Raw genomic sequence first — 144,179 nt, 5'->3', positions numbered from 1 at the left:
CAACAACTATCAGAGTACAGGAACTGCACTGACTCTACTCATCCCTGGAACGAGGTAACTGTGTGTGTGACTGTCTGCCTATAACTGTGTGTGTATCTCTGTGTGTATGTCTGCCTGTAACTGTGTGTGTGTGTGACTGTCTGCATACAAGCGCATGTGTGTATTACTGTCTACCTGTAACTGTGTGTGAGACTGTCAGCGTGTAACTGCATGTGTGTGTTACTGTCTACCTGTAACTGTGTGTGTGACTGTCTAATTGTGTGAGAGTGTGAAACTGTCTGCCTGTAATTGTGTTTGTGTGTCTATCTGCCTGTCTGTAACTGTGTGTGTGTGTTGCTGTATGTGTGTGACTGCCTTCCACTACCTGTGTATGTGTGTGACTGCCTGTGCCTGTGTGTGACTGCCTGTACCTGTATGTTTGACTATATACCTGCAACTGTGAGTTTGACTATGTGCCTGGGACTGTGTGCATGTTGCTGTATATGACAATGTAAATGTATAAATCTGTGCATCTGACTGTGGGACTGTGTGCATGTGACTCTGCAAAAATATACACATGGGCATACATGCACATTTTTATCTGAATGAAATACTCATTGCACACAGTACACAGCCAATAAACCCATTACAAATATCACACACAAACAACACACACTTTATATCATATTATAGTGATATGTATTATCGTGGAGCTCTGGCATCCAAAACGCACATTGCTCTGTGTTTTATAGTGGGGGAGCTCTGTGATACACTAATAGGCATATTACTGGGAGTTTTATTGTTGGGGAGTTCTGTGATATACAGGTACACACCCCCTAGTACTGTGAGGGTTTTTTTTTGTTGCTGTGGAGTTCAGTGATACATGTTTTTTATTCCAAAGAGGTCAAGGTAAATAAGGAAAATCCAGAGCTCCAAAGCATAACAACTCGCAGTATTATGTGACATATTTAGTCTGCCCCTCTGTAATGCTGAAGAGGCAGTATGGCACCTCTGGCCTGCACTTTTGTTGGCTGAAGATCATTAGTAGCTGTCTTCCTAGCTCAGGCCATTTAGAGCGTTGCTGCGGATTACCACAGGAAAGCTCTGACACTGCAAGTGTGAGCTCGCGAGACAGTTACTCATGGTCTGCACCCAGCGGAGGGGCAGACCAGATTCCCAGTACAGTGGAACACCAGAGATCAGCATGCCTCTCTCCCAACAAGGTAACAACAGGGAAGGAAGAATGAATATTTGTTTTTAAATCATTATTCATTTAATAATTCCCCTATGCACACACTATATATGGATGAAGGGGGATGACTGAGTGAAAGGCCTAAAAGCCTAAGGCTGGTCCTGATTACAATTGACTGTAATATCATTCATGTGTGAGAGAACAGCAACGACATCCTTCATAGACATAGCAATTTAAAAACCAGTCAAGAAATATACAGAGACAAAGTAGGGACTAATTTTCACTATCACCCCATCCCTTGAAATATGATTATTTCATAGAGATAGAATCTTTATGAAATACACTTTTTTTTTTTTTTTTTTAAACTTTATTTTTGTGTGAAAGTCTCATTACAACATTCGCGGACATTATACATGGTATAGCTGATACAAATATTGAAATCGTTCCTGGTGCATTACAGGTATGCCTGTGGGCCGCAGTTATCATGCCCGCATTGTAACAAAGACATTACACGTTTTACATTTTTATACAACTGAAGTAACGAACCAGCAGAATATATCTCTAAAGAAACTATCTGTGCCAACGAGGCTGTTGTTAAGTATTTAAGTTCAGTAGGAGGTTGGGTCACCAATCCCAGTGTAGCTGTCCTGGTCCAGCCAGAAGTCATTTTGTCTGTGGTATTCTAGGATTGGGGGCCAAATGCCCCCCCTGATGTGAAAAAGTGTGTGAAGAAGAAGAGAAGAAAGAAGAGAAAAGAGGTGAGAACTAAGATGAGTAATAAGAGTGGAGATCTGGGTAGAGAGGGGGGGGGAGGGGGGGGGAGTGCGCCATTCCCGAGTTGCGTGGGGGTGTCCAGATTCCCAGTGTCGTCCCCTGCTAATCTATGTCTCGGGAGAGTTCGCTACTAGTCCAAGGTTCCCAGATTTTTTCAAACCTGGACATGGAGCCTCTCACTGTGGCCGTCAATTTGTCCATTAAGTGTACGTCTTTCAGGTTGGAGATTACCTTCCGAATGGGGGGCAAGTCTACCTTTAGCCAAGCCTGTGCCATGGTTCTACGTGCTGCTAATGTTACTTTGTGTATTAATTTTTGTTCCCTGATGGTCCAGTTATCCAGTGCTCTATTCAATAAATATGTCCAGGGGTTAAGCTCGGGTGCCCTGTGTAGTATCTGTTGAAGTAGGTCAAATATTTTCGACCAGTACTCTTGTACCCTTGGGCATTCCCACCACATGTGGAGATACGTGCCTCTGAGGCCGCATCCTCTCCAGCATTCGTCGGTCGGTGTTTGGTGCATATGAAAAAGTTTCACCGGGGTGGTATACCACCGAAACATAGTTTTATAGGATTGTTCCTGGAGGGAAACACATATGGACACTGCAGTGTTTGCTTCCCATATTTCCCTCCACTCTACGCCCTGCAGGACCTCTCCCAGTTCCCTCTCCCATGTCTCCGTGTATGTTAATGTACCCCATTCCTCTGTTTCTGCACAAACGTGTGTGTACAGTGTCGTGATGAGGCCTGATGGTGTGGATTCTTTTAAGCACATTTTCTCATAGAATGTTAGTGTGGCTGTTCCTGCTCTCTGTATGTGGGGGCTACGTACAAAATCTTTGATTTGCATGTATCGAAAAAAGTCCCTGGGGGTGAGATGTGTTTCTTGCTTTAATTGTTCGAACGTAACAATGTTTTTGCCATCAAACATGTGGCATATTCTCTGCAATCCCACCTTTTCCAGGTTCGCGAACTCCCTGGCTGCCATTCCCGGGGGAAAGGCTCTGTTTCGTAGAAGTGGAGTAAGTGGGGAAGGGGATGTCGCCAGTTTATATTTGGACGCAGACGCGTCCCATAATCTCAAGGAGTTATGTATGGCTGGACAAGAGGTTCTCAGTGTTGGCCTGTCTCCTCTGGATACCCACATATGATATTGTGGTAGATCTGGGCCGGTGAGAAGGGACTCCAGGTCTACCCATCTCCTCACCGTCGGTGGTGTGTGCCACATGGCTACCTGCGCTAATTGCGCTGCTACATAATAAAAGTAAAAGTGGGGGAGTCCCAACCCTCCTCTCTGTTTGTGTCTATATAATATGTTTTGGGATATCCTGTGCCGCCTATTCTGCCATATAAAGTCCCCGGCTGCCTTTTGCAACGGTGCTAGATCCGATTTTAGTAGTTTAACTGGGAGCGCCTGAAAGAGGAATAGAATACGGGGTAGCACATTCATCTTTACTGCGTGAATACGCCCTATCCAAGAGATAGGTTTATCTAGCCACTTATCCATATCGTGAATGAGGATTCGTAGCATCGGGGTGTAGTTTAGGTGGTATAGTTTGGCCGGGTCTTTTGGAAGTTGAATCCCCAAGTATTTTATGTGATCTGTAGCTATTGGGATGTTATATGTGTCCCCCAACTCTGCCGTGTCCGCCGCGGACATGCCCATTGTTAGGGCACTTGATTTTTCTAGGTTAGCCCTGTAACCGGAGAATTCACTAAATCGTGTTAATACTTCTTGCAGAGCCTCCATGGAGTCTTTCGGTTCTGTAATCGTTAACAGGACGTCATCTGCATAGGCGGACACTAAGAACTCTTGTCCTCCTATTGTTACGCCGTGTATCCGTTGGTGTTGGCGTAGGGCTTGCAAGAGCGGTTCTAGGGTCAGTACAAACAATAGTGGCGATAGGGGGCATCCCTGTCGGGTCCCGTTGCTCAGTTTAAAAGGTGTGGACCTCGCTCCCGTAATTTTAACTTGTGCATTTACTTGATTATACATTGCTTTAATTGTGGCCACATATTTCTCCGGGAATCCCTGGTGTTCGAGGAGGTAGAATAGATAGGGCCATTTCGACCCTGTCGAAAGCCTTTTTGGCGTCTATTGCTATGATTGCCGTGGGAGTGCCCACGGTTCGCTGGTGCCATATGAGGTCTATGTTCCGTCTGGTATTTTCAAACAGTTGTCGCTCTGGTATAAAGCCCACCTGGTGTATCATTGCTTTCAAGTGCGGGTTAAGGCGGTCTGCCAGGACTTTCGCTAAAATTTTTATGTCATGGTTAATCAGTGAGATGGGCCTGTAGTTCTCTGGTAATAGGGGGTCCCTGCCTGGTTTCGGAAGGAGTATGATGTTGGCCAATGACATCCCACTCTCTGGGTTGCCTCCATCCATAAAATTATTGAAGAGTCTTTCGAGGCGAGGTGTAAGTTCTTCCCTAAACGTTTTGTAATAGGCCCCGTCGAATCCGTCTGGTCCTGGAGCTTTGTTGCCTTTCAGTTGTGTTATTGCTTTATCTATTTCTTCCTCAGTAATTGTTCCGTTCAGTGTCTCTGCTGCTGCCGTCGGTAGCTTTGGGATGTCTAGGCCTTGCAGGAACGTTGTCATGTTCTCCCTCGCCGCTGCTTGCGCCGTGGGGTCTCTCGTGGTATGATTATAGAGTCTCTTGTAATAGTCTGTGAATATATGTGCTATTTCCGTCGGAGTGTTCTCTATGGTTCCATCCCTGTGTTTGATTGTGGTGATATGAGTTCTACTCTGTCGTGGGCGTAGGGTCCTTGCTAGCAGGGTGTCCATCTTGTTTGATTTTTCGTAAAACGTCCTTCTGGACCAGGTGATGGCTTTGGCTGCGTCGTCCAGAAGCAATTCCGTTATTGATCTTCTGGTGTCTTCCAGGCGCTCTAGGATCTGTTGGGTTGGGGTAGTCTTGTGTTGTTGTTCTTGTTTTCTCAACAAGGCGAGCAATTGTGTCAGTCTCTGCGTTTTCTGTTTCTTCTTTCTTGTGGCTAGTTTTATGCATGTGCCCCTGATCACTGCCTTGTGAGCTGCCCAGACAGTGCTTGGGGACACGTCTTCAGTGTCGTTCGTTTCGAAGTATTCTTGTATGTCTTTTCGGATTACCTCCTGTGATTCTGGGTCCCTCAGCAAATGTGGGCTAAGTCTCCAATTCCACGACGTTGTTGTGCATAGAGCACCCAGTGTTATAGCAATATCTGCGTGGTCTGACCACGTTATGGAATGAAATACACTTTTTGACTGTGTTGGAATTATACTATATTCCAACCCAGTCAAGAGATATACAGAGACAACGTAGGGACAGCTTTGTCTCAGTATATCTCCTGAGATTATTGTGAAACTCCAACACAGTCAAAATGAGTATTTTATATTGATTCTATCTTTGTGAAATAATCATTATTCAGGGGTGGTTGACAGTTCAGCTGTAGAATTAGCTAAACTAGAATTTAATAGAAAGAATAGAAAAAGTACCTTTTCAACAGCATTCAAAACCTGAGAAGTTCCAGGATCCAATGTGGATTCCGAGTGCATTGTACCTAAAATTGGAAATATATTTTTTTAAAAATAAGTATAAAGTATTACACAGAAATTACAACCCAGTTAAGAGAAGTACAGTAGGGACCCCAGCCAGTAAGAGACAAAGTAGGGACCCCATCCATCATCCCACCAGCAGCGATTCAACATCAGTGGTCTTTGCAAATTTGATGAAGTACACAGACGGTAACAGTGCTGATTTAATACATGTCATTAGTAGTAGTATTATGGAAGGTGTTAGAGTACCTGTTCCTTTATCTCTTCAATCCACGTGATCAATGTTGGAAGCCATAAGAAATCCAATTGAAAGAACAGATAACGTGAAAAAAAATACACAAATTAAACACAGTGCATTATGTGGCTTCCACAAGATGCCCTCAGACATATATACACACAGAAATCTCATGAGAGATGCAGAGATCCATACACTGACACACACACACACACTGACAGACATGCAGAGATCCATACACTGACACACACACGAACTGACAGACATGCAGAGATCCATACACTGACACACACACACGCACACACACTGACAGAAATGCAGAGATCCATACACTGTCACACACATACTGACAGACATGCAGAGATGCATACACTGACACCAAGGCACACGTCAAAATACACTGGTAAAATCACTTACTGTAAGTTGAAGTAGAAACGTGATTGTCCTCTGAATGTGTGCCACCGCAGTACCTCTTGCAGAAATCAGTCTGTGGCGGAGCTCCTGTACTCTGACTGAGTACCTCCACCCAACTCGCTTCCTGGAGCGGTTCAACCCTAGTCACTGAGGCTTGACTGGGGTCTCTCTGGAGCTTTTCCACCTGACTAGGTTGCAGGTCTCCTACCAGGCAGGTATCTTCCCTTTTGCCTAATCCACTGCAGCCCTTCTTCCAGGCTGATGTCGTCCCCTCTGCATATTCCTCTGTAGCCCTTCTTCCAGGCAGGTACCATCCCCTCTGCCTATTCCTCTGCAGCTTTCCTTTCAGGCAGCAATGTGATATTGGCTATTACTCCAACTATGTTAGTACTTCTGCTCTTAGCTAATACTCCAGTTCGGGTAATACTTAGGCTCTTTGCTAGTACTCCAGTTCAGCTCTTACTTTGGCTCTTGGCTACTACTCCTGCTCAGCTAGTACTCATGCTCTGTAGTAGTATTCCGGCTCGGCTAGTACTTCAGCTCTCGGGTAGTACCTGTCAGGGGTCCGCGGGCGGCTATGAGGGGAGGCTGCACGCAACTTGCAGCACTCACCCTCAGTCCATCGCCGCCCGTGGTCTCTCCTCCTCCTACCTGTTGGCAAGCGGCGTCTCCTCTCGGCCGCTCGCCGCTCGCATCCTCCACTCCTCCCAGCGGCAGCATGTATAACACTGCACACTGGAAGGTCGTTAATTTATGCAAACGCCGGGGTCACGTGAGTGACCCGGCGTTAAAGCAACAGTATCACAATCACAGTGGGAGGCGTAGATATCTCCCACGTGTGATTGTTAATTCTGATTGGTAGTTATCCAATCAGAATTAAACCTAGGGTATTTATACTTACCTTTCCTGTCTCTCAGTGCCCTGTTGTGGTCTTGTGATACCTGTAGTGCAGTCTTCTCGTGTTGTTCTCTGGTTACCGATTGTTTTGCTCGTTATTCCGATTATCCTGTCTTCTCCTCTCTTTTGACCTTGGCTTGTTTCTCGTTCTCCTGTTTTCTGGCTCCCTTTACTTGGCTTGTCTCCTGACCATTCTTGTGTGCTTAGCCCGGCCACTTTAAGGACCGGTATAGCACCCTTCCTCTCTGTGACCTGTTAGCGTGTTTGGTTCCCGGAATCGTGACATTACAACAGGGCCATAATGGAACCTGCTGACATTCCACAGCTCCTAGTTAATCAGGAGGCTAGAATGGATGGTTTAGACCATCGTATGGATCAGTTTGCCCAGGCTTTACAAACCATACTGGCTCGTACTGCCCACTTGCAACCTGCCGTTCAAGAAGTTGTTGCTGCTGGGCCAGAACCCAGTCCTGATCCAGTACCCGCTCCTGCTCACGTGGTTCACATGACGCCACCTCAGCGCTATAGCGGTGATCCAGCATCGTGCCGTGGTTTCCTCAACCAAATTGATGAATTGATGAATCCGCGTTCCTACCCCACTGACAGAACCAGAATTGCTTTTCTGATCAACCATTTGTCCGGGAGAGCTCTAGCATGGGCCAACCGCATGTGGGAGAATACGTCCCCAATGTCCTTTGCAGACTTTCTAACAGCATTTAAATGTACATTTGATCAGCCCGGCCGGGTTGCTTCTGCTGGCAAAGATCTGCTTAGGATCCGACAGGGCAATAGATCAGTAGCGGATTATACCATTGAATTCCGCACTCTGGCAGCTGAAGTGCTTTGGAATAACGATGCCCTCGTAACAGCTTTTCAGGAGGGTTTGGCCGCTTACATATTAGACAAAATAGCATCCAGAATTGCCTGTTCTTCTGGATGATAATATAGATTATATCATTTTAATTGACAACCGTAGAAGAGAGAGGCGTAGTCAAAGAAGGATGAATACACAGGGGTTACCTGCTTTACCCAGTACTGCACTATTAGCATTACCTCCCCCTAATCAACCACCTCCCGAACCCATGCAATTAGGTGCTGTAGGCTTATCTAAAGCTGAAAGAACGTACCGCAGAAGGGAGGGCTTGTGCCTTTATTGTGGAAAGAGGGGGCATCTCCGAAGAAACTGTCCTAGTTTGCAGGGAAACTTCAGCACCTAAGGCCTAGAGAGGGGTCGGCCTCGGGTGTTATGGTTTTTTCCCCTCATGTGTCCATCTCCAGACCATTCATTACGGTTACTCTTTTGGTCAATCAAACCACTGTAACAACTAAAGCCTTGATCGATTCAGGTGCTGCAGACAACTTTATCGATGAGAACTTTGCTAAAACCGCAGCCTTGAATTTGATCCAAAAGGTCACACCCTTGGCCGTTGAGGCCATAGATGGTAGACCACTTGAGAAACCTTTGGTGACCCATGAGACCCAAGAAATGGTTATGGCCATGGGTGCCTTACACAAAGAAAGGATAACCTTCCAAATAATTGACTCCCCTACAGCTTCCATCATACTGGGCTTCCCCTGGTTAGTTAAGCATAACCCGGTACTTGATTGGGGTTGTTTAGATATACTCTCCTGGGGGGAATCCTGTCAACAAGACTGTATGGCCCATTTACGTCCCGTTTGTTTACTTAATGTGCCTACAGCTAAACCACTTTCTGTTTGTGTCCCTCCTGTGTATGCAGACCTCGCATTGGTCTTTGAAAAAAGGGAAGCTGATAAACTACCCCCACACCGGGATTATGATTGTACCATAAACCTGTTACCTGGAACGATGCCTCCTAGGGGCAAGGTCTACCCGCTTTCTGAGAAAGAAAACCAGGTCATGGAGGAGTACATACAGGAATCCTTACGTAAAGGTTTTATCAGAAGGTCCTCCTCTCCGGCTGGTGCTGGTTTCTTTTTTGTTGCCAAGAAAGAGGGCGATTTAAGGCCATGTATAGACTATAGGGGCCTGAATAATATAACAGTTAAAAATGCGTATCCTATCCCTCTCATTACTGAGTTGTTTGACCGTGTCAAAGGTTCTAGATATTTTACCAAACTAGACCTCAGGGGGTCTTATAACTTGGTTCGTATAAAAGAAAATGATGAATGGAAGACAGCGTTCAATACACGCAGTGGGCATTACGAGTATCTAGTTATGCCTTTTGGACTGTGTAATGCTCCTGCTGTCTTTCAGGACCTCATAAATGATGTCCTTAGAGATTTACTACACGTCTGTGCCGTGGTCTATCTCGATGATATAGTTGTATTTTCTCCTGATTTGGAGTCTCATCATGCCCATGTGAGGAAGGTACTTAAGAGATTGCTACAAAACGGTCTTTATTGTAAATTGGAGAAATGTTTATTTGATCAAAAATCAGTACAATTCCTAGGGTACATCATTTCTGAACAGGGGTTCAGCATGGATCCTTCAAAATTAGAAGCCATGTTGTCTTGGCCTCTTCCTCAAGGCCTTAAGGCAATATAGGCTTTGCCAATTATTACCGCAGGTTTATTAAAAACTTTTCATCAGTCATTTCTCCTATCACTTAACTGACTAAAAAGGGTTTGCACCCCAGGGTTTGGACTCCTGAAGCCATTAAAGCCTTTGAGACTCTCAAAAAGGCATTTTCCACTGCCCCTGTCCTACACCATCCCGATCCTTCCCTTCCCTTTGTAATGGAAGTAGACGCTTCAGAATCAGGTGTAGGAGCTGTATTATCACAACCTATTCTATAACGAACCCCTCCATCCTTGTTGTTACTTTTCTAAAAAACTATCTGATTCGGAAAAGAATTCCGACGTCGGCAACAGGGAACTATTAGCTATTGTGATGGCTTTTAAAGAGAGGAGGTACTTATTAGAGGGAGCCAGACACAAAATCCTGGTTATAACTGATCATAAGAATCTCTCCTATATAGCTGATGCTAAAAGGTTGTCCTCTCGTCAAGCCAGATGGTCCTTATTTCTTTCACGCTTTCAGTTCATTATCACGTATAGGCCTGGGTACCGTAATGTCAAGGCTGATGCTATCTCCCGACAATACGAACCTTTGGAGTCTGTTGCCCCCGCTCCTGAACCCATTGTACCCACGTCTAAGATAATAGCCGCTACCCGTTTGGTTATTTCGTCCCTTTTCCTTGATGGTATCAAGGCATACCAAACCCAAGCACCCTCTGAGACACCTTTTGATAGGTTATACGTGAAAGAAAAAGATAGAAAAAAATTGTTAGCTCTATTTCACACCGCCAAAACGGCTGGTCACCCAGGGGTTACCAAAACATACAAGGGTCTCCTTCAACAGTTTTGGTGGCCTTCACTTAAGCAAGACGTAGTGGATTATGTGCAGGCTTGTCGTGTGTGTGCACAGTGTAAGTCCCCTACTGTTAAACCCCCGGGACTCCTAATGCCTCTATCCGTACCCAGGAAACCATGGACCCACTTATCCATGGACTTTATTGTGGATCTTCCTTCATCCGATGGAATGACAGCGATTTTGACTGTGACTGATAGGTTCTCTAAGATGGCACACTTTATTCCACTTAAAAAACTACCTTCTGCGGTTCAGTTGGCTCAGGTATTTGCCAAAGAGGTTTTCCGCTTGCATGGTATACCACAGGATATCGTATCCGACAGGGGTCCTCAATTTGTCTCTCGGTTTTGGAGGGGCTTTTGTGCTGAGATGGGGATTTCCTTGTCATTTACTTCCTCCTATCATCCACAATCTAATGGAGCTGCCGAACGGGCGAATCAATCTGTGGAGTTATATCTACGCTGCTTCACGAACGCACACCAGGACAACTGGTCTCACCTCCTTCCCTGGGCTGAATTCGCCAGGAACACTGTGACTCATTCGTCCACTGGCTTAAGTCCTTTTTTGGTCGCTTATGGGTTCCAACCCTCTGTCCTTACCGGCGTATTCTCCGACAAGGGAATACCCGCTTTGGACGAGCACCTCGCCTCCTTACGGAAGATGTGGGATCAGGTCCATGCTACTCTTTCTCGTGTGGCTGTTACTCAGAAGAGATTTGCTGATCGTCGTAGAAGTGCTGCTCCTTCTTATGTCCCGGGTGATAGGGTTTTCTTGTCCTCTAAGAATCTCCGCCTCAGGGTCCCCTCGATGAAATTCGCGCCCAGGTTCCTTGGCCCCTACAAGGTGTTGCGTAGGGTCAATCCTGTGTCCTACTCCCTGGCCTTGCCTCCTTCCATGCGTATACCTAACACTTTTCACACCTCCCTTTTGAAGCCCCTGCTCTGTAATCGATTCTCTGCTCCTCTCAGTCGTCCGGATTCCCTCCGCGCTGTCTCTAGTGACGTGTACGAAGTGGCTGCTCTGCTTGATTCTCGTTTTTCTCGGGGTCGCTTGCAGTATCTGGTTGATTGGAAGGGTTACGGCCCTGAGCAGCGGTCCTGGGTTTCATGCGCGTTTTCCTTTGAAGCCTTCGGCTTCCCGCCCGTTGGGCGGTCCTCGGGGGGGTTATGTCAGGGGTCCACGGGCGGCTATGAGGGGAGGCTATAAGGGGAGGCTGCACGTCTCCTCTCCGCGGCTCGCCGCTCGCATCCTCCACGCCTCCCAGCGGCAGCATGTATAACGCTGCACGCTGGAAGGTCGTTAATTTATGCAAACGCCGGGGTCACGTGAGTGACCCGGCGTTAAAGCAACAGTACCACAATCACATTGGGAGGCGTAGATATCTCCCACGTGTGATTGTTAATTCTGATTGGCAGTTATCCAATCAGAATTAAACCTAGCGTATTTATACTTACCTTTCCTGTCTCTCAGTGCCCTATTGTGGTCTTGTGATACCTGTAGTGCAGTCTTCTCGTGTTGTTCTCTGGTTACCGATTGTTTTGCTCGTTATTCCGATTATCCTATCTTCTCCTCTCCTTTGACCTTGGCTTGTTTCTCGTTCTCCTGTTTTCTGGCTCCCTTTACTTGGCTTGTCTCCTGACCATTCTTGTGTGCTTAGCCCGGCCACTCTAAGGACCGGTATAGCACCCTTCCTCTCTGTGACCTGTTAGCGTGTTTGGTTCCCGGAATCGTGAAAGTACCCGGCTCTTGGCTAGTTCTTTGGTAGTTCTCCAGCTCGGCTGGTACTTCAGCTTTAGGCTGGTACTTCAGCTCTTGGCTAATACTCCAGCTCGGCTAGTACTCCATCTCCTGGATAGTACTCCAGCTCGGCTGGTACTTCAGCTCTTGGCTAGTACTTTTTCTATTGGATAGTACTCCTGCTAGGCTAGTATTCCAGCTCTTGGATGGTACTCCACCTCTTGGGAGCTACTCCTCCTCTTAGCAAGTACTCAAGCTCGGTTGGTACTCTTGCTCGGCTAGTATTTTAGCTCTTGACTATTACTCCAGCTCTTAGGCAGTCATTCAGCTCTTAGCTAGTACTCCTGCTCACCTAGTACTCATGCTCTTGGCTAGTACTTCAGCTCGGCTAGTATTTCGCTTCTTGGCTAGTACTCCAGCTCGGCTAGTACTTCAGCTCTTGGCTACTGCTCATGCTTAGCTAGTACTCCGGCGCTTGGCTAGTACTCCAGCTTGGCTAGTACTTCGACTCTTGGCTTGTACTTTTGCTCTTGGCTAGAACGTTGGCTCTTGGTTAGTACTCCAGCTCGGCTAGTACTTTTGCTCTTGGTTAATAGTTTAGTTCTTGACTAGTACTTTAGCTTGGCTAGTACCTCGGCTCACGGCTAGTACTTTGGCTCATGGGTAGTACTTTTCTTCTTGGCTAGTACTCTGGCCCTTGGCTAGTACTTTGGCTCATGGCTTGTACTTTAATTCTTGGCTAGTACTTTGGCTCTTGGCTAGTACTCCAGCTCGGCTAGTACTTCGGCACTTGGCTTGTACTTTTATTCTTGGCTAGTACTTTGGCTCTTGGCTAGTACTCCAGCTCGGCTAGTACTTCGGCTCTTGGCTTGTACTTTTGCTCTTGGTTAGTACTTTGGTTCTTGACGAATATTTTAGCTTGGCTTTTTCTCCAATTTGAGTAGTATTTTCTTCGGGTAGTAATTTTGCTCTTGGCTAGTACTTTGGCTCTTAGCTAGTACTCCAACTCGGCTAGTACCTTGGTTCTTGGCTTGTACTTTTGCTCTTGGCTAGTACGTTGGCTCTTGGTTAGTACTCCAGCTCGGCTAGTACTTTTGCTCTTGGCTTGTACTTTTGCTCTTGGCTAGTAGTTTAGCTCTTGGCTAGTACCTCGGCTCACGGCTAGTACTTCGGCTCTTTGGTAGTACTTTTGTTCTTGGCCAGTACTCTGGCCCTTGGCTAGTACTTTGGCTCTTGGCTTGTACTTTAGGCTAATGGGTAGTACTTTTGCTTGGCTAGTAATTTTGCTCTTGGCTAGCACTTTGGCTGTTGGCTAGTACTCTGGTTCTTGGCTAGTACTCCAATCTGAGTAGTACTTTTGCTCTTGGCTAGCACTTTGACTCTTGGCTAGTACTCCAGTTCATCTAGTATTTGGTTCTTGGCTAGTACTTTTGCTCCTGGCTAGCACTTTGACTGTTGGCTAGTACTCTGGTTCTTGGCTAGTACTCCAATTTGAGTAGTACGTTTGCTCTTGGCTAGTACTTTGGCTCTTGGCTAGTACTCCAGCTCATCTAGTACTTCGGTTCTTGGCTTGTACTTTTGCACTTGGCTAGTACTTTGGTTCTTGACTAGTACCTTAGCTTGGCTAGTACACAATTTGAGTAGTACTTTTGCACTTGCCTAGTACTATTGGTCTTGGCTAGTACTCCAGCTCGGCTAGTACTTTTGCTCTTGGCTTGAACTTTTGCTCTTGGCTTTTACGTTGGCTCTTGGCTAGTACTCCAGCTCTGCTAGTACTTCAGGCTCATGGGTAGTACTTTTGCTTGGCTAGTACTTTTGCTCTTGGCTAGCACTTTGGCTGTTGGCTAGTACTCTGGTTCTTAGCTAGTACTCCAATTTGAGTAGTCCTTTGGCTCTTGGCTAGTACTCCAGCTCATCTAGTACTTCGGCTCTTGGCTTCTATTTTTGCACTTGACTAATTCTTTGTCTTGGCTCGTACTCCAGGTGGGCTAGTACTTCGGCTCTTGGCTTGTACTTTTGCTCTTGGCTAGTACTTTGGTTCTTGACTAGTACCTTAGCTTGGCTAGTACCTCGGCTCATGGGTAGTACTCTTGCTCTTGGCTAGTACTTTGGCTCATGGCTTGTCCTTTGGCTCATGGCTTGTACTTTGGCTGTTGGCTAGGACTCTGGCCCATGGCTAGTACTCAGGCTCATGGGTAGTACTTTTGCTTGGCTAGGACTTTGGCTGTTGGCGAGTACTCTGGTTCTTGGCTTGTACTCCAATTTGAGTAGTACTTTTGCTCTTGGCTAGTAGTTTGGCTCTTGGCTAGTACTCCAGCTCATCTAGTACTTTGGTTCTTGGCTTGTACTTTTGCACTTGGCTATTACTTTTGCTCTTGGCTAGTACTCCAGCTTGGCAAGTACTTTGGCTCTTGGCTTGTACTTTTGCTCTTGGCTTGTACTTTTGCTCTTGGCTAGTACTTTGGTTCTTGACTAGTACCTTAGCTTGGCTAGTACTCCAATTTGAGTAGTACTTTCTTTGGTTAGTACTTTTGATCTCGGCTAGCACTTTGGCTCTTGGCTAGTACTCCAACTCGGCTTGTACTTCAGTTCTTGGCATGTACTTTTGCTCTTGGCTCATACTTTGGTGCTTGACTAGTACCTTAGCTTGGCTAGTACCTCGGCTCACGGCTAGTACTTCAGCTCATGGGTAGTACTCTTGCTCTTGGCTAGTACTTTGGCTCATGGCTTGTACTTTGGCTCATGGCTTGTACTTTGGCTGTTGGCTAGGACTCTGGCCCATGGCTAGTACTCAGGGGCTTGGCTTGTACTTCAGGCTCATGGGTAGCACTTTTGCTTGGCTAGTACTTTTGCTCTTGGCTAGCACTTTGGCTGTTGGATAGTGCTCTGGTTCTTGGCTAGTACTCCAATTTGAGTAGTACATTTGCTCTTGGCTAGTACTTTGGTGCTTGGCTAGTACTCCAGCTCATCTAGTACTTTGGCTCTTGGCTTGTACTTTTGCACTTGGCTAGTACTTTTGCTCTTGGCTAGTACTCCAGCTCGGCTAATACTTTGGCTCCTGGCTTGAACTTTTGCTCTTGGCTTGCACTTTTGCTGTTGGCTAGTACTTTGGTTCTTGACTAGCACCTTAGCTTGGCTAGCACTTCAATTTGAGTAGTACTTTCTTTGGTTAGTACTTTTGATCTCGGCTAGCACTTTGGCTCTTGGCTAGTACTCCAGCTCGGCTAGTACTTTGTTTCTTGGCTTGTACTTTTGCTCTTGGCTAGTACTTTTGCTCTTTGCTAGTAGTTTAGTTATTGACTAGTACTTCGGCTCATTGGTAGTACTTTTGTTCTTGGCTAGTACTCTGGCCCTTGGCTAGTACTTTGGCTCATGGCTTGTACTTTTAGTTTTGGCTAGTACTTTGGTTCTAGGCTAGTACTATGGCCCTTGGCTAGCACTCAGGCTCTCGGCATGTACTTCAGGCTCATGGGTAGTACTTTTGCTCTTGGCCAGTACTTTGACGCTTCGCAAGTACTCCAGCTCGGCTAGTACTTCGGCTCTTGGCATGTACGTTTGCTCTTGGCTCGTACTTTGGTTCTTGACTAGTACCTTAGCTTGGCTAGTACCTCGGCTTACGGCTAGTACTTCAGCTCATGGGTAGTACTCTTGCTCTTGGCTAGTACTTTGGCTCATGGCTTGTACTTTGGCTCATGGCTTGTACTTTGGCTGTTGGCTAGGACTCTGGCCCATGGCTAGTACTCAGGGGCTTGGCTTGTACTTCAGGCTCATGAGTAGCACTTTTGCTTGGCTAGTACTTTTGCTGTTGGATAGTGCTCTGGTTCTTGGCTAGTACTCCAATTTGAGTAGTACTTTTGCTCTTGGCTAGTACTTTGGTGCTTGGCTAGTACTCCAGCTCAACTAGTACTTTGGCTCTTGGCTTGAACTTTTGCTCTTGGCTAGTACTTTGGTTCTTGACTAGCACCTTAGCTTGGCTAGCACTCCAATTTGAGTAGTACTTTCTTTGGTTAGTACTTTTGATCTCGGCTAGCTCTTTGGCTCTTGGCTAGTACTCCAGCTCGGCCTACTTTGTTTCTTGGCTTGTACTTTTGCTCTTGGCTAGTACGTTGGCTCTTGATTAGTACTCCAGCTCGGCTAGTACTTTTGCTCTTTGCTAGTAGTTTAGTTATTGACTAGTACTTCGGCTCATTGGTAGTACTTTTGTTCTTGGCTAGTACTCTGGCCCTTGGCTAGTACTTTGGCTCATGGCTTGTACTTTTGCTTTTGGCTAGTACTTTGGTTCTTGGCTAGTACTATGGCCCTTGGCTAGCACTCAGGCTCTTGGCATGTACTTCAGGCTCATGGGTAGTACTTTTGCTCTTGGCCAGTACTTTGACGCTTCGCAAGTACTCCAGCTCGGCTAGTACTTCGGCTCTTGGCATGTACGTTTGCTCTTGGCTCGTACTTTGGTTCTTGACTAGTACCTTAGCTTGGTTAGTACCTTGGCTCACGGCTAGTACTTTGGCTCATGGGTAGTACTCTTGCTCTTGGCTAGTACTCCAGCTCGGCTAGTAATTCAGCTCTTGGCTTGTACTTTTGCTCTTGGCTTTTACGTTGGCTCTTGGCTAGCACTCCAGCTCGGCTAGTACTTTGGCTCTTGGCTTGAACTCCAGCCCTTTGCTAGTACTCTGGCTCTTGGCTTGTACTTCAGGCTCATGGGTAGTACTTTTGCTCTTGGCTTGTACTTTTGCTCTTGGCTCGTACTTTGGTCCTTGACTAGTACCTTAGTTTGGCTAGTACCTCGTCTCACGGCTAGTACTTCGGCTCATGGGTAGTACTTTTGCTCTTGGCTAGTACTCTGGCCCTTGGCTAGTACTTTGGCTCATGGCTTGTACTTTTGCTTTTGGCTAGTAGTCTGGCTCTTTGCTATTACTCTGGCTCTTGGCTTGTTCTTCAGCTCATGTAGTACTTTGGCTCTTGGCTTGTACTTTTGCACTTGGCTAGTACTTTTGCTCTTGGCTAGTACTCCAGCTCGGCTAGTACTTTGGCTCTTGGCTTGTACTTTTGCACTTGGCTATTACTTTTGCTCTTGGCTAGTACTTTGGTTCTTGACTAGTACCTTAGCTTGGCTAGTACTCCAATTTGAGTAGTACTTTCTTTGGTTAGTACTTTTGATCTCGGCTAGCACTTTGGCTCTTGGCTAGTACTCCAACTCGGCTAGTACTTCAGTTCTTGGCATGTACTTTTGCTCTTGGCTCATACTTTGGTGCTTGACTAGTACCTTAGCTTGGCTAGTACCTCGGCTCACGGCTAGTACTTCGGCTCATGGGTAGTACTCTTGCTCTTGGCTAGTACTTTGGCTCATGGCTTGTACTTTGGCTCATGGCTTGTACTTTCGCTGTTGGCTAGGACTCTGGCCCATGGCTAGTACTCAGGGGCTTGGCTTGTACTTCAGGCTCATGGGTATCACTTTTGCTTGGCTAGTACTTTTGCTCTTGGCTAGCACTTTGGCTGTTGGATAGTGCTCTGGTTCTTGGCTAGTACTCCAATTTGAGTAGTACTTTTGCTCTTGGCTAGTACTTTGGTGCTTGGCTAGTACTCCAGCTCATCTAGTACTTTGGCTCTTGGCTTGTACTTTTGCACTTGGCTAGTACTTTTGCTCTTGGCTAGTACTCCAGCTCGGCTAATACTTTGGCTCCTGGCTTGAACTTTTGCTCTTGGCTTGCACTTTTGCTGTTGGCTAGTACTTTGGTTCTTGACTAGCACCTTAGCTTGGCTAGCACTCCAATTTGAGTAGTACTTTCTTTGGTTAGTACTTTTGATCTCGGCTAGCACTTTGGCTCTTGGCTAGTACTCCAGCTCGGCTAGTACTTTGTTTCTTGGCTTGTACTTTTGCTCTTGGTTAGTACGTTGGCTCTTGATTAGTACTCCAGCTTGGCTAGTACTTTTGCTCTTTGCTAGTAGTTTAGTTATTGACTAGTACTTCGGCTCATTGGTAGTACTTTTGTTCTTGGCTAGTACTCTGGCCCTTGGCTAGTACTTTGGCTCATGGCTTGTACTTTTACTTTTGGCTAGTACTTTGGTTCTTGGCTAGTACTATGGCCCTTGGCTAGCACTCAGGCTCTTGGCATGTACTTCAGGCTCATGGGTAGTACTTTTGCTCTTGGCCAGTACTTTGACGCTTCGCAAGTACTCCAGCTCGGCTAGTACTTCGGCTCTTGGCATGTACGTTTGCTCTTGGCTCGTACTTTGGTCCTTGACTAGTACCTTAGTTTGGCTAGTACCTCGTCTCACGGCTAGTACTTCGGCTCATGGGTAGTACTTTTGCTCTTGGCTAGTACTCTGGCCCTTGGCTAGTACTTTGGCTCATGGCTTGTACTTTTGCTTTTGGCTAGTAGTCTGGCTCTTTGCTATTACTCTGGCTCTTGGCTTGTTCTTCAGCTCATGTAGTACTTTGGCTCTTGGCTTGTACTTTTGCACTTGGCTAGTACTTTTGCTCTTGGCTAGTACTCCAGCTCGGCTAGTACTTTGGCTCTTGGCTTGTACTTTTGCACTTGGCTATTACTTTTGCTCTTGGCTAGTACTTTGGTTCTTGACTAGTACCTTAGCTTGGCTAGTACTCCAATTTGAGTAGTACTTTCTTTGGTTAGTACTTTTGATCTCGGCTAGCACTTTGGCTCTTGGCTAGTACTCCAACTCGGCTAGTACTTCAGTTCTTGGCATGTACTTTTGCTCTTGGCTCATACTTTGGTGCTTGACTAGTACCTTAGCTTGGCTAGTACCTCGGCTCACGGCTAGTACTTCGGCTCATGGGTAGTACTCTTGCTCTTGGCTAGTACTTTGGCTCATGGCTTGTACTTTGGCTCATGGCTTGTACTTTCGCTGTTGGCTAGGACTCTGGCCCATGGCTAGTACTCAGGGGCTTGGCTTGTACTTCAGGCTCATGGGTATCACTTTTGCTTGGCTAGTACTTTTGCTCTTGGCTAGCACTTTGGCTGTTGGATAGTGCTCTGGTTCTTGGCTAGTACTCCAATTTGAGTAGTACTTTTGCTCTTGGCTAGTACTTTGGTGCTTGGCTAGTACTCCAGCTCATCTAGTACTTTGGCTCTTGGCTTGTACTTTTGCACTTGGCTAGTACTTTTGCTCTTGGCTAGTACTCCAGCTCGGCTAATACTTTGGCTCCTGGCTTGAACTTTTGCTCTTGGCTTGCACTTTTGCTGTTGGCTAGTACTTTGGTTCTTGACTAGCACCTTAGCTTGGCTAGCACTCCAATTTGAGTAGTACTTTCTTTGGTTAGTACTTTTGATCTCGGCTAGCACTTTGGCTCTTGGCTAGTACTCCAGCTCGGCTAGTACTTTGTTTCTTGGCTTGTACTTTTGCTCTTGGTTAGTACGTTGGCTCTTGATTAGTACTCCAGCTTGGCTAGTACTTTTGCTCTTTGCTAGTAGTTTAGTTATTGACTAGTACTTCGGCTCATTGGTAGTACTTTTGTTCTTGGCTAGTACTCTGGCCCTTGGCTAGTACTTTGGCTCATGGCTTGTACTTTTACTTTTGGCTAGTACTTTGGTTCTTGGCTAGTACTATGGCCCTTGGCTAGCACTCAGGCTCTTGGCATGTACTTCAGGCTCATGGGTAGTACTTTTGCTCTTGGCCAGTACTTTGACGCTTCGCAAGTACTCCAGCTCGGCTAGTACTTCGGCTCTTGGCATGTACGTTTGCTCTTGGCTCGTACTTTGGTGCTTGACTAGTACCTTAGCTTGGCTAGTACCTCGGCTCACGGCTAGTACTTCGGCTCATGGGTAGTACTCTTGCTCTTGGCTTGTACTTTGGCTCATGGCTTGTACTTTGGCTCATGGCTTGTACTTTGGCTGTTGGCTAGGACTCTGGCCCATGGCTAGTACTCAGGGGCTTGGCTTGTACTTCAGGCTCATGGGTAGCACTTTTGCTTGGCTAGTACTTTTGCTCTTGGCTAGCACTTTGGCTGTTGGATAGTGCTCTGGTTCTTGGCTAGTACTCCAATTTGAGTAGTACTTTTGCTCTTGGCTAGTACTTTGGTGCTTGGCTAGTACTCCAGCTCATCTAGTACTTTGGCTCTTGGCTTGTACTTTTGCACTTGGCTAGTACTTTTGCTCTTGGCTAGTACTCCAGCTCGGCTAATACTTTGGCTCCTGGCTTGAACTTTTGCTCTTGGCTTGCACTTTTGCTGTTGGCTAGTACTTTGGTTCTTGACTAGCACCTTAGCTTGGCTAGCACTCCAATTTGAGTAGTACTTTCTTTGGTTAGTACTTTTGATCTCGGCTAGCACTTTGGCTCTTGGCTAGTACTTTGTTTCTTGGCTTGTACTTTTGCTCTTGGCTAGTCCGTTGGCTCTTGATTAGTACTCCAGCTTGGCTAGTACTTTTGCTCTTTGCTAGTAGTTTAGTTATTGACTAGTACTTCGGCTCATTGGTAGTACTTTTGTTCTTGGCTAGTACTCTGGCCCTTGGCTAGTACTTTGGCTCATGGCTTGTACTTTTACTTTTGGCTAGTACTTTGGTTCTTGGCTAGTACTATGGCCCTTGGCTAGCACTCAGGCTCTTGGCATGTACTTCAGGCTCATGGGTAGTACTTTTGCTCTTGGCCAGTACTTTGACGCTTCGCAAGTACTCCAGCTCAGCTAGTACTTCGGCTCTTGGCATGTACGTTTGCTCTTGGCTCGTACTTTGTTTCTTGACTAGTACCTTAGCTTGGCTAGTACCTCGGCTCACGGCTAGTACTTCAGCTCATGGGTAGTACTCTTGCTCTTGGCTAGTACTTTGGCTCATGGCTTGTACTTTGGCTCATGGCTTGTACTTTGGCTGTTGGCTAGGACTCTGGCCCATGGCTAGTACTCAGGGGCTTGGCTTGTACTTCAGGCTCATGGGTAGCACTTTTGCTTGGCTAGTACTTTTGCTCTTGGCTAGCACTTTGGCTGTTGGATAGTTCTCTGGTTCTTGGCTAGTACTCCAATTTGAGTAGTACTTTTGCTCTTGGCTAGTACTTTGGTGCTTGGCTAGTACTCCAGCTCATCTAGTACTTTGGCTCTTGGCTTGTACTTTTGCACTTGGCTAGTACTTTTGCTCTTGGCTAGTACTCCAGCTTGGCTAATACTTTGGCTCCTGGCTTGAACTTTTGCTCTTGGCTTGCACTTTTGCTGTTGGCTAGTACTTTGGTTCTTGACTAGCACCTTAGCTTGGCTAGCACTCCAATTTGAGTAGTACTTTCTTTGGTTAGTACTTTTGATCTTGGTTCTTGGCTAGTACTCCAGCTCGGCTAGTACTTTGTTTCTTGGCTTGTACTTTTGCTCTTGGCTAGTACGTTGGCTCTTGATTAGTACTCCAGCTTGGCTAGTACTTTTGCTCTTTGCTAGTAGTTTAGTTATTGACTAGTACTTCGGCTCATTGGTAGTACTTTTGTTCTTGGCTAGTACTCTGGCCCTTGGCTAGTACTTTGGCTCATGGCTTGTACTTTTACTTTTGGCTAGTACTTTGGTTCTTGGCTAGTACTATGGCCCTTGGCTAGCACTCAGGCTCTTGGCATGTACTTCAGGCTCATGGGTAGTACTTTTGCTCTTGGCCAGTACTTTGACGCTTCGCAAGTACTCCAGCTCGGCTAGTACTTCGGCTCTTGGCATGTACGTTTGCTCTTGGCTCGTACTTTGGTTCTTGACTAGTACCTTAGCTTGGCTAGTACCTCGGCTCACGGCTAGTACTTCAGCTCATGGGTAGTACTCTTGCTCTTGGCTAGTACTTTGGCTCATGGCTTGTACTTTGGCTCATGGCTTGTACTTTGGCTCATGGCTTGTACTTTGGCTATTGGCTAGGACTCTGGCCCATGGCTAGTACTCAGGGGCTTGGCTTGTACTTCAGGCTCATGGGTAGCACTTTTGCTTGGCTAGTACTTTTGCTCTTGGCTAGCACTTTGGCTGTTGGATAGTGCTCTGGTTCTTGGCTAGTACTCCAATTTGAGTAGTACTTTTGCTCTTGGCTAGTACTTTGGTGCTTGGCTAGTACTCCAGCTCAACTAGTACTTTGGCTCTTGGCTTGTACTTTTGCACTTGGCTAGTACTTTTGCTCTTGGCTAGTACTCCAGCTCGGCTAATACTTTGGCTCTTGGCTTGAACTTTTGCTCTTGGCTAGTACTTTGGTTCTTGACTAGCACCTTAGCTTGGCTAGCACTTCAATTTGAGTAGTACTTTCTTTGGTTAGTACTTTTGATCTCGGCTAGCACTTTGGCTCTTGGCTAGTACTCCAGCTCGGCCTACTTTGTTTCTTGGCTTGTACTTTTGCTCTTGGCTAGTACGTTGGCTCTTGATTAGTACTCCAGCTCGGCTAGTACTTTTGCTCTTTGCTAGTAGTTTAGTTATTGACTAGTACTTCGGCTCATTGGTAGTACTTTTGTTCTTGGCTAGTACTCTGCCCCTTGGCTAGTACTTTGGCTCATGGCTTGTACTTTTGCTTTTGGCTAGTACTTTGGTTCTTGGCTAGTACTATGGCCCTTGGCTAGCACTCAGGCTCTTGGCATGTACTTCAGGCTCATGGGTAGTACTTTTGCTTGGCTAGGACTTTGGCTGTTGGCTAGTACTCTGGTTCTTGGCTAGTACTCCAATTTGAGTAGTACTTTTGCTCTTGGCTAGTAGTTTGGCTCTTGGCTAGTACTCCAGCTCATCTAGTACTTTGGCTCTTGGCTTGTACTTTTGCACTTGACTATAACTTTTGCTCTTGGCTAGTACTCCAGCTTGGCAAGTACTTTGGCTCTTGGCTTGTACTTTTGCTCTTGGCTTGTACTTTTGCTCTTGGCTAGTACTTTGGTTCTTGACTAGTTCCTTAGCTTGGCTAGTACTCCAATTTGAGTAGTACTTTCTTTGGTTAGTACTTTTGATCTCGGCTAGCACTTTGGCTCTTGGCTAGTACTCCAACTCGGCTAGTACTTCAGTTCTTGGCATGTACTTTTGCTCTTGGCTCATACTTTGGTGCTTGACTAGTACCTTAGCTTGGCTAGTACCTCGGCTCACGGCTAGTACTTTGGCTCATGGGTAGTACTCTTGCTCTTGGCTAGTACTTTGGCTCATGGCTTGTACTTTGGCTCATGGCTTGTACTTTGGCTGTTGGCTAGGACTCTGGCCCATGGCTAGTACTCAGGGGCTTGGCTTGTACTTCAGGCTCATGGGTAGCACTTTTGCTTGGCTAGTACTTTTGCTCTTGGCTAGCACTTTGGCTGTTGGATAGTGCTCTGGTTCTTGGCTAGTACTCCAATTTGAGTAGTACTTTTGCTCTTGGCTAGTACTTTGGTGTGTGGCTAGTACTCCAGCTCATCTAGTACTTTGGCTCTTGGCTTGTACTTTTGCACTTGGCTAGTACTTTTGCTCTTGGCTAGTACTCCAGCTCGGCTAATACTTTGGCTCTTGGCTTGAACTTTTGCTCTTGGCTTGCACTTTTGCTGTTGGCTAGTACTTTGGTTCTTGACTAGCACCTTAGCTTGGCTAGCACTCCAATTTGAGTAGTACTTTCTTTGGTTAGTACTTTTGATCTCGGCTAGCACTTTGGCTCTTGGCTAGTACTCCAGCTCAGCTAGTACTTTGTTTCTTGGCTTGTACTTTTGCTCTTGGCTAGTACGTTGGCTCTTGATTAGTACTCCAGCTCGGCTAGTACTTTTGCTCTTTGCTAGTAGTTTAGTTATTGACTAGTACCTTAGCTTGGCTAGTACCTCGGCTCACGGCTAGTACTTCGGCTCATTGGTAGTCCCACATACTGACTAGTACTTGGCTAGTACTTTGGCTCATGGCTTGTACTTTTGCTTTTGGCTAGTACTTTGGTTCTTGGCTAGTACTATGGCCCTTGGCTAGCACTCAGGCTCTTGGCATGTACTTCAGGCTCATGGGTAGTACTTTTGCTCTTGGCCAGTACTCTGACGCTTCGCAAGTACTCCAGCTCGGCTAGTACTTCGGCTCTTGGCATGTACGTTTTCTCTTGGCTCGTACTTTGGTTCTTGACTAGTACCTTAGCTTGGCTAGTACCTCGGCTCACGGCTAGTACTTTGGCTCATGGGTAGTACTCTTGCTCTTGGCTAGTACTTTGGCTCATGGCTTGTACTTTGGCTCATGGCTTGTACTTTGGCTCATGGCTTGTACTTTGGCTGTTGGCTAGGACTCTGGCCCATGGCTAGTACTCAGGGGCTTGGCTTGTACTTCAGGCTCATGGGTAGCACTTTTGCTTGGCTAGTACTTTTGCTCTTGGCTAGCACTTTGGCTGTTGGATAGTGCTCTGGTTCTTGGCTAGTACTCCAATTTGAGTAGTACTTTTACTCTTGGCTAGTACTTTGGTGAGTGGCTAGTACTCCAGCTCATCTAGTACTTTGGCTCTTGGCTTGTACTTTTGCACTTGGCTAGTACTTTTTCTCATGGCTAGTACTCCAGCTCGGCTAATACTTTGGCTCTTGGCTTGAACTTTTGCTCTTGGCTTGCACTTTTGCTGTTGGCTAGTACTTTGTTTCTTGACTAGCACCTTAGCTTGGCTAGCACTCCAATTTGAGTAGTACTTTCTTTGGTTAGTACTTTTGATCTCGGCTAGCACTTTGGCTCTTGGCTAGTACTCCAGCTCGGCTAGTACTTTGTTTCTTGGCTTGTACTTTTGCTCTTGGCTAGTATGTTGGCTCTTGATTAGTACTCCAGCTCGGCTAGTACTTTTGCTCTTTGCTAGTAGTTTAGTTATTGACTAGTACCTTTGCTTGGCTAGTACCTCGGCTCACGGCTAGTACTTCGGCTCATTGGTAGTCCCACATACTGACTAGTACTTGGCTAGTACTTTGGCTCATGGCTTGTACTATGGCCCTTGGCTAGCTCTCAGGCTCTTGGCATGTACTTCAGGCTCATGGGTAGTACTTTTGCTCTTGGCCAGTACTTTGACGCTTCGCAAGTACTCCAGCTCGGCTAGTACTTCGGCTCTTGGCATGTACGTTTGCTCTTGGCTTGTACTTTGGTTCTTGACTAGTACCTTAGCTTGGCTAGTACCTCGGCTCACGGCTAGTACTTCGGCTCACGGCTAGTACTTCGGCTCATGGGTAGTACTCTTGCTCTTGGCTAGTACTCCAGCTCGGCTAGTAATTCAGCTCTTGGCTTGTACTTTTGCTCTTGGCTTTTACGTTGGCTCTTGGCTAGTACTCCAGCTCGGCTAGTACTTTGGCTCTTGGCTTGAACGCTAGCCCTTTGCTAGTACTCTGGCTCTTGGCTTGTACTTCAGGCTCATGGGTAGTACTTTTGCTCTTGGCTTGTACTTTTGCTCTTGGCTCGTACTTTGGTCCTTGACTAGTAACTTAGTTTGGCTAGTATCTCGTCTCACGGCTAGTACTTCGGCTCATGGGTAGTACTTTTGCTCTTGGCTAGTACTCTGGCCCTTGGCTAGTACTTTGGCTCATGGCTTGTACTTTTGCTTTTGGCTAGTAGTCTGGCTCTTTGCTATTACTCTGGCTCTTGGCTTGTTCTTCAGCTCATGTAGTACTTTGGCTCTTGGCTTGTACTTTTGCACTTGGCTAGTACTTTTGCTCTTGGCTAGTACTCCAGCTCGGCTAGTACTTTGGCTCTTGGCTTGAACTTTTGCTCTTGGCTAGTACTTTGGTTCTTGACTAGTACCTTAGCTTGACTAGTACTCCAATTTGAGTAGTAATTTCTTTGGTTAGTACTTTTGATCTCGGCTAGCACTTTGGCTCTTGGCTAGTACTCCAGCTCGGCTAGTACTTCGGTTCTTGGCTTGTACTTTTGCTCTTAACCAGTACGTTGGCTCTTGGTTAGTACTCCAGCTCGGCTAGTACGTTTGCTCTTGGCTAGTAGTTTAGTTATTGACTAGTACCTTAGCTTGGCTAGTACCTCGGCTCACGGCTAGTACTTCGACTCATTGGTAGTACTTTTGTTCTTGGCTAGTACTCTGGCCCTTGGCTAGTACTTTGGCTCATGGCTTGTACTTTTGCTTTTGGCTAGTACTTTGGTTCTTGGCTAGTACTATGGCCCTTGGCTAGCACTCAGGCTCTTGGCATGTACTTCAGGCTCATGGGTAGTACTTTTGCTCTTGGCTAGTACTGTGGCGCTTCGCAAGTACTCCAGCTCGGCTAGTACTTCGGCTCTTGGCATGTACTTTTGCTCTTGGCTCGTACTTTGGTTCTTGACTAGTACCTTAAGTTTGCTAGTACCTCGGCTCACAGCTATTACTTCGGCTCATGAGTAGTACTCTTGCTCTTGGCTAGTACTTTGGCTCATGGCTTGTACTTTGACTCATGGCTTGTACTTTGGCTGTTGGCTAGGACTCTGGTCCATGGCTAGTACTCAGGCGATTGGCTTGTACTTTAGGCTCATGGGTAGTACTTTTGCTTGGCTAGTACTTTTGCTCTTGGCTAGCACTTTGGCTGTTGGATAGTACTCTGGTTCTTTGCTAGTACTCCAATTTGAGTAGTACTTTTGCTCTTGGCTAGTACTCCAGCTCAGCTAGTACTTTGGCTCTTGGCTTGAACTTTTGCACTTGGCTAGTACTTTTGCTCTCGGCTAGTACTCCAGCTCAGCTAGTACTTTGGCTCTTGGCTTGAACTTTTGCACTTGGCTTGTACTTTGGCTCTTGGCTAGTACTTTTGCTCTTGGCTAGTACTCTGGTTCTTGACTAGTACCTTAGCTTGGCTAGTACTCCAATTTGAGTAGTACTTTCTTTGGTTAGTACTTTTGATCTCGGCTAGTACTCCAGCTCGGCTAGTACTTCGGCTCTTGGCTTGTACTTTTGCTCTTAGCTTTTACGTTGGCTCTCTGCTAGTACTCCAGCTCGATTAGTACTTCGGCTCTTGGCTAGTACTTTTGTTCTTGGCTAGTACTTTGGCTCTTGGCTAGTCCTGCAGCTCGGCTAGTACTTTGGCTCTTGGCTTGAACTCTAGCCCTTTGCTAGTGCTCTGGCTCTTGGCTTGTACTTCAGGCTCATGGGTAGTACTTTTGCTCTTGGCTTGTACTTTTGCTCTTGGCTAGTACTCTGGCCCTTGGCTAGTACTTCAGGCTCATGGGTAGTACTTTTGCTCTTGGATAGTACTTTTGCTCTTGGCTAGTACTCCAGCTCATCTAGTACTTTGGCTCTTGGCTTGAACTTTTGCACTTGGCTAGTACTTTTGCTCTCGGCTAGTACTCCAGCTCAGCTAGTACTTTGGCTCTTGGCTTGAACTTTTGCTCTTGGCTTGTACTTTGGCTCTTGGCTAGTACTTTTGCTCTTGGCTAGTACTCTGGTTCTTGACTAGTACCTTAGCTTGGCTAGTACTCCAATTTGAGTAGTACTTTCTTTGGTTAGTACTTTTGATCTCGGCTAGTACTCCAGCTCGGCTAGTACTTCGGCTCTTGGCTTGTACTTTTGCTCTTAGCTTTTACGTTGGCTCTCTGCTAGTACTCCAGCTCGATTAGTACTTCTGCTCTTGGCTAGTTATTTTGTTCTTGGCTAGTACTTTGGCTCTTGGCTAGTCCTGCAGCTTGGCTAGTACTTTGGCTCTTGGCTTGAACTCTAGCCCTTTGCTAGTGCTCTGGCTCTTGGCTTGTACTTCAGGCTCATGGGTAGTACTTTTGCTCTTGGCTTGTACTTTTGCTCTTGGCTAGTACTCTGGCCCTTGGCTAGTACTTCAGGCTCATGGGTAGTAATTTTGCTCTTGGCTAGTACTTTTGCTCTTGGCTAGTACTCTGGTTCTTGACTAGTACCTTAGCTTGGCTAGTACTCCAATTTGAGTAGTACTATCTTTGGTTAGTACTTTTGCTCTTAGCTAGCACTTTGGCTCTTGGTAGTACTCCAGATCGGCTAGTACTTTGGCTGATGGCTTGTACTTTTGCTTTTGGCTAGTACTTTGGCTCTTGGCTAGTACGCTGGCCCTTGGCTAGCACTCAGGCTCTTGGCATGTACTTCAGGCTCATGGGTAGTACTTTTGCTCTTGACTAGTTATTCAGCTCGAGTAGTACTTGTTGACTCTGGCTTTAGGCTACTACTCCAGCTCGAGTAGTCCTTCAGCTTTTAGCTAGAACTCTTGCTTGGCTAGTACTTTTACTCTTGGTTAGTACTTTGGTTCTTGGCTAGTACCTTAGCTTGGCTAGTACCTCAGCTCATGGCTAGTACTCCTGCTCATGGCTAGTACTCCTGCTCATGGCTAATACTTTTGCTCTTGGCGTGTACTTTGGCTCTTGGCTAGTATTCTGGCTTTTGGCTAGTACTTTGGCTCATGGCTAGTACTTTTGCTTGGATAGTACTTTGCTTGCCTAGTACTTTTGCTTTTGGCAAGTACTTTAGCTCTTGGCTAGTACTCTGGTTCTTGGCTAGTACTCTGGCTCATGGCTAGTACTTTTGCTTGAATAGTACTTTGATTGGCTAGAACTTTTGCTCATGTCTAGTAGTTTGGCTCTTGGCTAGTACTCTGGCCCTTGGCTAGTACTTTGGCTCATGGCTTGTACTTTTGCTTTTGGCTAGCACTCTGGCTCTTGGCTTGTACTTCAGGCTCATTGGTAGTACTTTTGCTCGGCTATTACTTTTGCTCTTGACTAGCACTTTGGCTGTTGGCTAGTACTCTGGTTCTTGGCTAGTACTCCAACCTGAGTAGTACTTTTGCTCTTGGCTAGTACTTTGGCTCTTGGCTAGTACTCCAGTTCGGCTAGTTCTTCGGCTCTTGGCTTGTACCAGTACTCCAGCTCAGCTAGTACTTGGCTCTTGGCTTGTACTTTTGCTCTTGGCTAGTACTTTGGTTCTTGACTAGTACCTTAGCTTGGCTAGTAGTCCAATTTGAGTAGTACTTTCTTTGGCTAGTACTTTTGCTCTTGGCTAGCACTTTGGCTCTTGGCTAGTACTTCGGCTCTTGGCTTGTACTTTTGCTCTTGGCTTTTACGTTGGCTCTCTGCTAGTACTCCAGCTTGGCTAGTACTTCGGCTCTTGGCTTCTACTTTTGCTCTTGGCTAGTACGTTTGCTCTTGGTTAGTACTCCAGCTCGGCTAGTACGTTTGCTCTTGGCTAGTAGTTTAGTTATTGACTAGTACCTTAGCTTGGCTAGTACCTCGGCTCACGGCTAGTACTTCAACTCATTGGTAGTACTTTTGTTCTTGGCTAGTACTTTGGCTCATGGCTTTTACTTTTGCTATTGGCTAGTACTTTGGTTCTTGGCTAGTACTATGGCCCTTGGCTAGCACTCAGGCTCTTGGCATGTACTTCAGGCTCATGGGTAGTACTTTTGCTCTTGGCTAGTACTGTGGCGCTTCGCAAGTACTCCAGCTCGGCTAGTACTTCGGCTCTTGGCATGTACCTTTGCTCTTGGCTTGTACTTTTGTTCTTGACTAGTACCTTAAGTTTGCTAGTACCTCGGCTCACAGCTAGTACTTCGGCTCATGAGTAGTACTCTTGCTCTTGGCTAGTACTTTGGCTCATGGCTTGTACTTTGACTCATGACTTGTACGTTGGCTGTTGGCTAGGACTCTGGTCCATGGCTAGTACTCAGGCTCATGGGTAGTACTTTGGCTGTTGGATAGTACTCTGGTTCTTTGCTAGTACTCCAATTTTAGTTGTACTTTTGCTCTTGGCTAGTACGTTTGCTCTTGGCTAGTACTCCAGCTCATCTAGTACTTTTGCTCTTGGCTTGTACTTTTGCTCTTGGCTAGTACTCTGGCCCTTGGCTAGTACTTCAGGCTCATGGGTAGTAATTTTGCTCTTGGCTAGTACTTTTGCTCTTGGCTAGTACTCTGGTTCTTGACTAGTACCTTAGCTTGGCTAGTACTCCAATTTGAGTAGTACTATCTTTGGTTAGTACTTTTGCTCTTGGCTAGTACTCCAGCTGGGCTAGTACTTTTGCTCTTGGCTTGTACTTTTGCTCTTGGCTTGTACTTTTGCTCTTGGCTAGTACTTTTGCTCTTGGCTAGTACTCTGGCCATTGGCTAGTACTGTGGCTCATGGCTTGTACTTTTGCTTTTTGCTAGTAGTCTGGCCCTTTGCTAGTACTCTGGCTCTTTGCTTGTACTTCAGGCTCATGGGTAGTACTTTTGCTCTTAGCTAGTACTTTGGTTCTTGACTAGTACCTTAGCTTGGCTAGTACTACAATTTGAGTAGTACTTTATTTGGTTAGTACTTTGGCTCTTGGCTAGTACTCCAGCTGGGCTAGTACTTTGGCTCATGGCTTGTACTTTTGTTCTTGGCTAGTACTTTGGCTCTTGGTAGTACTCCAGATCGGCTAGTACTTTTGTTCTTGGCTAGTACTTTGGCTCTTGGTAGTACTCCAGATCGACTAGTACTTTGGCTCATGGCTTGTACTTTTGCCTTTGGCTAGCACTTTGGCTCTTGGCTAGTACGCTGGCCCTTGGCTAGCACTCAGGCTCTTGGCATGTACTTCAGGCTCATGGGTAATACTTTTGCTCTTGACTAGTTCTTCAGCTCGAGTAGTACTTGTTGACTCTGGCTTTAGGCTACTAATCCAGCTCAAGTAGTCCTTCAGCTTTTAGCTAGAACTCTTGCTTGGCTAGTACTTTTACTCTTGGCTAGTACTTTGGTTCTTGGCTAGTACCTTAGCTTGGCTAGTACCTCGGTTCATGGCTAGTACTCTGGCTCATGGCTAATACTTTTGCTCTTGGCGCGTACTTTGGCTCTTGGCTAGTATTCTGGCTTTTGGCTAGTACTTTGGCTCATGGCTAGTACTTTTGCTTGAATAGTACTTTGCTTGCCTAGTACTTTTGCTTTTGGCAAGTACTTTAGCTCTTGGCTAGTACTCTGGTTCCTGGCTAGTACTTTTGCTTGAATAGTACTTTGATTGGCTAGAACTTTTGCTCATGGCTAGTAGTTTGGCTCTTGGCTAGTACTCTGGCCCTTGGCTAGTACTTTGGCGCATGTCTTGTACTTTTGCTTTTGGCTAGTACTCTGGCTCTTGGCTTGTACTTCAGGCTCATTGGTAGTACTTTTGCTCGGCTAGTACTTTTGCTCTTGACTAGCACTTTGGCTGTTGACTAGTATTCTGTTTCTTGGCTAGTACTCCAACCTGAGTAGTACTTTTGCTCTTGGCTAGAACTTTGGCTCTTGGCTAGTACTCCAGTTCGGCTAGTACTTCGGCTCTTGGCTTGTACCAGTACTCCAGCTCGGCAAGTACTTCGGCTCTTGGCTTGTACTTTTGCTCTTGGCTACTACTTTGGTTCTTGACTAGTACCTTAGCTTGGCTAGTACTCCAATTTGAGTAGTACTTTCTTTGGCTAGTACTTTTGCTCTTGGCTAGCACTTTGGCTCTTGGCTAGTACTTCGGCTCTTGGCTTGTACTTTTGCTCTTGGCTTTTAGGTTGGCTCTCTGCTATTACTCCAGCTCGGCAAGTACTTCGGCTCTTGGCTTGTACTTTTGCTCTTGGCTACTACTTTGGTTCTTGACTAGTACCTTAGCTTGGCTAGTACTCCAATTTGAGTAGTACTTTCTTTGGCTAGTACTTTTGCTCTTGGCTAGCACTTTGGCTCTTGGCTAGTACTTCGGCTCTTGGCTTGTACTTTTTCTCTTGGCTAGTACTTTGGTTCTTGACTACTACCTTAGCTTGGCTAGTACTCCAATTTGAGTAGTACTTTCTTTGGTTAGTAATTTTGCTCTTGGCTAGTACTTTGGCTCTTAGCTAGTTCTCCAGCTCGGCTAGTACTTCGGTTTTTGGCTTGTACTTTTGCTTTTGGCTTGTACGTTGGCTCTTGGCTAGTACTTTTGCTCTTGGCTTGTACTTTTGCTCTTGGCTAGTAATTTAGTTATTGTCTAGTACCATAGCTTGGCTAGTACCTCGGCTCACGGCTAGTACTTTGGCTCATGGGTAGTACCTTTGCTCTAAGCTAGTACTCTGGCCCTTGGCTAGTACTTTGGCTCATGGCTTGTACTTTTGCTTTTGGCTAGTACTTTGGCTCTTGGCTAGTACTCTGGCCCTTGGCTAGCACTCAGGCTCTTGGCATGTACTTCAGGCTCATGGGTAGTACTTTTGCTCTTGGCTAGTAGTTTTGCTCTTGGCTAGTACCTTAGCTTGGCTAGTACCTCGGCTCACGGCTAGTACTTTGGCTCATGGGTAGTATTTTGCTCTTGGCTAGTACTCTGGCCCTTGGCTAGTACTTTGGCTCATGGCACGTACTTTGGCTATTGGCTAGTACTCTTACTTGCCCAGTACTTTTAATTTTGGCTAGATCTCTGGCTTTTGGCTAGTACTTTAGCTCAGCTAGTACTTTTGCTCATGGCTAGTACATTTGCTCTTGGCTAGTACTCTGGCCCTTGGCTATTACTTTAACTCATGGCTAATACTTTTGCTCAGCTAGTACTTTTGCTTAGATGGTACTTTTGCTCATGGCTTGTACTTTGGCTATTTGCTACTACTCTGGCTCATGGCTTGTACTTTGGCTCTTGGCTAGGACTCTGGCCCATGGCTAGTACTCTGGCTCTTGGCTTGTACTTCAGGCTCATGGGTAGTACTTTTGCTTGGCTAGCACTTTTGCTCTTGGCTAGCACTTTTGCTCTTGGCTAGTACTCTGGTTCTTAGCTAGTACTCTGGTTCTTAGCTAGTACTCCAATTTGAGTAGTACTTTTGCTCTTGGCTAGTACTCCAGCTCATCTAGTACTTCGGCTCTTGGCTAGTGCTTTGGCGCTTGGCTAGTACTCCAACTCGACTAGTACTAAGGCTCTTAGCTTGTAGTTTTGCTCTTGGCTAGTACTTTGGTTCTTGACTAGTACCTTAGCTTGGTTAGTACTCCAATTTGAGTAGTACTTTCTTTGGTAAGTACTTTTGCTCTTGGCTAGTACTTTTGGTCTTGGCTAGTACTCCAGCTCGGCTAGTACTTCGGCACTTGGCTTGTACTTTTGCTCTTGGCTAGTACTTTAGTTCTTGACTAGTACCTTAGCTTGGCTAGTACCTCGGCTGACGGCTAGTACTTTGGCTCATGGGTAGTACTTTTGCTTTTGGCTAGTACTTTGGCTCTTGACACGTACTTTGGCTCTTGGCTCGTACTTTGGCTCTTGGCTCGTACTTTGTCTCTTGGCTCTTGGCCCCAGCCAGCCACAGGCCCCAGCCACAGGCCAGCCAGCCACAGGCCCCGGCCACAGGCCACAGCCAGCCACAGGCCCTAGCCACAGGTCAGCCAGCCACAGGCCCCCGAGCCAGCCACAGGCCCCCAGCCAGCCCCAGGCCCCAGCCACAGGCCAGCCAGCCAGCCACAGGCCAGCCAGCCACAAGCCAGCCAGCCACAAGCCAGTCAGCCAGCCACAGGCCAGTCAGCCAGCCACAGGCCAGTCAGCCACAGGCCAGTCAGCCAGCACTAGGCCATCTAGGCCACCAGCAAGCCCACAGGCCAGCCAGAGGCCCCAGCCACAGGCCAGCCAGCCCACAGGTGCCAGGCCACCAGCAAGCCCACAGGCCAGCCAGCCCAAGGACCCCAGCCAGGCAGCCCACAGGCCCCCGGCCAGGCCAGCCCCAGGCGCCAGACCCCCAGCCGGCCCACAGGGCAGCCAGCCAGTCAGGCCCACAGGCCAGCCAGTCAGGCCCACAGGCCAGCCAGTCAGGCCCACAGGCCAGCCAGTCAGGCCCACAGGCCAGCCAGTCAGGCCCACAGGCCAGCAGCCAGCCAGCCACAGGCCAGCAGCCAACCAGCCACAGGCCAGTCAGCCACAGGCCAGCAGCCGGGCAGTCAGCCACAGACCAGCAGCCGGCCAGTCAGCCACAGGCCAGCAGCCGGTCAGCCAACCACAGGCCAGCAGCCGGTCAGCCAACCACAGGCCAGCAGCCGCCCACAGGTCAGCCACAGGCCAGCAGCCAGCCACAGCTGCCCACAGGCCAGCAGCCAGGCACAGGCCAGCAGCCGCCCACAGTTGCCTACAGCCACCCACAGGCCAGCCAGCCCCAGGTGCCAGGCCACCAGCAAGCCCACAGGCCTGCCAGCCCCAAACGGCCCACAGGACAGCCAGCCTGCAGGCCAGCCAGTCAGGCCCCCAGCCAGCCCACAGGCCAGCAGCCGGTCACAGGCCAGCAGTCGGCCACAGGTCAGCCACAGGCCAGCAGCCGGCCACAGCCGCCCACAGGCCTGCAGCTGCCCAGCCCACAGGCCAGCCAGCCCACAGGCAAGCTGGCCAGCCAGCCCACAGGCGCCAGGCCACCAGCAAGCCCACAGGCCAGCCAGCCCCAGACCCCCAGCCGGCCCACAGGACAGCCAGCCCCAGGCCCCCAGCCAGTCAGGCCACCAGCCCACAGGCCGACCAGCCAGCCCACAGGCCAGGCCGCCAAGTTATAGGCCAGCCAGCCCACAGGCCAGCAGCCGGCCACAGCCAGCCCACAGGCCAGCAGCCGGCCTCAGGCCAGCAGCCGGCTACAGCCGCCCACAGGCTAGCAGCTGCCCACAGGCCAGCAGCCAGCCACAGCCCAGCAGCCGGCCACCACTGGCCAGCAGCCCAGCCAGCCACCCACAGGCCAGCCAGCCCGCCCACAGGCCAGGCCAGCAGCCGGCCACAGGTCAGCCACAGGCCAGCAGCAAGCCACAGGCTTGCAGCTGCCCACAGACCAGCAGCAAGCCACAACAGGCCAGCAGGCCAGCCAGCCAGCCCACAGGCCCCCTGCCAGCCCACAGGCCAGGCCGCCAGCCCATAGGCCAGCCAGCCCACAGGCCAGCAGCAAGCCACAGGCCAGCAGCTGGCCACAGCCACCCTTAGGCTAGCAGCTGCCCACAGGCCAGCAGCTGATCAGCCACAGGCCAGCAGCAAGCCACAGGCCAGCAGCTGGCCACAGCCACCCTTAGGCTAGCAGCTGCCCACAGGCCAGCAGCCGATCAGCCACAGGCCAGCAGCAAGCCACAGGCCAGCAGCTGGCCACAGCCACCCTTAGGCTAGCAGCTGCCCACAGGCCAGCAGCCGATCAGCCACAGGCCAGCAGCCGGCCGGCCCACAGCTACCCACAGTCGCCCACAGCCACCCACAGGCCTACAGCAAGCCACATGCCTACAGCCAGCAAGCCCACATCCTGCCAGTCAAAGCCAGCAAGCCCACAGCCTGCCAGTCAAAGCCAGCAAGCCCACAGCCTGCCAGCCGCAGCCAGCAAGCCCACAGCCTGCCAGCCGCAGCCACCAAACCCACAGACTGCCAACCAGCAACCGTAATTGAGGTAAGAGGAGCCAACTTGGCCTAGGTATCAGCGAGCTATGTTGTGTTGCTATATTGTGAATAGGAAGGAGAGTATTGGAGAGACCCCCCTCCAAGCTCCATTAGACTCCATTGTAGTCTCTAATGGGGCCTGGAGGGGATTCTTTCTAACACACTCTCTAAAGGACACTGAGATAGCCTCTGTTAGAAAGACCCCCTTCCAAGCCTATTAGACTCCATTGTAGTCTCTAATGGGGCCTGGAGGGGATTCTTTCTAACACATTCTTTAAAGGACACTGAGATAGCCTCTGCTAGAAAGACCCCCCTCCATGGCCCATTAGCCCTCAATTGTAGTCTCTACTGGGGCCTCGAGGGGATTATTGTTATTTATTTTGCACCATTTTTTGCATTTGCTAATTATATTGCATTTGTTTAAATCGTATTGCGCTTTTGTTCCTTGTGTCTAAAGATTGTGTAGGGTGTGGCTGGAGGCGGGGCATGGAGGCAAGGGTGGGGCTTGCTGCGGAGCATGGGTGGGGTCTGTAAGGGGGCCCTTGATTTATTTTGTCCGGGGGCCCTGAGGGTTCTCAGTCCGCCCCTGGTCTTGGCTAGGACTTTGGCTGATGGGTAGTACTTTAGCTCTGTGCTAGTACTCTGGCCCTTGGCTTGTACTTTGGCTCATGGCAAGTACTTTTGCTCGCCTAGCACTTTTGCTTGGCTAGTACTTTTGCTCTTTGGTTGTACTCCTGGCTCATGGCTAGTACTTTTGCTAGGAAAGTACTTTGCTTGGCTAGCACTTATGCTCTTGAGTAGTATTCTTCCTTGCCTAGTACTTTTAATTTTGGCTAGTACTTTGGTTGTTGGCTAGTACTCTGATTCTTGGTTAGTACTTCGGCTCATGGTTTGCACTTTTGCTTGGCTACTACTTTTACTCTTGGCTAGTACCTTAGCTTGGCTACTACCTCGGCTCTTGGCTAGTACTCTGGCTCTCGGCTAGTACTTTTGCTAGGCTAGTACTTTTGCTTGGCTAGTACTTTTGCTCTTGGCTACTACTCCAGCTCAAGTAGTACTTCAACTTTTGGTTAGTACTCCTGCTTGGCTAGTACTCCAGATCAAGTAGTACTTTGGGACTTGGCGAGTACTTTGGCTGTTGGCTCGCACTCCATCTCGAGTAGTACTCTGGTTCTTGGCTAGTACTTCGGTTTTGGCTAGTATTTCGACTCGGTTAATAATTCGGCTCTTGGCTAGTACTCATACCCCTGCTCAGCTAGCATTCCAGCTCTCGGGTAGTATTCCAGCTTGGTTAGTACTGTGGCTCTCGGCTAGTATTCCAGCTCTAGGCTAGTACTCCAGCTTTGCTAGTAATCTTGACCAGCTAGTATTCCAGCTCTTATTATTATTATATTACAGATTAAGTACAGCGCACACATAAAAATAATGTTTTGCAAAATCATCTTAGCGAACAAATATGAAGATTCAGTTCCACCGTATTGCCATATTGTGTTAAACCCTCCAATACTTCACAGTACCCCAATATCGGTGGGTCCTACACTAATTCCAACGTGGAGACAGATTAAATAGTGCTAGTGCTAAATAAGCTAAAGTGTATTTTAATAATCTGCTGTAAGAGCATTGTGAATATATAATGCAATATCAATGTGATAAACACAATTCAATTCAGTGTCTAGACTAAATAATTAAAGTGATAGTGCTCTGGTGTATATACTCACTATGCATATAATAGATCTGCTCTATGAAAATTATAATAAAAGTGACATTACTATCCAAAAACCTCCTCAAATAAATACCTTCTTGTAGTCACCTCCAAAGGGGCCTCTGAAGTATTCCTGCTCGGCTAGTACTCTGATTGACGTATGTTGACATCAGCATTTCACATCCTCCCTGGTTGCTATGGTGACGGGATGCCTAGCACGGTTGCCATGGTTTCCCAGACGCTGCTGATTGAAATTCCACTGCAATACCGGCGCCGGCCAGTAGGAGAGAGGCAGAGATAGGAAGTGACATCACCTCCCCCTCTCTCTACTCTCTGATTCCGCAGGGGAGCAGCTCTGAACTCTATCAGGCAGCAAGTTCAGCTCCAGCCTTTAATCAGCCAACAGATCAGGTAAGTGAGGGATGGAGGGGACACAAGTAGGAGAGCAAGGAGAGACATAGATAGGGGTTAATATACTGAGACAGAGACAGATAGGGGTTAATATACTGAGACAGAGACAGATAGGGGTTAATATACTGAGACAGATAGGGGTTAATATACTGAGACAGAGAGACAGATAGGGGTTAATATACTGAGACAGAGAGACAGATAGGGGTTAATATACTGAGACAGAGAGACAGATAGGGGTTAATATACTGAGACAGAGAGACAGATAGGGGTTAATATACTGAGACAGAGAGACAGATAGGGGTTAATATACTGAGACAGAGAGACAGATAGGGGTTAATATACTGAGACAGAGAGACAGATAGGGGTTAATATACTGAGACAGAGAGACAGATAGGGGTTAATATACTGAGACAGAGAGACAGATAGGGGTTAATATACTGAGACAGAGAGACAGATAGGGGTTAATATACTGAGACAGAGAGACAGATAGGGGTTAATATACTGAGACAGAGAGACAGATAGGGGTTAATATACTGAGACAGAGAGACAGATAGGGGTTAATATACTGAGACAGATAGGGGTTAATATACTGAGACAGATAGGGGTTAATATACTGAGACAGAGAGACAGATAGGGGTTAATATACTGAGACAGAGAGACAGATAGGGGTTAATATACTGAGACAGAGAGACAGATAGGGGTTAATATACTGAGACAGATGTGGGTAGGGTGCCCCTGTGTCCCGGATCGTCCGGGACAGTCCCGCATTTTATGGGTCTGTCCCGTGTCCCGGGCACTTTCATTCTGGGACAATTTAATGTCCCAGAATGAGCTGGGACCCGTGTTAGTAAAGAGGGGGCCTGTTGGCTTCCCCACTATGCCAACGCCGTAGGCCCCCATTTGCTGCCTCTCGGTGGAGATGTCCCTCCCTCCCTCTCTCGCTCCCCTCCCAGCGCTTCGAGGAAGTGAGGTCACACGCGATGATGTCACTTCCTCCCCGCGCTCTTTGAAGACAGCAGCGCAGGAGAAAAGAGAGAAAAGCTCCCAGGACCAGGTAAGTGCATACAGACAATCATTCTTCTGGCCTTATCTCCAGTGCTACTGTATTGTTTACCAAAATTCCAAATAAGTCGTTCCTCTTCTGTTACCATAAGTTAATGACCTGTATACCTACAACCCACTCATTTGTCTGATCCTCCAGTTTTCTAATTCATTTCTCATCTGATTAACTCAACTTTTGGTCGCCTGACACTGGGCATGCTCACTCTATGCATGGAGACATCCAGTGTCACCCAAAACCCCATAGGGTTTGAACCTCTTCAGCCCAGCGGGAGGGGGGCCGTGAGGGTGCCTAATGACCATATTGTGCCAGGTAAACAAGTTTGTTTTTTTGGCACTATAGTACTCCTTTAATTTCTAGGAAATTCTTAAGTTATCTTTTTGATAGTTATCCAGGATTCTAATATTTCACTTAATACTACTTTGTTGTTTTAGATAAGAAATTAACATTTTTTTCTTTTTGCATTCCATATAATTGAAGATAAATGATTATGATCCAACATAATTCATTCTTTTATTTATGTTTTTGGATTTGTAGTTGGTATATATGGGTCATTATACTGGCTTGATATATCTTTTTCATATTTGGAAATTCTATAGCTCTTTTGTTCTTATTCATTGATAGAATCTTTGTGCTAATCCTATGTTGCTTTGCTTTCCATATGAAATTTGTTAGGCTAGATTGTAACATAAGCCAATAATTTGGAAGATATATAACCATCTAGGGAGAATGATACTGATAACAAGGTTGATGCGACCCGACCATGATAGTTCCACCTTCCTCCATTCTTTAAGTGAAGGGTTTGTTGATTTTAGCATCTCTAGAAAGTTTATTTCAATTACCGTACCGTAGTCTATTTAGATTTTTGGGGGTGATTTTAACACCTAAATATGAAAAGCTATGTTTAATCCAATCAAAATTATAGAGACTTTTGAGCAGATTGTGTTGATCTTTTTTTTTATATTTGTAGGAAGAATCATATATTTTTCTATATTAATTTTGTAGTTAGAGACTTTACTGTATTCACGAAATTTTTCAATAAGATTTGGTAATGATTCCTCTGGATTCCTCTAAGCTAAAGATGTTTTGGTGACTATAGTGCCCCTTTAAGATCAAAATACCCACACTGGAAAATTCAGCTGGAAAGAAATGTATGCTTCCAGTTCAGCTTCTCTGGCCTTATATTTGAAATTTACTTTAATGCCCTCTTTAGTAAATAACTCTGTTAGTGTCTCTGAATTGAGAGATAGTAGCCTAATTAGTGTCAACAGCAATTTGCCAAATTCTGCTAACTCCCACACATTTTACACATACATAATGTTTTATGTGTTGTTGTACCTGTTTGTCACTGTTTATCTGTCTCTGTTATAACAACTATGTTCACATCTGTTTGCAGCAAACATCACACTGGATAGGACACAACTGACTGAAGGTAAGGACTATTATTAACCATTATTCATATTAATAAAGGTGAAATCCCTCTAAAATAGTTTTGTTTGCTCCATTTTATAACCAGCCTCTAATTGTGCTGCCATTATAAGATTTTAAAAAATGTGACAATTTTCAAGGAAAGTCAACGTATTTAAAGCGGCACTGTCATGCCGAACTTACCTTTCCTCAATCTCTTCCTCTTCTCCCCCTCTCTCGGGATCTGTTATTCTTTTCTTCCTGTCAAAGTTCCTTGCAGTGATATTTACTTTCAGGGGACACATGACATTTGGCTGTGATATCCGGGGAATGCATGGCAAGGTTTACAACACCTGGTACGGTAAAGAGAAACTCATAAACTCTAACATTGTCAAACCTTATTTAACTTATTTGTGTCACAGGGTGGAAGATTGAAAGTAGAATGATTGGTGTTCTTGCTAAGTGTCTGCCTGCACTCACCAATCTGTAAGCTGTCACGTGAAGAATACCCCCAATCAGGGCCGGACTGGCCTACCGGGATACCGGGAAATTTCCCGGTGGGCCTCGGCACCTGGGGCTGGGCTGACAGCCCCATTCAAAACTGAACAGGCTCCTGTAATCCCGGCCGGCTACGTGTGAGCTGTGCGGACAGGACCCCATGAAAGCAGGGGGAGCCAGGCGGCCGGCACAGCTCACACATGGCCGGACGGAATAATAATAATAATTGGGGCGGGGCTTAGCGTGCGGCGGGGGGGGGGGGGGGGCTGGTTAATGCAGCATGGGAAGCAGGAAGGAGTCCCTGCTTCTCCAACAACCAGTCTCCAGGAGCTCCAAGGGATGTGGAGGTAAGAAGCAGGTCAGTGTGTCTGTAAGTGACTGTCTGTGTGTGTATGTATGACTGTCTGCCTGTGTGTGTGACTGTCTGCCTCTATGTGTATGTATGACTGTGTGTGACTGTCCACCTCTGTGTGTATGTATGAATGTCTGCCTGTGTGTGTGTATGACTATCTGCCTGTGTGAGTGTGTGGCTATCTGCCTGTGTGTGTGAGGCTTTTGGGGTGTGTGTGGCTGTCTGCTTGTCCCTGTGTGTGTGTGGGTGCCTGCCTCTGTGTGTGTGGATGTCTTTGTGTGTGTGCGCATCTGCTAGTGAGTGAGCTTCTGTGTATGTGTGTGCGCATCTGCTAGTGAGTGAGTGAGCTTCTGTGTATGTGTGTGCGCATCTGCTAGGGAGTGAGCTTCTGTGTGTATGCACCTGCTAGTGAGTTTTTGTGTGTGCCGGCTAGTGAGTGAGCTTGTATGTGTGTCAGTGAGCTTGTCTGTTGGGATTGTGTGTGTGTTAGTGAGCTTGTCTGTAGGGAGCATGGGTATGTCTGCTCCTATCTGTGGTGAGCATGTGTATGCAGTGAGCTTGTCTGTAGTAAGCTTGTGTGTGTACCAGTAACCTTGTCTGTGTGTGTCATTTAGATTGTCTGTCAATGAGCTTATTTGTGTGCATCAGTAAGATTGGCTGTGTCTGCATGTGAGTATGCCTTACTGTATAATTTACAGTTGCAAGAAAAAGTATGTGAACCCTTTGGAATGATATGGATTTCTGCACAAATTGGTCATAAAATGTGATCTGATCATCATCTAAGTCACAACAAGAGACAATCACAGTCTGCTTAAACTAATAACACACAAGGAATTAAATGTTGCCATGTTTTTATTGAACACACCATGTAAACATTCACAGTGCATGTAGAAAAAGTATGTGAACCCTTGGCTTTAATAACTGGTTGACTTTGGCAGCAATAACTTAAACCAAACGTTTTCTGTAGTTGCAGATCAGACGTGCACAACGGTCAGGAGTAAGTCTTGACCATTGTTCTTTACAGAACTGTTTCAGTTCAGCAATATTCTTGCGATGTCTGGTGTGAATCGCTTTCTTGAGGTCATGTCACAGCATCTCAATCGGGTTGAGGTCAGGACTCTGACTGGACCACTTCAGAAGGCGTATTTTCTTCTGTTTAAGCCATTCGGTTGTTGATTTACTTCTATGATTTGGGTCATTGTACTGTTGCAACACCCATCTTCTGTTGAGCTTCAGCTGGTAGACAGATGGCCTTAAGTTCTCCTGCAAAATGTCTTGATAAACTTGGGAATTAATTTTTCCTTCGATGATAGCAATCCGTCCAGGCCCTGACGCAGCAAAGGAGCCCCAAACCATGATACCCCCACCACCATACTTCACAGTTAGGATGAGGTTTTGATGTTGGTGTCTTTTTCGCCACACATAGTGTTGTGTGTTTCTTCCAAACAACTGAATTTTGGTTTCATCTGTCCACAGAATATTTTGCCAGTACTGCTGTGGAACATCCAGGTGCTCTTGTGCAAACTGTAAATGTGCAGCAATGTTTTGTTTGGACATCAGTGACTTCCTCTGTGGTATCCTCCCATGAAATCCATTCTTGTTTAGTGTTTTACGTATTGTAGATTCGCTAACAGGGATGTTGGCATTTGCCAGTGACTTTTGTAAGTCTTTAGCTGACACTCTAGGATTCTACTTCACCTCATTGAGCAGTCTGCGCTGTGCTCTTGCAGTCATCTTTACAGGACGGCCACTCCTAGGGTGAGTAGCAGCAGTGCTGAACTTTCTCCATTTATAGACAATTTGTCTTACCGTGGACTGATGAACAGCAAGGCATTTGGAGATACTTTTATAACCCTTTCCAGCTTTTTCAAGTCAACAATTCTTAATCGTAGGTCTTCTGAGAGCTCTTTTGCGCAGGGCATCATTCACATCAGGCAATGCTTCTAGTGAAAAGCAAACCCAGAACTGGTGTGTGTTTTTTATAGGGCAGGGCAGCTGTGACCAATCCCATCTCATTGATTGGACTCCAGTTGGCTGAAATCTCACTCCAATTAGCTCTTGGAGATGTAATTTGTCTAGGGGATCACATACTTTTTCCACCTGCACTGTGAATGTTTACATGGTGTGTTCAATAAAAACATGGCAACATTTCATTCTTTGTGTGTTATTAGTTTAAGCAGACTGTGATTGTCTATTGTTGTGACTTAGATGATGATCAGATCACATTTTATGACCAATTTGTGCAGAAATCCATATCATTCCAAAGGGTTCACATACTTTTTCTTGCAACTGTAATTACCCTAAAAGGACTAATATTTTGAATTGAAAAATAAATATTCCAATAATATATATATATATACCGGTGTGTGTGTGTGTATATAGATATGTGTGTGCACAATGACTTATGGGGCTGCCATAGATTTTTTTTTTTCCAGGGCTGCTTCGTGTCCCCAGTCCGGCCCTGCCCCCAATCCCTTCTTTCTCCAGTCACTTCTAAACAGCGAACGTAGGAAACGTATCCCCTGTGTGCAGATTACTTTATACTGTTATGTGTTGTCCTCCTTTTTTTTTTTTTATTGAAATAAAGGTGAAGATGATATGGCTTGATATCATTTTCAATAATAAAACAATTCTCCTAGGTCTGTATTTCTCTTTGCTAGTTTTTGTTTTTGTTTTTTGTAATGTTTCTGATTTGCACACAGTTTGAAATATTCCACGTTAAAGGCATGGCTGAACGTGACTGATGGTTAAAATCAAGTTATGCAGGTATTGGTTATATTTAAAAAGGTTAATGGGAAATGGAAAATGAATTCATATCCTGCTTGTGTCTTTAGACAGATTTCAGGATAGTAAGCTCATTCATTTAACCCCTTAAGGACGGCTGGCGTACTATGCCGTCCTTGGGGACCCGGCTCTAATCGCCGACGGGCGGCGTAGTACGTCCCCACCATACAAGGGACTTGCCTGTTCGGTGGGTATCCCCCGCCGGCGATCCACTGATGACAAGCCCATGCTTTGAATATACTCTATTGACTACAACCCTCTGTTGCCTGTCACTCAGCCACTGCCTTACCCATTCAACAATATTGGAATCCAAAGATTGCAGTTTATTGATAAGCCTTCTATGTGCAAGTGTCAAAAGCCGTACTGAAATCTAGGTAAGCAATGTCTACTGCAAGACCCTGATCTATTATTTTAGTTACCCAATCAAATAAATCAATAAGATTAGTTTGGCATGGTCTCCTTGAAGTAAACCCATGTTGTCTCTGATCTTGAAATCCATGTGTTTTTAGATGTTCAACAATCTGATCCTTTAACATGGTTTCCATAACTTTCCCCACTACTGAAGTAAGGCTTACTGGCCTATAGTTGCCCGACTCCTCCCTACTACCTTTCTTGTGAATGGGCACAACATTCGCAAACTTCCAATCTTCTAGGACTACTTCTGTTAACAATGATTGGTTAAATAAATCTGTTAATGGTTTTGCTAGTACACCACTAAGCTTTTTTAATAACTTTGGGTGTATTCCATCAGGTCCCATTGACTTATTTGTCTTTACTTTTGGCAGTTGAAATAGAACCTCTTCCTCTGTAAACTCACATGTAACATATGACTCATTTGTCCTTTCCCTAAATGAGGCCCATTTCCTTCATTTTCATCTGTAAATACTGAACAAAAATATTCATTGAGGCAGTCAGCTAGACCTTTATCCTCTTCTACATACCTTCCTTCTTTTGTTTTGAATCTAACTAAACCTTGTTTTACTTTCCTTTTATCATGTATGTATCTAAAAAAAGTTTTGTCCCTTTTTTTTTTTAAAATTAAATTTTTTTACTGGCTCTGCTATTTTCTCTTCTGTGTGTGATTTGGAAGCTCTTATAACTATGTTTAATTATGTTTTAAAGGGACACTATAGTCACCTGAACAACTTTAGCTTAATGAAGCAGTTTTGGTGTATAGAACATGCCCCTGCAGCCTCACTGCTCAATCCTCTGCCATTTAGGAGTTAAATCCCTTTGTTTATGAACCCTAGTCACACCTCCCTGCATGTGACTTGCACAGCCTTCCATAAACACTTCCTGTAAAGAGAGCCCTATTTAGGCTTTCTTTATTGCAAGTTCTGTTTAATTAAGATTTTCTTAGCCCCTGCTATGTTAATAGCTTGCTAGACCCTGCAAGATCCTCCTGTATGTGATTTAAAGTTCACTTTAGAGATTGAGATACAATTATTTAAGGTAAATTACATCTGTTTGAAAGTGAAACCAGTTTTCTTTTCATGCAGGCTCTGTCAATCATAGCCAGGGGAGGTGTGGCTAGGGCTGCATAAACAGAAACAAAGTGATTTAACTCCTAAATGACAGTGAATTGAGCAGTGAAATTGCAGGGGAATGATCTATACACTAAAACTGCTTTATTTAGCTAAAGTAATTTAGGTGACTATAGTGTTCCTTTAAAGAAAACTAGATCAGTTTGGGAAAAAAGAACAGATCCTGAGCGAGGAAGAGAAGAGGAGCGATTGGGGAATGGCATGACAGTGCAGCTTTAAGAGTTATTATAGTCCCAACCAATGTGTTGTTACGTCTCGGTTGTTTTTATAATTCAGTATGGACTTGCAGACTCCAGCAGTGTAAATCCTTGTGCCAAGATTTCCTCCTTTGTGTGTAAGCTACTGATTATAATAAATAGAATGTGAAGACTTCAGTATGAAAGTGATACACGGGTGCAACCGTTTTTGTGGTGATTAATGAAACTATTTATTTAGTAAAACCTTTTTAAATCATTAAAAACCTTCATTGACATGTCTTGCTCTTTACACTAGGAAAGTTATCTTGGAAGGAACTCCACTGCCTCAACAATCCTTTCATAAGCTGATCAAGGACGATTTGCCGTAAGTAACTCAGTAATCTGAACTCCCAGCGGAAATGGAAAGGACATTGTATTAGTAAGGTTGCCTTATATATTGTAAATATTCATGGGTTAATTCGCTATACAGGAATATTAGAGAAATGATAAGAAAATTGCAAATGTTAACTAGAATATCAAAAAGAGCTGAATAGTTGGAGAATTTTTCCAGTTTTCCCTTGTGCCCCTCTCCCCACTACTCTTCTATGGGAACCACTGGATTGGACAACAGTCATCTTTTCTAGGGCGGAGTGTCTGGTCCCAAGAGACTGACCAGGCATTGGATTAAAGGTAAGTTTTAGAGCCTACATGCAGGGCCGGTGCAATGATTTCTGACATCCTAGACAAAGATCCATTTTGCCGCCCTCTCATGTCACTTACTCGTTGACACACACACACACACTCGCTGGCTGACAGACAGACACACACACACTCGCTGGCTGACAGACACACACACACACTCGCTGGCTGACAGACACACACACACACTCGCTGGCTGACAGACACACACACACTCGCTGGCTGACAGACACACACACACACTCGCTGGCTGACAGACACACACACACTCGCTGGCTGACAGACACACACACACTCGCTGGCTGACAGACACACACACACACTCGCTGGCTGACAGACACACACACACACTCGCTGGCTGACAGACACACACACACTCGCTGGCTGACACACACACACACACTCGCTGGCTGACAGACACACACACACACACACTCGCTGGCTGACTGACTGAGACACACACTCGCTCACTGACTGACTGAGACACACACTCTCTGACATACATACTCTCACTCACTGCCTCTCTGTGAGAGGCGGCCGGAGAGTCTGGTGAGTAACCGTCTGTTCCACCCTCTGCCAGCCCAGCCACCCCATCACCCTCTGCCATCCACCCTCTGCCAGGCCTATCACCCTCTGCCAGTCCTATCACCCTCTGCTATCCACCCTCTGCCACCCCATCACCCTCTGCCATCCACTTTCTGCCATCCCTATCACCATCTGTATTAACAAAAGAAAGATAGGCACACCCGATTAATAGCCATTAACGGTGGACTAAGAAAACTAATACACAAAAAGGGTGCTCACTCCAAAAGCTCAATTTCCAAAGAGCTACTAATATAATCATTTAATAATGAAAGGAGGAGCACAACCAATAAAAATTCAAAAAGCTTAATGAGAAGAGGGCGAAGCATGCTCCCTTGATAAAGGCTGATAGTGCCGAAACATTGCGGGCTATTTCACCCTCTTCTCATGTTCCTTGATAGGGTCTGTGTTTGTTATGTATTTTTTGGTTCACTATCTTATACAGGTATCATAACCTTGCTCTGTTGCATCAGTGGTTACACCACGTATTGTTGATTTATTTAGATCAGAATTTTCTTCTTTTTGATCTTTTTTTCTTTGGTCCTAGTCATTGCTTACATATTGGGTAGATATGTTTAAGTATATTGACACTCTATGATGTCCTTGTTGATACTTGTTATATGTGTGCCTGTACAATAACTTTTTTTGCATTTTTATTGGTTGTGCTCCTCTTTTCATTATTATATCCCTATCACCCTCTGCCAGTCCAGCCACCTCCATCACTCTCTGCCAGTCCAGCCACCTCCATCACTCTCTTCCAGTCCTATCACCCTCTGTCAGCCAAGCCAAGCCAAGCAGCAATTGCCTAGAACACCTGCCTGCAAAGACTTCTCATCGAGCTGCATTGGGAAGTCTGTGATTGGACAGACACAGAAAGTCTGGCGGGGTTAGAAGGGGGGGGGGGGAGGGGGATGGAGCTTGCAAAGGATGCTGACAAGAGGTCTGCAGGTTTAGCAAACTGTTTTCATTTTTTTTTTCAACTTGTATTTTATTGATATTTTTTTTTTTTGGCGTGAGAACAACATAGAGAACGACAAAGGATCTACAGCTGATTTTTGATATACCGCAAGCAAAAATGCTTAATTAAACATATGCATTTTTGCATATGGGCTATATCTACAAAACAGCGATTTTTATTTATTTTGTATTTGGGCAGGGGAGTGTCCCTTTAATTTATTTATATATCTTGTGAATCTGTTGTACAATGCAGCTGAAATTGTTGGCGCCTTTAAAATAATATTGTGGGGGGGCAAAAAGAAAATGTGATAAATGAATGTGGTTTTCATTTAACATTACATTTATTTCATTCTAATGCAGCGTTTTCCAATTGGTGTTCCGCGGAACCCTAGGGTTCTGCGAGAACAAAACTGGGGTACTGCCATGATTCGCCACATCAAAGATGGCCACCGCTCCCTGCTGTCCCAGGACAGTCAGAAACAATTGTTTTTTGTAAAAGTGTATGGGGTACAGAAAAGAAATGGGAAAATTGAATTTATAAAGCAGGTATTACTTTGTCGACATAATTGACCGGTTTTCGGTACATTCATAACATCGTCATTCGTTTTGTAGTACGTCAATAAGTTAAACACATAATATAGAGCGCAGTACAATAAACAAAATGGTAACCCATAGTATAATGTGCCTTTAGGGCAACATAAAATATGAAACAGGCTCTGGTACATATTAGAACTCGCCTTTTACAATTGTTATTGATACACAGGTTACAACAACTTTGATGACGTCAAAGCGTGTATTAAGTGGCATCGTAGTTGTTCAACAGCACTTTACAACTTTAGACAGTAACAAAAAATCGATATTGCATTCTATTGTTCAATTTGGGTAATTGTTCACATATTCATATATTATGTAGGCATACATTACATACACATATGTTAAATAGATTTATTCCCACGTCTCAGGAGTTGGCTTCTCCCACCCCATGTACTCTTTATTATGCTATTACATCTTATGTAACATATGGGGTATGTTGTGCTGTGGATCTGTAGAATTGTGCTGTGTGTGTGTGTGAAGGTTGGTGGTGACTGTGTGGCTAAACAGTACCTGCTTGTCTGTATTGAAACCTATAACATATGATGTTGGGGAAAGAAACTATTTACAATGTGGGTAGCTCTCATGTGCGACACCGCCTCCCATCCAGGAATATCGAATTTGTAGATGTATTACTAAACCTTCAAGCCATTTACCAAACACTACCAAACACGTATATAGTACAGGAGGGACCCCGTCTGGGATTGATTGGAAATCAATGGCCATTTTTATAAAAAGAGGATATATACTAAACTGATATAGTGCTCTGACTATTTTATTTTTTTGTTTTTAACCCCTTAAGGACCAAACTTCTGGAATAAAAGGGAATCATGACATGTCACACACGTCATGTGTCCTTAAGGGGTTAAAGGGCACTTTGTCAGGGTATTTATATCGGCAGACATTTTGTGCTATGATAGAAATTAAAAGTGTATATTCTGAAGTCACTCTGAACAGACCAGACTCCATCTTGTTATTTTCAAGTTAACAAAGAGACACGAAATTTCTATCCCTTCTGTAACTAACCACTTGCCAGAGCTAAAGGAATGTATAGTATAAACAAACCAAGTGATAAGAGACTGTCTAAAATGCTAATGGAATAGAATAATTCTAAAACCCAGACATTTGTGACAGAGAAGATTAAATAATTAAATTTTACTTTCTATATCTAACAAGATCCCATTGTATTGAAGGGGTCAGAAATAGTTTACGAACGGTCATATTAGAAATTACAGTAGGAATTGCAGACACATAGTCTGAAGAAAATTCAAGAAAACGGTTTGATCTGACAGAAAACTTAAATTATGAATAACCATAAAGATAAGGAAAATGACGTCAAAATAGCCACCAGGAAAAGTTAACTCTTTCCTGGATAGGTATGTTTAGTGGGACGAGACTGCCCTCTATAGACCAAATACTAAAATTGTTATTTAGAAGATAATCACACCTCCAATGTTTCTATTGGTCTACCACCTAGTGACGAACAGAGAATCTGTTCCTTTAAAAGTTAAGACAAAAGGAAGAGAGAGGTAATCAAGAAAGTCGGAAGCAAGCAGTAAGTAGCAAGCAGAGTCAGAGCGAGAAAGAAACATTCCTTGACACTTAACTACCTGAGAACATCTGGTGAGAATTTCTACTTAACTGGTAATTATACTGGCTTCATTTAATTAATTTAAATTAATTGAAATTTTCTAATAGCATGATATATGACTAGATAAATCATGATCAGATTTCGATATTCAGACATCTTAGTTACTAAAGAATATATATGGTTATAGCATCCCAATCTGCAGATGGGATTAATAATAATTATATATATTAATGTGATTATTATCACATGATAGCATGTCGTGATATTTATCCAGGCGTATTGATTTATTTTAAAAGAAGATAGAGTATCTGTTTAGGCAAATTAAAATTCAGCTTGTAGAATTTGATAGATTTCTTTTATTGGATGGTTCCAGGAAGTGACTAATGAACTGTGTTAAATGTTATTTTATCTAAAATTACATAAGAATAGATCTTAATTACCTAGGAGGTCTAGCCAGCATTGAAAGGGTTATTCTAACTATCAGCTAAAGTTGTTACGACCTTACGCTGCACTCTGAGGAATTCTGTTTTCTGTGTGAAACTTTTTCTCTGTGAAGCCCATCATAAATCTTCTTGACAACTAATGTTGTAGATTCTAAGCTGTGTTAACCGTTGGAAAATATATTACCATTTGTATTGCATATTCATGTTATACTGAAAATTTAATTGATTATTGTCACGCATGTTATTCATTATTATTATTTAAAATGTCACAATAAATTGTATCTATTTTAATAACAAATTGTGATTTTATTTATATGAAATACATTTCACTTACACGATAACGATCTTTGGAATCTGAGAATTGAAATAGTGGGCACTGTTTACTATTATTATCCCATAAATATCCCCACAACTTGTTTTTAATGTTATGTGAGTGCAGAGCCTTTCTATAATGAGTTACCGTATATACTCGAGTATAAGCCGACCCGAATATAAGCCGAGACCCCTAATTTTACCCCAAAAAACTGGGAAAACTTATTGACTCGAGTATAAGACTAGGGTGGGAAATGCAGCAGCTACTGGTAAATCTCTAAATAAAATTAGATCCTAAAAAAATTATATTCATTAAATATTTATTTGCAGTGTGTGTATGAATGCAGTGTGTGTATGAATGCAGTGTGTGTATGAATGCAGTGTGTGTGTATGAATGCAGTGTGTGTGTGTGTGTGTATGAGTGCAGTGTGTGTGTGTATGAGTGCAGTGTGTGTGTGTATGAGTGCAGTGTGTGTGTGTATGAGTGCAGTGTGTGTGTGTTTGAGTGCAGTGTATGAGTGCAGTGTGTGTGTGTGTGTATGAGTGCAGTGTGTGTGTATGAGTGCAGTGTGTGTGTATGAGTGCAGTGTGTGTGTATGAGTGCAGTGTGTGTATATATGAGTGCAGTGTGTATGAGTGCAGTGTGTGTGTATGAATGCAGTGTGTGTGTGTATGAATGCAGTGTGTGTGTGTATGAATGCTGTGTATGAGTGCAGTGTGTGTGTATGAGTGCAGTGTATGAGTGCAGTGTGTATGAGTGCAGTGTGTATGAGTGCAGTGTATGAGTGCAGTGTATGAGTGCAGTGCTGTGTGTGTGTGTGTGTGTGTGTGTGTGTGATGCAGTGTGTATGAATGCAGTGTGTATGAATGCAGTGTGCATGAGTGCAGTGTGCTTGTGTGTGTGATGCAGTGTGTGTATGAATGCAGTGTGTGTGTATGAGTGCAGTTTGCTTGTGTGTGTGATGCTGTGTGCAGAGCCTTGGTGGGGGTGGCCATTTTTATTATTTTTTTTATTATTTTAATACTAATTGGTTTTTTTTGTTATATAAATTTTTTTTAATTATTATTTTTTTTATTATTGTTTTAATATTTTTTCATTATTATTATTAATAATATTTGTATTATTATTTTCGTCCCCCCTCCCTGCTTGCTAGCTGGCCAGGGAGGGGGGCTCCTTCCCTGGTGGTCTAGTGGCATTGGCAGTTCAGTGGGGGGAGAGGGGGGCTGGCAGAGCTGTAACTTACCTTTCTTGCAGCTCCTGTCAGCTCTCTCCTCCTCCGCGCCGTCCGTGCAGCTCCCTCTGTCAGCTCACACTGTAAGTCTCGCGAGAGCCGGCTCTCGCGAGACTTACACTGGGAGCTGACAGAGGTGCTGAACGGACGGCGCGGAGGAGGAGGAAGCTGACAGGAGCTGCAAGAAAGGTAAGTTACAGCTCTGCCAGCCCCCCTCTCCCCCCAGTCTGTATTATGGCAATGCAAATTGCCATAATACAGACTATGACTCGAGTATAAGCCGAGTTCCGGTTTTTCAGCACAAAAAATGTGCTGAAAAACTCTGCTTATACTCGAGTATATACGGTATATAGTATTTTAACTATATTTTATTTTGACTGTAGCAACAGATATCTATATAATTTTATATAGCCAAAGCTGTAAAGCATATTTAGCTAGCTATATAGAAAGATGGATAAGTGGATTTTTAGGAACTTGTATCTTCAAGTACTCGAGAACTAAGACACTAAAGCATCCTATCATAGTGGATGATCCATTATATTTAGGATTTATCAGATACCGTCACAATCCAGTTCAGGTGCAGACAGGACACACATTGCATTGGTGGAGAAAACATATATCATAGTGTTCTGTTATAAAGAGTGGTCGAAAGAACTAGAATTGGGGCAATCATCATGAAACCACTGGAACCAGCAGGCATATTCTAATGGTTATTCCTCCCTTTTTACATTTTTGTACCACTGTTTAGAACAGACACTTTGATAACTCTCTCACATGTAGGGTTGCCACTTGACTGGTATTTTACTAGCACAGCCGGTATTTAGGTTGTATGTGTAACGGATCAACTGGCACCCCGACTGGGTTCCTCCGTTGAAGGATGCTCCTAGCGCTTACAGAGGGCTCCAAGCGCTCCGCAGACACCGCAACCACCGCAGACCCCACGAACCGCCACAGCTTAGTTGGGGTCTTGCCGTCTCCTACCCACCCTGGACCTACGACAAGGCTCCAGGTTCCAGTGGGTGAACCTCTCCTCCCAAGAGAGTGAAGCAGGAACAGGCTCTTTAAAAGAGCCTAGAAGTGATTATCCAAGGGAGCATGCAGAGCATAGCAATCCCTTGTAGTGATATAGCAATTCCCTTAATAAGAGACAGGACTCTAGATTGAGGGTGAAGAAGAACTCTGATGTTTAATGGCAGGTACTCTGCTTTTATGCAGTGCTCCCCTGCAAGGGAGACACCCACAGCAATTAGGCATTAACCAATCAAATATCGGTTGCATCCCACATATTCCCTCCCCTCTGCTTGGGAGATAATTGAGTTTCTTACTGTATAAACAGAAAAAAGTGGCCAGATAATAATATTTACAAGAGGACAGACAAGGGGGTAACCCTAATTGAATTAGCAGAGAAGAGGAAGGAGACGTCTGTCACTCAACAAGGTAGGTATATCTATACAAATCAAGGTAGGAGAGAAGTCGAAAAATAATAATACTTTAATAATAACACAAAAACATAGTGTAAAAACTAGAGCACAAACAGAAGGATAATCACTCCACCCTATCCATAACTACTAGTCTAGTCCAATATGACAGACCGAAGTGGTTGGAAGGGAGGAGAAGGGTATCAGGGGAAGGGGAGGGGGAGTGGGTAAGAGGAGACTAGGCTAAATAAAGTGTAGGGTGCCTAGAAAAAAGTAAAGCTAATTCCAATTCCTACAGAGTAATAATAGCAATATCGTAGATGACCAGTCAGGATCACTAATAATTGAAAATAAGATCTGTTGACTGGATCATTAGGCGTAATGTGACACTATAGTTGTTGTCCACTAGGGGTCACTAGAGAAATAAATCCTAGACCTATTGGTTTACTTCATTCACAAAATAATATCAAGTGTCAATGTGTAAACAGATAGAAACATTACAGTATCGGAAGATTGAACAAAGTGTAACATATCTGTCAGTATTGCAATTAGATAGTACTGACAGGGCACTACAACTGGTTAAAACCGTTGCGTGCTTGGTTACTCCTGTGCTGGAAGGGTGTTAAGTGCATATACGATCGTGCGGTATTAACACCTGGCAAGGACAGTTATTTATTAGGTCTACTGCGTGGTCTATTACTCACCGTGCTTGATAAGATTATATGTATCAGATTGTACAATATAATCACAGTATCTAGTTTGCAACGGTAGTATACTCGATACGTGATGTTATCTGTTACTCCTGTGTGACATACAATTTAAGCGTACGATCTATCAGTGCGCTAACAGTGCTTAAATTAGCAAGTATAGCTCATATGACACAATAAATAGATTTAGAAAGACATAGAATAGGAATAGTGCCTTCATGGGCACTGGTTATAGTAAAGAGAGTATGCCAATAGAGCCGCACAATAGTAAATAGGTAAAAGATATTGCATATACTGTGGAATAGTTTAGATGAATCAGTACCCAGATCGGTATTATAGTTACTGACCAAGTCTCAACTGGAAGCAATTTAAGCTATATGGAACGCAAGGCCTTAATAAACTTACAACAACTAACAGAGGTTATTATCAAACCAGCCGACAAGGGGGGCAATATAGTTCTTATGAACAGGTCTGAATATGTCACCATGTGCATGGCACATCTGAGTGACTCTACTCACTATAAAACCCTTCCCTCTGACCCCACGAGTCTGTTTATAGGTGAACTAGAGACACTCCTAAATTACGCTTTGGTCAAACAGGTTATTAATCAAGACAAATTCCGGTACTTGTTAACGCACAAAAATCCTACCATCGCAACATTTTATTGTCTGCCAACGTTACACAATGGCATTCGTCCCCCTCCTGGCAGACCCATTGTATCTGGGAATAACTGCCTTACCGAAGCCCTCAGTAAATTTATTGAGAAAATTCTTCATCCTATGGTGCTTAAACTACCATCCTACTTACAAGACACCAAATCCACACTTCGAAAACTACAGGACATGACAGTTCCACCTTATACCCAGCTGGCAAGTCTGGACGTGGTCGCATTGTACACAAACATTCCACATGAGGCAGGCCTACGAGCATGCAGATTCTTTTTGGATAACGCTGCATATAGCGAGCCCCAAATCACATTCATTCTAGCCACCCTGGAGTTTATTCTCAAACATAATTATTTTGTTTTCAATAGCCAGTATTATCTACAGATCTCCGGGACCGCCATACTTACGCCAACTTATTTTTGGGGTGGTGGGAACAGTGCATTGTTTTGACATCCCGTTTTAACCACTTTCATCAATACATTATAAGCTGGCACAGATATATAGATGATCTGTTACTCATGTGGTCAGGTTCTGTTCCTGCTTTTGAAGAATTTGTGAAGGCTCTCAATGACAACAACATCAATCTGAAACTAACTCATGTTATTGATGAGCATGAATTAGTTTTTTTAGATCTTAAGATTTTGCTACAACAAGACGGGACTATCCAAACAGAACTATTTAGGAAAGCCACCTCGACTAATAGTCTGTTACATTGGGATAGTCACCATCCATATAAATTAAAAGCTTCCATTCCTTATGGACAGTATCTACGAGCATGGCGCAACTGCTCGGTTGACCAAACCTTTTACGATGAATGCAAAATATTAAGATCGCGCTTTAAGGAACTTGGTTACCCGAACCGAGTTTTAACCTCCCTGGCGGTATGATTATGTCAGGAATATTGTACCAAAAGCGGTACCATTTTTTTGCATTTGAATTACCCGCCCAGTTCCGCCCCCATGTCAGGCATGTCAATCAAATTTTAATTAATCAAATCACATAATTACGTTAAAAGATTTAAATATACATGTAGAATTTTAATATATATGCCTTTATAGGTATTTAAATTCTACGTGTATACTAATGTAATCTTTTATGTAATTATATGTATTTATCTATATAAATATTTGCGCTTATTTGTATTTTATATATATATAGATATATATAGAATGTCATTCTAAGTGTATTTTGTTACCGATATATATATATATTAATAACAAAATACAGTTAGAATGAAATTACATATGCATATATAATTTATATTAAATTTTGTTTCAATATTTTATTTATTTATTTTATTATTTTATTTATTTATTATTTTAATTATACGTATTTATACATAATATATATATATATGTACATCTATTATATACATATTATATATATATATAATATATATATATACATAATATATATATACATATATATATATAAAAATATATTTAATTTATTTTTACACTTGTCTTTTTTTATTTTTTTTATACTTCCCACCAGCAGGGGGACTGTCTGATATTTCAAACAGTCCCCCTGCTGGCAGATCCACAGCCAGCTATAGGGGGCCATGTGATCGCTCTTTGAGAGCGATCACATGGCCCCCGGGGGCCTGATTTGCCGTGGGAGGGCTGCCTGGGCTGTGAGGCAGTCCTCCCGAAGCGGATCGCGGCGGAGGTAAGTAAATCTTATCTACCCCGAGCGTGACTCGGGGTTACCGCTTCTGGCAGCGAAAATTAACCCCGAGTCACGCTCGGGAATACCGCTAGGGAGGTTAAAAAGGGCATTCCAGCGGGTATGTGATGTGGATAGGAACTTAAGTCTTCATTCCACCAAGCCCAAAGTGGAACAAAAGGCCCCACGCTGTATCGCGACTTTCGATCAGGGCTGGGCACCTATGTCCAAGATTCTTAGAAAGAACTGGCCCATATTATTACATAACCCTGAATTATCCAACGTGCTACCTGACTACCCTTCTGTAACAGCACGCAGACCTCGCAATTTACAAGATTAATTGGTTCGCAGCCATTTATCATCTCCCTCACCAGCCACGAATTGGCTAACAGACACGAAGGGAACCTACAAATGCGGCCATTGCAAGGCCTGCCAATTCATATTACCTTCAAAATCAACTACGTATACACAAACCCATATCACCATGAACTACAGCACCACTAGGGTTATTTATCTAATCACATGCAACTGTGGAATCCAATACATTGGAAAAACGTTTCAGCAGTTCAGACGCAGAATTTTACAACACGTGGCGTCCATCCCCAGTGGCAAGACACATCCAGAACTTCCATGCTGGCAAATCCGAATTTCTGAAATTTCAAGCAATTGAAAAACTCTTTCCCAATCCTAGGAAGGGCAACTTTAATAAAGTTCTACTGCAAAAAGAATCGCAATGGATTTTTTTATTTAAGACCTTGGCTCTTCTCGGTCTAAATGAGGAAATCAGTTTTACACCATTCATAAATTAAGTAGCTTTCAACATCGGGCTTAAGTCCACTATCATTAATGATGACGATCATTTTTTAGTTATTGCCTTAATGTCCATGTTTTCAGTTATCAGAATATGTATTACATCATCCTCAAGATTGGCACCAGTATACTATTTTTTCTAGTATGCAGTCTTTACTATAGCATGAGCCTAGCATGCCTATCTATACATTTTATATCTATGGGCTCATTATCTTGCTAGACCTTATACGTCTAGTCTGCAGACTGGCTAGTGTACTACTAGCATTCACTACATAGTGTTACATATGCCCTATTTGGGTACTGCTAGAAACCCTTAATTATGGAACTTTTCCTCCACTAAGGGATCTATAGAAGTTTGATATATCCGTTTTGAGCACTCCTGGCCACCGTACCAGCTCATCAAGCCCCCTCCCCCCTGTGCTCCGAGACAACCAATGAGAACTAAGGGCGGGCTTTTTAAACTTTACTTGCCTGGGGAGCAAGTTCCCCCTGACGAGCCTCTAATCCAGGCGAAACGCGCGTCGGGTTTACACCGACATCATCTTGACATCGTCGTCTACTTTCCGTCATTCCCCACTTAGACTCTATTCCTCCAAGTATCTGACGATCTGGTCTCAGCACTTGCCTTACTAAAGTTTATCTTGGCTGTTTAACAGCCCTATAGGCAGATAATAGACCGAGTGTGTTAGCTGAGGATACTACCTACCGATCATACTTAATAATCCTTTCAGAACTTAACGTTTGGGAATCTAACATATCGACCAAGTTAAATTGGAAAGTAACTATCATACCGGTACTGATTCATCTAAACTATTCCACAGTATATGAATTGGAAAGTAATTATCATACCGATCTGGGTACTGATTCATCTAAACTATTCCACAGTATATGCAATATCTTTTACCTATTTACTATTGTGCCGCTCTATTGGCATACTCTCTTTACTATAACCAGTGCCCATGAAGGCACTATTCCTATTCTATGTCTTTCTAAATCTATTTATTGTGTCATATGAGCTATACTTGCTAATTTAAGCACTGTTAGCGCACTGACAGATCGTACGCTTAAATTGTATGTCACACAGGAGTAACAGATAACATCACGTATCGAGTATACTACCGTTGCAAACTAGATACTGTGATTATATTGTACAATCTGATACATATAATCTTATCAAGCACGGTGAGTAAGAGACCACGCAGTAGACCTAATAAATAACTGTCCTTGCCAGGTGTTAATACCGCACAATCGTATATGCACTTAACACCCTTCCAGCACAGGAGTAACCAAGCACGCAACGGTTTTAACCAGTTGTAGTGCCCTGTCAGTACTAGCTAATTGCAATACTGACAGATATGTTACACTTTGTTTAACCTTCCGATACTGTAATGTTTCTATCTGATTACACATTGACACTTGATACAATTTTGCGAATGAAGTAAACCAAACTCCAGCACAGGAGTAACCAAGCACGCAACGGTTTTATTCAGTTGTAGTGCTCTGTCAGTACCAGCAAATTGCAATACTGACAGATATGTTACACTTTGTTCAATCTTCCGATACTGTAATGTTTCTATCTGTTTACACATTGACACTTGATATTATTTTGTGAATGAAGTAAACCAATAGGTCTAGGATTTATTTCTCTAGTGACCCCTAGTGGCCAACAACTATAGTGTCACATTACGCCTAATGATCCAGTCAACAGATCTTATTTTCAATTATTAGTGATCCTGACTGGTCATCTACGATATTGCACTGTAGGAATTGGAATTAGCTTTACTTTTTTCTAGGCACCCTACACTTTATTTAGCCTAGTCTCCTCTTACCCACTCCCCCTCCCCTTCCCCTGATACCCTTCTCCTCCCTTCCAACCACTACGGTCTGTCATATTGGACTAGACTAGTAGTTATGGATAGGGTGGAGTGATTATTCTTCTGTTTGTGCTCTAGTTTTTACACTATGTTTTTGTGTTATTAATAAAGTATTATTATTTTTCGACTACTCTCCTACCTTGGTTTGTATAGATATACCTACCTTGTTGAGTGACAGACGTCTCCTTCCTCTTCTGAGTTTCTTACTGTATCTACTCAATTATCTCCAAGCTAAAACTTATAAATTTTTATACATTTTATAACTTTAAAACTATACATTCATCTTCACATATTAATAATCAGCATACTTGAAATATGAACATACTCAAAAATCATGCAAATCCTTCCATTAGTTCAAAGGTTAGTCGCAAGTCCTTTGTGACCGACCGCAGGCACATTTTCATGCCCAAAACAGTTCCATGGATTTGGGCTGTGTGGTCGGTCTATTTTACAACGAGAAAATGACTAAGTCCCATTCGAACGAGCGTTCGCATCTTCGAACGGGACTTAGTCTCCAGCCGCGGTGTCGAAGTAGGTATGGGTCACCTGACCGCAATCGAATAAGTTAAAATGGCCGCCGCCACGTGTTCGTTTGTCGAATGGCGGCCTTGTCGACGACTTCGGCACTTCGACTGCATTCGAAGTGCCAGTTTAAAAGTTGTAACACTACTCCAAAGTATTTAAAGGGCCAGGAACAGCATACAAAAATCCATTATGCCCAAATATAGTTTGTAAAGCGCAATACATCCCAGGGCCATAGTCGCAGGGCAGGAGGCTGGCAAACCGGCCCCTCCAAAAACCAGTGGCAAGGTTACTTTCGCCACAGTATGGCCGGAGCCGATTTGCAAAAATGCCAGCAATGCAAAGGCCGCTATTTTTTTTCTGTGCTGTGCTCTGTTCTCAGGTGATGTGGATCCAGTGGGGTAGCAGCAAGAGAAGTGCACCCTGTCCATCCAGGTATCCATACTAGGTACCAGTGTTTATTTTACTGTAAATGCATGTAATACTTTATTGCCGATTTGCAGTACATCCTGAGGGGAAAACGTATTCACATAGGATCCTCCTGCTGTCCTGCCTGACAACTTTTTCTCCATCTCCCTGTTGTGCTACCTGGCTCCTCCTTCCCCATCCTTCTGCTTTCCTGCCTGGCTCCTCCTTACCCATTCTCTTGCTTTCCTGCCTGGCTCCTCCTTTCCCATCTTCCTGCTGTCCTGCCTGGCTCCTCCTTTTCCATCCTCCTGCTGTCCTGCCTGGCTCCTTTTTCCTCATCCTCCTGCTGTCTCCTTTTTCGCCATCCTCCTGCTGTCTTGCCTGAATCCTTTTTCCCCATCCTCCTGCTGTCTTGCCTGGCTCCTCCTTTCCCATTCTCCTACTGTCTTGCCTGGCTCCTCCTTTCCCATTCTCCTGCTGTCTTGCCTGGCTCCTCCTTTCCCATTGTCCTGCCTGGCTCCTTCTTTTGGATCCTCCTGCTGTCATGCCTGGCTCCTCCTTCTAGATCCTCCTGCTGTCTTGTCTGGCTCCTGCTTCCCCATCCTCCTGCTGTCCTGTCTGGCTCCTCCTTTCTCATTCTCCTGCTGTCCTGCCTGGCTCCTCCTTTCCCCATTATCCTGCTGTCCTGCCTGGCTCCTCCTTCCCCATTATCCTGCTGTCCTGCATGTCTCATCCTTCCCCATACTCCTGCTATCATGTCTAGCTCCCAGTGGAGTCTCTAGGATTCATTTTTATGGGGGGCACATGGTGGTCCAGGGACAAAAGTAGGGGGGCACATTTAACCCCGCCCTCGCCGCAGTGTAACCCCGCCCCTGCCGCATGTTAAGCCCCACCCCCGACACAATGTGTTGTTGTTTTTTTAATAATCCCTGGTGGAGGATTTATTATTTTCCACCAGGGATTATTAAAAAAACAAACACATTTCCCTTGATACAGTGCCATAGTTGGCACTGTATCCATATACACACACAGACTGTGGAGTCCATACACACACAAAAGCTTCCTCACTAGCAGGCAGACACACACACAGACTGCTGAGTCCATACACAGACACACAGACTGCTGAGTCCATACACAGACACACAGACTGCTGAGTCCATACACAGACACACAGACTGCTGGGTCCATACACAGACACACAGACTGCTGGGTCCATAAACTGACACACAGACTGCTGAGTCCATACACAGACACACATACTGCTGAGTCCATACACAGACAGACTGCTGAGTCCATACACAGACAGACTGCTGAGTCCATACACACACACACACACACACACACACAGACTGCTGAGTCCATACACACACACACACACACACACACAAACACAGACTGCTGAGTCCACACATACACACACACATACACACACACAAACACAGACTGCTGAGTCCATACACACACACACACACACACTGCTGAGTCCATACACACACACACACACACACACTGCTGAGTCCATACACACACACACACACACACACAGACTGCTGAGTCCACACACACACACACACACAAACAGACTGCTGAGTCCATACACACACACACAGACAGACTGCTGAGTCCATACATACACACACACACACACACACACATTCTGCTGAGTCCATACATATACACACACACACACACACACACAAACACATACTGCTGAGTACATACACACAGACTGCGGAGTCCATCCACAGACACACACACACACACACACACACACACAGACAGACTGCGGTGTCCATCCACAGACACACACAGACACAGATTGCTGAGTCCACACACACAAACACACAACCTTTCTCACTAGCAGACAGACAGACACACACACACACACACACAGCAGCAAGGGGTGTTGCTGAACTGCGGGGGTGGGGCTTATGTGCAGTAGGCGGGGCTTGGTTTGAGGGCGGAGCTTGTCAGTGCCCCAGCATCTTTCCACAGACAATACCCAGCACTGCATTCCCTCGGACTGTAATAGACTGTTACAGTCCGAGGGAATAGAATTTAAACACATGGCCAGCAAGTTGCCCTTTTGGGGGGGCACAGCATGATGTAGGGATGCCCCACCCTAGCGACGCCACTGCTAGCTCCTCCTTTCAGTCCTCCTTGAATCCTCTAGAGGAGGAATTAGAAAAGGGACAAAAGGTGAAGTTCATATGGAGAAATTTATGGTGTGGGGCAAAATATGGAGCAAGTTAAAGGTGTGTGTGTGTGTGGAGGGGATATGAGAAAAGGGGCAGAGGTTGGTGGGATATGAAGAAAGTGGAAGGCGTGTGTCTAATGAAAAGTCAGCTAATACGATTAAAATACTGTTGAATGTCTGATTATATAAGAGAAGTTGGGGGACGGGGGACTGAGAAAGGAGACACAAAGTTTGGAGAATATAGAAAAAGGTGAAGGTTTGAGGGCAGATTATGAGAAAAGGGACAAAAGGTGTGGGGTGAATATGGAGGAGGTTTTGGGCAGAATGGGGAAAAAATGGAGGATAACACAATAAACGGGTGGTACGATACACAAAACGAGTTAAGACTAAAGATGGGATAAGAAACACAAAAGTGGTGTTAAGAGACACACAGGTGAAGATAGATAGATTTTTTTTTTTCTAAAAGAGACTATCTAATGCACAGCTTACCAAACTTTGTGGTGCAACACATTAGTGTGTCGGCCACACAATTTGAGTGTCGCATAGAGGTGTCCGACAGGAAGGGGAGCACATTGCACAACGTTACCCTCCTGCTATCACTTCGTGTAGCATTGTCGAGCTTCTGTTTCCCCTACCTGGTCTGACAGGAATCGCTCACTGAGAGCACAGAACTGCGTGTCGGAAAAGGATGCGTGTCTGAAAAGTGTGCCACCAACGTAAAAAGTTTGGAAAGCTCTGCTCTAATACTGAGATGGCCTCTGTTAATGTGCCCTGGAGAGGGGTCTCTCTATTATTATTATTATTGCTGGCATTTATAAAGTGCTGTGGGAGGTTTTGTGAGTGCAACCTGGTGCTGTGATGTGGAAAGTGCTGTGGGTGCAATATGATGATGTGGGAGCAATCTGGTGCTCTAGATGATGTTGTGCATGTTGCCTATTGCTGTGGCCAAATGCAGATTCTACACTGTTATGTATAATTCAGTTATAGTGAATTAAAAGTATCACAAAAAAATAGCTCAACTGGAAAAACTGGAAAATTACCGCCATTTGATTGGTAGTATGGGCGGGGAGAGGGAATTTTCACACGCCCCGTCTTGCCTCCTGATCCACCCACCAGTCCGTATTGGACGCTGACAAGGGGAGGGGTCTCCCTCCGTCCCTTTATAAGGAGTCTTCCTCTCAATTACCGGCTTGCTCTTGACAAAGGTGTATGTAAACGCCGAAACGCGCCTCGAGCTGTACCATGCCGATGCATATTATTTGCTAGAACTATTTATTTTTTCTTTATTTTTATCTTTAACTGGGTTACCATGATGCCTGTACTTATGTGTACCTAACGAAGTTAGTGGACTGTGCTCCTCTGTTCTACTTATGAGGGATAGCTTGAGGATGCCTCGAAGCAGCAGGTAGCTTTGCCATTTTTAAGTTCAGTTAGTGAGCTGGCTAGGGCATACTAGGGTGCAGTGTCTCTAGGCTATTTCATTCAGGGCGTTTTACCGTATATGGGTTTCACTGGTGCAATTTGGTATGTACTAGGGGGGAAGTCCATCCTCTTTTTCCAATTTCGTTCACTTCTATGGATCAACTGAGTTCTGCACCCAGCTACTAGCAGCCACTTCAGTATACCGGCTGTTTACCACTTATACTTAGTAAGGTCCACTAGCTACCGCCTCTGCGACTGATTTAAATTAGTAGACCAGTACCCATAGGAACCTATCCAGTGACTTCTACCTCCTTTACAGTTACTGGGATTTTTGTGTTTGGCTATTGGGTTGGGTCCTCACTATCTTTAGAGGTGTTTCCAACAGTACCATCAGGTGTCTGGGGTTAACGTGACGTTACTTGGGGATCTATTAAGGCCCATATAGTATGAGCTACGTTTAGCCCCTAATTACCTGTGTTTTGTCTTCATGCCATTAGTTACCGGGTATTTTAACTAGGTGAAGTTTTCACTTTTCTCATGATTGCTACACGTTGTTTTTTGGAGTTCATTTGGGTATCTAGCAATTTTGCCTTTACTTTAATTGAATTTATATATATTTTTTTGATTGTCAATAAAGGTCCCCACCATTTTTTTAGCTATACTTACATTTGGAGGTATCTGTGGATTGGAGTAGATCCCACCTCCTCTTTTGGAGTTGGCGGTCTACCCCATCTTTTTGTATGTTTTGCTAAATATTTGACCTCTTCGAATTAGTACTTGGTGGCAAAACCCTTGTTGGCAGTCACAGAGGCCAGACATTTCTTGTAGTTGGTCACCAGGTTTGTACACATCTCAGGAGGGATTTTGTCGCACTCCTCTTTGCAGATTCTCTCTAATTCATTAAGGTTTCGAGGCTGACATTTCGCAACTCGAACCTTCGGCTCCCTCCACAGATTTTCTATGGGATTAACGTCTGGAGACTGAACCACTCCTTTGTTGCCTTGGCTTTGTGTTTTTGCGGTCTTGCATGGAGCACCAGACAGAGGAAGACTGACAGTAATTTTGTGTTTCCTCCATTTGCAAATAATCGCACCACCAAGCTGCTTAGCGATGGTCTTGTAGCCCATTCCAGCCATGTGTAGGTGCACAATCTTGTCCCTGACATCCTTGGACTGCTCTTTGGTCTTGGCCATGGTGGAGAGTTTGGAATCTGATTGATTGATTCTGTGGACAGGTGTCTTTTATACGGGTAACGAGCTGAGATTAGGAGCACTCCCTTTAAGAGAGTGCTCCTAATCTCAGCTCTTTACCTGTATAAAAGACACCTGGGAGCCAGAAATCTTGCTGATTGATAGGGGATCAAATACTTAATTCACTCATTGACATGCAAATCAATTTATAACTTTTGTTGACATGCGTTTTTCTGCAATTTTGTTTTGTTCTGTTCTGTCTCTCACTGTTAAAATACACATACCATTAGAATTAAAGACTGGTCATTTCTTTGTCAGTGGACAAACGTTCAAAATCGACAGAGGATTAAATACTTTTTTCCCTCACTGTGTGTGTGTATGTGTATATGTGTGCGTGTGTGTATATATATATACCGTTAATTTCCACTGGGGAATGCATTTTATTTATATTTTTAGGTATTTAGGGCATTTCCTCCTATACGGAGTATTGAAAGGCAGAGATAGCTACAGCTGGTCTGATTGTTCGCTGTGACATCACTGTGACATCATCCTTGCTGAGCACAGTTCAGTCAGTACACACTGCTTAAACAGTAGTCACTGCTTAGCTGCTGTGGTGATCACGTGGCTAAAGATGGCAAATAGTAGAACAATTTTTTCCTGTTTTCCATGTGTATGCTGTGATGTAAGTAAAAGACTTGATTTTCTGTATAAGATTCCAGTTCTACATATAATTAACTGAGTTTTATTATGTTAACCAATTCCCCAGTGTAGTCCAGGATGGGGGATAAAGAGAATACAGATTGAACATGTTATCTGATTAGTAATGGTGAACACTGGGGAGGTTACACTCAGGTCTATCATTTTATTCTTTCTTCAATATTTAACCCTTTCATGGCTCCAGTTTTAATGTCCAAAGCACAGTGACAGCATATGGTTACTGTATCGGTTTTTGTGGTATGAATTCCTTGACCCTTATTCATTTCAGTTAGTGGTATGTCAAGTGAAAGTACTATAGAGTATTGTTATTAGGATGCTTATACACACATATATCCTGTATATGTATATAATAAATATATCCGGACTGAAAGACAGCACTGAGACACTAATACTAGCAGCACAGGAACAGGCAATCGGCACCAGATCAATAGAAGCAGAGTCTACCACACCAGACAGGACCAGAGATTCCTCGCAGACAATCCAGCACATAGTAACCACGCTGAGAGCCACAAATAACTTGTGATCCTGTTCGTCTGGCAAAGAGACTTTTTCTGATTCTTTTAATTTCTGCCTTTTCAGGTCAGCGGAACACAAGTAATCGATGTTATCGAGCAAGGAGCAGGGGCACACCCAGGTACATTAAAACACTTTGTGTGTGTGTGTGTGTGTGTGTTGTAAATATATAAATATATATTGGATACATATCACATATCCCATTAAAGTAACCAAACTACCCATCATTAACCTGCTTACACCATTTTTATATCCACTTTGTGACTTACTGTAGACTAGATGCTGCTATCATGACTGGCTTCAGCTATCGTGGTTTTACTTTTCGATGTCTGTCTTTCATTAACCTCGATTGAGTGATACTGTCTGCTGCCATTTGTAATTCTTATTTTGTCTTATTATTAATTTGCAGATGGTCCCCAGATTCCAGTTGCTTCTGATAGTGATTCATTCTCCTCACCAGATGAGGACAAGTTAGCCACTTTTGAGAAACAACTCGAAGATGAGTACAAAGTTAAGAGCGAAGCAGAAAAGCTGATAAAGGCGTATTCTACCGACCGCTCCAAAGTATGTTTGGCATATTTTATTTTATCTTAAAGATAAACTATATCTTTATTTATTTGCATTTTAGAAAACTCCTTCCACTTTCTGCAATGTGTGACTTTTTCCCACTCGTGATGGGATCCTAGCTAATTTTAGTTGATAGCAGGCTGGGGATCCAGGAGCTAATGGACTCTTTCTGCTCCTGGATCGGACTGAAATTAAAATACATCATTTTGTGGAGTTCGCCTACGGCTCTCTCTCAGCTGAATAGTACAAGGCTCTTCCTTCCACTTTTTTAAGTACAAAGATATACACAACTCTCGTTTTTTTTAGTTATTTTGATTTGATGTATTTACAAGACATATTGGGGGGTGGATAGATGGTGAAAGAGAAATAAGAAACAAAACCGTGGGTGAGAAAAAAAAACGTGGAAAGACATGATAGCAAAGGATATAAAGGATGTACAAGGAATAGGCAGCCATAAGTAAATACCATAAGAGTGAATGAAAGTAAAATACAGGATAAATTGAAACGTCCCAGAGAGCACATTCTGTCTAATTAGAAGGGGCTGGCATTTCAGATAAGGTAGGGATCAAGGTAAAGATTGGTAAACGAGTATTCCCTAACATCCTCTCCATCTACCATGATGTTGTCTTCAAATAGTTTGTTAATAGCGGAGGGGTACAATATGTTGATGTATAGTTTCCACATTTGCTAAATCCTTTTTGTTAGCTTTCCTTTTGCCGTTGTTGTAAATAGTGTGTCCGTTCTGAAAATGTGAAGTAATTTGGTGGTAAAGAGGGAAATATATTAAATCTCTAGGTGAAGACCAACAATAGAGGAGAAATGCAAGGAACATTACAGTGTTAGAAATACAAACCTGTATCCCTAATGCTGAGGTGCCCCTGTCCCTAGTCAAATACAAGAAACCAAGAGGGAGGCACTCATCTAAACATGCATACTTATAAGGGTGCTGCTGGGGCCAATTCATACAACATACAAGATCCAGCGCACTCACTAAACAATAATTTAAGTATTAACATGTAGCCGTTTTATTTAAAATCACCTTACCTAGTCAAAAATAATGGGGGATTAGTTACATTATATGATCATACGTTGCATAAGCCTGCCACAACTCCAATGTTTTTGCCTAGTTGAGGTGGATTAATCTCATAAGAGCATACATTAGGTTGCTAGATTAGGACCAGCCAAGAATGGGGTACATTGACGTTGTGGCAGGCTTATGCAATGTATGATCATATACTGTAACTAAATTCCCATTATTTTTGCCCAGGTTAGGTGTTTTTAAATAAAGCGACTACATTATATGAGCCTTGAGATTGCTATTTGGTGAATGGATGAGTGCGCTGGATCTTAGTCAAATACATGTCATCGTCCCCCTCCCCTCATGTGCAATACAAAATAATAGTAAAGTTTTGCTTACCTTTTCCACCTCTCTACATCCCGCAACATCAGTGAGGAAACGTGGCATCATTCTTGATGGTCCAATCCAATGTTCCTCCTGGGTTGCATTGGAGATCTGATGCTTTTCTATGAGCTTCCGCGACACATGACCGATTTTTACTTGTTGCTGTGGAAGCACCTCTAATCATTGTCAGTATGACAGCCTTTAAAGGTGAACTTAACCTAGCAATAACTTCTAAAAAAACCTGCACTGTTTTACATTGCAGGATTAAAAGGGAAAGGAACTCTGCACCCAGGCCATTTCACTGAGATTAAGCGCCTTGGTGACTTCATTGTCTCTTCAAAAGGGTTTTAAGGGACAGTGAAAATTAAACTTAGCTCATGTATACATGGTGGTGTGGGGTAATAAACCTAAACGTCCAGTCTTTGTTTATCTTAATTATCCATTTGATTTTTCTGCTTACAGGATCAGAAACATCTCAGTGATGCTCAGAAAATACTCCATGACAGCAAAAGAAAAATAGAAATTTTGCGCATGTTGATTCTCCAACATAAAGGTAAAGGTTCAGTGATGTCATATGTTCTGTGTATTGTGAATGTGGTTTGTGTTCTGCTCTCTTATAGAAAGCTAGGTTTATGGGGAAACATACAGCTCTTGGAAGTGTCAGACAAAGGGAATTCAGCTATGATTCAAATGTTATTTCTTGTATTATTTGCAAATAATGGAATCTCCCAAGAATATTGCACTAACGCGTTTCGACCGTTATGGTCTTTATCAAAGTGCTGTAGTGTGAAACAAATTTAGCGTTTAAATACATTAAAAAAGGCGCGCATTGTGATTTCTTCGCCTGTTTATATATATTCCGTGATATGACATATTCTTATATATATGTAATCCTTTTCAATAATTTTTACTGTGTTAAAATTAGTAAAATATTTTATTCCAATAAGCTTCCCCACCAAAGTTCCGAATAGCAGTACAAAGCATGGATAAATATGTATAAAATGGATGTTCTTTACACTGTTTATTTACATTATGGACATGGTACAAAAGATATTTGAGAAAAACTCATTGATGCTGACCGGAACCGGAGTTTCGCTGGAACGCAAAGGGAACATGACCGCTGACCCGGAAATGCCCTGTGACACGCAACGTGACCGGAAGCCGGAAATTAAATGACGAGGAGTAACAGCCGGAAACCGGAAGTAAACCGGCGAAGAAATCACAATGCGCGCATTTTTTAATGTATTTAAACGCTAAATTTGTTTCACACTACAGCACTTTGATAAAGACTATAACGGTCGAAACGCGTGCAATATTCTTGGGAGATTCCATTATATGCTATGCTATGCAAATAAAGTTTGTTCCTGTACTTCCTGACTTGGTTTTCATCAATTGACACAAGGGGATTCTGACAGAGATAAACTTAACCTGCCTTTCCAGCATTGCGGTCTCCAGGAAATTATAAAAAGGCGCTTATAGTCTGAGCCGCTATTTAAGGCTCAGCACCACGTGAGTGGTCAATTTTATATTTATTTCATTTCATTCATTTTATACAGGCTATACTATGTCCTTTATTTTATATTTTTAGGACCTCCAAGACATATGGTAATATTGCCTGTTTAATATATTTTATCTATTTTATATTTGGTGTATAATTACTTGCTCTCACTATACTATTTACGATATTGCTTTATACACTTTCTGTGTGATTTGGAGTGACTCACACTTGGTGATTTGAGCACCTTTTACCAATATTCCTCCTTTTTTACTGTGTTTTATTATAACAGGCTATTTACCCAAGATTATTTTGACACTTTTAACGTAGCGATTTCATCGCCAATCTCTGCTAAATATTGGAGTAAAAGTGTTTTTTTTCTCTATTTTGGCATATACACCAATAACAACGGTTTTGTAATGTGTATTTCGTAAAGCTAGTGTGTGCTATTGTGTTCAGCTACATCTGCTGAGTATAACGATACCCCCATTGTATGCCTTTGGCACTATTCTGTGAATCTACAATGCCATATAAGAGACAAGGCTATTTCAGTTTCTATAATTAGAATTTTCATATAATGATTTGACGGGCCTATGTCTCATTTTGGAGTATTATAGCAGTTTGACTGTTTAAATAACCCCACAAAGGGCTTTCATTTGATAAAGCAGATACCCCAGGGTATTTTATATGGCGTATATTGTGCCCTAACTTGTCACCATTTTTTTACGAATTTATGCCAATGTTTGTGGTGAAAGGAAAAAAAATATTTCTTACACTTGATATGTGTCACTGTCATAATATCCCCAAAAGTATGCTCAGTTACATCTTCTGAGTAAACCAATATGCCCAATGTATGACCTAGACACTATTTTGTGATGTTACAGTGCTGTAAACGAGACGTGACAAGTTCAGGTTTTTAAGTGTGAATTTTCATGGTGTTTTGATGTGTCCGTGTCCCACTTTGGAGCTCTTTAGCAGGCAAGCTAGCCTAACACCGAATTCACCAATTCCCCACTATTTTCCGCCCACCCCAGCTAGCTAAATATATAATTTTAAAATATTTTAATGAATTAATAGAATAAATATAACCCCTGAGGATTCAAAAAGATAAAAATTAACCCTCAGGGTTTAAAAAAATAAAAAGCTGATGACTGTAAAATGTAGTCCCTGCCAATTGGCAACTGTAGTCAGTGATCAATTGGCATGAAAGGGGTTAATTATATTAAAGCAGGTGAAAGGGGGTGGGATTTAACTTAAAAACTTTTATTTACAGGGAGAAGCAGATCATCACTGATCCGTCTCCATGCACTTCACACTGGCCGCGGAAGAGTCAGAGGCTGTCAGAGCGATCACAGCTGCAGGGACAGTGCGATCGGGGGCTCCCAGTCTGCGTTGAATACCGAGACAGACCAGAGGAGCGTTAACCCCGCGATTGCGGTGATCCAGGGTTAACTTTAATAAATGACAGAACTTTTCCATCAAGGTTCCTTTAGGCAATGACAAGCTTGATGGGAAATTTCTGTCTGTGGTCGGAAAGCGGTTAAAATGTTTTGTGTTTGAAACAGTGCACTGAGACATATAGAAATATGTAGAGAAACCTTATAGAAATTACCCGTTTAATACTGTGACACCTGAAACTACCATGTCGATTTCCTTTTTACCATTAATATAATAAAATTTAATAATTTGTGTCCTAGAAACACCTACAATAAGTCCATTGGAGAAACGCATTGAGGAGTTGAGCCACCGATTTGCGATCGAGCGTGCCGTGGCTGAAGGAGCCAAACATGCCATCCAGAAATTGGATGGAAAGCCGCTTGTTGAGGTCAGTTACAAAGTGTATTCTCTTAACCATTTCATCCCCAGAATGAATAATGGGCCTCCAATGTCTGTCAAGGGGTTGGAAGTTGCAGTTTATTGGCATTAGCCAAGTAGCCATGGTATAGTATTATGACTTATAAAGCGCCAACAGAATCTGCTTTATGAATAATTTATATTCTCTCTTCTGAGACCTTAATTGTTTGAAGTCTTTATTGGTCCATTTGTTCTGTATTTTATTCTGTCTCTATGGTGCTTTATTTACAATTCTCCCAATTGTTTAATTCCCATTTAGTTTTATTAAAAGCCAATAGCATAATATCAATCTATGGAAATCTATGCTAACTAGTTTTTTCTTTTCCATTCAGCATTTAAGTTAAATACGGGTTTTTTTCAATAAACTGATTTGTAGGAAATAAAAATCTGAATTACCAAACTGAAACAAACCTAGATAAGCTCTGACTAAAGCCGAGATGGAATTTCTCCAGATCACTATTTTTAGTTTAAATATTTGCAGTTCAGATTTCAGACTTTAGTGATTAATCCTGAGTTTTATACATTGAACATGATGTGGAATTATAACACCCTTTATAAATACAGTGAAAGTATGAGCCACACTTGTAGGACTTGTGTGTCTAACCTTGAACATCAGCTCATGTTAGACAGCAGCTTCCAGATATTTTTGCCAGCAGATAATGTCTGTCGTTCTGTTGATCCTTTATCTTTTTTTTTCACTTTTTAACAGGCACAATCAATACTACAGGCGTCAAATGAAAAGCTGGACCTCCTTAAATATTCCTTGCAGGAACGAGTGAAAGAACTTCCTGATGGCCACCATAGGAAGAGTATAACCACCGAGGAACTGTCCCTTGGTTCAGTCAAATCCAAGTCCATAGCACTAACCGGTAAGTTGTTTTGTCTCTGAAAGATCTGGGAATAAACGAAACAAGAATATTTAACATTGAAATATCCGAGCATGTTTCCATCTGTGTGAAGTCTGACTGGAGGAAACTCACAGTTAGTCTACTGATATTCCAGCAGGATTTATTCTATGTGACGTGTATGCAAGTTTAAATGTGACCGGTGACATTTTAAATGATAACAATATGTAACTCTTAGCATCATTCTTCCAAATGTACTGAGCTAGCTTTCTGCATAACTTTTTATTTAGTGAATTAATAGCATAAACTAAGTAAACAAGTTAAGCATTACACTTTGAGGAATATTTTACTAATGGGAAATTAGATAAATGACTTTACTTACTGTCTAAGACACAGTTTATAATCATCTGAATATGTGAAAATGACATGTTACTGAGAATTTGCACTTTTTTGGTATTCTCATGAATTCAGTTTTACTTTTTTTTTTTTTATTATCTTAGAGTCCCACTAAGTGTAAAGGTTAATCCAGACGTGGACTCCTTGTTCACTTTGCATAGAGGGGTTCCAACTTGTATAGCGTGGACTTGTTGCATTTTGGTTCTGAATTACTCCTGTGAGTGTTTAGAAATATCTAATAATGCAAATAGTATACGTTTCCTCTCTAATGGCACCAGTGAGATAAACCTTGTCTGACTACCAAGCAGGGACTAACTGAAGTTACTGAGTTTTTATCTGTTTGTAAGTTCAGTTTTGGTTGATTTATATTCTGATAAAGATGTAAAAGCTGCCTAATCATTTCATATTCTGTGTGTGCTACTTTGACCAAACACAAAGTTTTCTTTAACATCAATGTGAAAGTGTAATAGCCATTGTTACAATATTTATTCTGATTGTTTGACAGGTACTCTGAAAGTGCGAGTAAAGGGCTGTCACGGTATTCTGGAGAATGTACCTGGCAGACTAAAGGACCCGTCAGATGTTCTCCCTGGCAGGAGTCCACGTCGAGGAAGATTCTTATTAATGAACCGGATCAGAAGAAACAACCGTGGCAGCAATCAGAACATCCAAGAGACTTTTGACTTTTCTAGTACAGTGATTTTTATCTTATTAATCCCGTTATGTGTACAGTGACGCTCAATAACAGTGCTCAATATCTGGGGTATCGAACCTTTCCCTGCTACAATTGTTAAACTACATATCCCACCATTTACTGACAGAATTTATAATCATAGTCCAGTAACATTTGACAAGGTCCAGTAACATGGTTAGACAAGGTCTGTATAGGAATCTTGGATCCTTTAACTCTGTAATGTTCCTGTTTGGGGAGAATGGAGGCGAAATACAAATATTATTATCTAATAGGATTCTCCGTCCTTCACAAAGACCCTGCCAATCAATCACAATACTGAAAGTGTTGTCAAGGAGATCAGTTTTACAAAACATATTTCCAGATATCCCTCCGCAATTGCCTTTTTCCAACAAATTATTTTACAAATTCTGAATGAAGTGACTCTAAACTTTAAAAGTGAAGGAAACATTTACCAAAGATTCTTCAAGCTGGGAATCCTATCTGTCAACTTTATATCCTCCTCTAAACAAGTTACAAGTTGCCTTTTGAAACGTCCTCCTGGTCCATGGGGAGAATACTGGCTCACAACACCCCTTACATTATCGTCTTATCTAATCAGTAGACGAGATCTCGACTACTTTACTCATTGATGATTTCATTGTTTCTTTGGGATTGCGGCTTTACCATTCTGAGACTTGAACACAGCTCACAGCCTGACTTTCAATTTTATGCTCTGGACTTTCCTGATTATTTGTTAATGCACTGTTTTGGGTTAATTTTTTATCATCCATTTAATTGCCATTAAATATTATTATTACATATATCTAACAATGACATTGTGATATATAACAGTACATTATTATGTAATCCTGTACATTCATAATAAATGCTAATAGTATTAAACAAATACAATAATACACAAACGTTACTGTATAGTAGAAAACATGGAATAGTGTGACAAAAAATATATAAATAAGATAGGCCCACCTCTCAGATCACCAGTAAAATCCTTGACATAATGTCATACCCAGGGGTGTATAACACAGGAGGGTCTATGTAGCAAACCTCATAGGAAACTGTAGCACTTCAATATATGTGGAGTATAAACTGCAAGAAAGCCTCCTTAATTCAGTGTGCCAAAACAAGGCTGCAGGGTGTTACCTCCTTAATCCAGTGTGCCAAAACAAGGCTGCAGCATGGTACCTCCTTAATCTAGTGTGCCAAAACAAGGCTGCAGGATGATACTTCCTTAATCTAGTGTGCCAAAACAAGGCTGCAGGATGGGACCTCCTTAATCTAGTGTGCCAAAACAAGGCTGCAAGATGGTACCTCCTTAATCCAGTGTGCCAAAACAAGGCTGCAGCATGGTACCTCCTTAATCCAGTGTGCCAAAACAAGGCTGCAAGATGGTACCTCCTTAATCCAGTGTGCCAAAACAAGGCTGCAGCATGGTACCTCCTTAATCCAGTGTGCCAAAACAAGGCTGCATGATGGTACCTCCTTAATCCAGTGTGCCAAAACAAGGCTGCAGGATGGGACCTCCTTAATCCAGTGTGCCAAAACAAGGCTGCAGGATGGTACCTCCTTAATCTAGTGTTCCAAAACAAGGCTGCAGGATGGTACCTCCTTAATCCAGTGTGCCTAAACAAGGCTGCAGGATGGGACCTCCTTAATCCAGTGTGCCAAAACAAGGCTGCAGGATGGGACCTCCTTAATCCAGTGTGCCAAAACAAGGCTGCAGGATGATACCTCCTTAATCCAGTGTGCCAAAACAAGGCTGCAGGATGGTACCTCCTTAATCCAGTGTGCCAAAACAAGGCTGCAGGATGTTACCGCCTTAATCCAGTGTGCCAAAACAAGGCTGCAGGATGGGACCTCCTTAATCTAGTGTTCCAAAACAAGGCTGCAGGATGGTACCTCCTTAATCTAGTGTGCCAAAACAAGGCTGCAGGATGGTACCTCCTTAATCTAGTGTGCCAAAACAAGGCTGCAGGATGGTACCTCCTTAATCTAGTGTGCCAAAACAAGACTGCAGCATGGTACCTCCTTAATCCAGTGTGCCAAAACAAGGCTGCAGGATGTGACCTCCTTAATCCAGTGTGCCAAAACAAGGCTGCAGGATGGGACCTCCTTAATCCAGTGTGCCAAAACAAGGCTGCAGGATGGGACCTCCTTAATCCAGTGTGCCAAAACAAGGCTGCAGGATGATACCTCCTTAATCCAGTGTGCCAAAACAAGGCTGCAGGATGTTACCGCCTTAATCCAGTGTGCCAAAACAAGGCTGCAGGATGGGACCTCCTTAATCTAGTGTTCCAAAACAAGGCTGCAGGATGGTACCTCCTTAATCTAGTGTGCCAAAACAAGGCTGCAGGATGGTACCTCCTTAATCTAGTGTGCCAAAACAAGACTGCAGCATGGTACCTCCTTAATCCAGTGTGCCAAAACAAGGCTGCAGGATGTGACCTCCTTAATCCAGTGTGCCAAAACAAGACTGCAGCATGGTACCTCCTTAATCCAGTGTGCCAAAACAAGGCTGCAGGATGTTACCGCCTTAATCCAGTGTGCCAAAACAAGGCTGCAGGATGGGACCTCCTTAATCTAGTGTTCCAAAACAAGGCTGCAGGATGGTACCTCCTTAATCTAGTGTGCCAAAACAAGGCTGCAGGATGGTACCTCCTTAATCTAGTGTGCCAAAACAAGGCTGCAGGATGGTACCTCCTTAATCTAGTGTGCCAAAACAAGACTGCAGCATGGTACCTCCTTAATCCAGTGTGCCAAAACAAGGCTGCAGGATGTGACCTCCTTAATCCAGTGTGCCAAAACAAGGCTGCAGGATGGGACCTCCTTAATCCAGTGTGCCAAAACAAGGCTGCAGGATGATACCTCCTTAATCTAGTGTGCCATAACAAGGCTGCAGGGTGTTACCTCCTTAATCCAGTGTGCCAAAACAAGGCTGCAGGATGGTACCTCCTTAATCTAGTGTGCCAAAACAAGGCTGCAGGATGATACCTCCTTAATCTAGTGTGCCAAAACAAGGCTGCAGGATGATACCTCCTTAATCTAGTGTGCCATAACAAGGCTGCAGGGTGTTACCTCCTTAATCCAGTGTGCCAAAACAAGGCTGCAGGATGATACCTCCTTAATCTAGTGTGCCAAAACAAGGCTGCAGGGTGTTACCTCCTTAATCCAGTGTGCCAAAACAAGGCTGCAGGATGATACTTCCTTAATCTAGTGTGCCAAAAAAAGGCTGCAGGGTGTTACCTCCTTAATCCAGTGTGCCAAAACAAGGCTGCAGGATGATACCTCCTTAATCTAGTGTGCCAAAACAAGGCTGCAGGGTGTTACCTCCTTAATCCAGTGTGCCAAAACAAGGCTGCAGGATGATACTTCCTTAATCTAGTGTGCCAAAACAAGGCTGCAGGGTGTTACCTCCTTAATCCAGTGTGCCAAAACAAGGCTGCAGGATGATACCTCCTTAATCCAGTGTGCCAAAACAAGGCTGCAGGATGGTACCTCCTTAATCCAGTGTGCCAAAACAAGGCTGCAGGATGGTACCTCCTTAATCCAGTGTGCCAAAACAAGGCTGCAGCATGGTACCTCCTTAATCCAGTGTGCCAAACCGAGGCTGCAGGATGGTACCTCCTTAATCCAGTGTGCCAAAACAAGGCTGCAGGATGGTACCTCCTTAATCCAGTGTGCCAAAACAAGGCTGCAGGATGGTACCTCCTTAATCTAGTGTGCCAAAACAAGGCTGCAGGATGGTACCTCCTTAATTCAGTGTGCCAAAACAAGGCTGCAGCATGGTACCTCCTTAATCCAGTGTGCCAAAACAAGGCTGCAGCATGGTACCTCCTTAATCCAGTGTGCCAAAACAAGGCTGCAGCATGGTACCTCCTTAATCCAGTGTGCCAAACCAAGACTGCAGCATGGGACCTCTTCCATTGTGCCAAACCGAGGCTGCAGTGGGAAACCTCCTAGTCCCACATTGTTGTCATGCTGTAGGTTTCCACGTGTTAGCGTAGTGAGACTATTCAGAATCAGGGAAATCCATTAGATATCTCAGTCTTGAGATTTACAAAAAAAATGGCGCTGCTCCAAAGTAAAAACCAAGTAGACCGTTTTAGTCAGCCAACAATCTGTACAGGTGTTGCAATGTATAGCAAAGTAGTTTTAAAAAGAAAAAGAAGCTTTTTACTGCTACTTTGCCGTACTATTCTACATTGCAACACCTGTTCAGATCGTTTGATGGCCATTGTTCCATAATAAGACATTTTTAACATTACTCTATACAGCAGCTCACAAACTACATTTTAAGTTGGTAGACGGGCCTTATGCCCTACAATGGCCTTATTTATCGTAAACTCACTTACCTGATTCTATTGGATTGGTTACACAAATTATTTATTGAAGACACCTCTGTAAAACAATTCTTCCAAATCTGTGGCCAATATGTATTTACAATAAACATCGCTATCCAAATGAAAATCAAAACCACAATATCGATCTATATCCTGTTCAAAATTTGTAGCAGGTCAACACCAAACTACTCTACCCACATATAAACTTGGACTCACTCATCGTACAAACTCCATTCTTTACATTATTTGTTAGACAAAAAAGACCGACAGCAGGAACATCATTTTCAACATGTTTTTAGTGAATTGGTTCTAGTGTTATTTCACATATATCTCTTTGCTTATATTCAGACTGTATTACCTGGCTGACTATAAAGTTGTCTAGTTTTTTTATTTTCTTTTGCTTTTTTTACAGAATACAGGAGATTAGACTCCTTTGATGAAAGCAAACCTCTAGAGCTTTGTGTAAAGCTAATAGATGAACCTTTATATTGTCTGTGTATTGACCAAAGCTACGTAGAAATGTTCTTTAAATTAAAATACTCTTAGCCTTTTAAGTTTAGTTCCTGAAATTTCCTTACAGGTGAAGTCCGTACTCAGCTGAAGATCGATCATATTCCAGTGGGTTCAACAAGTTGGAAAACTGTTTCTAACCCATCCTGGAATAAGACATTTAAACTGGATTTAGATAAGGTACATATGGCATGCGTGTATTATTTTTTTTAGCTTGAATTCATTTTTGGCCCCAGGTAGAATTAATACGTTATAAATCTTCAAATCCTGTAAAGAGTTGTCTAATTGAACTCTTATTTCTAAACCTTTTAGGACCTTAATGTGTCAGACAGTTAAAATGTAGAGTTGTTTAACATTGGGTTAGTTTATCTTTCTCTCGATATTGTTAAAGGATTTTTTAAACAATCTGTGATATATTGCATATTTTAGAAAACATTTGCCACCTTGACTTTTTATAACTTTTTAGTTAAAGGCATTCTGTCAAGCATTAACTAACCACGTTGTTTAATTGCTTATTTTCCCCAATACACAAGCTTGCCATGTGGATAGAAAATGTATAGGTGCAAACTGATTTTATGTTTACATACCCACCACGTCTGGGTCTGCTTAATGCTCTGTACACCTGACCTGGAATGAACTGCGATTAATCTCTCAAAGTTAGCAAGTCCTGCTGTGTCAAGCACACACATGGAAGACTAGTAGTGTGGCTAGTAATAGGGCAAAGAATATAACACTTTAAACAAATTTATATCTATTCATTTACTAACCTCAATATATTGATGAAAAATAATTTTGTTTTTTTTTAATGTGAAAATGGTAAAATGTGGTTTAAATGTGTGGAAATGGTTCCTTACGAAAACATGATTGGCCAAAAACTTTTTTTGTTTAAATATCTATTGTTCATTTAATTTTTACATAGTCTCGGGAGCTAGAAATATCCTTATATTGGCATGATCAGAGATCACTGTGTGCCACAAAGACTCTGAAGTTGGAAGAATTCCTGTTGAACCCCAAACAGGAACTGTGTCTACAACTGGAACCACAGGGCACCCTTTTCATCAAGGTGAGAATCAATCTCTGGCCACGATAAATTTATAGTTATATTTTAATGTAATAATACAGAAAACAAAAGAATGATTACGTTACACAACTTTACAATTAAAAGATAGTGGATTTTCACACTTAGTGAATAAGTGTATAAATATAAATCAAACTGTACTGAAGTGTAAACTGAAATGCACAACTTAGGTAACAATAGGTGATTTGAAAGCATTCCTTAAGTCAGCAATAGTAGTAACTTGGATTTTTAGCTTAAAGGGACTCTGTTTTCAATTCATGCAATTTGCCATTTATTGAATAAACCTTTGTATATACGTCATATTACCTACATTACCACTTATAGCATCTTTAGCAATCTTTGACTTTTTTAGATAAAGGACACTATATTAAGTTATAGACTGTCTAAACAAAGGGCTTCACTTATTGTGATTAGCTGTAGAAGAACAGATTTGAAGCTGTTTACTTTTCCATTTGTGTGTCTGTTTTTATGTTGGTTTGGCAAAATAAGATATTATCATTTACTTCCTGCAGTTAACTCTTTCACCTTGTTTTGGAATAGGTGACGTTTTCCAGTCCTTTCACCCAGAAAAGGCCAAAGCTTCAAACAATTAAGAAATTAATCTCCTCAAAACAAGGTAAGTGTATGTTTAACATGCCTCGTATTAAATAGCAAACTGCCCATGGGCCTTTAAAGGCATCTATCAGGCAGAAATGATTATTGATTGGTTACTGACAAGCGGCGAACCCTTGTACCCCAGTACTAGCCCCCAGTGTGATAGAACACATCAAGCTTGTCAAGCAGTGTGAATGCACTCAGTAACCAGTGTGGGATTTCACATTTCATTATCTTACAGGTAGAGAAACTGATACGTATACATCCATTCTAACAACCATACTGCAGGATGTACATCTTATAACATATACAGTATACACAGATTAAATTACTTATACCTACCTGAAGATCATCATTTTCACTGGATGCCATTCCCATTAACGACATTGGTATTATTGGTTATTGTAATATTATAAACCATAACTCACAATTAATACATTCAAATAAAGTTCTAGGCTTGGAGATTGTGTTCCTTCTTTTTTTTCTTATGCTTTTTACTTTAGAGTTTTTGGATTATGATGTAAGCAATTAATCCATTATTGATCTCTGTGTATCATATACAATACTCAAGTTATGTTCTGTGCTACTTTTATAGAGGAGACCACCGAACCAGCTCCACTGGAGGATGCAGCTATTGATGCTCATTCGCTGCCAGAATCGGATACTGAGAGCGTGGATTCATCGGCGCCGGCTGTGGATACTGAAACGGAAAAGACCATCCAGCCAGCTCCAGAAGAAGATGTTGTTACTGACAATCCTATATTGCCAGTAGCCACTGAGAGCATGCGCCCATTAACACCTGATGCTGATACCATTACAGAAGAGACCTTCCAACCACCTCCAGTGGAAGCTACAACTATTGACAATGTACCAGTAGTGGACACTGAGAATGTGGATTCAACACTACCAGCTATCAACACCATTAGTGAAGAAACTATCCAACCACCTCCAGTGGAAGCTAGAATTTTTGACAATGCTCCACTGCCAGTAGCAGTAGAGGACTCTGTGAGCATGGAACCATTACCACCAGCTATTGTAAGCTTGCTAGAAATGACAATCCAACCAGCTCTAGAAGTTGATTTAGTTACTGACCCTACTCCATTGCCAGTAAAGGACACGGACAGCGTGGAGCCATCGGTGCCAGCTGTTGATGAAATTACAGAAAAGACAATTCAACCAGCTCCAGAGGAGGATGCAGCTATTAATCCTCAATCACTACCAGTAGAGGACTCTGAGAGCATGAAGCCATTGCTGCCAGCTGACGATGAAGATACAGAAAAGACAATCCAACCACCTCCAGAGGAGGATGCAGCTATTAATCCTCAATCACTACCAGTAGAGGACTCTGAGAGCATGAAGCCATTGCTGCCAGCTGACGATGAAGATACAGAAAAGATAATCCAACCAGCTCCAGAGCAGGCTGTAGTAATTGACACGCCTCAAGTGTCAGCAGTGGACAATAAGAAAGTGGAATCATCACCACCTGGTGCTGCTACTGATATGGAAAAAAACATCCAAACATCAACAGAGAAAGATGCAGTTATTGATATTGATAACATTGCAGAAGAAACCACTGGACCACCAAAGGGTTTAGTTCGTGACGCTGTTCCATTGGCAGAAGCAGATGTGGAAAATCCATCATCATCAGCTGGGTATTGAGATATTCATCTTTCTCATCAATGCTGTTAACGTATACTGTGTGTTATAGGAGAATTTTGTTTTGGGTCTTTGTTTTTTCATGGGGGAGGGGACTGTATGTAATTTTAAATATATTTAAAACGTGTTCTTTTCTTTGCAGTATTCAGCAAGGAGCTCGGCTGAGCATTCAGGATTTTGATTGTCTCTGTGTGCTGGGAAGAGGAGCATTTGGAAAGGTGGGTTATGGTGTGAATTCCACTTTCAATATAAAAGGTGTCAAGATAAATGCTAGGTAACAATATATATATATATATATATGTGTATTTTGCATTTCAGGTTCTGCTTGTTGAGTACAAGCGTACAAAGAGCAAATTTGCTTTAAAAGCCCAAAAAAAACAAGACATAACTGGAACTAAAAGAGTCCCAAGGTCAGTAAATGGAGGGTACTTATCATCCTAATTTTTTGATTATTTTTTTGGATGGTGATACTATTTGTCAGTTTTTATTTGTGTGCAAGAGTTGCCTTTAAAAAAGTGATTAATTGGGGGCAAGGCCTATGCCTCATGGTAGCTGGTTGCCATTTAAAATAAGAAAAACTACCACAACAAGAGGACTTAGTCTTAAAGTAGAGCGACAAAAGTTTAAAAATAAAATCAGAAAGTATTATTTTGTTGAGAGAGTAGTGGATGCATGGAATAGCCTTCCAACTGAGGTGGTAAAGGTTAACACAGTGAAGGAGTTTAAGCATACATGGGATAGGCATAATCCTATCCTAGCCATACGATAAGGCCAGGGACTAATACAAGTATTTAGAAAATTGGGCTGACTAGATGGGCCGAATGGTTCTTATTGGTCACATTCCATGTTTCTATTTGCATCTTGACAGTGCTCCTCACAATACTCCTATTTTAAGCCTATTCTTGAGGCAATCTGCATTCACAATCAACACATTCGGTGCCCTACCAGCTGCTAACACTGAATGGTACGGTCCGGTTTTTAGAGGTGCCGATGCCTTTATCTCCGGCGGAGCCGATGAGGCTTAGTGAAGGCACCAGGCAGGAGAGGCGGCCAGTCTTCTGACCTGTGAAGCACAACTCTCTTGCAAAGACCTACTGTGTCCCCCCTGGGCTGGTGGGGGTTATCCCGGTCCCCACTGCGCTACCTGTCACCTGTCTGGAATCGTACAGCAGTGTATTGGAACGCAACTCTGAATGCAGGATGGTGGAGGTACTCTCCCATCAGGGGCATGCTGTAAATATGACAGAGTAGCCCTGGAGTGACCCCGTTGAGCACTCTATGATAATATTGGAAGCTATCTTTAACGACTTCTGGCCTAAGCTAACAGCCCGAGAAAAACTGTCCCGGCTGAATTCCCGATCTCGAGATCAGAGGCGGCAGACGCGAGATGGTGACAGGACCCTGTGGGCATTACTCAACCGCAAGCAACTGCTCCTCGTTTCCACGATACTCCTGGGCTGAAGGTCAATAAGGGCTTACTCACCTTGCATCAACCACACCAGCAATCAGCGATAAACCATACCACTCTTCTGCTGTCCCTTAGATGGGAAGGACTTCAACTTTTTCATTTCTCAAGCCCGTGGATCAGGGATCCAGGCCTACACAAAGGCCTGGGGCTATGGAGTTGCCTTGCCTCACCGTTCTATTACAGCTATTCTTCGTATCCAGAGACTGGGAATTGGCTAAACATGGGACTCACTACAGCATATAGCCATTACACCTCCTGTATGAGCTTTGCTGGGATTCCTGAAGGACTCCAACTCCCATTCTGCCTTCAGCTGTTCAGTCAAAAAATGTTATCATTGACTTTACTTTAGTCTTACATTTTTTTTGTATTTTTTTTTTCGTATAATTTATGTTGCGTGGATGAGACACTCTGGTAGAGCTTTTAGATGCAGTAGTACTCCTCTGGGTAATGGCTTAGCATGTGATTTGGCATTCTTACCCTATGTTACTTCATCAGTTGTCACCGTGTCTGGAAAAGCTACTCGTTAGCAAGCCTCTATCTTAATATATACCCAGACATGACTCTAGCTTGTTATTACTATATTCTAAAAATGTGCGTTTACTCTACATGCCATGCTGAAGCTTTATACAATTTCTTATTGCTAGGCTTGTAAATGTTGTCGTGGCACTACAAGTATGAATGTTGTTATTTGCACAGCAAAAAAAAAAAAGTGATTAGTTGAATTATTCCATTTTTATTTCCAAGGCTTATATGTGAAAAGGAAATCCTACAGACTGTGAGCGAAGTACAGCATCCTTTCCTTGTTAACATGTTGGCAAGTTTCCAGACTCAGGGTCATTTTTGTTTTTTAATGGAGTATGCCGCTGGTGGGGACTTAATGACCGATATTAGGAACAACAACTTTCAGCCATTTTCCACAACCAGAGCTGTGTAAGTAACAATAGTTTTGGGATTATGGAAACGGATTGTCGCAGTTTGGTTGGTAAAGGGTGCTGACTGCAGCAGCAATCACTGTAAGTAGGAAATTAATACCCATATAAATACAAAGCAATGAGGAAAGATAACAAGTATGTTAGCTACACGAAAACAAGTGGGTAACACAAATGCAAAACAAGAGAAAAGGGAAATTTAATATGAGGAAACTGGAGGCCTCTGGGTCTCTGACCTTCTGGACACAGGATCTCCAGGAGCAGGACACAGGGAGCAACTCCAGAACAAATCCAATGAATTGACACAGAAAGGGCTGGGCTACACTAAATAGGGAGAACATCATCCTAAGGAAAGGCCTGCTGGGGACAGTCAGATCTCTTCAGTCTGAGGACAGCAGCCTGCAACAGCACCACAGAAAGGTGTTGGCAGTATGAGGTACTGCACCAAACTGCAGAGATCAGAAAACCAGCCAATATTCATGGACTCGTGACACCAAGCTAGACATCCTAACCAAATGTAATAAAGGGACACTATAGTCACCAGAACAACTGCAGATTATTGTATCTGTTCTGGTGAGTAGAATCATTCCCTTCAGGCTTTTTGCAGTAAACACGGTCTTTTCATGGAAAATGCAGTGTTTACATTACAGCCTAGTGATAACTTCACTGGCCACTCCTAAGATGGCAGCTGGAAGTGCTTCATGGGAAAGTGCTGTACAGTGTACAGTGCCTCTGCATGGAGACAATGAACTTTCCTCATAGAGATGCATTGATTCAATGCATCTCTATGAAGAGATGCTGATTGACCAGGGCTGTGATTGGCTTGTGCTGGCCCTGATCTGCCTCTTTGACAGTCTCAGCCAAGCAGGCAGATCAGGGTCAGAGGCAGCTGCAGACTTGAATACAAGTATGATGTTACTCTATTTAGAGAGACCATGGGGCTAGATGGTGGATTTAACACTATAGGGTCAGGAATACAGGGTTGTGTTCCTGACCCTATAGTGTTCCTTTAAGGTGGACTAGAAATTTGAAAACAAAATCAAAAACAGATTAAGCTGACTGTTAATACAGAAGATACAAGACATTGCAGGAAATATATCTGAGCACAGATTGACACAGGATTGGTGGAATCAAAATTTTCAATGGTACAAAAACTTCATTTCCTTCCCTAAAATGAAACTAACTTATTCTCTTTTCTACAGGTTTTATGCGGCGTGTTGTGTGCTCGGCCTGGATTTCTTGCATCAAAACGATATTGTTCACAGGTAAGTGTACAGGAAAAAATAAAGTTAAACATACATAGTGAACAAAGAGCTGTGTGTTGCAGGCGCTTAGGTAGTTATTATGGTAAATTGCAAAACGCTACAACACTCTGTCCCTTTCACCCACCACAAATTTGTATAGTAAAATAGAAAGGGAAAAACGCTAACAGCAGTTCACCTTAGGAATGGATCATTCAATAAATTTGTTATACACCTACCCTTAGAAGGGTGACTTGATGCTGTCTTAACAAAATTGCGTGTAGTACGTCCAATTCAGGTAAAAGATTTTATATCTTCTGTATTTTTTATGTGTATATGTACCTGAATTGGACACAATTTTGTAAAGACAGCATCAAGTCACCCTTCTAAGGGTAGGTGTATAACAAATGTATACATACATAGTGTCCCCATAAATATTATCTGTGTTATTTTAATGTATTGTGATCAAAATGATGTCTGTGGTTTGATTCAGTGTTCCCCAACCCCCGGGCCGCGGACCGGTACCGGTCCGTGGATCAAATGGTACCGGGCCGCCCAGGGGTGTGTGAGTCTGCCGGCTAATGCAGGGCTGGCAGTGTCAAAGTGCCAGCCCTGCAATGTGCCTGCGGACCGGGGAGGGAGATCAGAGATCTCCCTCCCCGGTCCGCAGGCACTGTGCTGACAGCCGGCAGCGGAGTGAATGAGAGAGGACTCGGGAGCTCTTACCTGCAGCTCCTCCGGGTCCTCCTCTCGCGAGATTTGGAGCGTTGCCGCGGTAACCACGGCAACGCTCCAAATCTCGCGAGAGTGAACTCTAGCCCTGTAACTGGGCTAGAGTTCATCTCACCACCACTGGGACCACCAGGGATTCCCCACCGGACCACCAGGGACTAAGAAATGTCCCCCCTCCTCCCAGTAAAGGTAAGAAGGGAGGAGGGACATGAATATATTAATTTTCATTAAATAAAAAAAATATTAAAAAGCCTCCTTACCCTCCTTACCCCCCATACACACACTGCCCCATGCACACACTACACACATTGCCCCACAAACACTGCCCCCATGCACACACTACACACATTGCCCCACAAACACTGCCCCCATGCACACACTACACACACTGCCCCACAAACACTGCCCCCTCATACACACCTGCCCCACAAACACTGCCCCCATACACACACTACACACACTGCCCCACAAACACTGCCCCCATACACACACTACACACACTGCCCCCATACACACACTACACACACTGCCCCACAAACACTGCCCCCTCATACACACCTGCCCCACAAACACTGCCCCCATACACACACTACACACACTGCCCCACAAACACTGCCCCCATACACACACTACACACACTGCCCCCATACACACACTACACACACTGCCCCCATACACACACTGCCCCACACACACTGCCCCTATACACACACTACACACACTGCCCCACAAACACTGCCCCCATGCATACACTACTGGCGCCATAACAGAGGGCAGAGGAGACTTGTGATCGGGCAACAGAGAGAAGGGGCACTGCATGGAAGCAGAGGCAGCTTGGGACAAGGTAGGTAGGAGACTGAAATACAGCCTTGAGTTCCCAGCCACAGAAACTCCCCCAGTCTGTGACTGGGAATGAAGCTGCTGAGTATAGGTGGTGTTACATCAGCATTAGTCTGCTGGTGTAACACTACCTACCTATCCTGTCTGTCACATACCCTCATATGTACCCCATTTTTATTAACTCTCACATGAGCATGCTATATACATTCAGTCTGAAATGTGTGGGACCGTGAACCAACAATTTTGAGTCTATGTCTTTATGTGACTGTGTTTGTGATTTTCTCACTATGTATGTGTCTGTGTTTTTTTAATATATGTGACTGGTTTTTTTTTGTCTTATTAAATCAAAACAAGCGGGCCACGGAAAAATTATCAAACGTTTACCGGTCCGCGGCAATAAAAAGGTTGGGGAGCACTGGTTTGATTGATTAGTTATGTTATTATGTTAACTGTTTGTCTTATAATAGTTAAGTCTTTAAATCTAATCTTTAAAAAGGCTAAAAAAAAAAACATGTAATTCAAGTGCCTCTAGTGATATTGAAAAAAATAAAAACTATTTTTCTGTATTTTAAATCCAGAGATCTCAAATTGGAAAACATTGTAATTGACATAGATGGATTTGCCATAATTACAGACTTTGGTCTTAGTAAACAAGGTAAAAATTAGTTTATATTAAACAAAAGTCATTTCTCACAAAGTTGCAGAATTTTACTTTACCTACAGCAGTGGTGTATTTTGGATTTGTGCTGCCCTAGGCACGACTAAATTCGGCCACCCCTAATATCTAAATTTGCCCCCCCAATTCGATTGATACATGCACTAATATACACTCACTGACAGATACGCAGTCATTGGCACACACATACAGTCATTGGCACACACTGTTTAACCAACACACACTTTCACTGACAGACACACACTGACACACACCCACTCGCTAACAGGCACACACTCTCAGATACACATAAAATTACATACACACACTGACACACACACTCACAGGCACACCCATTATCACTCACAGACACACACTGACAGCTACACTCACTCACTCACTCACAATAAGGTGGACAGCTCCAGAATACGAGTCAAACAAGGCATTTTTCTGGGAGCTTGGGTGGCATTTTTTAGCGCCCCCCCCCTGAAAGTGCCGCCCTAGGCAAATGCCTTGTTTGCCTTGTGGTAAATACAACCCCTGACCTTCAGATAACATCCAACTGCAAACCGAATTAAAAGTATGTATGAAACACAAACCGTTACTCACTAAAGTCCGATTGGCTTCGTACTTAATGGGGCAAACCCATCTGACTGAATTTTGTCAGAAATGCAGCCAAATTTTCCAAAATTCTTTCCCCTAGGCATTTATAGAAACCAGAATGAAAATAGTTAAAGCCTTGGCAACTGCAAGGGTTAATTATGTTGCAGTTGGTCAAAATATATAAATAAAAACCCTGTGGGGACCATTAAGATCCCCATATGACTATAAGGAAGTTTAAAACCTCCCCCTTCCCTTAACTGCCATAGGGACTGTTTAAAACTAGCGACTGGGCAGCCAATGTCCATAGTAAATAATTGGGAGCACATAGTCCCTTGTATCCCCACCTGTAGGCATTTGGTGGGGGGCTAAAAATCAATAATGCAGGTCGACAGTTGGTGGAAGGCTACTCATTTTATACTGGGAGAACCTAATGTCCCCACCACATTCATTAGTGCTGGGTAGGGGCTCTAAATATTTAAAGGAGCGCTAAAGGATCAGGAACACAAACATGTATTCCTGACCCTATAGTGTTAAAACCACCATCTAGCCCCCCTGGGCCCCTCATGCCTCCCTAAATATAGCACAATCTTACTTGTATTCAAGCCTGAAGCTGTAGCTGTGCATATGATGTTTGTCTCAGACTAGCAAGCTGCCTGCTGGCATCATCAGAAGTTGTTGCCAGAGCCAATCACAATGCTTCACAATAGGATTGGTTGAGACTGTCAAGGAGGCAGATCTGGGGCAGAGCCAGCACAATTCAAACACAGCCCTGGCCAATCAGCATCTCCTCATTGAGATGAATTGAACCCATGCATTTCTATGAGGAAAGCTCAGTGTCTGCATGTAGAGGGAGAAGACACTGAATGTTTGGATGCATTTTAGGCAGCCATGACCTAGAAATGATCTCTAACAGCTATCGGAGGAGAGGTCAGTGAAGTTATCATTAGTCTGTAATGCAAACACTGCATTTTCTCTGAAAAGACAGTATTTACAGCAAAAAGCCTTAAGGTATTGATTCTATTCACCAGAACAAATTCAATAAGCTGTAGTTGTTCTGGTGACTATAGTGTCCCTTTAAACAATGGGGGTTGAACATGCCATTGTCCAACCCTCCCCCAAAATTGATTGTCACTATTGGGTCCCCAATCCCCTCTTTTACAATGAATTACACCTACCAACCCCTTTCATTATAATAAAATTGGGAGGGAGGCATTAAAACTAATATCTTTGAAAGAAAATAAATTATACTTCTCTTCTGAAGTCTTTTTTTCTTGTAAATCTTATCTTCAGCCCCAAAAAGGCTACTTTAGTATCCATCATCCTGCAATGTAACACTTACAAATCCCAATTGCAAAAACCTGCCCACAAAATTATAAACCTGACACAACTTAAATAAATCTTTCTTTGTCCTGCGAGGGCTAGTGCAATATGAAGCTTTAAAGTGGGAATTGCCTTTATAAAGGCTTTCCCACACATTGCATTCTCATTAGAGCACTCTGATTGGTTGGCTTGTCAGCCACAGATTCGTAAACACCATGTAAAACTTTATACAAAATTACAGAGAGAATCTGCAGCTGCAATGCACCAACTCCTTGCAGCAATATTCTAATATCACTTATAACATATACTGTATATCAGCAACATCTATCTGTATCATACAATAGAAACAGAGTGTTGGGAAAAGTGAAAATCTGGTGCTGCTATCACCTATGTGCACCACTCAACACATATACAAGTGAAACAAAGTGAAATATAAAATGGTGAGAGCACTCTAAAATATTTAAAATTACCAATACTTCATAGGGCTTATTCCTGTCTACTGGGAATCTGATGTTGTACCATCTGATGTTGTCTTAGTCTTTTGTTATAAGTTAAAGTCTCAGATCTGTCTTGTAGCGTTGGCCGGCAGCACAGGGCTCACCGCGGTACTGGAACTTGAATTTCAGGTTCCGGTTTCCGGCGGGACTGAAAGGAAGTGTCAACATCTATCAGTATATTTACCGATGCACATTTATCTTTTCTCTTTTTCTGAGGGATGGGATATGGAGAACAAGACAGAACATATTGTGGCACCCTGCATTACATGGCACCGGAAATGGTTTGCGGTAAACCATACACAACATCTATTGACTGGTGGAGTCTCGGTGCAGTTATTTATATAATGCTGTGTGGAATGGTAAGAATAGCTAATTTTTACCAATTTGTAGGATTCCTCGTTTATAAACCAAAAATACCTTGTGTGATGTCAAACAGTCCATTGATAATAGTGATAGCATTTCAAACTGTAGACTGGTAGGGGTTAAAGGGAAACCTGAGCACCATAACTACTACAGCTCATTATACTGTGTATCTAAATATCAGAACCCAATAACTCCCTCTTCACTTTATCCAAACTTATTTTAACCCTATAGAAAAAAAAAAAAAAAAACAGATGTATGGTACAAACAGGCGCTGTGTAGATGTAACGATAAGTGCTGCTAATCTCCACAGTGAAAACAATCAGTAAATTTTACAAATATATTCAGACATAAAAACTAAACTAAGTGGACAACGCACTTGTGTGATATCAATCTATGAAATAAACATTTAGCACAATAGTGAGCACTAGTGGTGTGTAAGGGTAAAAAAATAAGGAATATACCATTTATATGATATCCCAAATGTCTCTGTAAGGGGAAATACTCCAAATAGTGTAATACAGTTTGAACATAAAATAAATATAAAAAATAATGTTATTGTTGCATTACACTTAATGAGCCTATGTGCAACTGGCTCAGGTAATTCAACATATGTGGGATGGAAATATCCCTGGAGTCAACTGTCTTGCAGGTTCACCTGGTGTCTGGACGATCGTTGGGTGACTTTCTCAGCAAACACTCTTGCTTGTGCTCTTGCCCTGCTTCCCCGCTCTCCCTGACAGGGCTTGTACGAACACTGGCTCCAGTGCTTTGTTGACCTTCCTCCCCTCTCTGTGTCCCCCGACATGCCCATGTCCTTATTTATTTATCCGCACACACCACTAGAATGTTAACTATTGTGGTGAATGTTTTTTTTCTAGATTCATATCACACAAGTGTGCTGTCCACTTTGTTTAATTTTAACCCTATAATACTCTCTCAGTTTATTTATATTATATTTATTGGTTCTGCTTTGGCAAACCATTTACATTAGACATTACCCACCGTAGATCCCATGCCAACCCTGCACTTTTTCTAACTGTAGTTTTTCTATTAGTATCCCTTCTCAGGTAACAGAAGAGAGGTGAGGTATAATATTGTCTATTCAACGCCGCACTATCCGAGGTTCCTGTCTGCAGAAGCACGATCAATATTAAGAAGTGTAAGTTGCCAACACATAGTGCTTTCTAATTTAGATAGATTGAGTTAGCTCGTTCTTGGACCCTCCAGGATTAAAGTTCCTGCTTCTAAGCAGTACTACTCTTATGGCTTATCATGCTATAATGATTCCATTGTGTGTGAATGTGGGCTCGGGCAGTTTGATTTGTAAGGCTCTGGAAACACAGCTGGTCGTGTGTGAATATTCGGTGTGTTAGATTGTAACAGAGAACAACAAGCAGTCACAAACACATGGATCTAGTTACAGAATAAAACCGGTTAGAATTCCATGTGGTGAATGAAATAATAAGCATGACTAATACCATCGATCAGGGCAGAGCTATGTCCGGGCACCAGAACACGATGCCATGGCGATATGGTGCCTTCTGTTCATTGAGCTCTGTACTAACGTATACAGCCTGAGCTCATAAAAGAAGATTTTACAGAACCTGCAAGAAAATGCCTTTAATTCTCAGTTTTTTTCAGTTAAAATAAAATTTTCCATTTTTCTAAATTTTCTTTTACAGCTTTTGCATAAAGATCCCAAAGTCCGTCTAGGAGCCAGCGAGAATGATGCCTGGGATCTGAAGAGCCACCCTTTTTTTAAAGTATGTCAAATACAAAGACACATTCTAGCAGCTAAATAAATATTAGGTTTTAGTTGAGATTTTTAACCAAATATACAATATTTCTGGAGTTCATGTACCGTATTTATCGGCGTATAACACGCACTTTTTCTCCCTGAAAATAGGGGGAAAATTGTGGGTGCGTGTTATACGCCGATATCCCATAATTACTTACCTGTCTTGAAGCGTGGGCCGGTGTTCAGCGCGCACCGCGGTACTGGAACTTCAAGTTCAGGTTCCGGATTCCGGCGGGACTGAAAGGAAGTGTGCACATTGTGTGCACACTTCCTTTCAGTCCCGCCGGAAACCGGTACCTGAAATTGAAGTTCCAGTACCGCGGTGCACGCTGTGAAGCCGGCCCACGCTTCAAGACAGGTAAGTAAATATGGGACAAGAGGGAAAGTGCACTAGGGGATACTATGGGAGGGGGGAGGGGAGAATAATATGGAAAGGGGGGGGGACACTATGGGATGAGGGGGGGAAGAATACTATGGAAAGGGGAGGGAACACTATGGGATGAGGGGGGGGACACTATGGGAGGGGGTGGAGAATACTATGGGAGGGGGGAGAATACTATGGAAAGGGGGGGAACACTATGGGATGAGGGGGGAACACTATGGGATGAGGGGGGAACACTATGGGAGGGGGGGGGGAACACTATGGGATGAAGGGGGGGAAATTTCCTGGAATTTCCTTCTGAAAATAAGGTGCGTGTTATACGCCGATAAATACGGTATTTTATATTTAATCATTCAGGGATCATAGGAAAATTATACCCAGCATCTCCTTGTCCCTATGGAAAAGCCACCCCTATTTTCATATCTATTATTCTATATTCTTAGTTTACTGATTGTATAAGAGTACACACTACTTATCTTCCTCATCCTTTTCCCTTAAACTTTTTGAATTTTTAACAGCAAATAGACTGGTTCGCATTATTGTTTAAGAGTGTCAGGCCGCCATGCGTACCATCCATCGAGGGACCAGACGACGTCCGCTACTTTAATAGAATGTACACATCATGCGCCCCCATTCTGACACCGCCAGGCGAGTCTGAGTCACTATCTGATGTAGAGCTGGAGCTATTCAAAGATTTTGACTGGGTTTCCGATAGGATTTAAAGCTGGAGATAGACATGGATGGACTTCGCTGGAATCATCATATTAGCATTGTTATTTATTCCAATAAAAGTATTATTATTTCCAATTGATTCAGTATCTAATTGTGGATAATGTGCATAATAGATGGCATGAAGATCAATTGATTAATAGAAATAAAGATAGAGGAAAAGTAAGAAAGAAAATAGAAAAAAGTCAGCAAATGTTAAAAGGGAACATGCCTTCCTGGAAAGGGTGTTTGTATGAGTCTCATACATTGCGAACAGTAATCAAAAATTGGATCAATTTCACTATACACTAATCAGCCACAACAATTAAACCACTGACTGGTGAAGTGAATAACATTGATTATATCATTAAAATGGCACCTTGTCAAGGGGTGGAAATTATTGGGCAGCAAGTGAACCGTCCGTTCTTGAATTGACTTGTTCCCCTCTCCATTCGGTTATCCATCTCCCCCCACCCCCTGTTTCCTGAATAATGACGAGAGTCTCTCTTTTTTACCCCCCGACCATCCCCTGGCTTGTTAACTTCAAAGAACTAATTAGCTCAAGTGCTTTCCCTTGGTGGCTGCGATTTGTTTAACTGAACACACGTGCTCTAGTGAATGGCCATTTTGTCTCCCTAACGCAGGCAGTGGTACATGGTTGTCGAGCGTCTGAAACCCCTTTTCGGAGACGCGTCCCCACACACTTTGTGTGTCTTTTTCCCCTTTCCCAGCCCTCTGTGCACCTCTAACCCCCTCCAAACCCTCTGTGCGCCCTTTGGTTTGTGGTTTTCTCCTCCAGATTTTGGGTTACTACCTGTAGGATTTTGTACCTTATAACTACACATCGGCTATATATTTTTCAGCATGTCATAGTTCCATTAGAGTGTAGTCGGGAGTCATATCCTTCAGGGTGTCTGGGTAACTTGGGGGTAAACGTGCATGCTGTGTGCACAATCCAGATTGAATTACACTTTTCATACTTCCATTCACTGTATAATATTGAGCTCTCCTCTATAACACTACTATCGATATAGTGTTGCCACTGAGGCACAAGAGGTTAACACTAGTTGCAACATTTTGTGGTTCTCTGTGGATACAGGTAGACTTATATTAACTACCTCCTGTGTAGAGACAAATTTGCTCCTACTTTAAGACTTTTAGTGGACATGCCACTCTACTAATACCCTAGCAACTAATAAATGATTTTCCCTATATGATTTAGCACTGGAAATATGAGAGGGCATTGTCTTTAAGTTCTTGTTTCAATATGTTGTTCCTACATTTTTAATTGTTATTTGTTTTTTTTTGTAAACTTATATTAAACGTAAGCTCTTTAATTAAACAAGGCTATCCAACATCCTTTGGGAACAACTTTCTGTAATTATAATTAGGCTTAGGCCCTTTTAGTTGGATGGTCCATTATCAAGGGACCCATACCTTTTTCTTCTCTCTATTATGTACCTCTAACAATAATAATAATCATCATGGCAAAAACTTTACGTTGTCCAGGAACACTGTTGCTTGGCCATTTGACAACGCAGTAGGTCAGATTTGGCTACCTGTGGCACACAAGGTTACCTACCCAAGTGGGCCAGATGGGAAGATCATAGGCTTTCAACGTCTGAGCAAAAGAGTTGTGCTACTGAATTCTCTCTCATACTACCCGAAATAGAAAATGTTATTTGTCATATTGTGTTTTTAACAAGGCTGGGTAGTAGGAGAACGACGAGGCACGCAGTGAGGCAACGAACCTCATACCTCATACGCATTCGGTATTCCAGATGTTTTGGAATACACCTCCCATAATGCTGGCAAAGATGTAATTTATAGCATCTGGACTGCCTAAGGTTACCTACCTCTGATCACAGTACACAATGTTGATATCGCCATGCAAACAGGAGAAACTTATCACTTATCAAAGTTGTGACATACACACAAATATAATGGTTAGAGTAAAATGGCATAACAGACACAGTGCATGCAGACTTGCGTGCCACATATTTACAGCAGACAGACACAAAGATTGTGAGAGACACACCGTATTAAATATAAGAATTGGGAGTACTATACATACATAATGCACAAAGACACGGAGATTACAGAATTCAGTGACAGACGGATTTTGTTGCAGATGTGGGACAGTCCCTCTGGCTGGGGTGCAGTTTCTCATCCACCCCTGCTGAGTGACTAGATGGCTGGGCTTTTGTAGCAAAAAGCAGGCCATGGCGTCTGAGATCTCTGAAATAAATGTTTTGTAGTCAAATTAGGGCTGTACACATCTAACACACAGGCCCCACATACTGCACAGCCCCTTATTTAGTACACTGCCCTCCCCCCCCCACATCTAACACACAACCACCCATCCCCACAACTAACGCACAGCACCCTAATAGACTGCCTCCTACATCTAACGCACAGCCCCCTAATACAAAGCCCACCATGTACTGCACAGACCCCCCCCAATGTACTGCACCGACCCCCCAAATATACAGCACAGACACCCCCAATATACAGCACAGACACCCCCAATATACAGCACAGACACCCCCAATATACAGCACAGACACCCCCAATATACAGCACAGACCCCCCAATATACAGCACAGACCACCCCCATACTGCACACCCCCCCCCCATAATTTTAGAATTAGAAGACCACCTCACACTGCACAGACCACCCCACACTGCACAAACTCTGCCATACCGCACAACCCCTCCATACTACACAGACCCCCCAATACTGCACAACCCCCCATACTGCACAGACCACCCCATACTGCACAGACCCCCCCCATACAGCACAAACCCTCCCCATACTACACAGACCACCCCAATACTGCATAGACCCCCCCATACTGCACAGACCCCCCCATAGTACACAGACCACCTCACACTGCACAACCCCCCCCCCCCCCCATACTGCACAGACCCCCCTCCCCCGGATGGCTGAGTGTTGGGAGCGAGACTGACCTGATAGATGTCAGGATGCACTTGAGGATCGGACACAGCGCATGCGCACTAAGGGGTAGGAGATTTCTCAGAAGCACAAATGGCCATCAGATATCTATACCCCTAAGTGCGCACGCGCGGTGTCCGCAGGCAAGCCACAGCTGATTTTGTGCGCGCGTGCGCAGTATGGGGTATAGAGATTTGACAGTGAAAGGGACCATCAGACCTCCCTACCCCCATACTGCGCACGTGCGGTGTCTGTGCGCGAGGCTGTCCTTGCTGGGTAGGCGCGTCTGCAGTGTGGGGCAGGGAGATTGGATAAATGCTCGTCTCTCCCTGGACGCTGGTGCGCACGTGCGGTGTATCCCGCTCTGTGTGCATGACGGGAGTACTTAGCCGGCGTGCACACTGGCCCGTTACATCCCCTACCGCACACCCCCTCTTGTTGGTCCAGGCACAGTGTGTCCCGGTGGACGACTGCTTGGTTTTTCACATGCGCAATGGGCGGCCTCTTCTCCCCGTACTGTGGCTGAAAATTTCACCTACCTGACCTTCTACGCCTCCTCCTCCAGCTGGGAAACGTCACTTCCGGTATAGAATTCTGACAAGTTATAGTGAAATGATAGAACACCGGTCTATTTTCCATGTTAAAGTCAGTTCAAACAGACGAACGCCAACCATTCGAATTGTCGAATGAACTGTTGAATGGTGTTAGAATTGTCGAACGGCATTCAAATTGTCGAATGCATTGAAGTCTGGAGAAGGTAAAACTTCAGCTGAATTAAAATGGTCGCCGCCACATGTTCGTTTGTCGAATGGCGGCCTAAAAACTGAAACGGGGGTGTTAGTTAATGAAGACCAGGAAAAGGCAGCAATTTCAATTAACCGTTTAATAATCAGAGATTAGAGTTGAAACCTATTATTCACTTATACAAAGTGTAATACCACAGGGTATTTTTACAGGACTGTGTATATTTATACTTCTTAAGCATCTGGAGTCCGATTTAGGTATTGTTGCTTTGTCTCTTTCAGTTCTAATTGCTTGTGGTACCCTGCAGTGAGCAACTTGTTTTTTTTGGTGTTTGTGGCTTTCCCAAGTGTTTTCGTAAATATATTTTTATTGTATATTTTTCATCATTACTTCGAAAAGCAGTGTGGACTCGCAGGTCCCATATGAGTGTTGCGATTTCGTTCAATTAGGAGGATTATTGAGTATCTTAATACAGTGTGGTGACACATGAGAGCATATATCTGAAATATAGTGGACTCGCAGGTCCTAATAGAGGTTTATCTTCTCATGAGGAGATTAGGTCTTCTCAGGTGGGGTACACTGTTGTGTTTTTTGTTTAGGATTATCTCGTTGTAATATGCTTTCGCAGTATGGATCGTGTGGGTTACGTAGGTCCTATGTTGGGTTTGCATATAAAGGTATTAGTGATGTGTATGAAATATCCATATGGGCACATATGTCGGTGGTTCCTAAGGGCTCCGAGGTTCCGATCCCTTAATTTGTGCTCCTTTGTAAACTGCATTCTGCGCAGTGTATTTTTGGGTAAACAGTAATTGATATGTAGGTGTAGCTCTCGTGACAAGGTTGTCTTGTAGTCGTGGGTGGTTGGAGCGAGTGGCGTTTGTTTTCAGTGTGTGATGGGCTCCCAGGTCCATCCCAGTTATGTTGTTCTCCCTCCTCTCCTTCATGTGTCTTATGTCCTAGCTTTGTGTAATTCAGTCAGCTGAGTTGTTTGTATGTGCGATGTGGGGTTCTGTACCAGAATGTCAATAGCTTATAGTTCATTTCTTGGTATTTTGAACTAATCGTAGATTTGTGATGAAGGATGAGATTTTTTTCCATTGTGCGTCGGTGAAGACTTGGTCGGTGATGTTTTCCCATTTTTCTTTATTTTCTTCGTGTTGCCTGCTGACCATCCGTGATTAGGTATTGGTAGAGCGTCGCCGTTGGTTTCTGGATTGGTGTTTTTTTGTCGCAGATGTCCTCAAACCACGTGAGGGTTCTGTGCACCTCTTGTTTGTTCAGTAGTGTGTGATAGAAATGTGTCAGCTGGGAGTATCTGAATCTGCGCATGGGCGTTGGTGGGCCTTCCATCAGTTGTTCCAGGGGGGTCAGTCCAGTGGTGGTTAGCGAGTGGGATGAAGTCCGCCCCTTGTAGAAAGTCCCAGGCCTTGATCGGTAGTCCTCCTCCTAGTGTTTGGTTGTGCGTTAGCGTGGTCATCGGGCTGGGTGTTGGGGAGATGGTCGCCGTATTCCTCATTGTTGACCATCATGTTCGGAGGGTTTGGCTCGCCGGGGAGGGTGCGCTGGGATAGTTGTTTCGTGGCGTTTTCTGATTCCATAGGGATGCGAAAATGGATCGGCCGCATGATTCCTTGTCCAAGGTAACCCACTGTTTGTATCTTGGGTTAGTGTGCCACTCCAGTATCCGTTGTAGGGCTGTCGCTTGGTGGTACTTGCGTAAGTCTGGGAGTGCCAGCCCGCCTTGTCTCCTGGTCTTGCATAGTATTTCATATCTTAGTCGTGGTCTGCATCCTCTCCAGACGTAGGTCAGGAATGCGGTTTTTAGTGTTGCGAAGAAGGTCATCGGCAATGCCACTGGGATGGTATGGAACAAATATAGGTCTGGTATATTCATTTTGATGACCGCTATGCGGCCGAACCACGATATGTGTGGGTAATTCCATGTTCGGAGATCATGTTGGATGCGCGTGAGGAGTGGAAGGAAGTTTTTCTGGTAGGTGGTGTTGGGGTGCGCCATCACCCATATCCCCAGGTATCTCATTTGGGTTTGGCACCACCGGAACGGGAAGGTCAAGGCTATATCTCTGTGTTCCCCCGTCGGGTCCGTGATGTTGAGCAGTTCGCATTTGCTTAGGTTAAGTTTGAGGCCCGAGAGGTGCCCGTATTTTTCAAGTTCGTCCATTAGGCAAGGTAAGGTGAGTCTTGGGCGTGTAATGTCGTCAGCGTACGCTGCAACCTTGTGGGTGACGGTTTTCCCAGTGTAGCCTGAGATATTAATATTTCGTCGGATTGCCTCCAACAGGGGTTCCAATGTTAGTGCGAACAATAGCGGGGATAGGGGGCAGCCCTGCCTCGTACCGTTTCGAATTGGGAAGGACTCCGTCAGGGCTCCGTTGACGCGTACCGCCGCCGTCGGGGTGCTGTAGATCGCTCCGATCCATTTCTGTATGTTGACGTTAAACCCCAAGAGACGTATCACCGTTTTCAAGAATGTCCAGTCTACTCGGTCGAATGCCTTTTCGGCATCCGTAGATAGAAGGAGTGGGGATCTGTTTTGTCTCGCTAAATGTTGTATAGCGAGGACTCTCAGGGTGCTGTCTCGAGCCTCTCGCTCCGGTATGAACCCTGTTTGATCGGGGTGCACTAGTGTAGGCATCAGGTTGTTAAGTCGGGTGGCTAATATTTTGGTGAAGAGTTTTGTGAAGGCAGCAATTTTAAATAACTATTTCTCCTCCGTATATATTAAGGGAGAACCCATGGCAATAGATGTGCAAATGATTGCTACTAAAAACTTGCAGAATAATTGTAATTGGTTAACTCAAGACAAGGTGGGAGGTAGAGGGGCACTAGAGGGTCCTCCAGTGCCAGGAAAACAGATATGTTTTCCTGGCACTGGAGAATCCCTTTAACTATAAACCTTAAAAGTTAACTTTTATAATCACTATATGTTACAGTGAAAAGGCTTCACCTCGATATTACTTACTAATTGCATCTCCTGGGAGACACCTGCTGGTAGTTTTTGTCTTGGTTTTTTTCACTTTTTCTTTAGCATTGTTTCTTTTTACTACCTACCAATTAAAGGGCCACTATAGTGCCAGGAAAACATACTCGTTTTCCTGGCACTATAGTGCTCTGAGGATGCCCCTGCCGCGTTGGATGGAGAGCAAGGGGTTAAATCTTACCTTTTTTCCCAGCGCCAGGGTCCCTCGGCGCGGGGAACTCTACTCCTCCTTTCCCCGTCATCGGCTGAATGCGCATTCTTAATGCTTTCCTATGGACGCTGGCGTCTTCTTATATAGTTACATAGCTGAAAAGAGACTTGTGTCCATCAAGTTCAGCTTTCCTCACATTTGTTTTTTGCTGTTGATCCAAAAGAAGTAAAAAAAAAACAGTTTGAAGCACAATTTTGCAACAAGTTAGGAAAAAAATTCCTTCTTGACCCCAGAATGGCAATCAGATTTATCCTTGGATCAAGCAGTTATTACCCTACATTTAAAGATGATATCATTGAATATTCTGTTTTTGCAAGTATGCATCTAGTAGTTGTTTGAATATCTGTATGGACTCTGATAAAACCACTTCTTCAGGCAGATAATTCCACATCCTTATTGTTCTTACAGTGAAAAAATCTTTCCTTTGCCTTAGACGAAATAGTCTTTTTTCCAGTCTAAACGCATGACCTCGTGTCCTATGTAAAGTCCGGTTTGTGAATAGATTTCCACACAATGGTTTGTATTGGCCCCAAATATATTTGTATATTGTTATCATATCCCCTCTCAGGCGACGTTTTTCTAAACGAAATAGGTTTAAATTTGTTAACCTTTCTTCATAGCTGATATGTTCCATTCCTTTTATTAATTTTGTAGCCCGCCTCTGCACTTTTTCTAGTGCCATAATATCCTTCTTTAGAACAGGTGCCCAAAATTGCACAGCATATTCAATATGTGGTCTTACCAGTGATTTATAAAGAGGCAAAATTATATTCTTGCCCCGAGAATGAATGCCCTTTTTCATGCATGACAATACCTTACTGGCCTTGGACACTGCTGATTAACATTGCACATTGTTGCATAGTTTGTCGTCTATAACAATTCACAAGTCCTTTTCGTGTTCTCCCTAATTCGCTTCCATTAAGGGTATACGTTGCTTGTGTATTCTTTACGCCGAAGTGCATAACTTTGCATTTTTCAACATTAAATTTCATCTGCCATTTGAGTGCCCAGTCCCCCAGTCTATCTAAATCCCTCTGCAGCAAAGTAATATCTTGCTCACATTGTATTATTTTACAGAGTTTTGTGTCATCTGCAAACACCGAAACATGACTTTCAACGCTGTCTTGAAGATCATTTATAAACATGTTAAATAGAAGGGGTCCCAGAACAGACCCCTGAAGGACACCACTTGCCACCTCTGTCCAGCTTGAAAATTTACCATTAATGACAACTCTTTGTACTGTGTTTTTAAGCCAATGTTCTACCCAAGAACAAGCATTTTCATCTAGACCGATTTCCTTGAGTTTGAACACTAATCTATTATGTGGAACTGTATCAAATGCCTTGGCAAAATCCAAATAGATCATATCCACTGCAACACCCTGATCTATACTTCTACTTACTTCTGAGTAGAACGCAATCAAGTTAGTTTGACATGACCTGTGCTTCATAAAACCGTGCTGATTTTTGATGATAAACATGTTCTTCTCAAGGAATTCTTGAATATTATCCCTTAATAACCTTTCAAATATTTTCCCAGCCACAGAAGTTAAGCTCACATGTCTATAATTTCCAGGCAAGGATTTTGAACACTTTTTGAATATAGGAACCACATCTACCTTCCTCCAATCCTCCGGAACACTTCCTGAAAGAAAAGAATCTTGAAAGATTAAAAACAGAGGTTCACTTATTTCTACACTTAGTTCCTTAAGTACCCGTGGATGGATACCGTCAGGCCCTGGAGCTTTGTTTATATTAACTTTCTTTAGTTGCTGCAGCACCTTGTCCTGAGTTAACCAATTACAATTATTCTGCAAGTTTTTAGTAGCAATCATTTACACATCTATAGCCATGGGTTCTTCCTTAATATATACGGAGGAGAAAAGGTTATTTAAAATTCCTGCCTTTTCCTTGTCTTAATTAACTAACATCCCCGTTTCAGTTTTTAGTGTACCTACACTTTCATTCTTGTTTTTTTTTTTTTAGAATTTATGTACTTAACCCCTTAAGGACCAAACTTCTGGAATAAAAGGGAATCATGACATGTCACACATGTCATGTGTCCTTAAGGGGTTAAAAAAAAATGCTCTGGGGTTGGTTTTGCTCTCTTTAGCGATCATTTTTTCATTTTGAAGTTTAGTAAATCTAATTGCCCTTTTGCACGCATTATTTGCTTCCTTATATCTTTTATAAGATGCATCTGATTTGTCCGATTTAAATGCTTTAAATGCCCTTTTCTTATTTTTAATCTCTTGTTTTACTTCTCTACTAAGCCACATTTGTTTTTAATAGTACGGCATGGGGAGCGAACCTGGTCACATACTATAGGTATATAGATGACCTTTTTTTTATATGGAAGGGAACTTTAAGTGATCTGAAATTTTTTTTAATTAGTATTAATAATAACAACTGGGGTATTGAACTAAATAGCCAATTTAGTACTAAGAGTATTAATTTCTTAGATTTGGAGATATATACAGAAGGGGATACCCTTAAAACAAAAAAAAATCTTTAAAAAAGTGGACGCTAATAGCTATGTTTTATATAACAGCGGACACTATACGCCTTGGTTAGACAATATACCAAAAGGACAACTACAAAGGATCCGTAGAAATTGCACTGATGATAATATTTTTAAAGAACAAGCTAAGATAGTTTTAGACAAATTTGCACAAAAGAAATACCCTGACACATTACTTAAAAAAGCATTTGAAGAGACCAATACATTAAATCAGCATGAATTAATTTCCAAATGTAATACAAATAAAAGATCTGATAATTCAACTTTAATGCCTTTGGTCCTAGATTTTAATAATGATAATAAAAAAGTGAAATCTATTATAAACAGACACTGGCACCTTCTTAAAAAAGATAAAGAGCTATTGAAAGTGATCCCTGACAAACCTTTTATTACTTTTAGAGGAGCACCAAGTTTTAAATGCATGCTAACTTTTAACCACCCTAAAGTTGAAGTAACTACTACTTTTTTAAAAAATAATAAAAATGGCTTCTATTCATGTGGGAAATGTGCGGGATGCAAATGCAGTAAAAATAGAACTATTAAAGGCATTAGCAAATTTAAAACAAAGCAAAAAGAAGAGGATTTCCAAATAAATGATTTCATAACTTGTTTTAGTAAAAATCTTATATATCTTTTAATTTGTCCGTGCGGATTGCAATATGTGGGCCGGACTATTCGCCCTTTACACAAAAGAGTGTATGAACATATATACAATATAAAAAGGGGTTTTGAACAACACAGCGTTTCAGCTCATTTTAAAAGATACCATAAACAAGATCCTAGTGGCTTAACATTTCTAGGGATTCAGATAGTTAAAAAATCTTGGAGAGGTGGCGATTATATTGCAGACATTGGGAAGGAAGAAATGAAATGGGTGCATAAATTAGGTACCTTAGAGCCCAATGGACTTAACATAGAATTTGATTTATATAATTTCTTATGATGAGTCCTTTCTGTCTGGTACTATTCTAATGTTTCTTCTGTTTTTTAAATAGATTTTAAATATAAATTTTTTCATTTTTGGTCTATATTATTATGTGTTTGTTTTGTAATTCTCTATTAAGTAACATCTATCTCTCTCTTTTTTTATCCCTCTTGAAGTAGGATATTTTTATCTGTATATGCATATTTGAACCCATTATTTTCTTTTGATCCAATGATATTATCAGTTTACATTTCATATAGTGGACGTTTTTGCATTAAGAGACATTTCCATAAAGAGACATTTAGGTGATATGCCCTTGAGTTCACGGACTTGTTTTTATTATTGGGACTAATTATGTGCATTTAAAAAGAAACCACGCCCACAGTGATGGGTATATTATGTGAGTGACGGCAACCACCTGAACGTGATCTGAGGAAGCCGCCAAGGCGAAACGCGTCATCACGTTTTTTGGACGCACGACGTCAGTACGTGCTACTAGCACCTCCCATTCCCGGAAGCATTCTAACACTGTAAAGACCGCAAGTGCATGCCGCGAGTCCAAAGTGTGTGGAGATCTATCGAAGCTTTCCAGGGAGAGGGGTGATTAATTTTATATTGTTTTGAACCAATAAAGGGCTTTTTTTGATTCTGGTGCCGTCCTGCTTGTTTTAAAGCACACCATCCGACTTCTACAGAATCCTACAGAAAGGATTTCAAAGCATCATAAGCTAGAGCAGACTTTCTTCTGCTCTGCCATTGTGAGTTGCCAATCTATTTGTTATTTTGATTTATATTCATCATATGGATTTACACTATATTGTCTTTTTATTCCCTTTATTTATATGTGGAGCGTTTTAAAAATTACTCCTTCATCTGCAGCTGTTTCAATATTGTGAGGAGTAAGTTGTTCCTTTGGTTATATTTCACTAAAGCACAAATTCACTCAATATATAACGTTGGAATTAATATATTTGCACTTTAAGTATATAACCTATTGTATTTGCACTTTATTTATTATCCTTTTATTAAATTTATGTACAGACTGATTTAAAATTGTTAAATTAGCACTTAAAGGCACAGCGCACTTTTTTCTGCACATACTATTTGAGTGGTTTTAGAGTTATTTTCACTTCTATTAGTGCTTGCTAGCCTTTGTTGTGATATTTTAATTACTTTCATTAATTGTATAGCGCCATTTTTTTTACTTGATTTTTTTGTACTGTTCCACATTTGTTTTAATTTGTTTCTTTTATATTTATTTCCCAATGGTACATACTGAGAAATGTACATTTCTAATATTTGTTGGAAGATGATCCATTGATCCTCAGTGTTGTTTTTTCACTAGTTTATGCCAGTCAATATATTGTAATGCTGCTCTTAATTTATTGAAATTGGCCTTTTTAAAATGATATGTTTTAGTATACCACATGTGCTTTTGTTTTTTTGAGTTTAAATGAAAATCACTGTGAGAAGCGCGGAAGCGCCTCTAGCGGCTGTCAATGAGACAGCCACTAGAGGCTGGATTAACCCATTTGTAAACATAGCAGTTTCTCTGAAACTGCTATGTTTACAGCAGAAAGGGTTAATCCTAGATGGACCTGGCACCCAGACCACTTCATTAAGCTGAAGTGGTCTGGGTGCCTATAGTGGTCCTTTAAATTAATTAGGGGTTACACCCTGTTTTCTCCCCATTACCACCACTGTGTCTCTTTTGATCACATAGGTTCTATTCTGGATTTAGTAGTGAGTGCAGAGCCTTTATATAGTATTTTAACTATATTTTATTTCGACTCTGGCAACAGATATACATAATTTTATATGGCCCAAGCTGTAAAGCATATTTAGCTAGCTATATAGAAAGATGGATAAGTGGATTTTTAGGAACTTGTATCTTCAAGTAATCGAGAACTAAGACACTAAAGCATCCTATCATAGGGGACCAAGGAAGCATCACTAGCCAATCCATTATATTTAGGATTTATCAAATATCGTCACAATCCAGTTCAGGTGCAGACAGGACACACACTGCATTGGTGGAGAAAACATATATCATAGTGTTCTGTTATAAAGAGTGGTCAAAAGAACTAGAATTGGGGCAATCATCATGAAACCACTGGAACCAGCAGGCATATTCTAATGGTGACTCCTCCCTTTTTCCATTTTTGTACCACTCTTTAGAACAGACACTTTGATAAATCTCTCACATGTAGGGTTGCCACCTAACTGGTACTTTACTAGCACAGCCGGTATTTAAGGTTGTATGGCCGGTGCCGATATTGCAGAAATGCCAGCAATGCAAAGGCCGCTATTTTTTTTTCTGTGCTGTGCTCTGTTCTCAGGTGATGTGGATCCAGTGGGGGAGCAGCAAGAGAAGTGCAACCTGACCATCCAGGTATGCATACTGGGTACTGGTGTTATTTTTCTGTAAATGCATGTAATACTTTATCGCTGATTTGTAGTACATCCTGAGGGGAAAACGTATTCACATAGGATCCTCCTGCTCTTCTGTTTGGCTCCTACTTTCATTCCTCCTGCTGTCCTCACTGGCTCCTCCTTCACATCCACCTGCTGTCCTCACTGGCTCCTCCTTCACATCCACCTGATGTCTTGCCTGACTTCTCCTTCTCACCGTCCTGCTGTCCTGACTGGCTTCTCCTTCCCACCCTCCTGCTTTCCTCACTGGCTTCTACTTCACATCCTCCTTATAACCTGCCTGGCTCCTCCTTCCCTGTCCTATTGATATATCCTGTCTGGCTCCTCCTTCCCTGTCCTCCTGATATATCTTGTCTGGCTCCTCCTTCCCTGTCCTCCTGCTGCCCTGCCTGGCCCCTCCTTCCCCATCCACCTGCTGCACTGCCTTGCTCCTCCTTCCCCATCCTCCTGCTTACCTGCCTGGCTTCTCCTTCCCCATCCTCCTACTGTCCTGCCTTGCTCCTCCTTCCCATCCTCCTGATATCCTGCCTGACTCATTTTCCCCATCCTCCTGCTTTCCTGCCTGACTCATTTTTCTCCGTCCTCCTGCTGTCCTGACAGGCATCTCCTTTACCATCCTCCTGCTGTCCTGCCTGGCTCCTCCTTCCCTATCCTCCTGCTGTCCTGCCTTGCTCCTCCTTCCCATCCTCCTGCTGTCCTGCCTGACTCCTCCATTCCATCCTCCTGATATCCTGCCTGGCTCCTTTTCCCCCATCCTCCTGCTTTCCTGCCTGACTCCTTTTTCTCCATCCTCCTACTGTCATGACAGGTATCTCCTTTACCATCCTTCTGCTGTCCTGCCTGGCTTCTCCTTCCCCATCCTCTTGCTTTTCTGCCTGGCTCCTCCTTCCCCATCCTCCTGATTTCCTGCCTGGCTCCTCATTTCCCATCCTCCTGCTGTCCTGCCTGGCTCCTCTTTCCCCATCCTCCTTCTGTCCTGCCAGGCTCCTCTTTCCCAATCCTCCTGCTGTCCTGCCTGGCTCCTTTTCCCCCCATGCTCCTGCGGTCTTGCCTGAATCCTTTTTCCCCATCATTCTGCTGTTCTGCCTGGCTCCTCCTTTCCCATCCTCCTGCTGTCCTGCCTGGCTTCTTTTTCCCCATGCTCCTGCTGTCTTGCCTGAATCCACTTTCCCCATCCTCCTGCTGTCCTGCCTGGTTCCTTTTTCCCCATCCTCATGCGGTCTTGCCTGGCTCCTCCTTTCCCATTGTCCTGCTGTCCTGCCTGTCTCCTTCTACCCCATCCTTCTGCTGTCCTGCCTGGCTCCTCCTTCCGGATCCTCCTGCTGTCATGCTTGGCTCCTCCTTCCCCATACTCCTGCTGTCCTTCGTGGATCCTCCATAGGAAGTATTAGAAAAGGGACAAAAGGTGAGGGGGCATATGGAGCAATTTACGGTGTGGTGCAAAATATTGAGCAAGTTAAAGGTGTGTGTTAAGGGGATATGGGAAAAGGGGCAGAAGTTGGTGGGATATGAAGAAAGTGGTAGGTGTGTGTCTAATGAAACGACCGCAAATACGATTAAAATGCTGGCTGTATACTGTTGTATGTCTGATTATAATAGAGAAGTTAGGGGACACAAAGTGGGAAGAATATAGAAAAAGGTGAATGTTTGTGGGCAGAATGGGGAAAGAAATGGAGGATAACATACACTAAATGGGTGGTAAGATACAAGTTAAGACATTAGAAAAATAGGATAAGAAACACAAAAGTGGAGTTAAGAGACACACAGGTGAAGATGGATTTTTTTTATAAAAGACTCTAATGCACAGCTTTCTGAATTTTGTGGTGCAACACATGTGTCGGCCACACTGTTTGAATGTGTCGCACAGAGGTGTCCGACAGAAAGGGGAGCACATTGCACAGCGTTACCCTCCTGCTATCGCTTCATGTAGTGTGGCCGAGCTTCTGTTTCCCCCTACCCGGTCTAGCAGGAAGTGCTCACTGAGAGCACAGAACTGCTTCCTATCAGACTGGGTAGGAGAAACAGAAGCTCATCTACGAGTGGTCCACCTGCTCGGCCACTCTACATGGAGTGAGGTGAGTTTGAGCACGCATAGGGAAGGGGAAAGACAAGGGCACAAGGGGCAAGGGAGGACTAAAAAAGGGCATAGGAGGGGTGGGGGACAGAACAAGGGCTCAGGAGAGGGGATCTGAAGAAGGGCAAATAGAAGAGAAGAAATAAAACGCTGTCTCGACCATCACCGTGTCGGAAATGGATACATGTCTGAAAAAGTGTGTCACCAATGTGAAAAGTTTGGAAAGCTCTGCTCTAATACTGAGATGGCCTCTGTTAGTGAGACCCCTCTCTGGGGCACATTATTATTATTTCTGGCATTTATAAAGTGCTGTGGGAGGTTGTGAGTGCAACCTGGTGCTGTGATGTGAAAAGTCCTGTGGGTGCAATATGATGATGTGGGTGCAATCTGGTGCTCTAGCTGATGTTGTGCATGTTGCCTATTGCTGTGGCCAAATGCAGATTCTACACTTTTATTTATAATTCAGTTATAGTGAATTAAAAGTATAACAAAAAATAACTCAAGGGGGCGGGGCCGGGCCGCCGAGCCGAGCGGTCGCAGGGGAGAGCAGCTCCTGCTTAACATGCCCCATCCACGCTATAAACTGTGGCTTTCTCGGACCCAGACGACCAAGCACTGCGACCTGCAATGAAGAGGGGCTACCGGAGCCGGGGAGAGGCTTGCTCCCGGAGCTCAAGTCCCCCGGAGGAGGATTACCTGCAGCAACCAGCGGGATCCGGCCTGGCGGTGAGTGGAGCGGACGGCCGCCGCTTCACTATCCTGCCCCACGGAGCCCGTCATGCACAAGGCACAACGGCGGACCCGGTCCTGTTCCCCCCCCCCCCTCCGGACCGGGGGGGTTATCCCGGTCCTAGTTCCAAGCCTACACTCGGAGGCATTACTGGACCACCATGCAAACCCAGAGCCAAGATGGCGGAGGCCACGGGTGCTGGGTCCGACCTGCAGAGTCTAAGGCTGTTTACAGATTCCACCTGGCATGGAACACAAAGCAGCACACATATGACGGCCCACACTGTAACGAAGGACTCAAGCCCGGAGACACTCCAGGCACAAAGCACCGAAGACCCTGCACGCTGAACTACTCACGAGGACGACACCGCCCACGAGACCGCTCGCCCTTCTTCTGGGCTGGGTGCTCACACAGAGGAACCCCTCTGAAGCCTGCCATACACCCTGGGGGAAGAATGGGATCGGAACCCAGGGCCCTCGATCCTGCTGAAGGGATCAAGGGCACGAGCACCTACAAAGGACACAGCGCCACCACAACACTGGGGAAACTTGAAGACTAGCAATATCCACCTCGAGACGCAACAGCAGGCCCGGTTGAGTGTACAGACGGGCAGGGGATAAGTAACGGACACGCTAGCTACTACCACGCGGACTTACAAGTGCTTAACCTGGACTTGGGCCAAAATCTTTGAAACAGCCGGTCGAAACATCTATGTAAGCTACTTTGATCAGCATGGTTGACTAACCACACACACCACGGGGTGCAGCTAGCAGGACCTATGCTCACCGGGACGTAGCGGGCATGTTACACTGGGCAACATGCAGCACCAAGCGGGGCATAATTAACCTAAGCAATTACTGTGTATATTGGGACTCCTGCATAAATTTTCTAATTGTGATTAGTTCAGTGTGAATATACTTCAGCCCACACTAAACGGCGAAACCTTAATTTTGCTGATTCTGTTGTCCCTCTCATGACCCCTTGTGATAGGCAGGATTCAGCAAGGGTTAGCCTGTACAATATAAAATGTTCCTGTCTTAACGCTTCAGCCCTACTACTGTCCTCTAGGTGCAGCTATAAGGGCCTAAGGGGTGATGTTAACCACCTCACATCTAAGCATGTGCCCAGCAAATCATACACAGTATATAATGTCTGCATGCTCCCCCTGTTTTTCCTTCTCTGCCTCCTAGCCACTTAATCTTTAGCCTCCGCATAGCTCAAAGTCTGGTAATGATGCTGTTAGTAATAATACTAATGTTATACAAACGAGATCGCATTCAACTTAATTAAACGGACCCTTATTGTTTAGCTTGATTAGCTTGCTTTAGTCTGTAATAATGATACTAATGGTGACGACACCACTAGCAATAATATTACTGTCCTACTAGCGAGGTCACATTCCACTCAGTTAACCGAACCGTCATTGTCTAGCTTGCTTAGCCTGTAATAATGATACTTCTGGTAGTGTTGCTGCTAGTAATAGTGCTACTGTTCTACCAACTAGGTCACATTCAACTTCGTTCAGCACACCTTTATTGTTTTAATTGCTTAGTTTGTTTAACCTGTAATGACAACTCTACTGTTAAAATATAAAAAAGAAAAAAAAAAAGAGAGGCCGCTATTCTTGGGAATACATGCAACTATTGTGTACATCACTTATGCAAACTATGTTTTACATGCATTAACCCATTACTTTACTTTCTGTACTGAACCATCATACGCCTCAATAAAAACAAAGATTGACAAAAAAAAATAACTCAACTGGAAAAACTTTGCATTTCGGCTTTGTTTTGAGTTCAGCTACTTTAAAGTGAACATTTTAATTGACTTTAATTCTGACAATTCTCAATTTAGTGAATAACCTGTCTGAGAAGCTTAGAGTGATGGGTATTGGCATACATTAGAAATACAGAATGAGATGGATTTGGTGGCTGCTGGTTCTAGGGTTGATAAGTCTGTGGAGATGATGGCTGTAATGGGAGAAGATGGCGAGTGTTATAGAAAAGGTTCTGGTTACGTTGTTACAGTTTTAGTGCGCAATAGGTATCGTTCTATCTACTGTCCTGATCAAATGGTACAGACGCTATTTTTATTTTTTATTTATTAATGAACAAAGTTTGACATTTATACTCACTGAATATTTCCCTAGTAAGGAATAAATTGGATCTATTTTTCGATTTTAAGGGAGTTTTACTTAGTAAGATATTAAAATAATAGCATTTTCCTCTGAAAAATATATATTTTAATAGGATAGGCCATCTTTGTATTCCTTTATTTCATGTAAATAAGTCAATAAAAAGATCAACATTTCATTTCTATACAGGAAATTTCTTAAGGACTATTAAAAAATGACTACAGTTGCAAGAAAAAGTATGTGAACCCTTTGGAATGATATGGATTTCTGCACAAATTGGTCATAAAATGTGATCTGATCATCATCTAAGTCACAACAATAGACAATCGCAGTCTGCTTAAACTAATAACACACAAAGAATGACATGTTGCCATGTTTTTATTGAACACACCATGTAAACATTCACAGAGCAGGTGGAAAAAGTATGTGAACCCTTGGATTTAATAACTGGTTGAACCTCCTTTGGCAGCAATAACTTCAACCAAACGTTTCCTGTAGTTGCAGATCAGACATGCACAACGGTCAGGAGTAATTATTGACCATTCTTCTTTACAGAACTGTTTCAGTTCAGCAATATTCTTGGGATGTCTGGTGTGAATTGGTTTCTTGAGGTCCTGCCACAGCATCTCAATCGGGTTGAGGTCAGGACTCTGACTGGGCCACTTCAGAAGGCGTATTATCTTCTGTTTAAGCCATTCTGTTGTTGATTTACTTCTATGCTTTGGGTCATTGTCTTGTTGCAACACCCATCTTCTGTTGAGCTTCAGCTGGTAGAAAGATGGCCTTAAGTTCTTCTGCAAAATGTCTTGATAAACTTGGGAATTCATTTTTCCTTCGATGATAGCAATCCGTCCAGGCCCTGACGCAGCAAAGCAGCCCCAAACCATGATGCCCCCACCACCATACTTCACAGTTGGGATGAGGTTTTGATGTTGTTGTGCTCTGCCTCTTTTTCGCCACACATAGTGTTGTGTGTTTCTTCCAAACAACTCAACTTTGGTTTCATCTGTCCACAGAATATTTTGCCAGTACTGCTGTGGAACATCCAGGTGCTCTTGTGCAAACTGTAAACATGCAGCAATGTTTTGTTTGCAGTGGCTTCCTCTGTGGTATCCTCCCATGAAATCCATTCTTGTTTAGTGTTTTACGTATTGTAGATTTGCTAACAGGGATGTTAGCATTTGCCAGTGACTTTTGTAAGTCTTTAGCTGACACTCTAGGATTCTTCTTCACCTCATTGAGCAGTCTGCACTGTGCTCTTGCAGTCATCTTTACAGGACAGCCACTCCTATGGAAAGTAGCATCAGTGCTGAACTTTCTCCATTTATGGACAATTTGTCTTACCGTGGACTGATGAACAGCAAGGCTTTTGGAGATACTTTTATAACCCTTTCCAGGGTTATAAAGTCAAGTCAACAATTCTTAATCGTAGGTCTTTTGTGCGAGGCATCATTCACATCAGGCAATGCTTCTTGTGAAAAGCAAACCCAGAACTGGTGTGTGTTTTTTATAGGGCAGGGCAGCTGTAACCAACACCTTCAATCTCATCTCATTGATTGGACTCCAGTTGGCTGACATCTCACTCCAATTAGCTCTTGGAGATGTCATTACTCTAGGGGTTCACATACTTTTTCCACCTGCACTGTGAATGTTTACATGGTGTGTTCAATAAAAACATGGCAACATGTAATTCTTTGTGTGTTATTAGTTTAAGCAGACTGTGATTGTCTATTATAAAAAGATATGGAAGGGCTGCGCCAAATAAGGGTAGATAGTCAAGTAAAGTATTGCTAGGGTGCCAATAGATGGTCTAGGATACTTGATAGAGTTCCTCTGTGGATGCGTCTAGTGTAGACCGTTCGGTATATGTAAATACAAGAGAGGTAGAGGCGACTAATGGTATAGTAGGAAAGTTCAGGGTGTGATAGGTAACAAAATGTAGAGAACTCACATTCAAGAGAGCTATGGCCAGCTCTGGTGTGGTTTGCGTACAGCGGTATAATCCCCACTTATGGGATATGTAGGGAGGGGGTAGTCCAGAACTTCTGGTAGTCCAGAACTCGGAAAAGAAAGACAGAAAGCGACAATAGTGCTCTCAATTTTGATGTGGTTCAGTGTGCAGATAAGTAGAGGTAAAAAACTCACATTTGAGGGAGCTATGGCCAGCTCTGGTGTGGATAGCGTACAGCGGTATAATTCCCACTTATAGGATATGTAGCGGCGAAACGTCCGTCAGCACCGTCTGTTGATCCAAGGCTCCAATATAGAAGAATAAAAAGCAGCAATAGTGCTCTCAATTGTGATAGGTTAAGAGAGTAGTAGAGGAAATAAAATAATACAAAGATAGAGCAGAGGTACTGCTCTATGGATAGGCGCTGGTGGTATGATCCCCACCTAGGATTTCTTGGAGTACTGGAACTTTAAAATTGCCAGTGGAAGTAAAAGTAACCAGGAGAAGTTAAAATGCCAGGAATAGGTAAAAAAAAGTTTAAAGTGCATAGAGAGTGCAATAAAAAGAGGATTGGTACAATAAAGTAGCCAAAAAACTTTTATTGATCTAAAATACACAATAAAATACAGAATTAATACCCATAAACGCGTTTCACCATAAGTGGCTTCTTCAGAATGGGATAAAAGTAGTAACCTGGCAGGGGTTGTTTAAATAGGGCTATGTTAATTAGAAAATTGTGCCAAAATTGTAATTGGCCAATCAGAGACAATTTTTAAAAACACTTTTAAAAATTAGGATTCAAAAGTATGGGAGTGATGTTATAAAGGTGATGAGTCCATTTAAATTATTTAAATGTAAAAACGAGGGTGAGAAAGTTGTTTTTTAAAAGTAAAAAAAAAATTGTTTTATAAAGTTCATAAAAAACAAATATAAATAAAAAAAACATACGTCACATATCGAAAAAATAAATAACACATAAGTAGATGGTTTAAAGGTACAGAGATACAGAGATATATGTAAATGGAGTATGCATGAAAAGGGGGTAATATAATCACAAACATAATGATTTAAATAGGGGTTAAATTATACCCCAGAGTAATAATATATTACAGATGTTAAATGAAAATAATAGATAAAAGAAAAATAAAATTAAATAAAAAATAACACAGAATACAAGATACATAAATGGAAAGGCATAGATGAAAAATTAAAAATTATTATTATGAGGGTTGGTTAGGTCCAAACATAAAGAATAAAAGCATGTAGATAAGGGTTGTATATAGGAATTTAAATAAAATTGAACAGGTCAAAATCAACATTTAAACCAGATAGGGTAAGAGTTTTTAGATTAAAAACCCATTCCATCTCAGCTTTACCTAATATGTTCTTAATGTTACCACCTCTCCATGGTATTATACATTTTTTTTATGCCGATGCATTTAAGGTGTCTTATGTCGTTATTATGTGTATAAAAGTGTTTGGAGACTGAGTGATTCAGGTAGCCTTATTTGATATTTCTACAGTGTTCACTCAGTCTCACTTTAAGACTTCTTGTGGTCATGCCTACATACTGGAGACCACAAGGGGACTCCAACAAGTAGATGCCATTTTTGGTATCGCAACTGATAAAATCTTTAATTTTATAGGTTTTGTTAGTGATATTAGATTTAAAACTGGTAGTTTTGGAAGGGACGGAGGGGTCTGTGTTTTTGCATCCGATGCATCTTTTACATTTATAAAAGCCACTGGCATTGGGCATAAAAGAATTAAAAGTAGGTTTGGTTTCTTTTGTAAATTGGTGGTTAAAATGGATTTGAAGTTTGGGGCACCTCTAAAGACAACATTAGGTTTGTCAGGTATAATATTTTTAAGTACTTTGTCTTCTTTTAAGAGGTGCCAATGTTTTTTGATAATTTTTTTGACATGGCCACTTTTGTTATTCAAATTGAAAACAACAGAAAGGGGCATGGGGTTGGTGGTGGGTTGGGTATTGTAAGTTAGGAGGTTTGCTCTATCTTTTTTGGTCATGGTATTTATAGTGGTGTTGAGGCGGGTTGGTGAGTAATTTTTCTCAATACATTTTTCTTTTAGATAATTTGATTGTTTGTTAAAATCTTCTATTTGGGAGCAATTCCTTCTGAGACGACCAAGGTTTGTAATGGCAGCTAGATCTTTCGATAGCTGTGTTGACGCAGATCTTTTTAAAGAATGTTTTGGTGTGGATGGTGTTGTCTGTAATGAAGATGTTGAGGTCTAAAAAATTAATAGATTCCTTACTTGTTTCGTGGGTTAGGGTAATGCCTCTATTGTTGATGTTGAGGTGGTGGATAAAAGAGTAAAAAGAGCTTCTGTGCCATCCCAGATAAAAAACGAATCGTCTATATATCTAAAATATGTTACAAGGTTCGTACACCAAGCATGCCTTCCCCATATGGCCGTGGATTCCCAGTCGGCCATAAAGAGGTTGGCGTAGCTTGGCGCAAACCTTGTACCCATCGCATTGCCTTGTTTTTGTAGGTAAAAGGAGTCAAAAAAACAAAAATAGTTGTTGGTTAAAATGATATTAATACTCTCTAAAATAAAATCTATTTGGGCTGGGGGGATTCTGTTTTCTTTAGTTAAAATGTCTCTGATTGCCTGGCATCCTATATGGTGGGGTATAATCGTGTATAGGGATTGGACATCACAAGTAGTTAAATTTAATTAGTTTGCCATTTGAATTTGTCTAAAAAACGTAGTAGTGACATAGTCTTTTAGGTAAGAGCGCATTAATTTAACGGATGGTTGGAGGAGTATGTCAATGTATTCTGACAGATTGCAGAATAGGGAATTTATCCCTTACACAATGGGTCTGCCAGGGGGGTTATTAATATTTTTATGTATCTTTGGTAAAAAAATCTATGACAGGGAGTTTAGGGTATTTGATATTAAGATAGTTGTATTTGTTTTTGGTTAGGATGACAGAATCCAAGCCTTTTTGTAAAAAAGTGGATAGGGTAATTTGGATGGTAGGGGTGGGGTCAGAGGGTAGTTGGTTATATGTTTCCTTATCGTGTAGTTGTCTATGTGCCTCATCTATGTACATCTTGCTAGATAGGATAACGATCCCACCTCCTTTATCTGCCGGCTTTATGACAATATCTTTGTCTTCTTGTAGTTGTTTCAGTGTGTTGCGCTCGGCATGGGTGAGGTTGTGTGAGTCATATTTGTTATATTTAATTTTTTCAAAGTCTTTTAACACAAGTTTTTCGAACATGAGGGGTGCAGATTTGCAGTAGGAAGGGTAAAATTTGGATTTTTCTTTCAAATGAGTGTTGATGTTATTGGGGTAGTAATATAATTTTAACCAACAACTATTTTTGGTTTTTTGACTCCTTTTACCTACAAAAACAAGGCACTGCGAGGGCAGGGCCTGACCGCAGAGCCGAGTGGTTGACAACCTCAGGAGCTCCGGCACAAATCCGAAAATAAAGCCACCTTTCCCGTCCAAAACGGAGACTAATCGGGTCAAAAGACCCAGCAATAGACAGGGAACATCAAGCGGAGGGCAATGATACCCATCAAGCGGCGAAATGAGCAAAAGATACCGGACGAGCGGGAGAGGCGGCCGCTCTCCCCCCACCACGGGTGAGGACCTCGGTATGGAAGGGTCCCAGTTCCCCCCCCTCTGGACAGGTGGGGGTTATCCCGGTCCACCAGCATATGGCGAGCACCCACCTTTGGGACGCAACTCAGCGCCACACCACACAGTCTGGCCCACGAGGTCCAGCCAAGATGGCCGACGGTGGGGTTACTGACCTGCAGCAGCAAACCGCTGAGGAATGGGCGACGGCCTTCAAGGCTAAATTTGATGCTGTCTACCTGCGCTTCTGGGAACGAATGGAGGCAAGGCGCTCACATCCCAGACCGATGCCTTCTTCACCGGCAAAGAATCATAGCGCACCCCCTAAAAAGCAGTCGGGACACCCATGCACAGCGCTGCCGATGCGGAGGAGCGTGCAGGGCGCTGGAACTCAGCAGATGAAGCGACAAAAGGGCATTACCCGCACGAAGCGGCCTGTTGGAAGCCATGCAAAGGCACCACAGCCACCCACGGGAAGCTCCGGCGGACCGTCCACCACCCTTCAGGGCCACAGATGCCCACAACCAACATGGCACCACAATCAAAACGGAAGCCCAAAGTCATCTCCCGCTCACCGCACCGCCGGCTCCACTAAGGCAAGACTGACGAGCAGGGGCGAACGGCCAACCGGCACACACCCAGCTAACACCAAACCTGCGTTACAGCCCGGATCAGGGACAATACAGCTGACTAGTGCTTACATGTGCAAGCCTCCACACCGATGGCAGATCTCTCGGACGGCGTTGTGGGACTTTGCAACTCACCTACCAAGGTCTCTGCACTTCCCGTTGATGGGTGTCGGCTGATCGCGAATGTACCTTCTGCTGCACAGGTCACGCCAGAAGTACCCGATATGCCGGACCCGATTGCCTTATTGACTAGGGACATGGTTAAGTTTGATGCTTGTTTGCCTTATGTTCTCCAGCTAATGACAACCTGTCCCCCCTCTCCCTCCATGAAGCGTAGGAAATATACGTCCCTTGTTCATCCCCCTCCCTAACACACTCGAGACAACCGAGCAGCGCTGTCTAGCATTAATCTCAAATTATATTTCCAAGCCACACATACTACTCTGTTGGTTCCTCAAATATAAAACCTAACTCATACCAAGCGTGTTACAATATTACAGTGCCTTATCGTAAAGGTTAAGTTGGATGTTTTGTTTAGCTAGACAATAACCGATAACTGTTGTACCCTGCATAAATATAGAGAGAAACTTGTGTGACTATGCATGCCACTGTTTAAACTCCATTATATGCTGATATATGTCGATGCAAGCTGCTATGACTATTGTGGAAACTTTGTGGTTCATCTTAAAAATGTGCCAATACTCAAATGTCATACTTGTAAAAACGCTTTTTCTCAACAAAACTTAAAAAAATTGTGCAGTATATTTGTATGCAATGCTTTGAATGTTATGCCTGTTTCCGCTTACGAATACTATTGTGGCTGAATAAGCCTACTGTCATACCATGCACAACAAAAATAAAGATTCTAAAAAAAAAAACAAGGCACTGCGATGGGTACAAGGTTCGCGCCAAGCTACGCCAACCTCTTTATGGCCGACTGGGAATCCACAGCCATATGGGGAAGGCAAGCTTGGTGTATGAACCTTGTAACATATTTTAGATATATAGACGATTTGTTTTTTATCTGGGATGGCACAGAAGCTCTTTTTAACTCTTTTATCCACCACCTCAACATCAACAATAGAGGCATTACCCTAACCCACGAAACAAGTAAGGAATCTATAAATTTTTTAGACCTCAACATCTTCATTACAGACAACACCATCCACACCAAAACATTCTTTAAAAAGGTCTGCGTCAACACAGCTATCGAAAGATCTAGCTGCCATTACAAACCTTGGTTGGAAAGTGCCCCTCAAAGCCAATTCCTTCGTCTCAGAAGGAATTGCTCCCAAATAGAAGATTTTAACAAACAATCAAATTATCTAAAAGAAAAATGTATTTATAAAATTACTCACCAACCCGCCTCAACACCACTATAAATACCATCACCAAAAAAGATAGAGCAGACCTCCTAACTTACAATACCCAATACCCTAATTCCTGTCTCTCAGGGGGGTTAAGGTACGAACAGTGGGTCTGAGGTGGGAGCAGAGGTGGGTACTGGGGGGCTGAGGTGGGTACAGGGGGGCTGAGGTGGGTACTGGGGGGGCCGTGGTGGGTACAGGGGGGGCTGAGGTGGGTACTGGGGGGCTGAGGTGGGTACTGGGGGGCTGAGGTAGGAGCTGGGGGACTGAGGTGGGTACTGGGGGGGCCATGGTGGGTACAGGGGGGCTGAGGTGGGTACTGGGGGGTTCAGGTAGGAGCAGGGGGGGATGAGGTGACGTCAGACGGGTAGGAGAGGTCACCAGCGCCGAGGGAGCCCAGCGCTGGATTAAGGAAAGTGGCTGAAGGCGTTTTTAACCCCTTCAGCGCCACGGGAGGGGGACCTTGAGGGTGGGGGCACCGTCAGGGCACTATAGTGTCAGGAAAACCGATTTAGGGGCACTAATAACTTCCAAAACTAACTTATACAGCTAAAAAAAAACAATGTGACAATGTGTGTGTAGGGGGTGATACTGTGTGGAATGATAGGCTATTTAAGTGAGCAACCTTCCCAGACTAAAATACCTAAAATACCAATGGCCATGATATTCAGTCCATAACTCTGCCAGGTGCAGAGCTGCAGACCATGTGTCTCGCCAGGGCCGATCCAGGCTGGCTGCTGTGGTTGGCAGTCTGGCTGCTGTGGCAAGCCGGCTGGCCTCTCTCTTCCGCCAGCAGGTGTCTGTTTCTTCCCCCAACTCCTTTGTGTGTCTTTTTTTGCTATCCCAGCCCCACTGTGCGTCTTTGCCCCCCCCCCCCCCCCCAGTACTTCTAGGTTCCTCCTTGTCCCACCAGCCCCTATGGGTGTCTACCTGCCCCCAGACCCTCTGTGTGTCTTTTTTTGCTTCCCCAGCCCCACTGTGCGTCTTTGCCCCACCCCCCACCCTAGTACTTCTAGGTTCCTCCTTGTCCCACCAGCCCCTCTGTATGTCTACGTGCCCCCAGACACTCTGTGTGACTTTGTCTCCCCTTAGCTCCTGTGTCGCTCTATGCCCCCCAGACCCTCTGTGAGCCCTTTTCCCCAGCGCCTGTGTCTTTGTGCTCCCCCTCCTATGCACTCTTTAGCCCACCCCTCCCCACCTGTGCCCTCTTCCCTCCTGTACCTGTATGTAGCCCCACCCCCTCCCATGCCATTATGTAGCTCTCCTTCCTTCCTATGCCTCTTTAGCCCCTCTCCTGTGCCTTTATGTAGCCCCCTCACCTGTGTCTGCTCACCTTCCAGCTCAGTCAGGTTACCAGGCGCAATGAGGGTGGGGCTTAAAATGAGGGTGTGGCTTAGCACCTCTACTCAGAGAGGTCAGTACCACATTTGAATTGGGGGGGGGGCACAACACCATTGTAAATGTTTTCAGTATATTTGCTATTTATGTATGTGGTGCCTAGAAGCCACGTAGCACTGAACAGTCAGTACTGCAGATTTGTAAATACATCTTGGGCTCCAGCTGCAGGTGCACCCCAGTGCCAACATCTTGTGTCGAACTTTTAAACATACAATACTAAAAAAATGTTTTAAAGTTACGGTCATCAAATAGACAGAAAGATAGAATTAAAGGACGCTGTATGCTGGAGGTCACTTCCCTTTTTAAAAAAAAATTGTTATGACAAAATATGCCAAACAAGCAACAACTTTCCCATCAGTAGTTACTAATTCTAGTCTGAGGGTTCTGGAATTATCCTATAATAATACAGCAAATGTTCAAAGATTGCGCCTCCAGCAGCAGTCACGTTAATGAGATGTGATTAGAGGAACTGATCAAGTTTTTGGCAGCCATAATGCAGCTCTTATAAGAAGGGCCGTCTTTAATAGTGATTGGACCCTGGGCAAGCATTTGCTTGGGCCTCCCCCTACTCCCTGGCATGCAATCATGCCCTTCACCCCCTCGCAGTGGCAGAACTAAAGTAGAAAGGGCCCTGGTGCAATAATGGTTTTGGGCCCCACTATTGCAAGGGTGGGTAAAAGGTAGATCCCTATCTGTCGTGCAACTCCAGCAATGCTTTGGCAGCTGGATCTCTACCATTTGCCCATGCTTGCAGGGTTGTATGTAGCACTGAGCAGTGTTTTTGTATGGAGTATGTTTGTGTGAATATAGGGTTATAGTGTTGTCATGATCTTGTGCAGGTCAGGGATGAGACTTAAACTGTGGTTAATTGCAGGGTCTTTATTAGAGCTTTTAGACATACTAGTAAACACAGGATATCATATAATTGTAGATATAGGAAGTATAACAGAAGATAAACCTATAAGAGAGATTATAGATTCGATATACAGGAGAAATGGGAAAACAGGATTTAGGTAATATGCCCCAAGTTGCAATACGGTAAACCTATAAAATGTTATAGGCAGTTGGCGTCATGACGTGTGGACGTGCGTATGTACGCTCGCCGGGATGACTGAGTAGGAGGGGAGCCCGCCATGCACTGCCGAGGTAGCCGCGTCTGAATGCCTCTCTCTCTGCCGTGTAAGAGAAGATCACACAAACAGTTTCTCTCCCCAATTGATTGTCCTCAGGGAGGTTTGGTGACGAAGGAAAGGGAAACAACAGCATTTGCGATACACCTCGAAACTATACACTCGAGGTTCTGAGCGCTGCACTCCGAAAACATTTTTTATTTACTTCTCTACTCTGTAATCGTATGGAAGTACCGTCGAGAGAGAATCACGTGTGTTTTTATACAAACGCCAGGAACAACATGGTGAAGTAGATTTTTGCATATTATAATTCAAACCTCCACATTCTAGCTGCTCTTTGTGGCAGTGAGTATAAACTTATATTTCAATTGGGTGAAACTAAATTTAAACTCAAAGTGCTGACATTTACATTCTGTGTCCTCAGCTCAGTTCAGGTCAATAAGGAAAAGAGAAAAAAAAAAAGGGGAGGAAGGAGGAAAAAAAACGAGAGAAACACCGTAATGTAAAAAGGCTACAGGTATCTAGACTTAATTGAGGCACTTATAGTTGTGCAATAAGGAGTAAAGGCTAAAAGAAATAGAACAGCTAATTATACCATAGTTAACAGAAAAAAATTAAGACCACATTTAAAAGAAACTTAAAGGAAAGGAGGAGAGGGGCTGAAAAGAAAAAGAGAAAGAAACAGAAGGCAGCAGGGAGAAAGAGAAAGAAAAAGGAGAAGAGAGAAAGAAGAAACAAGAAATAAGAAGAGAAAGAGAGGAGAATAAGAGAAAATTTCAACAAAACGTGCAAAAAATTTGAAGCCCATAAAATAGCAAGTCTGCATAAAGATCGACTGGTAGGGGCTTGTTCTCTCCATAAGCGGTGAATTGCTACAATATGGCTACGAAAAAAACACACGAAACCAAACCCTGTACAAGGAAAGACAAAAAAGAATCCACCCAAGATAAACTCATGATAAATCACTAACAACATACTTCTCTCCCCAGCAACAAAAGAACTCCAAACAGAGATTAAATGATATGGGCCTGACTTCGAAAAGCCTGGAGCCAGATCCAATAAGAAATCCTGATAAAGATTTAATAACTATCTCCTTGCTCCAAACTAGTCTTAAGCTCAATCTTGATGAGTTTAAAGCTGAACTGGCCTCAACTGCCGCAGATATCAAACTGGATATTAAAACTGAAATAAAAGTTCTCGCTGCAAAAATGGAAATTTTTGAAGACCACCTTAAACAATTAGATTTTCAAGTTAAAAATTTAACAGAAGATTGTGATAAGACACACCGGGAAATTGTAAATTTACAAAATAAATTATCTGATTTAGAAGACCGATCTAGGCGAAAAAATCTACGCTTTAGAGACATTCCAGAAAAAGGCAGACAAGAGGACGTAAAGCAATCTGTGATGGAGTACCTATCTATATTGGGTGTCCCTTTTAAATCTTCAGATCTGATAATAGAAAGATGCCACAGGACATTTAAACCACAAGTAATTCAAAATGATTCTCCTCGAGATATTATTGCATGTTTCTTCTCGTTTGATTTCAAAGAAACCATTTTGAAATTTGCAAGAACCAATCCAGTTTCCGAAGGACCCTTTCAGAAAGTCAAAGTATTTCAGGATCTATCCTTTGAAACCAGAACAAAAAGAAAAGCATTCAGCTTTGCCACCCGATCTTTGAGAAGCCACAATATAAAATACAAGTGGCTTTTCCCCCTAAAACTTAGCCTCTCATATGAAGGCAAAAGAGAAATATTTGAGGCCAATGCGTCTTTAACAGATTGGCTCAAAAATAACAAATTACTGCTGTAGATCTATAACTTTATATTGTAGGGGGTAAATGTAAATATAGGAGGTCAGAAAGTAGAGTAAGAGAAAAAGTGAAAAGAGAGATAAAGGGAAGGGAGGGAATTTGTAGATTTCTTTTTTTTTTGTTTTCCTCTCTGTTGCATTATAAGAAAAGCAATCGTTTATGAAACATTTTATTTTCACTATATACTCACTAAGGTAATACTCTTGTGAAGTAATTAACATATGAAAAAGCAATACTCACTCGTTTTTCTTGGTGCTTTTACAATTGTACTAATTAGTTTAGTCCAGTCACTACAGGCACTTTCCTTGTGTCGTTCCACTAGAAGGATATTCATGTTTAAAGGACCACTCTAGTGCCAGGAAAGCATACTCGTTTTCCTGGCACTAGAGTGCCCTGAGGGTGCCCCCACCCTCAGGGACCCCCTCCCGCCCGGCTCTGGAAAGGGGAAAAGGGTTAAAACGTACCTTTTTCCAGCGCTGGGCGGGGAGCTCTCCTCCTCCTCTCCGCCTCCGTTCCTCCCCGTCGGCTGAATGCGCACGCGCGGCAAGAGCTGCGCGCGCATTCAGCCGGTCGCATAGGAAAGCATTCATAATGCTTTCCTATGGACGCTTGCGTGCTCTCACTGTGATTTTCACAGTGAGAATCACGCAAGCGCCTCTAGCGGCTGTCAGTGAGACAGCCACTAGAGGAAAAAGGGGAAGGCTTAACTAATTGATAAACATAGCAGTTTCTCTGAAACTGCTATGTTTATAAAAAAATTAGTTAACCCTAGCTGGACCTGGCACCCATACCACTTCATTAAGCTGAAGTGGTCTGGGTGCCTAGAGTGGTCCTTTAAGTAATGTCATTATCACTTTATATGCACTAAAGCAACATTTTTGCGAACTAACCAATATTTTAAAAAGCAACACTTATTTGATGCTTTAGGTGGTTCTATATATCACAAATCTTTGAATCCTTCCACAAGTTTAATATACTACCTATTAATAGCTAACACAAAATAGATTTATATTACATGCACTATGATTAAGGTAATGATAGACAAATGAAGGCATTTCCAAATGTAATTAAAAAAATATATTTTTTTCTCATAAGAAATATATCTATTTACGAAATATTTTACTTCTACTTTATATTCACTAAGGTAAAACTTTTGTGTAGTAATTAATACCTGAAAAAGCAATATTTATTTACTACTCTTGGTGCTTTTATACTATATAATTTTATTAAATAGGTTAACCAGTTACTATAGGTATTCTACCTGTGTTGTATTATAAGAAGGATATTCATGTTTAAGCAATCTCACTATCACTGTATATGATCTAAAGTAAAATTGTTGCGAATTAACTAACACCTCAAAAGGCAACATTTATTTGTTGCTTCAGGTATATTAATATATCACAAATGTATTAATTCTTTCACAAGCTTAAGTTATTAGCTATTATAGCTTGCACATAATAGATTTATACTATATGCACTATCTATAAGACAATGATAGACCAATGAAGGTATCTACAAATTAAATTAAAAATTATTGATTTTTTTTTTCTTCTCTCTCCTCTTTTCTCCCCCTCCTCCATATATAAGGGAGAGTGACACTATGAAAGAGGGAGGGCATCTCAGTGGCAGGTTTCTAACTCAGGCATGGTTTGGGGTTTCCACTCTTGTGTAGTTTTGCTACTCGATTTTCATTGCGCCAATATGGCTTTCAATGATTACTACAGCATTAGGTTTTTACCTAAATGGATGACTGTTGATGTGGGTCTTACTCAGTGCCCTACGTCAGATAGTATATGTGTTGGGTTTTATTTTTCTTTCTTTTTCCTTTTCAGTGTGATACGTTATTTTTGGTTTTGTTTCTTTCAGGAAGTCAAAAAATATTGTTTTTATGTATTCCTATGTTGAAGTTTCTATCCTTGAATGTCCAGGGGCTTAACACAAATAAGAAAAGGCATGGATTGTATGACTCGTTGATAAAACTAAACATACAGGTAGCTTTTCTACAAGAAACGCATTGGCTTAAAGATACCAAACAAACATGGGGTGGAGAAAATTTTGTAACTGTGATCCAGGCCTCACTAACAAATAATAAAAAAAAAGGGGTGTGGCAATTATATTTAGAAAAGACATCAATTTCGATATTCTACATATTGAATTAGATCCAGAAGCGAGGTTTATAATTCTGGTATGTAAGATCGAAGATAGAGTCTTTACATTGGTCAATGTTTATTTACCTAATGTTGACCCAATGACCAAATTTTCCCTGATAATGGATAAAGTTGATAAAATTAATAGGGGACATTTGATCATTGCCGGGGATTTTAACTGTGTTAGTGATCCATCCATGGATAGAACTACTTTGTCCACCTCGTCTAATAACAAAGGACCTATTAAACAAGCTAAAAAACTAAATAATATCTGTAAGCAATACAATTTATACGATATGTGGAGATTATTGCACCCCTCCGAAAAAGATTTTTTCCATCTATCTGGGGTCTATGGTACTTACTCCCGGATTGACTTCTGTTTAACAAATGCCAATACAATTCCGCTTTTTAATCATATTAATCTTAAGAAAAACACATGGTCAGACCATAGTTTTGTCCTATTTGATCTTGGTAATTCTCCTCCTCTACATCGCAATACTTGGAGACTGAATGACACCATTTTAAAGGACTCAAGTAATAGGGAGGATCTAACCAAATTATTGGAATATTTTTGGGCAGAAAATAATCTGGGAGATACCTCCCCTTTAATAAACTGGTGCACTCATAAATACGTAATGAGGGGCTATATAATTAAAATAGACAATTTTCTTAAGAAAAAGAACGGCACAAAATTGCCTGATTTATATATTGAATTCTACTCATGCTCTAAAAAGAATAAATTACAATCTTCTCCGGAGTTGAGAACTCATTTAAAAGATGTACAAACTCAAATCAATTTAAAAGAAGAGTAAAAAAATAAGCTAAATATAAATAAACTAAAATTAAACCATTATATCTCGGGCAATAGAGCGAGTAAAGGTCTAACTAGGAGATTACGTAATCAATATGCTAAAAATAGGGTAGAAAAACTGGTGGTTGACCAAATTGTATACTCCACCCCATCTGAGATTAGACAAAAGTTTAACCAATTCTATCAAGACTTGTACAATCTAAGGCTGTCCCCAGAAACCAAGGACACCAAGGAATATTTATTAAGTTCCCAAATTCCGAGAATTTCTTCCCAGGATCTGACCAATTTGAATAAAAAGATTTCACTTGAAGAAGTACAATTCCAAATTGATAGATTAGCTACAAATAAAACTCCTGGTACTGATGGCTTTACAAACTTATATTATAAATATATGAAATCTTATCTTTTAAAACCTCTTACTGAAATGTTTAATCAAGCCACAGAAAATGAGGCCATACCAAAGGAATTATTACAATCAAATATTGTCCCAATTTTAAAACCTGGAAAAGATAGTAGGGACCCAAGAAACTACAGACCGATTGCACTAATCAATGTAGACATGAAAATATATTCCGCCATTATTGCTGAGAGATTGAAATCTGTTATTACTAAATTGATTCACCCAGATCAAATAGGGTTCATCCCCGGAAGATGGGCATCAAATAACACTTGAAAGCTCATTGATATTATCGGCTTAGCTAAAGTCCATAAGGAGCCCCTCCTGGCCCTGTCTTTGGACGCAGAAAAAGCGTTCAACAGGGTCGGGTGGGACTACTTGAGAGAACTCCTTATGGCTTTAAAGGTTGGATATATACTGCAATTATGGTACTGTACTCTTCTCCTTCTGCCAGAACCGTAGGTCCCAATATTATTTCGACCTGGTTCGATCTTAAAAACGGAACAAGACAGGGGTGTCCCCTGTCACCGCTTCTGTATATTCTATCTCTCGAACCTCTCGCGGTTAACATTAGAAACAATCACTTAATAAAGGGGGTCCTCACTAAATTTCAGGACATAAAGATCGCATTATATGCCGATGATGCTTTGGTCATTCTTACATCTCCGGAGGATTCATTAGCTGCACTAATGAAAGAAATAGATGATTTTTCTAATATTTCTAATTTTAAACTAAATGTCTCAAAATCCAATTTATCTCCGATACAGGTTGAAAGGTTATCCCAAAAATATCAATTTATTTGGACTGACACAGAAATCAATTATTTGGGTCTCAGTTTCCCGGCTAACGCCTCCCACATAATGGAGAGGAACGTTATGCAGTTAATGAAAGAAATGAATCAAAACTTTTAAAAATGGAAAAACTTAGAAACCCTATGGACAGGTAGAAATAATATTATTAATTCCTATATTTTACCAAAATGGTTGTATCTGTTCTCAATGGTCCCTCTCAAAATCCCTAAGGTTTGGCTATTGATGATCCAATCTGCTATTAATAAATTCATTTGGAAAAATAAAAAGCCTAGAATAAGTAAAAAAAAAACTGTCCCAGGGAGGGCTAAACTTCCCAAGCATCACTAATCTTTATTATGCGAATACTATACGACATATATACATTTTACAAGAACCAGAATTTTTCTCTGAACCCTGGCATAAAATGGAATCCGAAGCTTTACATGCTTCTAGTCTCTATTCTTATATTTGGTCAGATCCTGGGAAGCTCTTGAGAGGCTTGCCTAATTGCTTAATATCGTTGGCCCCCTCTCTGGAAACATGGGCTGAAATTAAGAAAATTTTGGGTTTAACTAACTTAATCCCTAGAACATGTAAATTAAATATATTAGAAACCAATGTAGAGGATTTATCATTGAGACACTGGCCTAACAAAGATACACTAACTTTTTCGAATATTATGATGGGTGATAATATTCTACCCTTTCAACAGATAGCAGATAACTTTCATATACCATCTAAAGAATTATTTACTTACTTCCGTATCAAACATTATATTCTGAAACATGTTGTCCAATCTTCTTTTCCATGGGCTAAAGAGCTGCAAACTCTATTTTCTTTCCAAACTGTACCCAAGATTATTTCGGTTGCTAACTCGCTTTTTATTTTTTTATTTTTTTTTATTCTTTATTTTCTTTGTGCAAGGAATAACATAGCATTTATCAGTGCCACAACAGCATTTTAAAAGACATACACATAGTAGTTTTACATTTATGGCATGAGGTTTTCCGCACATTTTTTTTTTGATAAGTTATGAACATGTTGTTCCGTCAGTAATGCCTTTCTAGGTCGACTATTGTACGAGAGGCAAACAAAGCATAAAGTGAAAATATAAAAATCAAGCTGAGTGCGTGCTGGTCAGCAATAGTGTATTCTTCAGTCGTTTGGTTACATTAGCTTAGGGTTGGTGAGTGTGTTGGATTTCGTCGCTTAAACCTCGGGCCCTAGGTGCAGTCTTGCTTTACTCGGTTAACTGTGCTCTGGTATGACGTGCATGTTTCACGTGGTAGGGAGCAGTGACAGGCGGTCCGACCAGTCAGGTCGTAAAGTAAATAAGTAAAGTAAAACTGGTGGGTCGTGTGTTGAATATTGTGACCGTCTCTAGTGAAGTCGCGTTGCCTAGTTAAATTAAGTGTGCCTATTCAAATCCTGCATTTGTCATTGATCGGGATAAACATCAGTTAAACATACGTTTGTGATTGTAATAAGTGACAGTCTGTAAGAGACAAGCTGGTGAGATCCACAAGCTGGGTGTTCATAATTATGGTGTTCCATAGGCAGGCATCGTGATGGGGCATAGCACCAGGCATCATATCTTAGGCTTTGGTGGTTCCGGAGGGAAAGGTGGCGAAAGGTAAGTCATTCATTTAGAACAAGTCCCTCTTCAGATGGACGGAAAATGTCTCCCCTCTGCAGCTGCTGGTGTGTGGTATCAGGGCGTACATGCTGTAGTGCTTGGCGAGATCTCCGCTGTGCCCTCTCTGCATGCGAGACTCTCTCTGACAGCGGCAATGTGGACGGTCCATTTTTCCCTCTTCCTGTGCCGGTGGGCCCCCCAGTGCAGCGGTAGTGATGGGTTCTTAATGTCCCTGTGGGGCGGTGTGATGCCCTGCTTGGAGGAGTGAGGGCACACCGGGGACCTGCGGTCGGCCTCTGAGGGTACTGTCTCTGCGAGGTAGGCAGCATACTGAGATGCAGGGGTGCTTGCAGGTGTATTTGTGCTACGAGGACTTGTGCCTGTGGTGAGCCGCCGCTGTGTATGAGCAGCCTGGGGAGGTTTTGATCAGCACGCCATCCCACGTGGCCTCCGCCATCTTGGTGTCTGTGTCTGGAGCGCGGGTTATGGTGGCCCTGCTGCTTCAACAGTTATACCTATCGGTGGTCGGGTCCCGAGGGTGTGGACCGGGATCACCCCCACGGTCCATAGGGGGGGTGCGGGGCCGGTTTCCCCGTTGGTCTGACTCTGAGCGCTGGACGGTGTGCGGCAGGGCAGCGGCCGTCCGCCCCGCTCGCCTCCGGAGTAGGCCGCAGTGGAGTCAGATCGGCTTCCTCCTCCAGGGGACTGAAGCCCGTTGGGCCAGCCTCACCCTGGTTCCAGGGTGCTCCGCCCGGTGGGGGCCGCCGTCGCTGGTCGATTTTGTGCCTTAAAACGGTAAGATTGCGTGGGATTTCGCTTTAGGCTGCAGGAGCTGATCTGGCATGCGACCATCCAGCTCGGCGGAACGGCCCCGCCCCCCGCTAACTCGCTTTTTAAAGGTTTAGATTCCTTTCCTCACAAACTGGTTAAATTATGGGAAAATGAACTTAATTTAGTGATTTCCCCAAACGACTGGTTTTCTTCTTTAATTTTGGTAAACAAATTTGTCCATGGCTTAAACCTGACTGAGTGCCACTTTAAGCTACTGTACAGATGGTATTATACTCCGACAAGATTGGCCAAAATGTATACTTCTCAAGACTCAACTTGTTGGAGATGTGGCACCTATTCAGGTACATTTATCCATATATGGTGATTTTTGTCCAGCACTTAAGCCATTATGGGCCTGGACTTTTAATATCTTTTCTGAAATATCTCTGAATGAGGCATCATTTAACGATATAAACAAAAATCCAGCCTCGGCCCTCCTCCATCTGAACTGGCCTTTTAAATCAAGTAAATATAGTTGTTTAGCTACTCATTGCTTTATTGCAGCCAAAATTATCATAGCGAGACAGTGGAAATCTTCTGAGCCTTTTCAGAAGGTTTCCCTAATTAATCAAGTTAAATTTCAACTAACAATGGAAAATGATATTCTTAATACCCGGTCAGTGGTCTCAAAAAAAAGAGACTGGTATTCATTTTGGCTAAAAAACTGTTCCCTACTTTATGGTAATTCATAAATTTTTTAGGTGATGGGGGTCTGGATGATGCAATTCCAATCAGTCAGTAGAAATTACCACATGGACATGGTATCTAAATTTGTGTTTATTTTCAGGGATATACTTCCTACTATATTTCCACAGACTTTTGTTTATTACATATTAATGACTTCCTGGTTTTATTTTTTTTTGTTTTTTTTGTATGGGCGATGGATTGTTGCATCCCAACGAATGTATTCTCTCTACATAGTATGATCTACTTATATTAACTGGTGTAATATGTAACTAATCTTATTGATTTTTTTGATTGGGTAACTAAAATTATAGATCAGGGTGGTGCAGTAGACATTGCTTACCTCGATTTCAGTAAGGCTTTTGACACTGTTGCACATAGAAGGCTTATCAACAAACTACAATCTTAGAGTTTGGATTCCAATATTGTTGAATGGGTAAGGCAGTGGCTGAGTGACAGGCAACAGAGGGTTGTAGTCAATGGAGTATATTCGAAGCTTGGGCTTGTCACCAGTGGGGTACCTCAGGGATCTGTACTTGGACCCATTCTCTTTAATATTTTTATTAGTGATATTGCAGAAGGTCTTGATGGTAAGGTGTGTCTTTTTGCGGATGATACTAAGATATGTAACAGGGTTGATGTTCCAGGAGGGATAAGCCAAATGGAAAATGATTTAGGTAGACTAGAAAAATGGTCAGAGTTGTGGCAACTGACATTTAATGTGGATAAGTGCAAGATAATGCATCTTGGACGTAAAAACCCAAGGGCAGAGTACAGAATATTTGATAGAGTCCTAACCTCAACATCTGAGGAAAGGGATTTAGGGGTGATTATTTCTGATGACTTAAAGGTAGGCAGACAATGCAATAGAGCAGCAGGAAATGCTAGCAGAATGCTTGGTTGTATAGGGAGAGGTATTAGCAGTAGAAAGAGGGAAGTGCTCATGCCATTGTACAGAACACTGGTGAGACCTCACTTGGAGTACTGTACACAGTACTGGAGACCCTATCTTCAGAAGGATATTGATACCTTAGAGTGAGTTCAAAGAAGGGCTACTAAACTGGTTCATGGATTGCAGGATAAAACTTACCAGGAAAGGTTAAAGGATCTTAACATGTATAGCATGGAGGAAAGACGAGACAGGGGGGATATGATAGAAACATTTAAATACATAAAGGGAATCAACACAGTAAAGGAGGAGACTGTATTTAAAAGAAGAAAAACTACCACAACAAGAGGACATAGTCTTAAATTAGAGGGACAAAGGTTTAAAAATAATATCAGGAAGTATTACTTTACTGAGAGGGTAGTGGATGCATGGAATAGCCTTCCAGCTGAAGTGGTAGAGGTTAACACAGTAAAGGAGTTTAAGCATGCGTGGGATAGGCATAAGGCTATCCTAACTATAAGATAAGGCCAGGGACTAATGCAAGTATTTAGAAAACTGGGCAGACTAGATGGGCCGAATGGTTCTTATCTGCCGTCACATTCTATGTTTCTATGTTTCTATGTTTCTAATATGTATGTCTGTATGTATGTATTTTTTTGAACTGTTTTGTAATGTAAAAACAAAATTTTTGAATAAAGAAGTATTAAAAAAATAAAAAAAAGTTATAGGCAGTAATAAAGGATAAACCTATAAGAGATTATAGGTTCTAGATAAAGTTGCAATAAGGTAAACCTATAAAAGAAGTTATAGGCAGTAAAAGAGGATAAACCTTTAAGAGAGATTATAGGAAAAACAGAAAATAGGCAATATGCCCCAGAATAGGATAAGAAAACAAGTAAATAGAACTAGACAGAAACAATAATATATACTTAAATAGGTTGCTGTTGTTCAGTCTCCTTGGTTAAGGATTATATAGAAGAAGTCATGTGTGTTGAATGCAAAGTAGAATGGAATAAAAGTAAATCCGAGGGAGGTGTTAATAAACTTCCACCAAGTAAATGCACCACAGCATATACACAAAATAACAATACCGCCAGTAAAAAGGGAGTCCCAGTAAAAAAGGACTTTCATTTGGCGGTATTGTTATTTTGTGTATATGCTGTGGTGCTTTGCTGCTTTTAATTTTGGCCATTATTGCAGTACCATACCACGCTGTATTTTATACATATATCTGCCTATTTTTGTCCTATATTATTAATATTTTAATATAATATTTCATCAATTAATAAACCCTTATTTACTCTTGAATTTGTGGAGTCTGGGTCTTCAACTGAAAATTATCGAAAGCCTGAATAGGCACCCGAGAGCGAAGTACATAGAGCCTAAGAGGCTCCATCCTTGTGAGTTCAATCCTCATATGATACAATTGTTTGTTTTTACTTATATGGAAAACACTATGTATGTCTCATTTGTTTTACAGATGTAACCACCATATTTATATCTGCAATAGGTGGTATATCCTTTTTACTCTGTATATTTTTCTAAGTGGGTGTGAATTATTTTAATTGTTTCACTTTACCTTTAGGTGTTAAGGGATTACACCTTTCTGTCACACTTACTTTTATTGTCTATTTTAAGTTGGAAGCGCCTACACAACTATACACCTTGTGTATATTTTGTTAGATATGTAGTTGTAACCAGACAAGTTGGACACACAGGAACAGAGGGGTTGAGGGCCCTGCTTAATGATCCTACATGCTAGAGGGAGTGGGGTAAAATGACTCAAAAAGGTAAGGATAGTATTAGATTAGTGACAGTTGCAGAAGAGAAATCAGTCGGGAGCTATTAACAATTCAGCTGAAATGCTTTTATGAAGAAGTGGGTTTTTAACGATTTTTTTGAAGGAGTGGAGACTGGGTGAGCATCTAACGGAGGAGGGAAGCGAGTTCAACAGGAACGGTGCAGCCCTCGAGAAATCTTGAAGGCGAGCATCAGAGGTGGGAGTACGGACAGAAGATAGACGTAAGTCTTCAGCAGATCATAAGGGCCTAGACGGGACATAGTTGTGTGTAAGGGAGGATAGATAGGTGGGAGCAGCATTATGTAGAGATTTGAAAGCAAGAACCAGAATTTTAAATTGAGCTCTATATTTTATAGGAAGCCAATGTAGGAACTGACAGAAGGGTGAGGCATGGGAGGTGCGGGCGGACTGGAAGATGAGCCTCGCCGCCGCATTCATTATGGACTGTAACAGCGCAAGTTGGGAGCACGTCCGACCACTGAGAAGCAGATTACAGTAGTCAAGGCTAGATAGGACAGTGGAATGGACCAGCACCTTAGTCGCATCTGGCGTTAAGTAGGGGCGGATGCGCGCAATGTTTTTGAGATGGAATTGACAGGATTTAGCGATAGATTGAACATGAGGCTTGAAGGAGAGGTTGGAGTCAAAGAGAACACCTAGGCAGCGAGCCTGCGTGGTGGAGCTGATGGTAGCACTGTTGACTTGGAGAGAGACAGACACAGGAGTAGCAACATTTGAGGGAGGAAAGACCAGAATTTCAGTTTTGGTCAAGTTTAGTTTTACCCCTTAAGAACCAAACTTCTGGAATAAAAGGGAATCATGACATGTCACACATGTCATGTGTCCTTAAGGGGTTAAGGAAGTGGGCAACCATCCAGTTAGAAATAGCAGAGAGGCAGTCAGATACACTAGTCAAGAGGGACAGGGAGAGATCAGGAGAGGACAGGTCGATTTGCGTGTCATCTGCATAGAAATGATATTGGAAGCCAAAGGAGCTAATGAGTTTACCAAGGGAGGCAGTATCGATGGAGAACAGTAGGGGACCAAGGACTGAACCTTGGGGGACACCAACAGAGAGGAGTTGGGGAGAAGAGACAGAGAGAAAGAAACACTGAAAGAGCGCTGCGAGAGGTAGCAGGAGCACCAGGAGAGAGCAGTATCTTGTAGACCGATATTGCGGAGGATGAGAAGAAGCTGTTGATGATCAACAGTGTCAAAAGCCGCAGACAGGTCAAAGAGAATTTGGATAGAGTAGTGACCACGAGATTTTGCAGCGAGTAGATCATTGGATACTTTGATCAGTGACGTTTCCACAGAGTGCTTAGCGCGGAAACCAGACTGAAGCGGGTCTAGCAGAGAGTTGGACTCGTGGAAGTCTGTCCATCTCGCATACACAATTTGTTCAATGATCTTAGCTGCAAACGGCAGTAGCGAGATAGGCCGATAGTTGTATGGGGAGTTACGGTTAAGATTGGGCTTCTTTAGAATTGGGGTTACAGTTGCATGTTTGAAGGGCGATGGAAATATACCAGAGGAGAGAGAGAGAATTTTAGTGAGAGGTGGAGAAAGAGAAGAAGACAGAGTACGGATGAGATGCGAGGGAATTGGATCTAGGGAGCAGGTGGTGGGGCGGGAGGACCGGAGTAGAGCAGAAACCTCTTCCAATGTAGCAGATGCGAATGAACATAGAACAGCAGAGGGAGTGAAGTTAGGGGAAGTATTGTAAGGGGAAGAAGAAAGATGAGAGATCTCTTCTCTGATTGTAGAGATCTTGTCAATGAAGTGAGTTGCAAAGTCTGAGGCGGTCAAGTTAGTGGGTAGAGGAGGAACAGCAGGGCAAAGAAGAGAGTTAAATGTGTGAAATAGTCGTTTGGGTTCACGGGAGAGTGTGCTTATGAGGGTATTGAAGAAATTAACTTTTGCAGAGAAAAGAGCCAAGCTGTATGAGCTCAGCATAAATTTATAGTGGAGAAAGTCAGATGCACAGTGAGACTTTCTCCAACAGCGTTCAGCAGTTCTGAAGCATTTTTGGAGGTATCGAGTGAGCTTGGTGTGCCAGGGTTGTTGTTGGGGGCGCCTGCGGCGTTTAAATGTACAAGGTGCCATGATGTCTAGTTGAGAAGAGAGGGTGGAATTGTAGAAGGAGGTTGCAGAACTAGGACAGGTGAGGTTTGAGATAGGTAAAAGGAGAGTTTGGAGATTAGTGGAGAAATGCTCTAGGTCAAGACATTGGAGGCTTCTGTGAGAGAGATGTTCAGACGGTGGTGTCAATTGGGTCTTAGGTATGTCAATGTCAAAAGTCAGCAGATGGTGGTCAGATAGAGGAAAAGGAATATTGGAGAGATTAGAGGCAGTACAGAGGTTGGTGAAGGCAAGTATGGGTTGCTAAATTGGACCATTGTGTAAGTCCAAAGGAGGAGGTTACAGAGAGCAGACGAGAGGCATCAGTGCAATTGGGGTTGTTGATTGGGATATTAAAATCCCCAAGTATAAGGGAAGGAGTGCTAGATAAGGGGAAGTGGGGAAGCCAGGAAGAAAAGTGCTCAATGAAAAGTCTAGGATAACCGGGGGGGGGGGGGGGGGTAAATGATAGCAATTCTTAAAGGAGTGGGTTTAAATAGGCGGACAGTGTGAACTTCAAAAGAAGAAAAGGATAGGGCAGGGGGAGTTATGATTGGTTGAAAGGTACATTGAGGGGGCAGAAGGATGCCTACGCTGCCTCCTTTACAGTTGAGTCTGGGAGTGTGAGAGAATTGTAGTCCACCAAAACATAGAGGCAGGAGTAGCGCTATCAGAAGGGGACAGCCAGGTCTCTGTAAGTGCAAGCAGTGTGAGTGAGTTTGAGATGAAAAAGTCGTGTATGGTTGTTGATTTTAAATTACTACAGATGGAGCGGGCATTCCAAAGTGCACAATGAATTTTGGTAAGTGAGGGTAAAGGGCAGGGTATCGTGATGAGGTTTGTGGGGTTTCTGGTTGTCTTCGTGTGTGTAGAGAAGGTGAAGGGCCCTGGATTGGGAGAGACATCACCAGCTGCTAGAAGTAGGAGGAGAGAAAGTGACAGGAGGTGTGAATGGGTTTTGTATGCATGGGGTCTAGGATGAGATCGATTGTGGGTCGGAGTGAGAGAGTCGAAAAATGAGTGTAAGGCATTAGATGAGAGAAGGGGGGAGTGTAGCAGAGAGGGGCATATGTAAATGTGGATGGGGGGATGAGTGAAGTGGGTGTAAGGAGAGATTTTTATACTGAGGGAGACTGAGGAAATAAAGAGGAGGAGAAAACAGATCATTGCTAAACTGTGAAAAATAAAAATTGGAAATAATTGGTGTGGAGGAACCAGCCCCGCCACTTGTGCCTGGAGAGGACTGCTTGCCAGCATCTTGCCCTGCGACTATGGCCCTGGGATGTATTGCCCTTCTAGGAACTGATTTGGTCATGTTGTATTTTATTATGCTGCTACTGGACCTTTAAGAACCATCTGGGGACATACTGTGGAGTTACTGGGTGGCCACCATTTCATGTATCAGAGGCACATGGTGAGAACAATGGATGAAGCACATTGTGAGAACAATGGATGGCGGCCATTTTAACTCACAGACACTGTGTTGACTTTTCTACATGGTGCCATCTCGCTGGTATTTGGTGCACAAAGACATCATTCAGTATTTTTTTTTTTTTTTTTAATTTTTTTTTTTTAATTCTTTATTTTTGGTGCATAGGATAAACAGTACAAATAGTCTGGCAATGCCCCAACAGCTGTTGCCGAGAGATCGTTTAACATAGATCAGTGTTAGTGAGGCATGTGTAACAATGCACATTTTTTTTTTTTTTTAAAGTAGTGTGAACATTAGATTGTTAGTACAGGCTATAAAAGTAAACATCAAGAGTGGTTTTCTGTATGCTTAAATAAATTTAACCACCAGGGGGCAGCAGAGCGCTAGGTTTTCCACATGGTCTCGCTTCATATTTGCTCTCTATGGGGAATTACAGAAGGAGATTCAGCTGCAGTATACACTCGGGATTTTTGTAAAGGTAAGGTGCTGAAACACAGGGTTTGCCATAGTCCACAACCTTATACATACATATACACATGGCATATATAATTAGCCTCCGCTTGATCATCCCTGCCTCTGTGCTGGATCGGTCAGTGTCCTTGATGTAGTCAGGTCTCTTGCCAGGGAGGGGTTAATCTCTTGTTGTGCTAGCTGCAGCTTCTGGTGTTTGAGAGAGGGAGCTTGTGACACAGCAGGGTTAGAGTCCCGATTGAGTTCCCTCTGATCCTCCGGTGACCATGGTGAGAGATTGCCTCATGTTATGCAGGTGTGAGCCTTCTTTACAGTCTGAGCGTTTCCTCCTTAGAGTTGTTTGGTGTGCAGCAAGAGTGTGTCTGTGCCTGTGGGTCTCCTGTTCTGCCGCTGGTGATTGATGCGGCGGCCATTTTGTTTTTCGCCATGCGGTCCCTATTTGCGCCGTTTGTCACTGAGGCTACATAGGAGATCGCTGCTTCCCCGGTGGGGTCCGGGATAACCCCCCCGGCCCACAGGGGGGGGGGGTGAACGGGGCCCTCGTTAAGTGCATGGGAGGTCCCGCCGGACTAAGCCCGGGAGACCGGCCGCATCTCCCGCCAGAGCCTCACGACAGGCCACAATCCCAGCCATCCAGCGATCATCCTTGCCGGCAGGACGGGGGTCAGTATTCACCCCTTAAGTTGTGCTCGGGTCCCCCCTCGCCTTCTTGTAGCAGCTGTTCGGGTATTCAGGAGAGATTAGGGTGTTTTGCGCTGGATATTGGGGATTCTTTGAGGAGCAGAGGTGCCCCACGTCCAGCCAGCTCGGCGGTCAGGCCCCGCCCCCATCATTCAGTAGTTTTAAACTACAGAACAGGGGACACATTTAACAGTAATTATTTTTCATATAGCCTGTGTAAGAAATTGATATGCCAAACTGCAATATTGTATATACCTTTCTGTGTATGTGACTGGTTTCACAAGTTGGGGTCATTTACATGATAAAAGTGTGATAAGGATCAAAGCTTTCAATTTCATTTTACAACATCCAGCTAAAACAAAAGCTTACATCCCTCCAGCAGTTCTCCTGCCAACCTGTTTTAACATCTAGGTGTAACCATGGAAGTGTGTGTTTTCCCCAAGCAATTCTGTCTAACCTACCCAGAAACCAAGAGATCAAACCAAGAGATCAAAGGGAAAGACTTGTGTGAAGACAGAACTCTCTGGCGAAAGAGGGCGGGATAAACCACTTTTGGGAGGGAAAAGGAATTCTGGGACTTGTAGTTTATTACTCCAAGAATCAGTCTTTAAAAGGACAACATCCAAGGAACTCTCTCTCTGTTTGTCTCTTTGGAGAGGACAGCACAGCAAGCAGGGCCATGGTGAACTGATAGTCTGTCCCAGATTACCCAAGATGAAGGCGCAAGGGGAAGACCTCCATTGAAATGTTTAAGTATTGCCCTTTTATTATGTATCTTTTGGTTTTGGACTGACTATGGTTATAATGTGTAATGTGTATATCCTTTTTAAAATCTAACAGTATCCTTAAATTAATATTACCAATACATTTTATTATACACTTGTGTTTGTGTCTTATTTGTCACACATTCCCTAAAAGAATATCCTTGTAAGAGGGTCATAATTTCTTACAGCCTGTATATGTTCTACGGAATCTGCATTAACCCGTATCTTTCAAACTACTGAACGGATCTGAGTGAATTTTGGATATGTGGTTCACCCAGATCCCCCGGTTCTGAGGGATTTTGGGGTCTGTGTGATATGTTTTATAATACTGTATTTCTCTGCCTGTGATAATGATATTAACCATTGTGTTCAGTAATCATATCACAGGCAGAGGGGAGGGTTTTGTGTGGGAGTGTCTGCGTGTATTGTACAGATTGATTGGTTGTATTTCAAAACCCTGTGGGCAGTACTAGGTTTGTGGATTTGGAATAAAAGAGGCTGTATGTGCCAGTACAGTCAGTTCTGCTTGAACTCAAAACGAAGTGTCGTCTCATTATTGGGGGAATTGGATTGTATGCTGATTGCCAGGAGTGTAAGCTGATTGTATGCTTTTCCTGTTCAGCTGTTTACAGCATTCATATGCTTGAGAGCATTCGTATGCTTCTCCGGTTCGGTGGTTGTGGTGTCTGCTGCAGTGCTTGGAGTCCTCAGGAAGCGCTAGGAGCATCCATCAACGGAGGTACCCAGTCGGGGTGCCCGTCGATCCGTTACAATTGGAATGAGCATTGCATTCAAGCGTATTGCAGGATAAGTAGATAATAAGGAAAACCCCAAATCTACAATCGCAGTAAATTAGAATATTACATGCAATCAATAAAACAAGGAGTGTAAATAGAACAATATCGGACCTCTGAAAAGAATGCATATGGACTCAGTACTTGGTTTGGCCCCCTTTTGCAGCAATGAATGCCTCAATGCGGCGTGGCATGGACCGTTGAAGCCAAGTACGGGACCTCCTCAAGTACCACCGCATCAGGGGTGACCCTGCTCCAGCCGCACGGCCCAGCCAATCGACTCCAAACGAACCCACTCAATCGCTGTACCGCAACACGGCAACACAAGCATCCGAAGCAAAGATGTACCCAGCCCCAACGAGGCATAGGGTGAACCACCCAGGGCATATCGGGACGCTGGTTTCCTAGCCGGGAGACCTCACACAGCACCTTGAGCCACGGCACAAACCCACGATCTTGGTGGCGCATTTCTCTACTTGCCGGCTAGCTCGAAGAGGAAATCATACCTGGGACACCCCAGAAGTCTTTAGTATAGTATTTGTTTATTATAATTTGGTTTATTCAGCTGCTGTATTACTTTACAGTTTTTTCCAGGCACCAGCACACCCATGCTATATGATTTCTTATCTTTACAGTTGTTATTTACGCAACTCAATGGAAGGCCTTTGTGGGGTTATTTGAACAGTCTAAGGCTATAATGCCACAAAATCAGACATATGACCATCTCTGAAAATTCCAACTACAGAAACTGAAATAGCATGGTCTCCTATATGGCATTGTAGCTTCACATAATAGTGGCAAAGCCATACAATGGGGGTATCATTGTACTCTGCAGATGTAGCTGAACACAATATGGGGTTCTGTACAGGGATAGCACACACCAGCTTTACGAAATACACATTACAAAATCCTTGTTATAGGTGTATATGCCAAAATAGAAAAAAAAAACTTTTACACCAATATTTAGCAGAGATTGGCGGTGAAGTGGCTACGTAAAAAGTGTCAAAATAACGTTGGGTAAATAGCCTGTGATGTCTAATTTATATAAATATATACTTTTGTGTGGCAATTTTGTTTTCTGTGATTGGTATAAAACTTCCAAGGCAAACATACCAACTTCTAAAATTGTTTCACAGTGATATTTTATTGTAGACCTTGTAGTTTGTGTCCTGTAACTTTCAAAATAAACTGAAATCCTACACTTATTATGTACTCTGTAAATCAAGAAACATAAATGAATTGATTTTGAATTACTTTTTGTAAGCTGGACATATACACACGTTATTATTGCCAAAAGCTGGGAAAATGCATTTTTTTGTTATAAATGAGAATTTATGTATGTATATGTCACATCAAATTAAAGCCATTTTCGTCGTCTAAAAAAACTATATATAAAATGTGTTGGTACAATAAATGAGAGAGATGCAAATTGCAGTTGAACACTAACAGCAAAACATGCAAAAAAAAATGCTTGTGTCCTTAAATGGATACTCCAGGCACCCAGACTACTTCTGCCCATTGGAGTGGTCTGGGTGCCAACTCCCACTACCCTTAACCCTGCAAGTGTAATTATTGCAGTTTTCATGAACTGCAATGTTTACCTTGCAGGGTTAAGTCCTCCTGTAGTGGCTATCTATCAGACAGCCACTAGAGGGACTTCCGTGTTCTTAGAACACGAAAAGTGTTTTAAGCAATGCTGGACATACTCACGCTATGTGAGGACCTCCAGCGTCGCCGAAATCCCCATAGGAAAGCATTGAATAATGCTTTACTATGGGGAGGTCTAATGCACGTGTGCGGCCATTGCCGCGCATGCAGTCTACCCCGCCGTCTGACGGCGGGGGAGGAGAGTAGGCGGAGCCTGACCAGTGCCCAGGGACATCGGCGCTGGACTCCAGTAAGTCACTGAAGGGATTTTAACCCCTTCAGCAACTTGGGATGGAGGGTGGGAGGGAGAGGGGCACTACAGGGTCCTGCAGTGCCAGGAAAATTGTTTTCCTGGCACTTGAGAATCGCTTTAAGGGTATGTCCAGCTTCTGAAGCTTTAAGGGGTTAATGTGTAACATTATGTACCATAAACATGTTAAAATAAATGCTGTAATGACTTTCACTAACCTTCAGTGCTACCCAACTTATATCATTAGTATGCTCTGGAAAACTTTACAAAAAATGCATTCTATCACCAAAAATATTTATTTTGTTTGTTATTTTCCTTTTCCTAGCTTGAAGAAAGATATTGCAAATACTGAGGTGGCAGAAATAACACATTTCATTAAGAACTGCAGGAACCTAACCGGTAAATAATAATATTTTTTTCTTGCAAAAGAAAAAGAATGGATAAATGCTGAAATAAAGGATACGGATGTCAGCCATATGCTTGATTGGTTAAACACTCATAAAAGTCTCTGCCTCATTATATTTGCTTTGTATCAGTCATTGTATGAATCAATATATTTTTCACCATTATATAAGAAATGTATTTACCCGCTGAGTTGCCCGCATTGTAACTCTTTCAAAAAAGAAGCTCTCTAAGAACCTGCCTAGTGTGGTCTAACTTAGTATGTAGCCTATTGATCATTAACAAATGTTCCAATCGAGGAGAAGTGAGAATCACACAGAAAGTGTTGGTGTTTAAAATGTAGCCACCGTTTGCAAATAATGATTACTTTTTTCACATTCCCCTCTTATAAGCCTTGAATGACGGTTCAGGCTCCAAATATATCCAGGTTATTATCACAGCGTACTATGATAATGTGAAGGATTGTGGCAGTTGAGATGTTATATTAGCTGTTGTGATCTACTACTACAATTAACCTTAAACTTTTCCTTAAACCAACACTCTAAGCACCATCACCACTACAGTGAACTAATACAGTAGTTAATTGGGTGGTCCAAATAGATTGAAAAAGGGCGCGGAGTGAAGCACTGAAGTAAAGGCAGGAATATTGATTAAATAAGAAGCTGTGATCCAATTAGGACCACAGCTCTTATTTATATTATATTCCTGCATTTATTTGAGGATTATTTAATGCTTGCACAAAGACATTTTGTCGACAATTTAGTTTTACCTCCTGGGAGTATCCCCATTTCTTAACGTGACTCTTCACTCCGCCTCCCCTCCCTCGTACCAGTTTTTACTCTCTTGTCAGTTTGGAAAACCCAACTAACTATTGTATTAGTGAACTTCTACCCCTCCCATTTGGGAGGTCTTGGTTTAACTGGCTTTGTTCACTCTCTTACCTCGTTGAGTTTTGAGAGGTCTGTTTCACTATTAATCACTTCTCATGTAACGTGAAAGGCTGGAGAGTGTGAGAGTCTGATTTATGTCTCAGTGTTGTCGTCGCTTAACAGGCAAAACACGCACGTCTGGACCCTGCTGCAACCACATCATTTTGCTGTGTTTGAGATGGTATATTTCATGGTGTTGTTAAAGCAGCTAGCTATTTCCCTCTGTTTTTAAACCCTTTTTATTTTAGAATTTCCAATATAACAAAACAATTACCGTATTTTTCGCTCCATAAGATGCACCTAGTTTTTAGAGTAGGAAAAAAAAAAGTGTTCCTTAACACTCACTCCCCTCCCCTGTCCCATAGTTTTCTCCCCCCCCCCCCCATTCCCGGTCCCATAGTGTTCCTTACCACCCACTCCCCTGTCCCATAGTGTTCTCCCCCCCCTCCCCTGTCCCATCATGTTCTTCCCCCCCGTCCCATTGTGTTCTCCCCCCCGTCCCATTGTGTTCTCCCCCCCGTCCCATTGTGTTCTCCCCCCCGTCCCATTGTGTTCTCCCCCCCTCCCCTGTCTCATAGTGTTCTTTTCCCTCTGTCCCATAGTGTTCTTTCCCCCCCTCCCCTGTCCCACAGTGTTCCTTACCACTACTCCCCCCGTCCCTTAGTGCCCCCCATCCCTGGTCCCCGATAAGTCTCCTACCTTCATTGTACCATGGCTGAGGGGAGCAGTGCGCATCGCGGAGATTCAGTTTCCTGGTAAGGGGCGAAACGCGTTTCGGACACTTGACACTTATTTGCCAACTGGCAGGACTGACTTTGAGTCATATTGATATAGTAATATCATTTTTATTTTGTTCTTATCTGCACTTTATTTTTTATCAATTTTACTCCACATTGGGGAGCAATAAAGTTTCCTCCTGAAAAATCTAATTCAAGTTGTGGAACCTGGATTTGCACTCAACCGGAGCAACCAAAAGGTGATCTGGGAATAGGAGAGGGACATCCTAAAAAGTCCCACAGCGCCATCCATGAGAGCCATATGTTGAAATTTGGCTCTAGGCTTGTGAGTACCTGACTCTCATCTTGATTTATACAATTGTATTGACATATTACACTATATTATTTTTTATATATTACAGATTTATTCTAGAAGTGGGATCCACCTACTACATTGTATGTATTTTATGTCCTGTACCCGGCCGGACTGAAAGGAAGTGCTCTCTCAGTGAGTACAGAAGGTTCTGTACCGCGGTGCGCACACATTCGCTCCACAAGAGCAAGGTAGAGCAAAAAATACGGTGATCACTATAAGTGTAAATATTAGTGAACTGGAGCTACTAATGGTGAACCTCACAAGACCACCAAAACAAATCATACCCAACCATTATATATATAGAAAATATATCTACATAAGCTCAAGACTGTTACAATCTAACAAAGATGGATACCACCTAATAAATAAACAAGGACTTAGCCAGGTATATCTGTATAAAGATAAAAATAGAGAAACTGCATATGGTGGCATATCGTAAAAATAAATAAAAGCAAGAAATGAAATTAAAAAGTTCCAACATGTCAATTCAACGTGTTTCGTCCAGGAGCAGACTTCTTCAAGGATATATCTATATGTAGATATATTTTATATATATTTTTATATATATCATTTTTGGGTATTTTAGAATTTCGTTACAGCTCTACTATTATTTAAACACATTTAGGGATAATTAAATAGCTTAAAGTGGATAGGTGCCCTCGAAGGCACAGTAGAGTTTATTAAGGTTATAGACCACTATCACTGCAGACAGCTACATAGATTAGACTTCCTGCTTTTCTAATTATTTAAATCTCTAACTGTGTCCTTAAACACTCTTGGACTGGTGTTATCTTGATAGTGTTGTGTTTGCTGTGGGGATTTTGATGCCACACTTTGTTATTAAATGTTACCTTTTGTAAATACATTTTTAATAAGACAATAAAGTATATGTTTTACATTATTTGCATGGGAAAACAAGGGGCTGGCTGCACTCACCTAAACATGCTTAAATGGGGTGCTGCTGGGGGCCAATAAGTACAGTAAAAATAGAAATCCAGCGCACTCACGTATCAACTAAACAGCTACTTTGATGCTGATAGATTTGACTAGTTTTATTAAAACACCTAATCTTGGCAAAAAATAATGGGGGTTTAGTTACACTATATGATCATACAATGCATAAGCCTGCCACAAACGTCAATGTACCCCATCTTTGGCAGGTCCTACTCTCACTGCCAACTGTCTACTAAATGAGCTACTCACTTGGGGAAATCCTTCCATCTCGAGTTCTCTGCAGTACAAGGCTTAAATAGGGTCCTGAGATGAGACACCTGTGACAGGGGGTGGTGCAAAACCAAGGAGCTGGCTAGACTCCTAAATTTTCCCATATATAT

The 144,179-nt window shown here is 43.0% G+C and overlaps 1 protein-coding gene across 1 annotated transcript; it reads left to right on the top strand.

Moving 5' to 3' along the window:
* Positions 1 to 54,867: 54,867 nt before the first annotated feature.
* LOC134582606 (serine/threonine-protein kinase N2-like) lies at positions 54,868 to 92,645 on the top strand. The gene is made up of 20 exons (XM_063439273.1): positions 54,868 to 55,230; positions 65,734 to 65,788; positions 66,077 to 66,231; positions 68,099 to 68,189; positions 70,829 to 70,956; positions 71,695 to 71,854; positions 72,732 to 72,917; positions 77,670 to 77,747; positions 77,838 to 77,947; positions 78,687 to 78,830; positions 79,386 to 79,461; positions 80,035 to 81,091; positions 81,238 to 81,369; positions 83,308 to 83,493; positions 84,695 to 84,757; positions 86,884 to 86,960; positions 89,597 to 89,739; positions 90,798 to 90,902; positions 91,426 to 91,506; positions 92,442 to 92,645. The coding sequence occupies exons 1-20, from the start codon at positions 54,868 to 54,870 to the stop codon at positions 92,643 to 92,645; spliced, it is 3,594 nt and encodes a 1,197-aa protein (XP_063295343.1).
* The last annotated feature ends 51,534 nt before the right edge of the window (positions 92,646 to 144,179 follow it).

Source organism: Pelobates fuscus, chromosome 13 (assembly GCF_036172605.1).
Source record: "Pelobates fuscus isolate aPelFus1 chromosome 13, aPelFus1.pri, whole genome shotgun sequence".
In the NCBI taxonomy this organism is placed as follows: Eukaryota; Metazoa; Chordata; class Amphibia; order Anura; family Pelobatidae; genus Pelobates; species Pelobates fuscus.
The sequence above is the reverse complement of the archived record's forward strand: the minus strand, read 5'-3'. Positions and strand labels throughout refer to the sequence as shown.

What these genes read in the sequence shown, in the direction of transcription:
- LOC134582606 (XM_063439273.1), top strand. Translation starts at nt 54,868, where the DNA reads ATGTGGTCAGGTTCTGTTCCTGCTTTTGAAGAATTTGTGAAGGCTCTC. An exon ending in GGTGTCAAGATAAATGCTAG is followed by an intron (nt 81,370 to 83,307) that starts GTAACAATATAT and finishes TTTATTTCCAAG; the next exon opens with GCTTATATGTGAAAAGGAAA. An exon ending in ATATAATGCTGTGTGGAATG is followed by an intron (nt 89,740 to 90,797) that starts GTAAGAATAGCT and finishes TTTTTCTATTAG; the next exon opens with TATCCCTTCTCAGGTAACAG.